At 36.4% G+C, this 139,326-nt stretch overlaps 19 protein-coding genes and 1 long non-coding RNA gene across 38 annotated transcripts; 11 read left to right on the top strand and 9 right to left on the bottom strand.

Moving 5' to 3' along the window:
• The first annotated feature begins 7,444 nt into the window (after positions 1–7,444).
• Pka-c3 (Protein kinase, cAMP-dependent, catalytic subunit 3) lies at positions 7,445–13,777 on the top strand. The gene is made up of 5 exons (XM_071774997.1): positions 7,445–8,808; positions 11,288–11,450; positions 12,231–12,494; positions 12,849–13,179; positions 13,362–13,777. The coding sequence occupies exons 1-5, from the start codon at positions 8,718–8,720 to the stop codon at positions 13,506–13,508; spliced, it is 996 nt and encodes a 331-aa protein (XP_071631098.1). The 5' UTR covers positions 7,445–8,717; the 3' UTR covers positions 13,509–13,777.
• Positions 13,778–13,918: 141 nt separating this feature from the next.
• Positions 13,919–18,149, top strand: LOC139811004 (sodium channel protein Nach). The gene is made up of 9 exons (XM_071774995.1): positions 13,919–14,519; positions 15,109–15,325; positions 15,458–15,715; positions 15,795–15,951; positions 16,130–16,207; positions 16,688–16,912; positions 17,000–17,181; positions 17,754–17,857; positions 17,923–18,149. The coding sequence occupies exons 1-9, from the start codon at positions 14,237–14,239 to the stop codon at positions 18,033–18,035; spliced, it is 1,617 nt and encodes a 538-aa protein (XP_071631096.1). The 5' UTR covers positions 13,919–14,236; the 3' UTR covers positions 18,036–18,149.
• Positions 18,150–19,392: 1,243 nt separating this feature from the next.
• On the bottom strand, positions 19,393–27,036 carry LOC139811005 (carbohydrate sulfotransferase 11). Its single transcript, XM_071774996.1, has 7 exons — positions 26,895–27,036; positions 24,481–24,861; positions 24,094–24,381; positions 23,332–23,567; positions 20,609–22,971; positions 20,262–20,412; positions 19,393–19,822 (listed from the first exon to the last, which is right to left on the bottom strand). The coding sequence occupies exons 2-5, from the start codon at positions 24,793–24,795 to the stop codon at positions 22,806–22,808; spliced, it is 1,005 nt and encodes a 334-aa protein (XP_071631097.1). The 5' UTR covers positions 24,796–24,861; positions 26,895–27,036; the 3' UTR covers positions 19,393–19,822; positions 20,262–20,412; positions 20,609–22,805.
• On the top strand, positions 26,726–33,655 carry LOC139811007 (inactive hydroxysteroid dehydrogenase-like protein 1). Of its 4 annotated transcripts, XM_071774998.1 has the most exons (7): positions 27,279–27,420; positions 27,482–27,642; positions 29,533–29,715; positions 30,115–30,312; positions 30,577–30,813; positions 32,531–32,874; positions 33,176–33,655. In XM_071774998.1, exons 4-7 carry the CDS (start codon positions 30,153–30,155, stop codon positions 33,386–33,388), a joined length of 954 nt encoding a protein of 317 aa, XP_071631099.1. In that variant the 5' UTR covers positions 27,279–27,420; positions 27,482–27,642; positions 29,533–29,715; positions 30,115–30,152; the 3' UTR covers positions 33,389–33,655. The 4 variants fall into 4 exon arrangements, with proteins under 4 accessions (XP_071631102.1, XP_071631099.1, XP_071631100.1 ...); XM_071774999.1 differs by lacking the exon at positions 29,533–29,715; XM_071775001.1 differs by lacking the exons at positions 27,279–27,420; positions 27,482–27,642; positions 29,533–29,715 and adding an exon at positions 26,726–26,914.
• Positions 33,656–38,775: 5,120 nt separating this feature from the next.
• On the top strand, positions 38,776–49,953 carry Crc (bZIP transcription factor crc). 2 transcript variants are annotated; one of them, XM_071776491.1, is made up of 3 exons: positions 38,776–38,936; positions 41,509–41,850; positions 48,443–49,953. In XM_071776491.1, exons 2-3 carry the CDS (start codon positions 41,634–41,636, stop codon positions 49,315–49,317), a joined length of 1,092 nt encoding a protein of 363 aa, XP_071632592.1. In that variant the 5' UTR covers positions 38,776–38,936; positions 41,509–41,633; the 3' UTR covers positions 49,318–49,953. The 2 variants fall into 2 exon arrangements, with proteins under 2 accessions (XP_071632592.1, XP_071632593.1); XM_071776492.1 differs by lacking the exons at positions 38,776–38,936; positions 41,509–41,850 and adding an exon at positions 44,000–45,061.
• Positions 49,954–51,399: 1,446 nt separating this feature from the next.
• On the bottom strand, positions 51,400–55,926 carry LOC139811956 (probable E3 ubiquitin-protein ligase RNF144A-B). Its single transcript, XM_071776490.1, has 4 exons — positions 54,347–55,926; positions 54,068–54,230; positions 53,619–53,941; positions 51,400–53,477 (listed from the first exon to the last, which is right to left on the bottom strand). Exons 1-4 carry the CDS (start codon positions 55,055–55,057, stop codon positions 53,241–53,243), a joined length of 1,434 nt encoding a protein of 477 aa, XP_071632591.1. The 5' UTR covers positions 55,058–55,926; the 3' UTR covers positions 51,400–53,240.
• A 3,463-nt stretch (positions 55,927–59,389) lies between these two features.
• On the bottom strand, positions 59,390–74,758 carry Wde (Fibronectin-III type domain-containing protein windei). 3 transcript variants are annotated; one of them, XM_071776489.1, is made up of 16 exons: positions 69,745–71,766; positions 67,864–68,193; positions 67,402–67,518; positions 66,285–67,229; positions 65,215–65,540; positions 64,810–65,070; positions 64,619–64,720; positions 64,403–64,537; positions 64,160–64,301; positions 63,815–63,996; positions 63,011–63,115; positions 62,857–62,911; positions 62,618–62,685; positions 62,433–62,532; positions 62,172–62,341; positions 59,390–62,067 (listed from the first exon to the last, which is right to left on the bottom strand). In XM_071776489.1, the coding sequence occupies exons 2-16, from the start codon at positions 68,126–68,128 to the stop codon at positions 61,972–61,974; spliced, it is 3,069 nt and encodes a 1,022-aa protein (XP_071632590.1). In that variant the 5' UTR covers positions 68,129–68,193; positions 69,745–71,766; the 3' UTR covers positions 59,390–61,971. The 3 variants fall into 3 exon arrangements, with proteins under 3 accessions (XP_071632590.1, XP_071632589.1, XP_071632588.1); XM_071776488.1 differs by lacking the exon at positions 69,745–71,766 and adding an exon at positions 74,603–74,758 and having other exon boundaries at positions 64,403–64,720; XM_071776487.1 differs by having other exon boundaries at positions 64,403–64,720; positions 69,745–71,762.
• A 4,932-nt stretch (positions 74,759–79,690) lies between these two features.
• Positions 79,691–85,608, top strand: Cka (Connector of kinase to AP-1). 2 transcript variants are annotated; one of them, XM_071776294.1, is made up of 11 exons: positions 79,691–80,547; positions 80,975–81,078; positions 81,742–81,945; positions 82,110–82,314; positions 82,530–82,688; positions 82,798–82,936; positions 83,072–83,196; positions 83,278–83,456; positions 83,581–83,912; positions 84,124–84,435; positions 84,569–85,608. In XM_071776294.1, exons 1-11 carry the CDS (start codon positions 80,278–80,280, stop codon positions 84,736–84,738), a joined length of 2,199 nt encoding a protein of 732 aa, XP_071632395.1. In that variant the 5' UTR covers positions 79,691–80,277; the 3' UTR covers positions 84,739–85,608. The 2 variants fall into 2 exon arrangements, with proteins under 2 accessions (XP_071632395.1, XP_071632394.1); XM_071776293.1 differs by having other exon boundaries at positions 82,527–82,688.
• Positions 85,609–85,836: 228 nt separating this feature from the next.
• On the top strand, positions 85,837–88,502 carry Red (LysM peptidoglycan-binding domain-containing protein red). 2 transcript variants are annotated; one of them, XM_071776304.1, is made up of 5 exons: positions 85,837–86,381; positions 86,534–86,826; positions 86,946–87,095; positions 87,297–87,420; positions 87,653–88,502. In XM_071776304.1, exons 2-5 carry the CDS (start codon positions 86,650–86,652, stop codon positions 87,817–87,819), a joined length of 618 nt encoding a protein of 205 aa, XP_071632405.1. In that variant the 5' UTR covers positions 85,837–86,381; positions 86,534–86,649; the 3' UTR covers positions 87,820–88,502. The 2 variants fall into 2 exon arrangements, with proteins under 2 accessions (XP_071632405.1, XP_071632404.1); XM_071776303.1 differs by having other exon boundaries at positions 85,860–86,381; positions 87,297–87,424.
• A 2,068-nt stretch (positions 88,503–90,570) lies between these two features.
• Positions 90,571–110,817, top strand: Pdss2 (Decaprenyl diphosphate synthase subunit 2). Of its 3 annotated transcripts, XM_071776299.1 has the most exons (9): positions 90,571–90,710; positions 90,788–90,827; positions 108,291–108,662; positions 108,731–108,856; positions 108,954–109,158; positions 109,270–109,536; positions 109,782–109,937; positions 110,072–110,216; positions 110,678–110,817. In XM_071776299.1, the coding sequence occupies exons 3-9, from the start codon at positions 108,328–108,330 to the stop codon at positions 110,713–110,715; spliced, it is 1,272 nt and encodes a 423-aa protein (XP_071632400.1). In that variant the 5' UTR covers positions 90,571–90,710; positions 90,788–90,827; positions 108,291–108,327; the 3' UTR covers positions 110,716–110,817. The 3 variants fall into 3 exon arrangements, with proteins under 3 accessions (XP_071632400.1, XP_071632399.1, XP_071632397.1); XM_071776298.1 differs by lacking the exons at positions 90,571–90,710; positions 90,788–90,827 and adding an exon at positions 107,430–107,618; XM_071776296.1 differs by lacking the exons at positions 90,571–90,710; positions 90,788–90,827 and adding an exon at positions 107,646–108,090.
• On the bottom strand, positions 90,813–92,522 carry Bet3 (blocked early in transport 3). Its single transcript, XM_071776305.1, has 2 exons — positions 92,282–92,522; positions 90,813–91,550 (listed from the first exon to the last, which is right to left on the bottom strand). Exons 1-2 carry the CDS (start codon positions 92,318–92,320, stop codon positions 91,053–91,055), a joined length of 537 nt encoding a protein of 178 aa, XP_071632406.1. The 5' UTR covers positions 92,321–92,522; the 3' UTR covers positions 90,813–91,052.
• Positions 92,821–96,775, bottom strand: LOC139811857 (uncharacterized). Its single transcript, XM_071776290.1, has 9 exons — positions 96,636–96,775; positions 96,378–96,484; positions 96,120–96,274; positions 95,822–96,040; positions 95,609–95,728; positions 95,248–95,483; positions 95,098–95,167; positions 94,548–95,014; positions 92,821–94,399 (listed from the first exon to the last, which is right to left on the bottom strand). Exons 1-9 carry the CDS (start codon positions 96,695–96,697, stop codon positions 93,178–93,180), a joined length of 2,658 nt encoding a protein of 885 aa, XP_071632391.1. The 5' UTR covers positions 96,698–96,775; the 3' UTR covers positions 92,821–93,177.
• Abcb7 (ATP binding cassette subfamily B member 7) lies at positions 96,743–103,817 on the bottom strand. Of its 2 annotated transcripts, XM_071776292.1 has the most exons (12): positions 103,453–103,817; positions 100,881–101,132; positions 100,607–100,814; positions 100,330–100,496; positions 99,958–100,236; positions 99,705–99,879; positions 99,479–99,636; positions 99,201–99,364; positions 98,951–99,080; positions 97,988–98,263; positions 97,643–97,910; positions 96,743–96,881 (listed from the first exon to the last, which is right to left on the bottom strand). In XM_071776292.1, the coding sequence occupies exons 1-11, from the start codon at positions 103,618–103,620 to the stop codon at positions 97,659–97,661; spliced, it is 2,229 nt and encodes a 742-aa protein (XP_071632393.1). In that variant the 5' UTR covers positions 103,621–103,817; the 3' UTR covers positions 96,743–96,881; positions 97,643–97,658. The 2 variants fall into 2 exon arrangements, with proteins under 2 accessions (XP_071632393.1, XP_071632392.1); XM_071776291.1 differs by lacking the exon at positions 96,743–96,881 and having other exon boundaries at positions 97,391–97,910.
• Positions 110,818–111,127: 310 nt separating the features above from the next.
• LOC139811864 (uncharacterized) lies at positions 111,128–112,860 on the bottom strand. 2 transcript variants are annotated; one of them, XM_071776302.1, is made up of 5 exons: positions 112,674–112,860; positions 112,360–112,558; positions 112,088–112,283; positions 111,739–111,975; positions 111,128–111,587 (listed from the first exon to the last, which is right to left on the bottom strand). In XM_071776302.1, the coding sequence occupies exons 2-5, from the start codon at positions 112,511–112,513 to the stop codon at positions 111,128–111,130; spliced, it is 1,047 nt and encodes a 348-aa protein (XP_071632403.1). In that variant the 5' UTR covers positions 112,514–112,558; positions 112,674–112,860. The 2 variants fall into 2 exon arrangements, with proteins under 2 accessions (XP_071632403.1, XP_071632402.1); XM_071776301.1 differs by having other exon boundaries at positions 112,360–112,518; positions 112,674–112,859.
• Positions 112,861–113,072: 212 nt separating this feature from the next.
• Positions 113,073–115,438, top strand: LOC139811861 (nudC domain-containing protein 1). The gene is made up of 4 exons (XM_071776295.1): positions 113,073–113,308; positions 113,415–114,393; positions 114,569–114,939; positions 115,096–115,438. Exons 1-4 carry the CDS (start codon positions 113,197–113,199, stop codon positions 115,293–115,295), a joined length of 1,662 nt encoding a protein of 553 aa, XP_071632396.1. The 5' UTR covers positions 113,073–113,196; the 3' UTR covers positions 115,296–115,438.
• A 1,012-nt stretch (positions 115,439–116,450) lies between these two features.
• Positions 116,451–121,168, top strand: Ragc-d (Ras-related GTP binding C/D). The gene is made up of 7 exons (XM_071776300.1): positions 116,451–116,650; positions 116,916–117,076; positions 117,164–117,570; positions 117,651–117,787; positions 117,870–118,012; positions 118,100–118,248; positions 118,348–121,168. Exons 1-7 carry the CDS (start codon positions 116,648–116,650, stop codon positions 118,545–118,547), a joined length of 1,200 nt encoding a protein of 399 aa, XP_071632401.1. The 5' UTR covers positions 116,451–116,647; the 3' UTR covers positions 118,548–121,168.
• On the bottom strand, positions 119,717–125,405 carry Grip128 (gamma-tubulin complex component 5). 5 transcript variants are annotated; one of them, XM_071776287.1, is made up of 15 exons: positions 125,292–125,405; positions 124,563–124,689; positions 124,049–124,480; positions 123,712–123,977; positions 123,466–123,637; positions 123,138–123,354; positions 122,771–123,071; positions 122,495–122,679; positions 122,102–122,408; positions 121,806–122,022; positions 121,196–121,487; positions 120,924–121,124; positions 120,696–120,832; positions 120,462–120,621; positions 119,717–120,153 (listed from the first exon to the last, which is right to left on the bottom strand). In XM_071776287.1, exons 2-15 carry the CDS (start codon positions 124,632–124,634, stop codon positions 120,107–120,109), a joined length of 3,006 nt encoding a protein of 1,001 aa, XP_071632388.1. In that variant the 5' UTR covers positions 124,635–124,689; positions 125,292–125,405; the 3' UTR covers positions 119,717–120,106. The 5 variants fall into 5 exon arrangements, with proteins under 5 accessions (XP_071632388.1, XP_071632390.1, XP_071632386.1 ...); XM_071776289.1 differs by having other exon boundaries at positions 120,696–120,778; XM_071776285.1 differs by having other exon boundaries at positions 119,717–120,621.
• A 2,002-nt stretch (positions 125,406–127,407) lies between these two features.
• On the top strand, positions 127,408–132,271 carry Mrgn1 (Mahogunin ring finger 1). Of its 3 annotated transcripts, none has more exons than XM_071775267.1 (10): positions 127,409–127,776; positions 127,861–127,979; positions 128,131–128,396; positions 128,476–128,617; positions 128,702–128,905; positions 129,878–130,120; positions 130,302–130,462; positions 130,549–130,816; positions 130,988–131,232; positions 131,367–132,271. In XM_071775267.1, the coding sequence occupies exons 1-9, from the start codon at positions 127,689–127,691 to the stop codon at positions 131,180–131,182; spliced, it is 1,686 nt and encodes a 561-aa protein (XP_071631368.1). In that variant the 5' UTR covers positions 127,409–127,688; the 3' UTR covers positions 131,183–131,232; positions 131,367–132,271. The 3 variants fall into 3 exon arrangements, with proteins under 3 accessions (XP_071631369.1, XP_071631368.1, XP_071631371.1); XM_071775270.1 differs by having other exon boundaries at positions 127,410–127,776; positions 131,006–131,232; XM_071775268.1 differs by having other exon boundaries at positions 127,408–127,776; positions 130,988–132,271.
• A 344-nt stretch (positions 132,272–132,615) lies between these two features.
• On the bottom strand, positions 132,616–134,127 carry Rpl10 (ribosomal protein L10). The gene is made up of 4 exons (XM_071775271.1): positions 133,999–134,127; positions 133,817–133,845; positions 133,147–133,452; positions 132,616–133,004 (listed from the first exon to the last, which is right to left on the bottom strand). Exons 2-4 carry the CDS (start codon positions 133,837–133,839, stop codon positions 132,674–132,676), a joined length of 660 nt encoding a protein of 219 aa, XP_071631372.1. The 5' UTR covers positions 133,840–133,845; positions 133,999–134,127; the 3' UTR covers positions 132,616–132,673.
• A 631-nt stretch (positions 134,128–134,758) lies between these two features.
• Positions 134,759–135,168, top strand: LOC139811155 (uncharacterized). Its single transcript, XR_011731560.1, has 2 exons — positions 134,759–134,863; positions 134,956–135,168. It is a non-coding gene; the product is annotated as an uncharacterized lncRNA (long non-coding RNA).
• Positions 135,169–139,326: the final 4,158 nt, after the last annotated feature.

The raw sequence follows: 139,326 nt of genomic DNA, 5'->3' as shown, positions 1-139,326 counted from the left end.
TAGCAGACGCGGCTTCCGGGAAGAGTCATCGATCCGTGACGGAAGAACAAGAAGGGGAAAAGAAACAGTCGACAGGCTTAGCACTTGCCTCCGCCTTCGCCGACCCCCTCTGACTCGATTTTTTTTTTTCGAGTTTTGTGTTCTTTTTCGTGGAGACACAAATCCGTATTGACCCCGTTCCGGTTCTCCGTGATTTATGACTCGAAATTCTCGGAGTAAACTTAGGCTATCGGTCTATTAATACCGAAATCTATTTCCGCTGTCATAATTGTACACCGAGATTAATGGCCTTTGTATCGTTTCGTTACGATCGTTCAACATTCGCGGTCTTTATCACGCCATTAACATCTTTTCGCTTTGATTTATCCTAGACTTGTCACTCAGTGCGACGTCGAGTCGACAATAGCTGTAGGATGAAAAACCGCTCTTGTTACGTATCATCCACTAAAGTCGTGCACGACATGCGTATAAACACATACAAACATATGCACATATTCATATGTGACATAAAGAGACGGACAACTCGGGCACACACATAGGACATACACACATATGCGCTACGGAGAGGTAAATATCCGCGAGTCTAGCGACGATCATGTCGCCACACTTTTCGCCTGACACAAAACAGGCTCGAGTCAAGAGGAGCCCCGGCGCCGAAGATCGCTGGTACGCCGGCCGTCGCCACCGCTGGCACCACTCATCCGCGTCTAAGGGCCGATATCACAGTCTCCGATTAATGTGATCCTCCGGTTAAACTCACTCTTCGTCTCTTTTTAGGGGGACAGTTAGAAAGAGATGCAGATTGAGTTTAATCGGAGGATCACGTTAATCGGAGACTGTGATATCGGCCCTAAACAATCGAAGCGACAAAACAAGGGAACCTTTCGGCGGAACGGTGACGGCGAGGATCACGACGACTGAAAACTTCATTCTCTCGATATTTAGAAATTGTTATTGCTGTCTCGGTAAAGATAAAGTCTCGGTAGAGCGACTTCTATCGATGGTGCATGTGCATCTGGAGAACGTTGCGAGTTGCGACATACCATTCCTCGAAGGCCACACCGCTATCGATTATTACCTTTCCAAGTTTCTTTGTCAGGGTTTCAGAGCGAGGCGCAACCAAAAAATGGAAATTCCTCATACCAACTCTCCGCTGGCTTATCTATCGGCTTGGATTCTGTAAATGGCACTGGAAGAATTCACGGGGGATTTAAGCAATAGGCCCGTGGAGCTCCCGTGTCATACACAGCGTCCGGCCTTACGGCGGCGTGATAAGCCTAGGAAATCATTTTCTGCTGCGCTTGTATCCGCGGCATTAAAACGTCCACCGACGCCGGCTATCAGTTTATAAACATCAAACACGTATGTATTGGAGAAACTTACATGGACCGAGCTCGTTGCCAACATCGCCCGCTCCACCATGGCTCTCCTGCCAGCTTTACACGTGAGACAAGAATTATTTTGCTCTTCGACTCTTTGTAGAGACATGTATAATATAATTCGTAGAAAGTATTATGTTTACTTTGTATAATTTTTCACAATTTATTTCTAATTTAGTTTCCGTCATCACTATGTACATCACTAACGCTTGTTGTCTGACTTAAGCAAACTTAAGCAACCAAAACTATTTTCTGATTGCAAACGGTAATATTAACCCTAATTAATTTTTCTAAGGTAATCTTTAAGAAATTTTAATTACCAACTTTTGTGCATGTCTAAATAATAAAATTACTAATAAAATAATGTACATTTTACAATAATTTTATTTACTTGAAATTCCATTTTGTGCCACTATTACGAGATACCAGCAGCCTGCCCCTATTTTCTTTACTTCCCGCGAGCCGCGGAGGCGCCGTGCATACACGTGGCAAGCAACCGCTTGGCAACGAGCAACGACCTCCTCCTGTGCAAGAACACGCCGCAAAGCGTCGCGGATGAGAGTCACGGGGAGGCGCATTTGCCGAGCGAAATGCTCGTTTCGTCGCGGCGCGCGGACGATGACGACGTACAGCGACGACAGGACAAGGAGAGGAGAGGAGAGGAGCGTAACGGAGGAGACAGAGCCAACCGGAAACGGACTTTGCGAAGGCAGAAGTAGAAAATGTCCGGGGGGAAAAAAGGCCACGTCAAGGTCCTCAGGCAGATTCGCAACGCGGCTTAAGTCGTGTCACACACCACCTGTCGCGCGCGGCTAAGGCAGGTAAATGCACAACTCTTCATCATCATCGCTCGCTGGAACCTCTCGCGGAAAAAGCGTCGACAACTCCGTGAAATATTCTCCCGCTCGCGTCTTATACGCGGAATCGGCAAAATCAGAAAGAAATCCGATGAAATTTTGCTTGGAATTCTCATTTCAAACTATCCGGCATGCCTTAACGTAAATTCTTTACGCGATAATATTTATCATCTCATCTATCTATATCTGTATTATTCACAATAGCAAGTTAACAAATATTTTGTCGACATTCCTCATAATTTTTCTATAGAAAGAAATATTGAATAAGTTTGCGCGCGAGACAAACACCCAGGTGTTGACTTTCTAAATACTATCCAAGCTCATCGCATTCTTCGTTGAAACGATCATCGAGAAATAATGCGCAGGGGGATGTAAATCTCGAATCGCAGACAAGTGCAGAAAGACAATCGATTCGACGAAGAACAAATCGTAATACCGGCATTTGATTACCTGTTGCGTCACACCTGTTGCTGCACGTACGCTCACCACGTGACTTCGTAGTGGCCGTGAAAAGATTTTCTCGATTGTCTACGTGCCACGTTGTACGATATCGCGGCAACGTCTATACGGCACATAGAAAAATATCAATATATGTATATAAACTATTTTTGCCAAAATTATTCCCTTATTTCAGATATACCTGAAGATGTATGTATTGCCAAATGAAGCGAAGAAAGAAGTTTTAAAATATCAGCAGAGTCGGAAATTCTATCATTTAAATATGAAAAGAATTTGAATAATAACAATATGCAAAAATTAATCTGAAAACGTGTGGCAAAGAATATTCAGGTTTTCCGATTCTTCTGACATGTTTTTAAACAATACAGAAAGGGAGTAGCGCGACGCGCGCGGTTCTAAATACAGCGCAGCTTGTACAACTGGACGTGACGTTTCAATTCGTAGGTTTTCAGCCGGAGAAATGAATATTTTCGATCCCGGCTGTTGATAAAACACCTCGTGGTTCGATCGTGCTCACGTCCTCTCAGGAATCTCTCCCGATCTCATTGTTCGTGGGCAGCAGGGCAGAAAGCGGCACTTCCGGTTTCAGGTTGAGTTGCACGACGGTCAGACGAACGAACAGACAGGCCTGGCTGCATCCTCTGACTCCCCAGGTAAGCACCTGCGCCATGTTGAGCATGATATAAACGGAGTGGAAGGGAAAGAGCATCGTAACGTCTCATTTCTGCGCTGAAATTCCTCGACGGAGTTCGGTGTTCCTCCGATCCAACATAAGCGGTTCCCCGCGTTTAAACAAACAATCGTTAAGATATTTTCACCCGATTGTACCTATTTTTTTTTATCGTGAATATTTCGCGATTGCATTCATTCATAATTCATAACGATGCAAGATTTCACCGGTATAATTAATGCGATGTGCATAATTAACAGTGGACGGCGAAGTTTCTGAAACGTTGAATTCTAGCTCCTCTCTCGCACACGGAGGAACGGAACCGTGACCTGTGCGTGCGCATAACAACGTTATTACTTTTTTTTAGCGCTTCTCAGCGCGGTACCCGCCGCGGAAAATTGTCATAGCAACGGGAAGTGGATAAGTCAGCGCGGAACCGGAAGTCGCCGTGGGATCGCTCGCGGAGGCAACGCTGAAAATACCGAGCGAAACCTTCGTGCTCCTTGGGAACCGCCGATTAGCCACACGCGCGCGTGTATATTTTTCGCCTGTGTCGTGTGTGCGGGCAATCATCGCGGTATACACACGCATACATACGCGGAAACGTGACGACGCGTAGAGTCTCGGAGTCGGAGATATACAAGCACACGCGGGGGACGCGAAACGTTAGGCGAATATACGGCGCAGATAAATCCTGTGGCTTTTTACAACGACCGCCGCAGAAGTTTCTTTAATCGTGAGAAAATAAAGATTATCGCTATTCAGCAAATCCATTGAAAGCCGCGTCGTCGTGTTCTGAGTAAAAAACTTGGAAACGGAGATTAGAGGGAGGTCAAATCACATTACGTTATTACTTGTGTTCCACGTTACACGGACGCAAGTGGAAACGGGTTTAATAAAGGACTTGCCTGCGTACCGTGACAAGGTAGGTCGATGACTCATGCTAATCATTGTTACGCTATGGAGAACGTTCGGCCTGGCAACTATTAAGAAAAGCATGAAGCCACACTTCGTCTTCAGTCTTTACCGATGTAGCGAAGAATGAACTTGACGAAGTGGTCGAAGGTGCCAAAAATCTAATGAAGCGCATCAATCAATGACACGTCAGCGGACGGGACATCCGGAGTATTCGGACGCTATTTAGCCAGATGTTTGGCAATTGGAGGATTAACAATAATGACATGGTAATGAGAAGTGATTTTATGCCAAAGTACATTAGAGCGACGTACTTATCTATTCGTCTCTTGGTTTCTAGATATCGAATTTGATCTACATCCAGAGACCGTGGGCGACGTTGACGTCACAGGCTGACCAATGGCTTTCTCGGCTCGGCGTCCTTGAAAAGTATGGACACTTTTGCGGTGGTGATTCAACATCGCAATTTATACTGTTGTTCGCTCTGAATAACGTGAGAAAACGCATAATAGCAGCGAAAAAAGCATTTACAAATATATGTTCAAAATCGACGATGCAATTTAATGAATTAAAAGAACGGTCAATGAATTTTTCAAAAAATTCAAGAAAAGATATCTACTCGCATATTGAATAATATTACAAAATTTATTTAGAATAAAAATGAATTTTCAAAAAGCGCAATTTGAATTTAGGAAAATGCGAGGCGAATTATGAAGATCCGATACTGCTGTTTATTAGTAGTTGGCTACTTTGAAATCTGTATACTTATTTCTCGAAACAACGATCGGTCTTCCCCGACAGTCAAACTCCGCCTTTCCTCGATAAAGCGTGCGATGTTCACGGGCCATCAATCTTCGACTATCGTCATCGCGAAAGCTAATATTGACTTACGATCAAAATCAGAACTTCGTAACAAATATATATCGATTCGACGACTCATTCGCATCCGCAAAGTGACGCTATAAAACGTCCGATCTCCGCCAGAACGGACGCATTTGTTTCTCGAATTACCGGTAAATATCGCTAGATGTTTACTAGAACTAAATGATATAGTGTGGCGGTCACTCAACACCAACATCCCTATCTAAATGTTAATAACGCGATTCTAAAAAAAAAGAAAAATTTGTAACCAAATATCAGTCTCTCTGTTAACCCTAGACAGACTCACTTATTTTTCTCATACGTGAATGACTCACTGGGGTAATACGTTACCCCAAACTTGCACCGCGTGTATAATATTTCCAGAATGTTCTTAGAAAACTTTATAATAGATAATTTTGTTTGTTGTTTAATAGGTAAGACGATAGTAGTCATCAATTTGCGGTAGTAAAAAAAAAACAGTAACAAAATTTTGAAAAACAAAACAAAGAACCAAAAATTTGGCTGAAATGATGCGAATTTGAATTTCGCGTGGGGTAACGTATTACCCCAGTGAGTCTGTCTAGGGTTAAATCAGGTCTCTTGAAATGCATCTTCCTGTTAAATATACAACAAAATGTTAGCGCACATTTTATCGATACATCGTTAAAAATCAGAATTCTTCTCTCTTCGTTTGTACATTATGAATACGTTAATAAAAAAAAGGCATTGTACTGAATGTTCCGGTAGATAGAACATCTACGTCGGTTGATTGGCCACGTAGCCTTTTTGTTGCGTTCCATTGAGTAATCGATGAACGGAGCTTTTATATAATGCGACACAATAAATGCGGCGCTTATTCCATCGTCGAAAACACGTGTGCGTCGCGGATCGTATCTCGTAACCGCAAACTATTTCAGTATACGCCTCGTACAAAGCTGGTATATGTGATTATTAAGGTGCTTATACTTGTCTTGGCATCGAATGACATCGCGCGACGGGATTTCCGGGAAACTATTATTTTTAGTTTGGTCGGTAATCAAGCTCCGCGCGTATTACGGAACGGATACCGAGACAACGATATCGAGATCACGCGACACACGTACGGCCGTTTCCTCTACAAAACTTTCGTTGAGCAGGGAGAGACGAAATTGTTAAACGTTAAGAGGCCCATTCTCGTATTCCGCGTATGAATAAAACAGGTGCACCTCAATAATTTATTTTGCAAGTTGACGCAATATGTAACACTTAGGCTATATACGTTTGTATCTATCTCGTTACGCAACAATCGCGCACACAGGCGTTGACGTTAAAGATCACGAAACACACGAGGACGCCAAATATCGGTTACGAAAGAACGCAGTCATGGATTCGTGACGGTAATTTACCCGCCTTGCATACCCGCGAACTTTTTTTTTCCACGATCTCGAATTAATGGAAACCGTAATAGGTCCACGCGCTGTCGTTGCTCTCACCGATAAAAAAACGGCGCGATTTTTCCGCTGATAAAATCGGCGAACATGCTTTTAACGCGCTTGCAGATCGCGGGCTAGCACTTAGCGATAAATATAAAAGCCCGCGATTTATGGGGGCTCGCGCTCTGGTAGCGCTGGGACCCGATACGTGTCGTCAGTCATCGCGACGTCGAGCGTCGGTAGCAAAATGCATCTGGACGATCGCCAAATTTAAAAATAAGTCGAAATTCGAAGGAATCGCCCGATCGTCAGCCGGCTCTCGCTCCGCGACCGTTGATCGTTTTGCAACGGCAGTAACGTATAGTCAATTTATGAAATATACCACGAGGATATCCGCTCTCTCGTGGACTTTGATATCTACAGCGGATTTTCCATGTTGACTTGACAAGCGACTTTTAGACTTTTAGTTAGTTTCTTTAAGCAGCGATCTTGTTTCCTTCACGAATGTATCATCAATAAAAATGTTGAAATGCACAGTCATCGTCCAGCATGATTCACGAAATGAATTTCAGGCTCGTCAGACTTATCCGGGAGGGAGCAGTTAAATCTCAGGATTTCTCTCGGGCGAATCTCGACGAGAGAGCAGCCCCCGTATTTATGGGGTTGACGCAACCGTCTCGCGTACGTTCGCCAAAATACGAAACCGAAAGTTTTAATTTAGAACAAACGATTCGTATTTTTGTGCCCGCTTTTATCGGGCCACGGCTTTCCGCTGGTGGGCCGCAGCGTCATGCGTATCTCGCGCCGATATCCTCCTCGAGGATCGATCGTGCGGTTCCTATAAATCTCGCCGGCTAGATGGTACAGACCGATGATGCTCAGTAAGAGTAAGCGCGAGTGGGCGCGAATGGGGGGTCCGAGGCAAGGGAGGGGGCAACAGAAGGATAGACAGCCTTTTCAGACCCCTCGGTGACCAGTTTAGTTCTGCTTGGCATCCGAACTGCGCGCTGCGCAGGGTCCAGGGATGACGCGGTAATCATCCTCCAGCCAGCAGCGTTTCGAGTTCCGTCCGATCGAACGGTTCGATGAATATCGGGGAAATGATACGATACAATTCTGCTGCTGCGATGTGCTCCGCTGACCGAGGCGCTTGCTGTCAGAGATCGCATTGGTGTTAGTGCGGCCCGACGCTCGTTTCTGGGAAGCGTGCGGTTTAATAAGCAATCACTCACGTGCGTCGCTCAGCTGCCGCGTATCAGAGTTTAAATAATGTGCTACTCCTGAATATCGAATAGAATTGAAAAGAAATTGGAATTATACCGTAAGACAGACGCGTTGAAATTAGAACCAAGGATGACAGCTTAGTTAACGAAGTTGCAAAACACGTAGCTGGGCATACGAAGTGAACGGGCGGAACGCTACCGATTGCAAATACCACTCGCGCGCGGGGTATATCCCTCCGAGCGGAAATCGCGGCAACGCTCGCGTGACGCGTTCGCGACTGCACTTTTTCTTTTTGCAATGATATTTAATCGGAGCACGGGAGAACCGAGCCGATAAAATTCGTTGATAGAGCCGCTCGACGCGTTGCGGCCGCGGTGGAAACGCGGAAAGCAAACTCGTTTTCTATACATTCGAATGCCCGAGCGAAACCGCGACGCGCACTTGCCGCCAGTTAAATGACACTTGTGAAATCGACGCGCACATTTTCACCGCTCCGAGCGAGAGCCGCAAGAAAGGAGAGTCGTTGACGCGGACATTCGTTCGGCTCGCTTTCGAGCAGTAGTTATGAGAACACTTCCTGGAGACAATACCAATCGCAAAGTGTTTTCCAATTGAAGGGGAATTCGCGGAAACGCCTGCTATCGTCTTCGAACGCGATCAGCGTGCACCGGGTGATCTTTACACATTTAGACTCGCGATCTTTATATCGGAGACCGACGAAGAGTCGTTTCTGGGAAGCTACGAGTTTACAAGCTACAAGTTGAAGTCACGCACAGCAGATATGAGCACGGGTAGTCGTCGGTACGTGGTCTAAGAATATCGCGGTGTGTGGATCGTTGAACCAGGGCTTCCTTTCTTCTTTCCACGTGTCGAGGTGCCTGGGAGAAATAAATCAGAAACTTTCTCTGACGACGCTCGGCTCGACAGTGCTCCGTAAACGATGTCGGGGGACACCACGTCTGACGACGAGGGATCGCAGGAGGATCCGCCACGATATGACATCGACGATTTGGAAATCATCAAGACCATCGGTAAGCACGAAATATTATCCTAGCCGAAAAACCGATTGGGATTACTCTATTTTACACTGAGCTCTCTGTCTCTCTCCCTACAATTTTATTTTTATTAAAATTTTATCTATAGCTAATATTTGTGGTTGGCATAAGTAAATAGTAAAGACTAAATCGATACAATACGCAATTTTTGAATTCTATGAAAGAGTTATTTTACATTCATTTTTCAGAAAATTTCTGAGAATTTTGTTTATAACTGGCACGATGTAAAAAAAATGGAAATTAAACTCGATAGCGTGATTAATATCTTTTAAAATATTGGTATATATTTATCAAATTATAAATACTTATATAAAATTACAATTAGAGAAATTTCTTACATTAACGATGCATAAAAGTACTGTTAGAAAGTTGTTAAATTCAGAGATATAAATTTGTGAACGTCGTATGTATATTTGTGCAAGAACAAATAGAAAGTAGAAACTCAGTTCGCAATAATAAAAATATAATATTTCGGATCACACGGGATTTAAGAAAAAATAACGAGCGAGAAGAAATCAAATTTGTCGTTTTCAAAGTGGGACACCAGAGAGTAAGAGGATATGCGGTATATATATTTAACTGCTCGTTAAAGTCAGAATTATGTGAGAGAATGGTTCGGAAAATTGCAGGTGCTCGGCCGGTGAGACTCTCTTTTTCCTCTTTTCGTAATTTTAGCCCCAGATGCGTTCGAGCTATATCGCCGTCAGTAGAGAAAAAAAATTTTTAAGACCCAGCTTCTGGATTTCGGTGTCGCTTGGACAATTTCTTCGCTCGAGACTGCCGCGCGACGACGCTTCACCTAAATTCGCGTCCGTCGCGCGCGAGTATTTAAAGCGTCCACGCCATCACCGGAAGCGCTTCGTCGTTTTACCGTTGACACCTGTTCCAAGTCATCGTTGGCCAGTGGTCTCCTCACCGTCGCGGCGGCGTCTGTAGACGACGCGCATGTATCATGCCGCCCGGCCGCCCCTGGCTAAGGGGCCTATCACGCGGCCAATTTCGTCTCGCGAGATACACTTTCGACACAAATGCACGCGCGCATAAACAATCTCGCGCGCGGTGGCCGCTGCAACGTGACGGCCAATTTCGCTGTTTAATTTGGCCAAGGCTCATTGCATGCGCGCTAATTGGTCACGGTACGTTAACCAGAACAACCGAGTCACCTGCATTCGTGGGAAAGTGCATTAAATAGACCGCGCCGCGCAATGCATATCACATCAAAAGAACGTCGAAAGCGTTGGTAATTAACGGTCACTTCAATGGTTCAATAGATGGCACATTTTGCTCACAAACGTACTTGTTATTCGTGAAGTCGTGTTGCATTGAACTTTGATCGTAATATCAACGGATCGAAGACCCACCCAGTATCATCGGAATGTCTCGTAAAATGCGAAACTTATTCAATTTAATAAGATTGACTCTCATAATATTGGAAGGAGGAAATTATTATGATATAAAATAATTATAAATTCTAATTTACGGATAGGGGAGACCGGGGCTAATTGTCACACTTTTCAAATACTGATTTTAAAAAAATGTTAGCAATATTTTATAATATTGTATACTACTTTATAATGTAGTTACATCCTTTAGGTGTAAGAAAAAAAAAATTTGATTTGTATATTTATACACAAAAAAGTTATTTAATTCTAAGTAAAATCGTGCAAATGTGACAATTTACCCCATACCCAGGGTTGGTTGTCATATGACTCTGGATTGATTGTCATGTATCTATCATGTAGAAGAAACATACGACAAATAGTTCCTAGTTTAATATTTTATTAAAGTTAGTGCCAGTTTTTGGTAAATTTAACTTGATAATATATATTGCAGCATGAATTAAACAAAAAATTAATCATTTTCATAAATTTTGTAATATAATTCTCATAAACTTAGAGTAAATAAAAGAATAATAATTCTTATAAACTTTGTAATACTTTCATAACTTTGAGTAAATAAAAGAATAATAATTCTCATAAACTTTGAATCCCATCTCATTTGAGACAACTTAGACCCTGAACGGTCATTTTTAACAAAGAAGTCATATTTATAAACTATGTTGCAATGACGGTTAACTAAATACAAGAAAAATTATCTAAAACTATAATATTTCTTATATGACTAAAAGGAAATTACGACTAATAATTCCAAAAACCAACGGAACAATAAAAATAGAGGTAAGGACAATTTACCCACGACCGCCAATTTTTAAAAAGTGCTCGTTAGTATCACATGCGATGTTTTCAAAACGAGCTATTTCGTACACCCGACTAACACGATAGGAGCAACTTACACTATAGAGAAGAATATTTCACTTAATCTATTAAATGAGATATAAGCTTTGTGACAACTTACCCGTGTGACTTCTAGCCCCGGTCTCTCCTATCTTTAAAGTCGCGCTTGTATTATAAACCCCAATAAATATCTAATTTAAATATTTAAATACAATTTTTAGGCACAGGCACTTTTGGCAGGGTGGTTCTCTGCAGGCATCATGAAACACCTCTCGCCCTAAAAATTCTCTCCATGGTGGACGTGATCAGACTGAAGCAAGTCGAGCACTTGCGCAATGAAGTCACAATTCTGAAGGAAGTTAAGCATCCTTTCATTGTCAACATGTAAGTATTATACGTCTATTATTGAATGGAAAACATTGCTTGAGAATGGTTGGCAATTACTCCCTAACTACTTCAAGCGTGCTTGCTCGAACGCGCGATGTAATGAAGGGAATGAAGAAAGTGTTGCGTTTGTCGGTCAAGGAAAAGATTCTCGTGAAGACGATACGGTAAAAAGCGCGGCCAAGTCTAAGCAGATACATGCAAACGCCGTTACGACTTGCGCCACGTCGCGATTAATAGCTGGATAAAGGCGAGAGAAATCGATCCACTCGCGAGAGGAACGCTTTTTCAGTCAGCGCTGCGAAATCGAGATCTGCGCTCGCGTAACAGCTCAGCTTGTCACCTTCTTTTCAAACTATGACCCCGGACTATATTCATAGACCGTTTCTTATTTCAAGACCGTCTTAAGTAACGTCTTAAGATGCTAATACGGCTCTGCGATTGGTTTATAACATCTTAACTCTAGCTCGCTACACTCCGGTCCAGTGGACCGTTGAACGTTTTTCAGTTTTCTAATTTTCACGTAATAACATAATTTTCTAGTTTCCTTATAATAAGTTTATAATTTTAATTCAAATCATTTTCTTGACCTAATAATTATCATAAACATCTTATTCAGAGTCTGTACTTCCAATTTCTACAGTACAAGCTAAAAAATATTAATTAGAATGAAAATGACAATGCGACAAAGTCGAGCGGTCTCACGGACCAGAGTGTGGCGAATTAAGGGCTCGAAAATAAGTGTGACTAGGATTAAGATTATGGGGCTGCTTTTTTCAGGCTGTGGAGCGGCAGGGACGAGGCCAGGGTGTACATGCTGCTGGAGTTTGTCGCCGGCGGAGAGCTCTTCTCCTACCTGAGGGCGGCCGGAAGATTCGCCGGACCCACGAGTTGTTTCTACGCGGCCGAAATAGTTTGCGCCCTGGATTATCTGCACAGCAAGCATATAGTTTACAGAGACCTCAAGCCAGAGAATCTTCTCCTCGATAGTCAGGGCCACCTCAAAATCACCGATTTCGGTTTTTCCAAGAAACTTACGGATAGGTGAGTCACTCAGAACGAGAATAACTTAAAAATAGGATATGAATTGACGAAGATTGAAAATAAATAAATTGAAGTTTGCTTGTTAATAAAACGGTAAAAAAATTATCTCTAGTAAGCGTGTAAGAGTAAAATTAACAAGTTTACATAATAAAATGTTCTGTAATCTAATGTAATTTTTTGTTTTTTACTTACTAATTTCTGTAAGTTAAAATTGCATTGATAAAAATCATCTGTTATAAAGCAAGATCTGCAATGTCACACAATTAGCATATGTTACGGCTGAACTTCACCTGTTACGGCATGTCATAATAAACATTGTGAAACCGTGGCTATAATTAACACGTGCATTTTTAGAACATGGACTTTGTGTGGTACGCCAGAATACTTGGCGCCGGAAATAATTCAAAGCAAAGGACACAATAAAGCCGTAGACTGGTGGGCGTTAGGCGTTTTAATTTACGAGATGCTGGCGGGATATCCGCCGTTCTTCGACGACAACCCTTTCGGGATCTACGAGAAGATCCTGAGCGGTAGGATAGAATGGCCGAAGCACATGGATCCCATCGCGAAGGATCTGATCAAGAAATTATTGATCGCCGACCGTACCAAGAGATTGGGAAACATGAGGCAGGGCGCCGAGGACGTCAAGAGGCATCGATGGTTTAAGCTGGTCGAATGGCCCTTGGTAATTTGATCATATCAGTCTACTTAATTTCGCGTGATGTATGATGCGCAAGCGAGATAAAAAAAAATGACGGAAGCGAAAAAAATTAGTATTTAATAAGTGTAATCACTGTATGCGTGCCTTTACGTTTCGTGATATGTCGGAAGCGCAGCGGCGGTTAAACGATCGATGAATGTCCACAGGTGCCGCAAAGAGCCTTGACACCCCCGATAAGGCCACGAGTGAAAACGCCGGGCGACGCAAGCTGCTTCGACGATTATCCCGAAACCGACTGGCGTTCCCAACCACCCTTGCCGCCGGACCAACTAGCTCTGTTTCAAGATTTTTGACAGTTAGTGTGACGATGCCCCTTGAATAGTCACAAATATTTTAAGCTCACAAGTTCACCATGGCACCGCGCTAAATAGAAGAACTCACTTTGTGGTATAGAACAACCGTGATCACGATATGTTGATAATAATTAAATTTCCATTCTGTACATAGGTATAACTTTTTATATTTCGTTGCGTGTTACTTATTTATTTGTACGTGCTCTAAGCTAGATATTCCTTTTTGTTGTTTTCATGAGATTCTGTAAATAAAGGTTGAACAGTTGAAATTTTAAGTGTACATTTTAATGCTCAACTTATCTGTTTCTCTTAAAACTGTTGAGAGTCATAAGATATTACGTCGCCATACGTATATTGCTGAGCTGTATTTTTTAAATACATAATAGAATCAATTTATACTTTTAATCGCGGTCGTCGGAAAATAAATCTGTTTAAAGTACTGCATTTATCACGATTATCAGATTTGCCATCATATTTCATTAATTTTGCAAAATGTAATAAATTATTTAAAGTATCAGCCTTGACACGCTAGGTTTGCTTTATCGCAGCAACACAGCAACTTTCTACGCAAAGCGATAAAATCAACGTGATTCTGATCAAACAACAGTATAAAGCAGCACACCGTAGAAGAAGCATTATCAAGAGAATAGTTCTGTGTGTGAAATATTCTGTAAGCAGTGAACGTCAAAGAAGCATTGACAAAACCGTGGATTTTGGTCTACGTCACGATGTTAGATACTTCACAGCATAGGCGACATAGAGTGAAGAAGATTACAGTGAATCATGTAGAAGCCTCGAAAAGGATGAGAAAAGAATTATTCGACCATGCTAATATCAAATTGTACAATCGGTCGGTGGTAAAGAGTAAAAAAGTGACTGCTCTACAACTCTTGCGAGAATATCTGCCTATCAGTTCGGTGCATGGCATGCAGTACTTCAGTAAATTGCAAATAAAATCCAGCATTATCGGAAAGATCTTCTGGACTTTAATTATGATTTGCAGTTTTGTGTGTAGGTATAACGAATGTATACACGGAAAGAACGGTTTTGCTGCGAAATATCTAAAAATTTAACTAGATACCTACAGATCTGAAAATAATTTTGTTGTACCATCAAAATAATTATGTAGAACACTCAAACTGATTGCTAAAATGTCAAAATATTTTTTATAGCATTATTATCATACTTCAGCGACCTACTATAATTATTTTGATGGTGCAACAAAATAATTTTTAGATCTGTATCTAACTAAATATTTTATAGATACTTCAGCAAAACCGTTCTTTCCGTGTCATACACAGATATAATACATATTTGCATTTTTAACCCTTTGGCTATGATTGAGTTGATCACGGAGCTGTACCGCTGTATGCACAGCTCGATGAAACAAATGCAGATCAAAGAAAATGAGGATATTCTGTTTGATAGCGATAAGACATTGAGCGATAAGAAAAGAACCATGCTATAATTTATAGCGTTTTGTCGCAAAAGATCGTTTAAAATAAAGCCACTATAATGACATGGCCAAAGAGTTAATTATTAATTAGCTGTAGTGCTCGATATACGTTGAAATTTGTCAAATGTGACATCGTTCTTTTAGTCTTAGCTTTGATGCTTCATAAATTCTGGGTGCGTTACAGCACTAATCCAACCCGCAGCATTATTCGGTCGTTTCACACGCCAATATTTAGGGCCCCCTTCCCAGCTCTGACTATTTGTCCATTAATACCACCGAAGGCTGCAAGACGCAGAAAAGTATTCGAAAGTTTGCATATACCGCACAATATGACTAACAACACAGCGAGATTCCTAGTTAGGTACATGTATTTTTTATTACAGTGCACGTAATGTGTAAAAGTAAACAAATGCAATTATGCAATTCTGCAAACAAGCAACTAATATTTAAGATTTATATTTAATAATAATAAAGAGTACGAAATTTCTCTTAGATATGGACCCGCATTTGCGAATGAGAATGCTCCTGGTGGTAAGACGCATGTGGACGAGTTGAAATTACTGTTAAAGACAAATAATATGACGCTGGTAGATTTAGTAAGAGCTTTGCGACCTTGCGAAGACATATTCGATTTTTGTAGTTGGAACGACGATGAGAAAGATTGCAGCGAACTGTTCAAAGTATCTTACACTTTCGCAGGTATATGTTGTTCCTTCAATTATCTTCTCGAAGATTACATAAAAAATGGCAGGTAATTATATTTATTTCATTACATATAAATTATTATTATTACACAATTGTCTCACGTCTTGACTTTGTTTCAATTAAAGTAAGATCACTGCAGATTTCGACGATCTTCTCACAACTCCTTTCTACGGAGCAAGATCCGGTCTTAAGGTTATTTTAAATCGAGATTTTTTGGTCGAGGATGGGGATGACACGGAAGAAAAATACGTCAAATATTCAACAAATTCCGTCGGTCTTGTGGTACAAAATTGACAGATGTAATATTAACGTTTCTAAATAATTTAACGTTCTTCGAGTAATTTTATGTTTCCTGTATTAAAAAAGAAAATTATATTCATGAATGTCAGTGGGAGACATTTGCCTCTCACATTTCTTCAAATGCGTATTGTATATATCTGATTTTTTTTCTGTGCGATAGATGTTCCCTCATCATCCTCTGGAATATGTCACCACTATAGCTACTAGACAAATTCTGCAAACAGAGCAAGAATTACAGGTGATCATGTATTTTCATATATAAATCTGTACCTTAGAGGTCAAAAATCATATCTCCGTTATTATGAATTTAGATAAAACAAGATTTAAAGTTTTAAATAGGAAAATAATATATTTTTTTTACATATAAAATAAAAGTTAACTGACATGTTTAATAGTACAACTGCCAATAACACGCTGTACCCTGTTTAAAAATTAGGCACTGTAAAGATTTTTAATATGACTTTTTTCTGAACATTGTGTATCTTGGGAACTAATAATAATTAATAGACATAAGACGCATTACCATTATATAATTTAAACTCCTGTTATATTGAAAAATGTATTAACTCCATTTTGACAAAAACTGGAGGTACGATTTTTTACTTCTTAGGTACAAAAATACAATTATATTCTTTTAAGTAATATTATTAAAAAAAATGTTTAGTCAAACATTTCCTAAGTATTTCGCATAATATCTGATTACTTTGGCGCAATCTAGATCTCCATAATTCCGTCTGTCAAGAAAAAACTGTCTGGGTATTATAAACGAAATTCTATCGGTAAATGGGTTCCAAAATGCGCAGACAAGAAAACTGAACTGAAGTATTTTCCTGTATATCAATATTCCAACTGCTTTATCAGCTGCTCTATAGAGGCTGTTCTCCAAGCCTGTGGTTGTGTGCCACATTACTACACGCCTATAGCTCATAAATATTCTTTAAGAGTAACTTTAAAGTTTTATAATAAAATGATGAAAATTTTATAATAAAATCATAGCATATTCTATAAATTAATATACTAATACTTGTAGATTTGTGACTGGGAAGATTTCGAGTGTCTTTACAGGAACGCTAACAATATACGGGTCATTCAAAATGTTTTTACAGAAAATTTCACGTGTGAATGTTTAACTCCATGCTGGAACGTAATATACGAGCTACGAACTTCCATGCTTGTTTTAAATGGTGATCACTATTTCAATTCCCCGATGTAGTAAGTAATAATAAAACAACCCAAATCACATATCTCTTAAGGCTCCTGGGTACTCGTCGCGGCCATGTTGGACTGTGACGTCAGAAGCGAGAAATGACACATTGGAAATTTTTGCGTGGTATTTCCAAATAAAAAGATATTTGCTTAAAATATCACTACAGATCACTTGAGCACATTTTAAAAATACTCCGAGTTGCATCCCTTTCCTTTAACAGTTATTAAACATCCGTAAAACGAATGTGAAACGATGCAGGCTTATGCGCAGGCGCATGACTAGGTTTCGTATTACATTAATTTTACGGCTGTTTATTAACTGCGTCAAGGGAAAGGGGTAGATCTAACCTGAACTCGGAGTATTTCCAAAGTGTGCTGAAGTGATCTGAAGTGTTATTTTATGCAAATACCTTTTTATTTGGAAATGCCATGCAAGAATTCTCAACGTGTCAAATCTCAACGTTTCTCGCTTCTGACGTCACATCTCACGAGATGTCGGGAAAGACCCCAGGAACCTTAAAACATTATTTTTAAAAAATATATTGCATTCCCATACATATATTTTTGTTTTATTTCAGCCGAAATCTTTCAAAAGCTCAGTCTGTTTTAAAAGTATTTATGAGATCCGAGACATTTATAGAAATGGATACAATCCCGGTTGCTGACGAATTATATTTGCTAGGTAAATGATCGTTTCCACTTCCATACTAATCTTTTAATGTCTTAATTAAAAGGAAAACTTTTCAGCATCGCTGGGTGGCATATTTAGTCTTTTCTTGGGATGCAGCTTCATAAGTGCCATCGAGATTTTTTACTTTGTAGGATTATTTTTTCGTACCAAGTCCAAGAAATCAAAATAATCGTCGATCAGAAGTTTCACGCCGATATATTAAACAGCGATTGTTTGCAATATATTAAACAATATTTGTGTAATTAAGATTGTAAATTTTTAACAATATAATTGGATGTCCGATCGCATTAGGAGGATTGATTAAATGGGATACTTGTTGGCATTGCTACACCGGCATCTTTCGGGACACCGGGTGTGCGGATGCCACGTCGAGCAACTACGTATCTGGAGCGATTAGATCTATTTCGAGCGGTTACTGGAGCGCTGCCGTAACATTTAAGTCCACGCCCGTGAAAATGTTTACTATACGACGAGTGTCCTATGCTACCGCGCGCGGGCGATCTTCAGAACGAAATCGTGTAACAAATGACCCACACAAGTTATGTTGCGACTTCTGGCCCTTCTTCAGGGTGTCGTTCAATCGGTTATGTAACTTGACACGCACTTAATTTTCGTACTCGTGTATCTCGTTTAATTTGTGCATTTCGTCATCCGCACCTGCACGCACCTGTCCCGTTAATGTTGGCAATAATATAAGGAACATTTGAAATAGCCACATGGAAATATAACGGGATACGGTCAAGTACGAAGATAACAGATTTTTCAAAATAAAATAAATTTACAAAAAACACGTGATCTGTCAGAGGCGAGCAAACTTGGTATTTATATTAGTAATTATAGAGCAAGAAAAGATGAGAAGAACGGATACTTTGCGTATACGGAAAAAGTGGATATTTAATATCATAAAAGTCAGTATTGAGAAGTGCTCGAATACAACAAGCGAGTAATTCGATATACTTGTGCCATACGGTCTCAGGAAACTCTCCGCCTTACATAATGTTTGAAAGCTTTTCGCTAACTCAGCCCTAATTGCGGCCCAACATTGAAATGTGTACTAATCATGTCGTCTATTTTTGCGTACGCTGTCGAAAATACCGATTTAGTTCTACGCGGAACGTACGGTCGAACTTCGAGAGCTGGAAGCGCCGACTATTTTTGGAGAAACGCCCACACATAACGCGGGCATGAGTGTCGTCCACATCTCTACAAAGTTCTCTCTATTTGCATCTCTCGTAATAAAATTCGCATTTTTTCGTAATTGCGTCTTTCTTTTTCAATCAGTCTGCTTTGCGCATACCTCGATAATAATCAAATAATGACGAGTTATTTTCGGAGAGGCAGAAAGTAACAGCGAAATAAAACTACTGTAGCCGGCTTTCCATACGAAGAGATTTATTTTATCGTTTGTAGCGCGTCGTGCATCGAAATTATATACTACAACAAATTTTTAAAGAAACTTTTTATAATACATTTTTAATACCGCAACTGTGTAAAGGTAAACAAGAGCCGAGATATACGAACGTACGTGAAACAAACTGATATATTTATTTCGGTCACTTCCCAGATGAGCACAATTCAATAACGATGCGAATTATAACTGTAGATAATGTATTCATAGCTAATTATCTAAGAAGATGTAATTAGTGTAAAATCGATAGCCGATTCCCACGACAAAGTGGCAAGAAATTAAAGCGAGACACAATGGGGGAATAAACTTTTGAAATTCTTCCTATTGCTCGGTAAATATATTTTTGAATAATTCTCATCGCCGAAATCGGTCACGAAAACAGTCAAGGATGATTTGCGTAGAACATGTCTCCAGGCGCCCAGATTGTAGAAAATATAATAAATGAGAACTGGTGAGAGCTTCGAACGAGGTGTCCGTGACGTTGGTGACGATTTTGGATCCTCTGAACGCATCCGCCTTTTGACACGTATTTTCTCTGTTGTTCAGCCCTAAAATATACGATGTTTCATATTTGAAATATTATTAAATGTAATTTGAGTTTATATATTGTTGATCGTTTAATCGAGTGATTTATTATTGATAAAACAACATAAAAAACAATACAACATCATAAGATATATAGGATTAAAGCAAAGCAAAATAAATAATCAAATTCCGCTTACTGTTCGGAGATTTCAATGACTAATTTAACACACAATACCTTCTTAACCCCATAGTCTTACTCTGTAACTTCTCTCATATAACCTTAATATTATAAAAGGTACGAATACGTTTAGACAATTTTAATTAAAATAGTGAAAAGCTTTTATTTTATGCAATTTTATCAATAATATCAAAATTAATATATGGAAAATACTCGGGACGCTCGACGCGAGTACGCAAATGAAAATCGGGACTTAAACACATTCATTAATAGACGCAACTCACCATGGTGAGGAATGTCTGTCGTGCTTAAAAAAACAACCCTGAGTATAACACCCAAAGCGAGATTAATAGAAGAATAAGGATGAAATACGTCATTAGAAGATTCGTCGTCTCGTGGGCCGCTTGTGGCATGTTTTCACCGATATGGACAGCTCTGTGTGTTACGACATACAAATTATATTATTCACTAAAAATACACTCATTATCCGATAAATTAGATTATCATAGATAAAGAATCAATCGATCATCTTTTTCAAATTTATTTTATATAAAACGGTATATAACATTAGAATATTTTTATTAAAGTCGTTCCGATCGATCTTCCTTTGAATAAATAACGATATACTCACGAATGATTGGATAATCACGAGCTATAATTACGAAATTTGTCGTTACAATAGCCGGTTGTACTCTATTTCCGATTGTAAATGTTATTACATGAGAACACTTTGAGAGCTTTCTATCTTCAAGATCACTCGGATCCAGGAATGCGTTCCTCGCCGCCCTATGTGCGATCGTAGACTGGATCACGCGGTGCAGGATTCGCGCGCTCGGGCCGCCTTGCGCGATCCCGAAATTCCTCCAGGAACCGCATCACCATCCCCACCCGTAGCCACTCGGCGTGTACCGTGTCGCACCTTCCCGCGAAGCACCTTCTGCTCCAGGATTGGCAGAAGTCGAGATCCCACCATCGGCTGATGTTGCTTGGAGAGCAACGAGTTTCTCGCTACCTCGAGTTATATTAAGGCATTGTGGATGTGTTAGGCGTAACTTCCTGACAAAAACGCCGTCAGATCGGTTCCAGATAACCGTCGAGACACCGTCTATAGGTATTGGCAGGTTCAAGATACGTTACGAAATCAATATGCAACAGCGCGGTCCATTAAGCGCGCCGTGATTATAGGAGAGCTGCAAGATGCTTCGTGTTATTCTGAAATCCGTTCGGGTGTACTGCCAGAACTGTTGCGCGCGATTAAGATTTCACTCCTTAGCTGATGTGTGCCAATATAGAAGGCCGTCCATCATTTTCGGGCTCTCGTCTAAATTTAACTCGTTTAGCCGAACATCAATATCTCATGATGAACAATGTACGGACATCCCCGAACTCCAGCTCTCGGTCGTTATATAACGCGTCTTTCTCGTTAAAAACACATCCCGGGCACTACTAGTCTTCTAATTTATGAATTAGACTCTCCATCAAAATCGAATTTAAATATAACCTTATGGAACGTATCAGCATCCAAAGGCTTAATCGATTCTTTAATTTTCTAATTTATTGAATCGGTTTAATTGTAATAATAATCGATTTAATTTAATTAACCGAGATGATTACTTAGTTGGGTAATTAATAGCACTAATTACTAATTTTATAAAAGTCTTAATTACAATTTTATTGTTGGATACATAATGTACATAATGTTCGCATGTTGTTCGCAATGCCATGCACAATTTTATCTATATAATTAATTGGTTGGTAACTGCATATTAGTTTCTGCATGATCTTTATGAAATCGTTTCTGAGATATGCGATGAAGACATCCTTGCATATAATACTATCTATACATAGGCACGCAAATATGGCTGCGTTCAAAGCAATAACTTTGGACACGATATGACACAACTTACGTTACGAAAATAGGAAAGCGAAACTTTTATTACGGATTAAACTCGCGACACGGTACACAAGGTGCGCATATAAATAAAGATTATTCTAGGATACAATATTTCGCGTTCTACAAATTCCGTACCGATATACAAAAGTCGCGGCGTACACATTTTTTATATGGCTTTTACGAAACTCGGCTTTGAGTAAGAAATTGACATTGATTCTTTCTTGGCACAAGCAAAAACGAGTTCTTTTATTTGCTTGACTATCCTTAAATTCTTGGCACCGAACTCCGCCGCTATACATTTAAAACGCCATAACTTTAAAAATAAATAGTTCTAAGGCGTATCTGCGAGCATGTGTATGAATCGTAAAATATGATGATTATTGTTGCGTAATTAAACATGTAGTAATAATTTAAATAAGTAATTTAATATGTGTAACTTTTCGTACGTAAAAGAAATGAGAAGAGAGATTCAACATACGTACAATTCATATTCCGCAATTTATGAAACAATTTACATTTTAATCATGTACATTTTACATTTGTAATATATCTTTGTATGTACATTTTAAAATATTTATTTTGCATCTTTTAATTTTGATTTCTTTATCAAAACAATGTATGCCATGTAGTGTACACGTTTTTTTCATATGAGTATAATTTTGATTTTTTTTTAATTCTATACAGTACATAACACGAGGTAATGCGAGGCTTGGTCTATACAAAATAAAATCTTCAATAAATAACTGAAAAAGTTTACTATTCGACTCTGAGGTTTCAGAAAACCTCAGTCTTTTCTGTATTATTGCATTTTACAAAATACTAACAATAATTATTCATCCTAACGCGTGAACTGGCCTGTTTTGTCATATTGCATAGACTTTAGTGATATGACAGTTTACTTGTGCATTTGCTTCTGTTGATATTAACGAGCACCTTAAGCCAAGGAAAATCCCAACACATCCTCCAACGAGTAGTCGAACAGCCTTAAATCTAATTTGTACAGATCTGCCAGCTTGCGAAGCTGCTTGTAGCTTAGAGTAGAGTAATATCTATCCAGTTTTCTCGACGTTGGCTCGCTGCTTGAAGGTCTAGCTGGAAAACTGCATAATTATATTTAACAAGGTGTTTCGCGAATATATCTAGAGAGAATTCTAGATGTCTATAAACGGAAAGAACGATTTTGCTGAAGTGTCTAAAAATTTAGCCAGATACAGATCTGAAAATTATTTTGTTGCAACATCAAAATAATTATGTAGAACACTCAAACTGATTGCTAAAATGTCAAAATTTTTTACGGCATATCATCATACTTTAGCGACCTACTATAATAATTTTTATGGTACAACAAAATTATATTTTCAGATCTGTATCTAGCTACATTTTTAGCAAAACAGTTCTTTTCGTGTATTAAAATTGTCATCTTGTTATTGCAAATATCGTCACAAGTGCACTGTACTTACTTCACGGATGTGACACCTATCCGTTCGAGAACTTCCGTGGCGTCTTCGACCAAACTCTCGTACTTGCTTACGAGATTGTAATTAACTATGCACGGTTGGCAAAGATCGTATATCGGTCTCCAATGTTCATTCCGAGTTCCATTCTCGGTGTCGTCGGTGATGAAATCGACGAATTCGTGAAACGTCACGTCGTCGCCATTCCTCAAAGACTCCTCGGTCGCGTTCGGTCTGTATTTCTGCAAAAATGTCGCGTAGTTAAAGTCTCGCTACTTGTGTGGCTTGGTGTTTTTTTTCAACGTTGAGCTATTCATCTCGATTTGCATACGGAACTTATCGTTAACGGTTAACGCGATAAAAGTGGGACAGAATTATATAATCGTAATCATATTCCGAGAAGTGCTCAATTATACGGTACTTTTAAATTTGATGCAATTTTACTGAAAAGAAACAAGAATTTAAGTCTATAATGTCTAAGTAAATAAATATTCTCTTTCTATATAGACGCGCATGGCTCATCCATATAACTAAACTGACTCGATAGAAAGAAGAAGCATCAAAACAGTCGTTTATTGACATTCTGCCTGCTTTGATTTGAACTATCATATCTAAGATGAGATCATAGCGCGAAGTCATAAATTAATCCGTAAATATATTGATAAATCAAATACGCGATCAAAATTAAAATTAAAGAATCACAAAGCAATACGTAGTATAGAACTATATATTTGCATTGTACTATATTTAGAAAGACTCGTTCCTCACCTTGACGATTTTTTTGCCGAAGCGAGTCTGGAAATATTTCGCACTTTTCTCGTGTTTGGTCTCCAATTTATTCCGATAGGCCGATAAAAGCCTCTCCAGAGGATGTCGCACGACGATTAGCTTGTCGTACGTCGCCAATTTCTTCTCTATCTCGGGCAGAGTGTAATTGTTCAATCGCTGAAAAGTGCCGGGGGAATGAGCTTGATCGGCCGGTATTTCTAAAGGATCGTTACCGGGCCATTTTCCGGTCGCGATCATTAATACGCGCTTCCAATTTGTGCAAGCCACCTGAAAGATGAAAGAACGCTTAGAACGTGCAACGCAAAAATTTATTCTTTACACGTTATTCTAGATCATCTCGATGAAAAGACGACGAGTTTTTTATACCTTTGGTACATAACAATAGAGCAATTCATGCAAATCATCCACGAGGATATTTCTGAATGATTCTGGATTTAACGCGTCAATATCAACCTCGCTACTTTCAAGCTCGCAATTATATTGCAGTCTTTCCTGTCTCTCGACCAAGGCCGACCTGGCCAACGCGTTTGGCCCTGTCCAGGAATAAATATATTTGTTCGGCTCGAACGGTTTCTTGTTTTCGTCATTTGAATAGATTTGCTCGACGTTCGTGTTTGCGTTCGCGGTCGTTTTCCATATAACAACGAGTAAAATTATCCTCCACGCTCGACATCCTGTCATCGTTTTCCTTTATCCACCGCGAGCATTAGGCTCTCTTGCAAGGTACAGTCTGTAAAAACTCTGAATCTGCAAAAAAAGAACGGTGCACTTTTTTTACGGAGTTCTCCATTCCAATGGAACACCATTGCAAAATCGTAATAATAATTCTGTATACTAAACGCAATATTCTCTTGTGCTACTTTCGATTAGACAGACATATAAATCGTATACGACAATAAACCAGTTATAAGTAGATTATTATCGATTTATTATACACGACAGGCGTGTGTGAAATAATATCGATAAAAAACTTTGCACCGTAAAACGACACGATAACTCGGAATATATTAATGGCATAAGAATTAAAGAAATTTACATAAAATTTACAGATATATAGTTATTTATATATGTACAATAATTTAAAAAAAACGTGAATTATTTATTTTCTCTCTAAACCTGAATCAGTGAATAGTACTTAACTGCTGACTATTCACTGATTCAGATTTAGAGAGTTTGTTTACTAAAAAAATTAGGAAAGATTCTCAATTCCGGCTTTACAAAATTGCGGACAGAATTAGTAAACACATAAAAATGATATGCTAATCGTTAGCTATAAGTGGGTGGCTGCAGCGATTTGAATTGCAAACATAAAAAAAAATTTAACTTATTTAAAATAAGAAATCAATAAATATTAGCGAGAATCGACGTTTAATTCTTGATAACAATTTTCTCTAGCCGGCTTCAATCAGTTTTTACACAGTTGATAAGATACGTTACAAAGTAGCACAATTATTATTACATATCTACGATCGAAGTCGAGCAAATTCTTTTCGTTTTTAACTAATTATTTATATAATCAAGGCCATTAAGGTATTCACATCGCAAAATATCGATTCTTTTTTTCTTATTTTTTTACAACTTTTGTTCATTCTTTTGTATCTCTTTTTATTACTTACTAGTCGCATTTTCTTTTCTTTGATACAGACAATAGGACAATAAACCGCGATGTAACTTTCTAGGTCAATGTTACGGTCGTAGCACAAGTGCAATGCAGACAATGTCTCCTTTTTTACGCGTGATTATATTTATCAAATAATGCATAGTATAAAAATGCAAGATTCTCAATTTTCAAAATAACTGATGATAATTTTTATCTTTCAGGTACTTTCTGATATAAATCTGTAGTTTCTTGTTACAAACATTCTGGCAAAAAAATAAATAGATTTTTTAATGAAAATTGTTAATTTTATAAAAATGTACTTCTAAGAATAAAGTCGCAAAAATTATTTTAATAATAATCATTATTGGATTGAACATCCGATAAAGTTCTTCACATTTTTGTAAAATACAAACAACTGTGTGTGTGTGTGTGTGTGTGAAATCCGAAAATAGCAAAGTAGTATTGTATCGTCTGTAAGACGTAACAAGCGCAACTAAACGCATCCTGAAAATATTAGAGCGTAACCGCTGCTGTTTGATATAGATATCTCCGAAGTATGTGTCAAACACGTGCTCATAATGTCACATTCCACTCAGGTATGGCGGAATCGAATGTGGAAATGGAGAACAACCGGCAAAAAAAATCGATTTAATGAAATATGAAAAAGTGATGACGCAAAAACCAGCATTGCATTCCACCGCAAGTTGTCTTGATTCAAAAGTATTCCAAGGAATACTTAGCTACTCCAAAATTCTATGCATCGCGTACCACATATCATACGACAAGAATTTTAATTGAAATCCCGCTGACAGCGTCGTGTCCCCACATATTAATGATACATTTAACCCAAATCAATCACGCAAAGTCATATTAGAGATCCGTAATTGTCAATAAATATTCGAATCGTCAACGAGAGTGACGTGTTCCATTTATCATTACTGTTAGTCAGCGAAATTCGCTGTAATGACACGTGAAGTTTCTTCGATATCACAGTCAGTTCGTTGTGACGAGATCACTTCGACCGAGCGGCGATTAATCGCGATCGATCCGCATAGCCACTCCTTCGTAATTATTCAATCCTACAATTATTTATGCTTACGTTTTTGACCACGAATTATAAGTAGCTCGCGAAAGGATTAAACGCGAAAAATCCAATGTCTCCGCAATAGTCGCGACTTACTTCGTGATCCGATTAGACAGGTAAGGCGTGTTCAGAATCAGAGCAATTAACGTGCTCCGCAATTCCGCAAATCCCACGGAGCGCGCGCGGTCAAGCGCACCGACGTTCTCCCCAGAGCTTCATGAAGACCTTGGCCTCCCAAGGGCGCGTTATCGGCGCGCCCGATAAATCGTCCGATCGTCTCGCGGCTCGAAAAATCTCTCTTCGGGACCACAAAGTCCAACACACTTCCGTTTCACTTTTCCCGATACTTCGTGCGGGATGCACGGCGAACTGGCCGCGCGCGCGACAACGTGAAACTCATCGACGGATACCGCGCACCGTAAGGAGAACACGGAGTGGTCAAGCAGCCGATCGACGTAACAGCCGGCGATCGCGTTAGGTCGCCTGGAAGAGACTCTCAGAAACGAAACACCGATGTGTCGGTGTGTGAAGTGAAAGAGACGGGCTGCGCGCGCCTCCGCTCTTTCGTTCTCGTTCCCTTTTCGGTCGTCCCGGATCGGTCCATCCTCCTCCGACTCGGCGGGTTCGTATCCACGGATTTCCCCACTTTCAGGCTTAACCCGCTCGTGTGCGTATATTTGTAGAAACCAAAGATCACGTGATGTAAAATCAAATCATCCAATGCATAATTGATGAGCTCGCGCGAGCGAGCTGATGGGCCGCCGCCTGTCCTCGCGGCGAACCACGAAAAAAAAACCTATGACCGATGTCCGATCTCAATCTTAATAAGCAAACGGAATTCAACGTAAGTACGCCTTAAAATTTATCCAAGTGGAACGAGATAAATTGGAGACCGTGATCTCTTTGATCTTTGAGCTGTGAACACGTTACAGCTGAATCGAATGTTTCGCGTTGTTTTACGTGTTTATTCATATTTCGCACTTTTCCTGATCGTCGCCGACAGTTTCATCTCATTGCATAGTTTACATACTTCACTTTCACTTTTATGTCACATACGTGATTTTCTTAAAATGGTTCTCTTCTCGACGAAATGACCACATGCGCTATGACGTAATTTTTTCGTTACGTAACTCACACGAAAGCCTCTGTGCCATAAATTCTTTTTCCTTTTATGTTGCAATAGTTACTGATTTATCTATTTTATCTCTGATAAAAATATCGAAAACTGCTATATATGGTGTTCAAAAATTGCGGATGATTCGCTTAATAGTTGATTAAAATTTTTGTCCAATTTGAAGTTCATTTTTCCTTCCAAAAACATCAAAGCACATTAATAATGCTTTTATTATTAGCGATTTAAACAAATAAATTGCACTTTTTGAGAAATTAAAATCAATTTTCTAAATAATCTCAGATGAAGTTTACCTTACTAGAATTTTAATTTAAAATTTAATTATTGTTTAGTAATAAATTAGTCATTTCCTTAACATCTAAAAAGAAATCGAGTCTAAATTGATAAAAGAATATGTCATTAAAATGAATTTTTATTTTGAAACATTGAAATCTGTATATATATTACATTGACTTAACTTTGTTTATTTTAAACTAATTTAACTAATTTAAGAAGTTTAAAAACAAAGCTTTGAAATTTTTATATTTCCATTATATGAAATAAATTAGTATCTACATATTCATGAAAAATTGAAATTTTTTAGTTTTTCAATTTCGTAGACTTTTGTAAATCTTATCGACATAAATAAGTTTTACAGCTTTTATATATTATTAATACAAAATACAGTTATTCGTTGGTTCCCGCTGAGTGAATTGTAGGCCGGGAAATGCGGTCATCAGCTATGCTATGTAAGAGTGACCTTTTTAAAGAAAGATTATATCAAGTTACAATCAGGGTCAACGAGTTTTATCATAGGTTAGCAACATGTTCACATACGCAATCACAGATAAATGTCGGATAGATAAAATTGCTCCCGATTCGCGTTGTGTTTAACAAACTTCAATACGAGTAAAATTAGTCACAAAATCAGCTCGTATAGCGATGTAACGCAGAAATGTATTCTAAAACAATTAAATAGTTTAACAAGCGAATAAGTTAGAAAAGTGAGAAATTATAAGATATATCAAGAAAAAGAATGTAATCAGAAAAACCGGTCTCTTTTCAACAAATCTTATGTCAAATCTTACACTAATAAAAAAATGTTTTGAATTTTAGTAAATATTAGTTTGCATACGACTGTAACTCCATTTATTAAAATAAAAAAAATTTTCCTTTTTATTAGCATATTTTTTCTTAGTGAATACACATATACTAATAAAAAGAAAAATTTTCTTTATTTTAGTAAATGGAGTCACAGTTGTATGCAAACTAATATTTACTAAAATCCAGAACATTTTTTTCTCAGTATACATATATAGGTACGTATATATACTGAGAATTTATTTCTTATAATCTCGTAACTGTCTTGTTGAAAGCATTTATATGCTGATGTTTTCTGAAATGTTATCTTCTATGTGATTTTTCACATATCAGCAGTGAATCGAACATCCGCGACATAACTTTTACTGCAGCGGAGAACAGACAACGTTAAATACTTGATAATCGCGACCTCTAACTCGGTGGAATAACACTTACAATAGCATTTGCGCAATAAGAGTTGAAATTATTCGTTTGACCTGAAAATACAAAAAAAAATTGTATATAAAGCCACGGAAATTTCAGCAAAAGGAGAAAGTACCATGACTTCTCGACTTGGCCTTCAGTACAATCACCGGAGCGAGATGACGTTTAGTCTTGCTTCGGCTTTCGTTCTTAGAACATCTCTCTACCGCGCCGGCAATCAAAAACGCGCACAAAATAAAAGTGAGAGTGGATATTAGAGATAAGAGAGGAAACACAGTTTTGGTAAGACACAAGAAGAAGCAACTGATGAGCACTTTTGTTGCGTTACCGAAATATCTGTCACGATTAAGCAATACACTTTCACGTGTTGAAGCCTTGAGATTCCCGCAAATGTTTTCTCAAATTGTGACATCGTATTGACGTGAAAACTTTGAAGTTTCCAAAAGTTTACGCACGATCACAAAAACTTCCAGAAATATTATTTAAAATTAAATAGAGTTTTAATTCAGTATATTTCCCCTTTCTATCACAGAAATAATTATAAAATTATAAACAAATAATTATAAACAAACATCTCTTGCCTGACAAGAATACGTCAAAATTTTTTGTAATAAAAATAATAAGAAAGTTATTTTCTGTGATTTTTATCTGTAATAACTGAAATATTCTTCTAATTTGTAGGTAACGATAGAACATTACGCACGAAATAACGAGAGAAAATGCTATTAACAATAGCATTTTGGATGTTAGTCATTTTAATTACTTTTTGGATTCTCCTTGGTCCTGTCACAAGATTTCTGCGTGTGCTATGGGAAATTATTATGCAAATATACAATAAGAAAACAATCGATTTGCGAACAAAGTTCGGTGAATGGGCGAGTAAGCATGAAAAAATTATGTCTCTTAAACTTTGATTGTATTTAATTTATAAGTATTATTGAAATTATTAACAACCTCCTGATCCTTAATATAATATTTTATCTTATCACTTTAGACATTTTCTACGAGATGAAAGAAAGGCAAAAAAAAATCTCTCAAAAAGTACATAGAAATTGTTATCTCACAAAACTACATAGAAATTTTTATTAATTATATTATATAAGTAAGTTATGTAAAAAGATGCTTACATATCACATATTCTAGTTGTCACTGGCTCGACTGACGGTATCGGTAAAGCTTACGCTAAAGAATTAGCAGTAAGAAATATGAATTTAATACTAATTAGCAGAAACTTAGAAAAGCTTGAACGCACAAAGGACGAGATACTGCTCATAAATCCAAAAATTGAGGTGAAAGTTATCGCGGCAGATTTCGCCGAAGGAGAAAATGCTTTCACCAAAATCCATCCCCTGTTGCAAGATATATCCGTCGGCATATTAGGTAATTAAACTTATTTATTTATTTACTGTAATAAATTAGTGGCTGCAATCCCATAATCCTTGCATGGCAAAAAAAAGTAGAAATTACTAATGCTCAATATTTGAGCTGTTTTTCTTTTCAAATAATATATAAGTCAATTTTTGAAAAAAATGAGTTACTTTTACAAATTTTAGTCCTTTTTATTTTCAAGTTCAATACTTTACAATATTCTGATAAATTAGTCAATAGAAATTTGACTAAATTTTATTGGTCATTTCAATGCGGCCAGTACGAGTTTGAAAGTGCGGTTGTGCACGCGACTATAATCTTATAGTACAAATAATTATACTTGATTGTGATGTCCAAACCGGTTCTATTGAAATTTGAAATCCTCTTCAGTTAGTGACGTGTGGTGGACTGGCATAAATATTTCTTTTGAAAGTGTGAAATAAGTTTATTATTTTTAACAATTTCTTTTAAACCGCACATGGCCTTGAACAAAATTTGAGCAAATTGTCAGCAGAAATACTCAAGTGTGTAAGCGGTTTTAAGTTATATTATTCAACTGAATTAAAGATACTATGTAATTAGTAAAACTATGTTGTATGTTATAAATAATAGCTCAATATTTCTCAAAAATTACTAACTATATGATATTTAAAATACTATTGTATCAAATAAATATAATTTGACATTAATATATTATTATTATTATTATTATTTTAAAATTACATTTAAGAATAGTTTACTTCAATTAAAATCTGATTATAAATTTGATATAAATCTGTATAAGTCCATTTTTGACAATTCTAACTTAGACCTTAGGCAATGCTTATAAAAATGGTTACATAATAAAATTGCACATGTCTAGTTTCTCAAAAACAAAACAAGCTCATTAACGTTTAATAATATTTTTAAACAGGGTAAGATACAAAACATTAAATATGTCGAAACAAAAAAGAGCAAAATAAAAGTGGACTTGTATTTTTAAAAGATGCTTATATATATGAAATAAATATCATAATTATTACTTAAGAAATAGAGAAGAGTCAAAGATTAAGAAAATGATTATATATGTAATCTCTATCTCAATTTACTTCTGTGAATGTTTGATAAATCTATGAATGATCAATGCAATCTCTGTTATTTTTACATGCATGTTTTATTTCATAAAAAAATAATCTTTGATTTAAAAATAAAATGAGCAAGATCTCGAGTTTCTCACCATCAGATTTCTCTCTAAAAATAAATATAATAATGTTCTGTCGCAATGCCAGGACAAACGGGTTTATCGAGCTAAAAATATGCTATTATATATTAATATGTACTTGCTTCTTAATGTCGCGATCTTTCAATGTCCCCTCCCCTCATTTTATTACTCGATGGGCAGAGGTCATTCTCCCGTGGAATAAAGAGTATAGATAATACGCAACACGATAATATACAAGTCAAGGGTACATAAATTAAGACATGAATTATAATTTATAGTATCTTCACATATAAAAAATCATTGAATGATGCTTCTGGGTGCAGTATAAACAGCCATCTAACAGTAACATTACATCAAAATTATAATTTCCTATTTAACAATGTAACTGTTATGTACAACATGTGTCATATTACACTTACATTGAGTGGAAAATTATAATATTGACGTACTGTTACTGTTAGTTGGTGTTTATCGGTTGGATACAATATGTAAAACGGTATATCAAACATTTTTTGTTTTAAATTTAAGTGAACAACGTGGGTAAGCAATACGAGTATCCCATGTACGTCGGAGAGGTGCCCGAGAAGGAACTGTGGGACATTATCAACGTAAATGTGGGCGCCACCACGTTAATGACGCGGCTGGTTATCGGGCAGATGCAGAAACGCAAACAAGGCGCGATTGTCAACGTCTCCTCCGGCTCTGAGTTTCAGCCGCTGCCGTTGATGACGGTATACGCCGCTACGAAGGCGTACGTGAAGAGCTTCTCCGATGCTCTCAGAGCGGAATACTCCAGATTCGGTATAACCATTCAGCACCTGTCGCCTCTTTTCGTCAACACGAAAATGAACGCGTTTAGCTCTAGACTACAGGTATTGAAACCATTGTTGAAATAATATTATTTTAAATGACACAGTTCCATTAAATTATTGAAGCAGTCAGAATTTTTGAGCTCTTAAAGCTCGTTTTTAACGAATCAATTTTATAGTTAATATAGTCAAACACGTTAATTTTATAGTGCTGTATTTTTAGACAGCACGCATGTCTAAAAAAAGTCATAAAAACATCTTTAAGATATGCACGTGTTGTCTGGATTATATTCTGGTTAATCTTGCGGTTTTTTGCGATTATTGAAAAAATTTTTATGTACATAAATTTGATCGAAAACCGCAGGTTTCAAGTATATTTGTACCTGATGCCACGACTTATGCAAGAAATGCCATTGCCACGCTGGGCAAAATGGACAGCAGTACTGGTTACTGGGCACACAGTATTCAAAAGTTCGTCACTTTAATGCCGCCCGTATGGATTAGAACAAAAATCGGACAAATCATGAACGAGAGCTTCAGGCAAGAATATTTCAAGGAAAAGCAACAAAAGGCATAGCAATAAGATATTTTACGTAACTAACTTTTTTTTCAAAGTATATAATGTAATTGTATCGTACTGATGTAAAAACTAAGCAATTTTTAATTATTACAAATAATACTCTTCAAATGAAATAAAGATAAGGGAGATACAGCGAGAGAGAGAGAGAGAGAGAGAGAGAGAGAGAGAGAGAGAGAGAGAGAGAGAGAGAATATATGGAGAGAGAGAGAGAGAGAATATATGCGCGCGCGTGTATGCAAGAAATAAAGAGAGAATATAAACTTTTTTTTATGTCCTTTAATATTGTTTAACAAAATTTCAATTCTCATTTCTTCTACAACCAATTTTCTCTGTTCTAAGATCGAGACCGAACATTTCCTCCGTTCTAATATCTTCCTATCCTTAAATCGTACTCTTATTCTGTAATAATATGATTGTGCAAGTTTAAATCGCAGCGCACATGCAATTTTGATACAAAACTGATTAGTTTGTAGCTTAATACGTTTTTATAAGGTGTCTTACGTATGCGATATTAAAAATCACACAATAACGATAATGTAATTTATTATTGTATGCTATTTGCTTACATTTCTTTTTTTTTACAATCAGTAATTTACAATGTCATCCTAATTGTAGGTTTCACAGCCGAATGCTGTGCGATGAGGTAAAACGTTATTTATATCCTCCACTCGAGTAATACGTGCAAATCGATCAGCATTGTAATATAAAGTTGACCTGATTGCCTCGCGTATTATTCAATTAGAATCTGTAAGTGGATATAATAATTCCACGGCCACTCCTCGACTATAAATTCTGCCCTCTGAGGAAAAAAATAAAGTTACATAATCTCATTCACTACTCCTCGCCAAACCGAACAATCGAACGGTCCGCGTTCAACGCACTGGGGAAGGGAAGGTCCCGGTAAGTTTGTTTATACCACAAGTGATATATATATGTATATATATACACACGAACCAATCAGTGTACCGAAATATGATGACCTACACGCTGATTGGTTTACTATACTACTCGGTTGTAATATAAACAAGTCGTCCAATCGGACGGACGTATAAGATAAAAGTTAGAACAAGGTGGGTTACACATATTTTAATATTTTTCATATCTACAATTATATTTTAAATTTAATTAAATATTTTAGTATTTAATATTTTTTAAATTTTAATCCCAAAATAATTTTTTTTTTATTTATAAGTACCTATATATTCTTCTGATAATTTTACGAGTTTTCGATAGAATATTCGATAAATGTAAATTCTATAAACTCCCACTATTTCTTGTTTAATTATATTTTCTGATATCTATAACGCATATAACATGCAGCAAAACATTTTGTGTGATAAAAAAGAACGTAGTAAGCCCATCGACTTTCTTTTACGGATATATATTTTTTCTGAAAATGCAGAGCACTCCCAATGAACACAATGTTCCAATTGTTCCAAATCGGGGACATAAGACGTCTTAAGGAGGTTGAAGCAGTTTGGTCAACTCTAGATTTTAGTTTGTAAAAAATATATATGATAGTATAGGATCTACCGCATGTGTGAGAATTATTTCAGATTTATTGACCATCCAGAAGCTGAGATATTAATTTCCAAAAATGCGTCGTTTTACATGGGGTTAGATGGAGAAAGCGTTGACGGCGATGATTGATCCCAATTTTCTTTAATATCTAGTCTATATAAACGCTCAAAAAACGTGCCTACGCGTACAGTAATTAATGCGAACATTTAGAACGCAAGAAAACACGTATTCACCATCTAATAACAAATATATTACAAGTTAAAGCGATCGAAATTAGACTGAAATAGCAGTTGATAGTTCGCGAGTAGGTAGATGTGGCAACGCAGCGTCGCCCGCGTTTTGGCTGTACCCGAATCCTGTCGGTATGTGCACATTTTTGTGGTTCTCTTCCGTGCTATGTCCACGATTTTTTGATTCTCTTTGGAAATAAAACCAAAAAATCATGAATCTAACGGAAGAAAACCAAAAAATTGTGAACATAACATAAAAGAGAACCCTAAAATCGTTGACATTACTACAAAATAGTAGACACAGCACGGAAGAGAACCAAAAACGTGCACATACCGACAGGATTTGGGTATAGCCAAAACGCGGGCACCTAACCTCTTATCCAGAATGACAGAAAATTCACCGGCATGTTTACGTTTAGCAACTGCCGTTACGTGGCTCAACACAGAGGCGAGTACTGCTACCAACCCCATAAAAGTGAAACGTTGCCAAGTTTCAATCGTATTTAATATAATCGACGGAAAGTTATTAAAAATCGATAGCTTATATAATTGTCAGGGAACTACCAGTAAGAATCATTATTTCATTCTATCAACGGCAAAACATATATTCATGCCATTTTTATATTGAAATAATTAGCAATACTACAAGTTTTCAAGTTGGCATTGGCAAAAAAGTGTTTCGTTTTTAGCTAATTAAAATATAAAGATGCATAATATGATACTTTTACTATACGTTTTATGCAATAGCAGCGTATGGAGAATAAAATGATACCTAATACAGATTTTTTAATGACCTAATAAAAAACTTTTTTCTAAACCGTCAATTGACTCAACTGGATCGCTTCAACCTCCTTAAAGATGTCATTAAGACGTGTGTGTCTTCAAATGGCTGCGCTAGTTTAGAGTTTTATATCTTTTTTTCCTTCTAATGTGGAGTAAAAAAAGATAAACTCTGATCGAACTAGTGCAGCCAGTTCAGCAATAGAAAATAAACCCCCAAGCCGCCATTAAGATGTCTTCAAGACGTCAAATTATAAGACATCTTGAAGACGTCTTATGTCCTGATTTGGAACATGCGCATTGGGCTTCGATTTTTTCCGACTTTTTGTGTACATACATTGACGAGATTTAATTCGGTTCCTCCTCTGCAATCGCTAATTTAACAATAATAAATGATTTAATTGCCGAAATACAATATACGCTGAAAGCGATGATAATGAGGAGAAAGCGAATCGAATTTCGTCAGCGCACGTATCTTCGGTATCATCACTCGTTGCGCAAGCCCGTGGACAAGCGTGCGAGTCAGCGCGTTCCAAAACTCATCCGAAAATGGTGTTCGGATTGTTCCACAGTGCCATTGGCGTGGATATTACGTAGCGTACATACGTATCGCGCCGATGTTTTTCACAAATCGTGTATCGAGACAAGATATATATACGTTTATCGCGATACAGGCGCCTTGTACCCGGAATTTCTTAACCCGAATCACCTCTGGCATTCCCGAGTTAACGCTCGGGCATCAGGGGGGACAAACTTCTCTCTTGTAAGAGGAGGAGACACTTTCGCAGCGCCACCTGGCTCTGTCCCTCCGGAAACAGAGAACTAAAATAGGTCACGTGACGAGAGTGGAGAGTAGATGCCATATTCGAATTGGGTGTGCGAGAGCGTGTACATATCAATACACAACTGTCTTCTTCTTCTCTTTCGGCTATTGGCTATGCGATTTCGGATCTCGTGAATGCCGAGTTGACGAGGCGACCAGGCAACGCGTGACATTGGCTGCGTTCGGGAGCGCGCTATCAGCGCTATTTGCTTATTCTATCCTTGTTTTACACCTGATGAGCGATAAAGATAGAACGATGCAGGCACTTTATGCTTTGAGCATAATAGCATATGTGTCAAAAATTGTTCTTAAGCTCTAATTTTGATAATTATGCATAGTACACACTTAGTATGGATAGATTTCAGTCGCATAATAACGCATAATAAGACCCCCCGCGCAGCATAACCCGGTTCTCGCATAATTATCGCATAAAGTCCGTTTTTTTTGCCGCAAAAAGTCCATTTTTTCACTTAAATACGGATTCGAGGATTATGTTTCTATTTTATCATTTATTAGACGTAAAATATGGATATAATGACACAAAAAATAACGCTGAAAAATCCAAAAAATTTTGTATTTTAATGTGTAAGAAGGAAAGGACAATGCATAACAAAAATAAAGTGTTGGATATTAAAAACACATATAATTACTCAATAAAACACAGAATGCTTCAACACAGTCAAGTCAAGACTAGCGTATCACTCGTATCAGGTATAGTACATTAAATAAAAACTTTCAATTAAAATCTAAATAAAATATTGAAATATTTACTATTCCTCTACAAAACTAGGAAACTTAAGAGAACTGTAAGAGAACATAAGTAAGATGGTTCTCAGAACAATGGAATGTAAATTCCTATCACATTGTAATAAACAATAAACAATCACTATATTAATCAGGTTTTTGATAAAATCTTACAAAAAGTAACATAAAACGCAACATAAGATTTATATGTCGTCCAGATCATCGCCAAAATACATGCAAACCATAATTTCTGTATTGTCCGCTTTCAGTCTGCATCGCTTAGGACTTAGTACATCTCCAGGCAGAAATAGCTCTTTCACTATCTACATTAGAGACAGGCATATGAATGACTTGTAGACATGTAACAGCAAACTCACTATGGCCCGCATGCACTCCGGCGACAATCCGGACGACATATAAATCCCATGCTGCGCTCCACGTTACCCTTTTGCAAGATTTTATCAAAACCTGACCAATACAGCGATTGTCCATTTGTTCACTACAATGTGATAAGAACCCACACTCCACCGTTCTGAGAACCATCCCACCTATGCTCTCCCAAGCTTCCCAGTTTTGTAGAGGAACAGCAAAACATTTCATTATTTTATTCAGATTTCAATTGAAAGTCCCCGTTCAATGCACCACACCTGATACGCCGATCCTGACTTGACTGTGTTGAAGCATTCTGTGTTTTATTGAGTAATTATATGTGTTTTAATATCCAACACTTTATTTTTGTTATGCATGCATCGTCCTTTCCTTCTCACACATTAAAATAAAAAATTTTTTTGATTTTTATTTGAAAAGAATTGTTAAAACTCAAGGATAAAGCTCTCAATAACAATAAATAAACTAACAAAGGCATAATCGCGCATAAATAGCGGATCTAGCCCGCATAATTGGCGCATAATCACTAGATTTTTTGCGCATAATGAAGGCATAATCAGGCATTTTTTCCTGGCATAATTCATAGGTGTTCAAAAGCATAAAGTGCCTATAGGATGAGCTCAGCTGTACTCAGCCGCGCTTTTGCTGTTTGTTGACGAGGGGATTAGAGAGGAGAAGAGAAAGGAACGACGGTGCTGCCTCTATCGCTGTCCCCCCGTACTGCCACGTCCGTGGCAGTACTGCCTCGCCCAAAAATCCAGCGAGTTTGTCCCCCCTGCTCGGGCATGGCCAATCGCGCGGGAAAGCGATCGAGCGAGAGGTCACCGACATGTGGAGGGGAATGGGTCACGTGATCGATCGAAACTCCGACTGATCCGGAGCGGAAGCCGACGGCGCCGACGCGTTCGGCGTTGCTGAATTCTCCCATTCCCCATCCATGAAGCTCACGAGGAAGACGTTTGGATTATCTCTACGCTCCAGAATACGGGCAAGATGAGTCTGTAGTTTAACGAAGAACTTGCACACGCAAGTGTGCCAACGCCCCTTAAGTAATCATGCCGTAAGTAACAGAATTTCACTTGTCTCGTGGGTTATTTCGCGTCGCGCGTCCGGATCTGAAACACGCGTGCCGCAACGGAGGCCGTTTGGCCATCTTGTGAGTCATCATGGACGCGAATTGGTGTCATTTGTGGAGACCGCGATGGAGACATGGCCGTTCCGTTTGCCTACGTCGCGAGACATTTCGTCGTCCGATCGCGCATCGCGTTGATTATATGCGACGCAAATATCGCAATTCGTGCACATTGCCCGATCTGAACCCGCCGAGAGATCTTGCCAAACGATAGCCTCGCATTGCGTCATGATGCATCATACATTGATACGTAACTGTTTTTCGGTTTCCCAGTATCTGCGCGAAAGAAAAGTCATCTTCCGCCAAGATAAGCGGGAAATAATCATTGATTTCCGGCCCGAGACTTGACATCTGCGTCGTTATCCATTTTTCGGATGTAAATAATTTGCAGAATTTGTGAGAAATGTATTAATTATATTAAAAATATATAGAAAATTTATGGTATTTTTTATTATGGCTGAAGAAGACTCGGTGTAGTACCAAATACCAATTTATTTTTGTATATATCTATTAAAATAATAATACATTGATTAAGTTAATTGTTAAACTATTGTTGCTCGTTTATTGGTCTTTGTCATTTATAGTAGAAAATTTATGTTCTCTTTAACAGAGAGAACTGCGATTAATTTCCATTATTTAAGTATTACGTATCGTTTATTTGCTGCAACAATGTCATAACTCGAAAAACAAAGTTTTCCAGAAAATAAGTTTGAATGTTTTGAATTAACAAAGAAGTCAACGCTCTGATTATGAGCTAACCTATGTAAGAAGGTCAACGGTCAAAATACGAGCAAAATAAGGATATTGATTTCAAAATAAAATCTAATTTATTTACAACTGTACTTATGTCTTTCTACCAATGCAGATTTAACTTTAATCTCGATTTAACTTACTTTTATCTTTTTTTAGAAGTAGAAAAAAATAAAAAGTAAGTTAAATGGAGATTAAAATTAACTCTCCGTCTATATACGTGAGTCTACGGCGTCAATCAAAATAATATCTGTTCGTAATTATAAAACCTGCTAAAAAATATTAAATAAACTATGTTTATCAAAATTATTACAAAATCGTCAACTACAATGTAGACACATGTTTCATGATATTTTTCAGATTTTTAAAAATATTTTAAGATATAGGAAAAAATAGCGTTGAACGTAACAGACCCACGTATACACTCCGAGGGTGCAAAAAACGTACACACAGATGGAAGATTAATCTGCATTGGTAGAAATGGACATTGGTCTTCTTTAGCAACAATAATTCAACATGAAAAAAGAATAAGAAAGTCCAGATTAAAAATTAATAAAGAGGAAGAGAACATATAAAAGTTAACATACGACGAATAACGCAACATCGTTTTGATTCATTGACTCAATATATTTGTGAACACTTTAATTTATTCTTATGATATTCAATATTTCTATTTTATACGCTCTAACAATGGATTTGACCTCTGCCATATTTCTTATCAAACAGACCAGCGTTGTATTGTCGCGATTTTTATTCTGTTATATGAATTTAATCATGGTGATACTTTGTAATTAGCTTATATGTTCTCTTTCTCTTTATTAACTTTTCATCTTGACTTTCTCATTCTTTTTTTATATGAAATTGTTGCTGAAGAAGACTAGATACAGTCGAAACATTCAATTGTTTTTAATATACTATTGTAAATAAATTAGATTTTATTTTAAATTACCATCCTTATTTTGCTTGTATTTTGACTGTTGACTTTATATAGATTTGAATATTTTGAGTTATTAAATATTTGTATAATATTTTTAAATACGATTTTGGAGTAATAACTGATTGTAAAAGAATAAAAATATCTAATTATATATTAGCTCTTTATTCCGTGTATTAAATTATCACCATTCTTTTACAAACAACTCAAAAAATAGTATATTGTACATACATACAACTAGTGGAAAAAGTGGTCGATTCTGAATGAGTGTGACGACCACTCTTCCCACGAGTTCATACTATTTTTCCTAACAAGAGCGTGAAACAGGCCGCTTTTTGCGCTTGTTTTACAATTTCATTTCTCCACTAGTTGAGAAATGGCTCCATGTTTCAACGCTTACGTCATCATTGCGAAATAGATCGTTTTGTTCACTCAAAACAAGCGCGAAAAGCGGCCCATTTTTACGCTCGCGTTAGGAAAAATAATTTTTTAGTTATGTTTTTGTTGTAGCAAAGGTAGCAAATGAACGATATACACATATCTTTGAAAAAAAGTGAAAGGAGAAAGTAAATTCATCAATTTAATCATTTACATATTGTAATGAAAATCATGGAAAATATCGGAAAATTGGAGTAATTAGAAATTAAAAAGAAATTAAAAATCAGTCATTTCGACTGCTTTTTGGTAGTTCTAGTTTGGCGTTAAAAACATCTACTTAATAGGCATAAAAATAAACAAACAGGGGAAATGTTAATTTTTTTCTTTCTTATTAATATTTTTTTATAATTAACATGGAAATTATTCTTTATTTTTCAGTGCCAACATGGCGCTCGCCGCGAGCTACGTCGCTAACCCGACACAAATTTCTTTTCATCATTCTTTAATATCCCTCGGTTGGATTTGCATCGAAGATATCATCGAATCGGAATCAAGATCAGGAGATGTCGCATTTGTGGAAGGACGAGCCGGTGTCCCCCAGTGGGTCACCGTCGCTAGATGTTTATGATGTTGAGGATTGGCCTTTATATGAGTCTGTAGATTTCTCTAACAATGCTGCGGAAATTGTTATGTACGATGACAATTTCTCCCGTGCACAAAGGGCAACAAAATGTCTAGAAGTATTGGACGAATGGATCAAAGACGAATATATCAAAGAAGGTAAAATATCTTGTTAAATTAATTTTAACTTACTTTTGTTTGACGGCATTCATATCAGTGAAAAATACTCATATCATATATAATGTTAAATCAGCGACGTAAATCGGTGATAATTAATATTCAATGATATTGTATCTCATGTTAAACAAAAAACTGGAGAGATCTTATAATTTTCAGTATCTTCAAATGCACAATATGTATAGTAGGCGTCATTAATGCCTTCCACCTGCATAGTACATGTAACGTGCACTATAGAAATCCCAAGAACACAGCTAGGCATTAATGACGCCTTCTGTACATACATATGTAATGTTTTGTTATTCTAGAACATGATTAACATACAAGAACACAATTTTAAAAATCTTGCATGAATAGCCTTATCTCCTTAAGCTCTTATCTAAGAACAGTAAAAGTCAAGTCAGAATTATAAATCAGAATATATGAAGCAGAAGCAGTAATTGTACATATGAAGATAAATAGAAAATTATATATCATAAATATTAATTTTCTTCTTCTTTTCTTTATAATGTAAACAACGTGCATATCGCAATATGAGTTAACAAAATACAAAAATCCATTTGAAAACGTAACTTCTAATCTTAGGTCATTTTGATTTTTGACCTGATTTTATAAATAAGATTTATATATATATAATATAATTCAGTAAATCACTGATATGACTCGAGTATTTCTACTAAATGTCATTACTAAATTAGATGACGAATGCTATGCTTTAATAAATTTGGAGTTTATTTTTCTTGAGCAAGGAAAATTGCTATTTGAAAAAATGGCGATATTTTTGTAGTAACTTTAATTTTCAATGTAATGTTTCCGTAATTAAAAATTGCATGAGACTACTGTGACTACTGTGAAAACTTGCTCGAATTTAATCTCCAATTTAATTAGAGAGAGAATTTGTCATTAAAATTAACATATCGAAAATATGAAACTCAGTGTGTCAAAGATATTCATCCTAGTTTGTTGTCAAGGCTCTGGAAGATGCCGTCGAAACTTGTTGCTCAATATTCTGAAACATTAATGAGCCAGATTTACATTCTTGACAAATTATTATTTTTTTCTTTTTGCTTTTGTTATCACATACAGACATTGATACGGTTATTTGTTGTGTGACGAATAGCCCGTGCTATTGACAAATGTCGATCGGCTTACTGAAATAATTAATCAAAAGGAAATAAAATGTGTCAAATTTATCCAGTAATTTTTTTAGAAATCGGCGACATTTATCATAATGTCTAATGATTCTAACGTCACAAGAGATAATTACTTATACATATAATTACTATAATTGATTAGTTACGTGACTACATTTCAAGATGGAGTATATCTGCATGAGCTTTAATATAACTGTCGCGCACCACTTGCTTCCGGGGGAAAAAAAAAGGCTTATGTCTGGCGTCAAGTCGCAGAGATCCTCATGTTTATGTAATTACTAATTACATATCGCACAATTTTCACACATTACAACACATCTGGGCGGTGAAAAATCTCAATCGCCATATTATCGCTTTACCGCATATTAAACGACACCGTTATTAATAGGCGGATTTAAACAGAGACGGTCGCGCGTCATAGACCTCGGCAGGGATAACGCAGCGTTCTCGATATTCCAAAGCGAGATGCAAAAGACTTCTTTATGCTTTCGAGCGATACTTCGCAATATCCGCGCGCGCAGATATAATCGAGCGGCAGACCATGGTAAAGGACACAAGACTCGCGTGAATGCGCATTAAAGAATCGCCTACTTTTCACATTTTTCCCTACTGCGTAAAAAAAAAATGTGAAAACTGGTATTTTCGTTCGATTTCGTATCCCGACTATCGCTTTCATTCTCTCTCGCTGGCACCGCTCGGCACATGCGTCTCTCTTTTTCTCCCTCGCTCGCTCCTTGTCACTCCAGTGACTCCAGCGCGCTCCTCTCCTTTTTTTTCTGCAAAAGAGAGTGGGACAAACTGGTTAACCTCTACGCGAATGGCTCCAGCTTGTGGGACGATAGGGGGGTGACGGCGGTGTCAGCGCGGCGCGATTGAAAGAGGAGGGAGTAGGGGCGACGGAGGGGAAAGTCCAAAGATAAGCAGGAGTGGTTTCTCGGCAGTATACAGGCCACCGAAGTCCAATTTGCACGATCGCGGTTCGCTCGAGCCATCGCGCTGCATCAGTATTTAATTACTCGCCGTCTACGGAGTCCGCGACATCTCGTCTTTTATCAGTGTCTTCCTATCGCGGTATCGCGCTCCATCTCTGACACCTCGATTGTTGTGCGCGCTTATCTATCACGTGGAAACGCCTGTTTCCCGCTTCTGGGATCTCCGTCGGTTTCCCGCGCGAACACGGAAAATTCCGCGTGTCCGTCCCACGCGGAGCGGAACGCGCAGTTCAGTTTCCTCGAGTTCTTCGTACTATCGAGCAAAGAAGCGGAGCTAAAGAAGCGGAGCACGCGGCTCCCGTGAAATTGCGCACCGGACGGTAACATTGGACACTCGCCAACACCGAGAACACGTGGTCGCGCATCGACTACCACGTGTCGTGTTTCAGAAAGATCGAGATTCTCGGAATCTTTACAATACAGAGACGACAGAGTACCACGTGAGTTCGCGGATCACGTCGAGCATCACGGTCCGGAGTAAGCGTGGGACGAGTTGTCGCGAAACATCTGCGAGGCATTTGTGGAAGTCGGCGAGAGACGCATCAGCAGGAGGCCACGCGTTTGAACGGATATTTGTCTGTGCATGGGCACGACCGTACAAGTAGTGACCTGAAGAGAACGGTGGCGCGGCGCCGGTAGCCCCTATACGAGACTGGCATCATTAAAGTTGATCCGTGAAAACGACCGGTCGTCTCGATGGTGGAGTGTACTAATGTTATATAATAGCATGCAGTTCGCATATCGGTACACGTGGAATCGAGAGATCATCGTCAACTCCCAGAAGCTCGTGAAAAGACGCTGAATATCGGCCGTGCCCGTCGCGATTACACGTGGGAGGATCGCAACGTTCTTCTCGACGTCCACGTACGAGCCGCGGCAGCGCGCTACGTCGTCGGCGTTACCGAAGAAACGAACGTATTGGGATTATCGGCCCTTACCAACCAGCTACATTAGATACAAACTCCCACCTGATCTCTCTCCCGTCCCTTTAACAAGGAAAACACACCAGACCGCGCGCAATTACCATGGCTGCCTTATGTTACAGCGGTAGGTTTCCTTCTCCCCCTTTCGTTCGCTTCCCCTCCATCCAGACGGGTTGCTCCAAGAGTCGAGGCATAATATAGAATTTATTATCTGGGCGGGGGAGCAGAGGGGACAGAAATGTTATCTGGTCACATTGTAAATGTAGACATAACGATCTCTTGGTTCTGTGTTAGTTGTATGGTTACTATTACAGCTGCTGGCATGACGTACTTCGCGTTCTTTATAACGCGAAATAATATCGAAACGCTCGCCAATTAAAAGGCATACCTCTGTAAGCCTGTTACTTTCCTCACGTAAAATTTCGTTCTACAAATGCTACTCGATCGCTTTAAACAGCATTTGCAATGTTTAACGTATTGCAGCTGTCCGCTTTTGAATAGGTTTTCTTTATTCATCAGAAAATCAATCCGTCAAATTGTGCGCTTTTAGTCAGAAATTAAAATGAGCAATTCGTTTGTATACAACGTACTTTGATCCTTCCCACGTTAGGTGAATTTCACTTTTAAGGTGTCTATTAAAAAAAATCAGAGCATTCTGTGGAAAACCAGAAAATGTTTTAAAAATTGTTTCTTTAAGGATCTCGCCTTTATTTTCTTTATAGATATGGATAGTATATGTTTTTATGTGCAGTGCTTCAGAAAGAAGAAGTCTGTTGTATCGGAGATGAAATTCTTTGACGCACTCTTAACTTTTTTCTCCACGATTATATTAGAGTCTCTCTAATAAGAGTCGCGACATCTTGAGTTCTGGCAAAATTCTGCGAGAGAGAAGGATATAAGAGAGAAAGAGAAAGCGATATACTAGCGATATACATTCATATCGCTTTTTCTTTCTCTTTTATATCTCTTTCTGTTTCTCGTGCTTTTGCCAAGAAATGCGAACCAATCAAAAGTTACTGCTCTGTGTCGCGACTCTTATTAGAGGGACTCTAGATTATATGAACTAATTAAAAAGCCCACATATATTATATATATATAATAAACGAGTTTATTTTAGATTTGTATCTAAGGATTTTTTTGAAAACGAACGAATTTAAAAAATTTTTCCAAGATTTCACCCTCGCACTTATTTTTGCATATAAGCTACACGTATATAAACCACACGGAGTCTGGACGACTCCAGTATCATAAGTTTCGAAAAATCAACGTATTGTAATTTTTTTTTCTTTTTTTTTTAATCAATCGTAAATTTTCTAAGAATTATGATGTTAATCTCAGAATTTTTTTGTCAAAAGAAAAATTATTATCAAAAAATACTCATTAAAAAATATAAATGATAATTCCAAATAGTTTCAAAATTTCATTGGGGTCCCTGAGATCCCGGTGTGGCTTTCGAGGGTTAAGTAAACAACATCCCGATGTTGTTCGTCATCGAAACGTATCTCGCGCACTTCCCATTAGCGCTCGGCGACAGATGAAACTCCAGACTTGCGGCCCAGCAGAGTTTGAAGTGAAAATAAAAGATAAAACGCGAAATCGCATACTCCATAATGTAAACAACAGGCATACGCGAATATCAGGAGAATTCTCAGCAATATATTTGGCGTACATAAGTATTAAGTGTCGCTTAGAAATTTATAATCTATTCACATCGATCTCGATATCACTATTTGCACTTTTAACACGTTATCAAGCCAATTATCCCGTTCGTTACGGAACATTTTTGTAAAACTATATTACTGATTATGAGATAGATATACCGTTGAAAAAAAATCAGTCTTATCTCTAGGATACTTGATAGATATCAATCCATTTCCTTAAGAGAAACAGAAGAGTATAAAAACTATAACAATAACCTCAACGTATGTACAAAAACTTTTAAGAAAACAGATATGCGAGTGTTAAAATAATATCATATTTAAAAGCGCTGTTACACGTGCGCGTACATACATTTTTAGAGATACCAATTTAACTGTACTCGCGTATCTCTGTTTTCCTGAAAGTTCTTTGTGCATTTCTAGCATTTAACGTCATCCGAATACAGAAGTGGTCTTATCTAACCTTCTGCCCCCTGTATTTAAATGAAGATAACATCCACTAGCTACTGCTGATCAAAGTTTCATAAAATAGGTCACGGCTGTCGTAGAGAGTGCGAAAATTATTCAATTGCAACGTCACGCACTCCCAGGTCCTTGGTCAGCTACATCCCCAGAAAGAGACTGTACTTTCCAGAAAGATAGAGCATTTTAATAACGTTCGTATAAGGTCGAGTTCTGTAAAACCGCCGCATGTGCAGTCATTAATAGCAATTTAAAAAAAAGGACATTTTTTTCAAAAGCGTCACTTTGCATACGGAATAACAAATCGCTGCAACAGCCAAGCGATTGATCTCATTTTAAAATGAGATTGCAAATGAGGAACTTGTTTTCCTAGCAGTTAACGTCCATGAAATTGTATTTAACGCGCCACACCTATTTATTGTTCGCACGCGTTGCAACTTAGCTATTGGCTCGGAACATCTCGATCGTTTTAATCGAATTCACGTTAGATATAAAAATATTGCGAGCCGTGTTACTTGGCAGGGGGCACGATTACATAAAACTAATCTCTTTACCCGGGCACCACGAGCGCGCCAGCTGATACCGTAGAATGAGGAAGAGAACTCGACTTGATGCCGCTTGATAAAACATAGAAAGATGGATAGCGTAATTTCCAGAACGTAATACGCGGTAAACAGTTCTTAACGTTATGGGAAATACGGGGATCGATCATTCTCTAGACGTGGTTGCATATTTGCCGCCCGTGCCGCGTTTCCCAGAGGCGCGCTAAAGCTATTGCGTCTCACGTTATCCAATAACAATCCACATATACCAGGAAATATAATATCGCCAATGTGATTCATTTGCAAACTAATGAATGCATCACGAGCGTGGCTGGCGCGCGCGAACTGATACGCGATGTCAATTAGAAATAGGACGGGCGCGTTTCGATCTACGGCGCCGTCGATGTCAGTCGCGGCGTATCCCGACCCTGCCTAAAGAATTGCGCGATATTGCTCGCGCACGCGGACTGCGGAATTCCTCAAGCAAGAGTTTGGACACCGTCTGTCATTTTCAGCCTAACTATGAATATGCGTTTTTCAAAAATGTTTTCAAATCAAGTTTAATATCTGCACAGTTTATTGATACAAACATGAATTTAATTCGATAGTTTATATGTACAAATATTATTATTATTATTATTATTATTACAAGTAATCTGTAAAATAAATAAATTTCTTTGTAGTTAGCCTGAAACGCATATGATCAATCAAAAATTGTTTAAATGGTGTCCAAACTCTTACTTGAAAAACTCTAGCAGATTGTCGCACGGAGAGCAACATCAAAAGTTTAGACATACAAACAACTACTGTACTAATCAAGATTTATTGTCCGTTTGCTTGCAGAACACTTTTCTGATTGGCTGGAAGAAAAGATAAATTTGCCGATATATGATAATCTATCCTATTTCGAAAACAACCTAAACAAACTGCCGCAACCAACTGCTCCGTATCCTCTCGCGAAGGTACCACAGCAGCAACAGCAACAACAGCATGACAACACGCAAACCCTCTTGCAGGAGTTCGAAACGGTTTTGACGGACGTCGAGGCTTGCCATCAGATAATTCTGCCAACCAGTTCGACGCTTACTCCTCCGCAATCGCCCTCGCATAAAACGATCAATGTGGACACCCAATTGCTGGTAACCTTGCAGCCCGTGCAACCGTTCGCCGGCAATCAGCCGATATACGATATCGTTCCATCTGAAGAGCCGACGTACGTGAGCGATACACCGCGTCAATGGAACGTCGAAAGCATATCGCTGAATCCTCTCGGGGGGGATGTTGCGAATGAATTGGCGGTAGTGGACGAATACGTTCGCTCGCACACCAAGGATATACCGTCTCCCTCAAGCCCGTGTAGTTCCGGTGGTAGTAGCATCTCGACCGATGACTCCACCGACGATCCCGATTGGAGTTTCGAAACCGAGAGAAAAAGCCTGAAGCAAACGGTTCACGATTCTTCGAAGCTTCGTCATAAACCGTACTCTCGATCGTCTCTCGATGACAAGAAAGTAAGGAAGAAGGAGCAGAATAAGAATGCGGCTACTCGTTACAGGCAGAAGAAGAAACAGGAGGTCAAGGAGATACTGGGCGAAGAGCGCGAACTGGCGGAGCATAACGAAAAGCTGAAAGAGAAATTGAAAAGTCTGCAACAAGAGATAGGATATCTGAAGGGATTTATGAGGGATGTGTTCAAGGCCAAGGGTTTTCTCAAATAATCCATTCGTCCAGGAACCCTCACCGCCGTCAACATAATTGTTAATTTTAGATATTATATCCATTAGTTTTTTTATTTTTAGATGTTTTGTTTTTGCCACTAACTATTTTACAATTGTACTAATATTTTTAATACGGTAATTCACGTTTCACACGTTATCTGTTTGTTCGTGATTTTCTTATTTCTTAACAAGTATTCGTCAATATATATATATATATATATATACATATATACGTAATAATGCGTACGCAGCTTTTTAGAGAAAGTCTACAGACAAACAAATCGTACCTACTCGAAAGAGAAGGCGCATGCAAGGATAAAACGCGAGAAAGAAGTCTAAAGTTACACCTACTTTTAGAATAAAATGTACATTAGGGACGACCTAATAATCCACTAGAGAACGAGATCCATCAACCATCTAAGCACGGTGCGTTAGATAACGCGTGTAAACTGTCGAGTACGCATATGAAGCTTTAACGAGCGGAAACTTGCTTACTCGTATGCATTCCACCAGTTATCTACCGCACCTCTCACGAATGCGAATCTTTTCATTCCGATTAATTTTTACCCTTTATTGCATATTATACTTTCATACGGCAAATTATGTAGAATATAATAAATGGGTTCAATGAAACAAGTGTACAAATGTTATTTACTCACTAGAGATCTGCTTGCAGGCCGATGACTGTTTTATTCATCCGAAGAGAATTCAGAAAAATTCTATTCATAATTTATCTTATGTGAAAAGCATCCAACACTGTTGGCATGTGTATACATCGATCCTTTATTGTTCTCTAATGAAGAAAATCATTGTCAAGAGAAACTATACAAGAATTGTATGTGTTTGTTGCCAGACGAATCTTAGCTCGCAGATAAATAACTTGGCAGATTAAAATTTGAGATAAAACAACGTCTACTTGAACGATGATGCACCAATATTTTTATTAACGGAGAATCAGATAATTTCCACAGACGAATTTAGAGTCCAAAAAATGTGCATTGAGTTTCTCGACGCACAGATTGTTTACATTATTATCACGCTATCTGATAAAACAGGCTTTAACAAGCTTAATTATATGTATACGATATATAGCTCTAGGAGGGGGGAGTGTCATCAGGTGGTCTCGCTTGAAGATCATAATCAGCTTTCTTCCTAACCGACGCCTTTTATTTTCTTGTTATCTGTATTATTTATCTCCTTTTAACTGCACTTCCTGTATTTCGTATTTTCTGACCCCACTTGAATAATATACTTGTTTAATTTTAATATCATGGTGTAAGAATAACAGTGCGGCTAAAGGGAAATTTCATAATATTTAGATTTATACATTCAACGAGCATAAATAATATTTAAATTTATACATTTTCACCTTTTTGCACTGGATTTACACCTGATATGATCTCGCAAGAATTTTTTTTTATTCCCCTTATTGAGACACCCGAGAAAATTTCCTCGTTCTCTCGTCGGCCCTGTACAAACATCGTCGTAGTGGGTAGTGGGGCAAAAGTAGAAACGGCAAGAGTTGGGCAGCCTTCCCTCCCTCCTCGATTCCGCTGGCCTGAAACTCCCGGAGAGGCCTGTTAAATTTAACGGGACAATTTTAAGCGCGTTCGTGACATTACCGCCGATACAAAAATGTAACTCGCCTAAAAAGAAAGGGACTAGGGCCGCCAGGGCCGGGGTACGGCAAAAGCGAGAGAAATGTTTTCAGATTACGGCCGCTATATAGCAAACACAGACAGAGTTATCGTCCTTTTTATCAGTTAAAATCTCGCACGCTAGACACGAGTCGCAGAAATAATTTATGCCGCATTTCTTGGTTTTGACGTCATCGATATCGATTGGCCGACCTTGGGCAATTTCTTTCTCTATTTTGTACAAGATGCTGTACACATACATACATCTCATTAATATTTAACGAATTCTTGTTTTGTCTCCTCGCGCGCGCGTGCGAAAGCCGAATTTTCGGAAGCTCCTGCGGGTCGCTGGCAGCCAACATTAATAAATCCGAGAGTAGAGAAACGCCCGGACGGAAAAAAAATGTTCAGAGAGACAAACGCAGAACGTATACAGTAATTACACTCCTAGTTCATTGTATCTTTATTTTTTTTTTAACACACGAGTGCACACACACACACACTCAAATGCATAATTATACACACGTAAACGCACGTGTGTATCCCAGATAGTACAGATGATCATTATATGAAATCAAAAAGGATTCGTGAAATCCTTTTTGAGTTCATAACGATCATTTGTGCTATCTGGGATGTCTTCGTCTTCCGTCTTTTTATAATATTTACATGCGATATTAATACAACAAATGAGATATTTCAACAGTTGTGACGTAAAATAATGAAGTCGGCTACACAGAAAACTTATCAAATAACGCTAAACTGTTCGTATTACTTGCGAGAAATGCAATTTTGTCGAAAATGTAACGTCTTCCCACATCTCTTAAGCGTCCACATTTTACTATATATATACAAAATACCACATACATTTATTACGTAATCACATATATGTATATATTTTTTTTCTGTCGTTTCCTTGATATTCGTTTATTATTTGCGACGAGAAAACCTGTTTTCTTTTCTCTTGGAGATAACATATAACTATTGTCCAAAATTGATTATTTATTCCGTGACCTTCACAATAATCTAAATTTCATTTATAATAGGTGATTATCATGAATGTAATTAACACGTTTCGGTGCGAATTTACTTCATCGCGGATCCCGAGCTCCTGGAAGTGTAACTCTCTGTAGAGTCTCGCAATCACATGGCACATATTAATTTATAGATTCTTAATGTCAAACGTTAACTGCACAGCTCACACATCGATCGATAACGATAACGTGTTAAATACATATTTAACAACAACATTCTCTCGATTTCAATGATAAAATGCATGATCGTATGATATAGATCTTTTTATGTAATATAGTTAATTTTACGCACTATGCTTTTATACTCGTTTCTAAATTAATGTACATGTAATATACATGCGATTAAATCACCAAAGTAAACGTGAAAGCACCCACAAATTAAGATAACAAGAATAGAATATTGTGCAATCTAATACTTCACATAATCAAGATTCGTTTCACTATAAAAATGTAGATCTGAGCCTTGCATGGTAGTTCGATGCGGGCACACATATAGAGATATACACACACTGTATACTTAAAAATATGCATTATAATTTAAATATAATTTAGTTATAATACATAATCGAAGAATCGGGAAAAAATCAAATGATTATCGGCGTCCTGTTATCGCCACTTTACAAGGGCAAAAAAAATAAGCTGACAACCCAATTGATAGAAATCCAAACATAATTATAATTTAATAGCACAAATATTTTCATGACGCTCGATTGTAGCATGCTTTACGGCAGTATAATAAATCTAACGTCCGATATATGTATATAAATAAATTCCTGGAATGTTCCTGCGTAAGAATTCGTTATGAGTATTTGTAAATTATTAGACTTGGTTGAATCACATAATTAATTACGAGTCATCATATTGATTATTTTCTTTATAAAATTAATCATCATATAAAACTTATTAAGTGACTATATAAAATAAATGTATATCTGAACAAATATATTATAACTATACAAATTACAACATCTCTTATTCTGTCCAAACAACATCTAAAACATAAATATATAATTAATCACAATATGCTCTGTCTCTCTCCTCTCTTGACTGAGATATGCATTCTGCCCTTTTATATTATGTATCTTCTAGTAAGACGCAAAAAATAAAATAAAACGTAAACTTAACAAAATGCAATGTATATCTATATAGGTTGCCAATTATATTGTCTCCCATGTGTGGAAGCCTAGGAAAAGTGCTTATATTTTAGCTCAAAGAAATAATTAAGCGAGAATTCTATTAAAAAGTTTGGAAGGTCCTATGTTGTCGTGTCGCCTTCCTCTTGTTCGAGTCTGGAAGAGCCGCAGACGCGGCATTTACAGCATACGATGCAAGGTGCCGCTAATAACAGCAAGGGCGATGCGACAAGTAGAAGTATGCCAAAACCAGCGAAGATTCCGATAACTTGCGTTCGATGCCATATCACGGACGCACGTGAGTGGCCCAATTTATTCTTACATGGTCCCTTGTCGTAATGTCGCAACAGAAAGTCGTCCTGCGCATCAACAATTTAACAATCAATTTACATCCAGTGGCAGCATTATCATGTATAAAGATATAACGTTAGCAATGTTAAAGCAATGTTAAAGATTTGGAACGTAGACCGCATACTTTCTTTACCGTCTCAAATACTCACATCTAAGGATGCTAAGCAGTACCAGCAAAACACGTGTTTACATCTTTTGCACATCATTTGAGCACAACCTTCGTCCTTTTCTATCGGCACGGAACACATAGGACAACACTTAATGTGATCGCTACCGAACGGTATTCCTAATGGAAGATCTGAACAGGCCCCGTTGTGCCAAGGCTCACGACATACTGAACAGAAATTTGTGGAGCAGTTGGGACAGTGAACAGGACCTAAAGGAGTGCCGCTCTCACTCTTGCCGTTTATCGAACATATTGTTTCACAACCCGCTCGTGGACACCACGCACGTCCTTTGTCCATTGACACATCTGCACACAAATTACATTGATTGTATCAAAATGTTTAGTGCGCGGGCTTGATCATCTCGCGCGTAAAACTACACTTTTGCATCTGACGATGCATAACTGAATATAGACAGAGAATCTTGCACTTACCTCTATTTAAACGAAACTTGCAGTGTTTCTCCACGAGTTCCGTGTTGACAAGACTTGATATCTCTTTCAAGGATAGTATGGCGCCATGATCACACTGAGCATCAGGACAACTAATTTCATACGCGCCTTCCTCAATCTCAAACTCTACGTAGGCACGCATACACTAAAAAAAAAGAAAACAAATCATTAGAAGACAAAATCATAAATAATCATAATAATCTCTTTAATGTCTAACAACGCACACATTCTTTCGAAACTGACAACAGTTTAACAACTTACATCTTTACAATAGGAACAACCGCATCCCTCAATCTTAAATGTTTTGGAGAGAGAAGTGTCGACGAGACACAGCTTACAAAATATCCGTCCGATTGTCTGCTGCGAGCCCGCAGGAACAAAGTTGCCAGCAGCCAGGCTGTAGCGCGAACTGGACGCCAGGGACAAGAGGCTGGAGCAACGGGAGCAGACTCTGCTGCGATTTATGGGTCTCCCCTCGAGAGCGGAGGTGCTCAGTCCCACAGCCGTCTCGCACTTCCTCAACGCGCCTGGGCCCAGGTTCATCCAGCTGCCGCCACGTGCCTCGAGGCTCGCGCTGCTCTCAGGACGCAGGAGAGGCGCGTCCGCCTCCCTGCCGCCCGGCGCCGTTCTCTCCGTCAGGGAGAGATTCACCACGCTGGCCTCCTTGCGTATCAGGGGCAGCCGGATGCCGCTGCTGATCTTGGACGCCTTGTCGATCTTCTTCTGGCTGGTGATCTTGGCGGGTGGATTGACGGCGGTGACCGAACTGGTGGCGGCACCCATGTCCATCAGTGGTGCCCGTCGTAAGACGAGCGAGTGTAGGCTAGGCATCCCCTGGACGTCGCTGCCGGTTACGGACGACGAGGAGGCCCGCGTACGCCGTTCCCCCCGCGGCGAGGTGCTGGTGCTGCTCCCTTCCGCGCCCGTCGTCGCCGTCGCTGTTCGCTCGCCGCTGGCAGTAAGGGAACGCATGAACCCGGATAATCATATGTACATGGCAAACACGCACGGTTCACCCCGGTGTAGCTGCGCGGACGTCGATGGACCCACGCGCCGCTCGTCATAATCCCCGTCGTCGTACCGAGCCTCCGTCACCTCCCGCACATGCTCCAACGTGCCCTGTGCGTTAAGCTGCTGAAACGGCACCGTCGTCGAACCGCCGCCTCATCGTCCCCGACGATGTCGTAACTCGACCTTTCTCGCACCTGCTGCACACCGTTTGTTTGACGTTACATTTAGTGTTTCGTGTCGCGGTATCTAGCCCGCGGGACGGGCATGTCCGACCGCTGATGGACACACGACGTACGGAACACCCACAACAGCTGATCGTCCTCGGGCGCTTCAAGACAGACGGAGAAAGAGAGAGAGAGAGTGTGTGTGTGTGTGTGTGTGTGTGTGTGTGTGTGTGTGTGTGAGCACGCGCGCTCGCGCGCGCGTGTGTGTGCAAGATAACCGTCGGCGTGAAGGAGCGCGAGCAAACCGGAGTATACGCGCCGCACTGACGAACGTGCCGAGCGACGATGCGCGCTCGTACGCGAAATGCGGCGCCTCAACGATGAACGCCGCGGTCACTGCGCGCTACCGAGCTTCCCTGCTCCTCGCCTACTGCTATAGTGATCGCCGCAGGATCGTCCGCTTCGTCGTCGTCGTTCTCGCCGCCGTCGCCGTCGTCGTCGTCGTCGTCGTCGCCGTCGTCGTTGCGCTTTCACTATGTGTCCACGAGACGCGTCCCACTCCGTCGTGTCACCTATGTCAGCGCGCCGCGGTCTTTGCCAACATTTTCACCTTCGCCGTCGCGTATACAGTGTATACACTGCTGTGCGCGACACACGCACACGCGTGCGCGCACACAGAGTCAGAGAGAGAGAGAGAGAGAGAGAGAGAGACCCGTGCGCGCGCGCGTTCATAAATTATCCGACCCGCGATAGTACTTCCGCTCCCGCTTCCTCATTCGTTTTTCCTTCTCGCTCTCGCCGGGGAACGCCACGGTCGCGACGCGGGCCACCCTCGCGATTAGCGGGACCGCGCTTCTGTTTTAACGTTGTCGCATTGACGTTACACACCCTCCGCGGGTGATTCATTTGTTGGCGCGCATCGCGCGCGCGAAAAGTCGCGCGGAAGAGCTAGCTATACCTAGCTGGCGACATGCCGCGGGCGGGAGAAGCAGGAGAGAAAGAGCGGTGTAGCGTGTGGTTCCCGCGAGGGAACTCGCAAAAGCGCAATTTCGTTACTATATAATAACGTGACGTTCCGTCGAATGGTTGAATTCGCGTCGCCGTCCGATTCCGCCTAATTCAGCTACACTTTCTGCACTTTACTCCTCCTTCTCTTTCTTTCTCTCTGCCCCCCCCCCCCCCCGTATCTTCGGCTCACCGGGGCCCCGGGCTTTAAGCTCGCAATGTGCGCCTTCTGTTTGTCAGCTATAAACTCCTTATGACCTGATTCTTTTGTATTAAATTTTTATTTACAGTTTTAATTTGGAATTTACGCTGCCACTAATGTTTTTAATGAATTAGCGTGTCCTCAAGATTTTGTCAAGTTAAGTGCAACGAGAAGAAGCAGCTCACAGCTCACACGAACGGATCGATGACCGTTCTCAATCGATTGCGATATTGCTCGTTTCTTTTTGTGCGCGATAGGTATATACCCTGCATAAAACGTCTTATTCAAAAATATTGTTTCGCATTCACGAGATTTTGTCATGAATTCTGCTTTGCAACAATTTCGGATTGGATCACGGGCAATACTTTTCAGTGCAATACTGGGAATAGAACGTGAAAATCTTGTATGCCTCTGAATCCAAAAACAATTAGCAGAAGAAGTGAATCCTTTTTAATGCGAGAATTCGCATTTGTTTGAAGGTTATCGATTGCGATTGAATGCGAGGAATATTTTAAGCTAAGTGAATTCTTGCGAACCAATACTTTTCAATCCCTTTCTTCGCATCAGAAAGCAGAATTTAAATTAATTCTTTTCAATCCGACATTTTATGCAGGGTAGGAATGTTGCCAAGATTCGATACGTCGCTTCCCAGATAATTTCCAAAATCGAGACATAAGACGTCTTAAAAACATCATTAAGACGTCTTCAAGATGTCACATTATAAAACGTCTCAAAATCTTATACCTATCCCGATTTTTGATATTGTGTTACCTGAGGTTGCTTCGACAACACTGTCTATACGACAATCTTTTCTAATGTAAATAATTAAAAATCGACTCAGTTAAATTTATTAATTAGCTCGACTGTGTTTCACGATTTAATGGAAGCTCTCGATCGTGATCAACTTTCCGTATATACGTGCCAATAAAACATATTGCAGAAGTTAATAAGATATATCTACCTTTTTATATTTATATATAATTTATTCGAATTGGAGGGAATTTCGTAATATAAGCGCAATAAAAAAGCGATCTGACGAGAGAAATTTGACGTACGCTATCCTATATGCCGCGCAAAATATAGAATTCTAGCAATGTCGCAACGATCCAACAAAATAGCCGCAATATTGCTGCAATATTGTTGAAATGGTCTGTGCTGTATGACAGATCGATAGGCAGACGTTGCATAATTTAGAGAGATACAGACTATTGATTAATCTCTCTTTCGAAACCGAAGGAGCATATACAATAAGAAAAAAAGGAAGGAAGAATGGAGAGGGAGAGAGAGAGAATCATTTATTTTCGCGAATTATATGTCAAGTCTGGATTATATATCAAGTCATGTTTCGCTAGGAAGCTCCCTTTCTTCTTGTTGACAATAATACTAATCGTAATTAACTCATAAGTCATAGCATGACTATAATAGTGACATTCGTGAAATACATCCCAAGTAGCAAAATGACGTCATAATGACGGTAAATTTTGGTCACAAAATGACCAATCAGACGTCTTAAATAGGTCTCGTGAGACCCGAAAATGACGTCGATATGTCACATCCACATGACATTTTCTGACGTCTTATTGACGGCAAAAATAGGACCAATGTACGACATAATATACCGGTTTCTAGAAATGTTTTTTATGAAATTAAAATGTTAAAATGTCTACTTGATAAACATTTATTTAAAAACGTTTTTTTTTCTTTATCTAAGAAAAAAACGCTTTTTTAACTGTTTCTTTACATATCGTCGTGTGCATATAGCCGTTCTCTCAAGGCGATCCCCCCCATCCTAGTACAGTACCGCGTCCATGTTGCTTGACTTATTTGATGATCCAGTGGAGTTTTTTTTTTAACGAGGATAATTTATTAATACAACTATTATTTTACTATATACATTGTAGTTCCTGCCTATTTTAGCTTAACCTACTTTGTCAATTAAGTAAAAGTTGATCTTATGCGATGGCCATCTCCAGTACCTTTTACTTTATTCTCATTACATTATACTATACCTATCATCCTTTATTAGAATATACTTTGTAGGAAAAACATGAAAAAACCTACTTGTCAGATGAACATTTAGTGCAATAAAAATTTTCAACACTTTTGATTCAAGTAAAAAGTGGACAGTGACGATCCTCTGACCCTGATGCTTCCTTATTAACTGTACTTGTCTATAACAGGTACATCTTTAAAGTGTTAAAAAATCTTAATGCTATCTCCTTGATAGCTATAACACTGCATGAAATAGTTATCATAAAACTATAATCACACGCAACTACGCATCCACTTATACCATAAATTCACCACTTCAATCATAAACTTGCGAAACAAACATTATTTGTAGTTAATTTTGTGGTTTTTATTTTATTATTACTTTATTATACAATATTAAGAAATAAAAATAATTATGTTACAAAAAGACCTTATTTGGACGACTTTAAGACGTCTAAGAAATGACGTCTTATAAACGTCCATTATTAGTCGCCGACGTCATAGACCAAAAATGACTAAAAATAGACGTCATTATGTCGTCTTCTGACGTCACTTTGCTGCTTGAAATGCATACTGTCTCAATCAAGTTTTTCCTTCAAAACGCTCAATTAATCGATGCGAATTCTCAAATTGATCCCAACACATTTATTATTTAATAAAACATAAGAAAAATAATGCCAGAAATGCTCTTAAATTAAAAATTAGAATTTAAATATATATACTTTAGACTCCGATCGAGAAGGTCAATTACAGAGGGTGTTTCTTACTTAAGAGAGTTCGAATCCGATCAGAGTTTAGTTTTTTTCCTAGATTTCTCTTGTGTTTTCTAGAGAAAACGAAATAATTCCAATCGAAACCCATTCCGAAAAATTCTATAATACGTGCCCATAGTATATCGAGAACAAAGAGTAAAAAGTCAGAACTGTAAGAAGTTGTAAAAAAGAATTTTAATTAATTGAAAAGTTTATTTGTTCATATAAATACAAAAGAGATAATTAATTTAACTACTTATTTTATCATTATGGTGAGTAAATGAAGTTCATTAATTTAAGTTTAATCAGTATCGCAAATATCGCTTATGCTCTATACAGAGTGTTTCCTAAATAAATACACAAACTTGAAGGGGATATTCCTTAGCTTATTTTAAGAAGAAAAAGTCTTATAAACATGTGTGCTAAACTGCTTCGTTTTCAAAATACAAGGTGTCAAACTTGAGAGAAAGAATATGAAAATTTCGAAAATCTGGAAAACACTTAGATATTTTATTCAAATTTGGCGTGCGTACATATGGTATTAAGAACCATATTCGATCCATATCATAAGTATCGATGAAACATTTTTAGATGCACCAGGTGCGCATCTAAAAATTTTTGACTATTTTGAAAACGAAGCAGTTTAGGACATATGTTCATAGGATCTTTTCTTTCTAAAATAAGCTAAGGAATATCCCCTTCAAGTTTGTATACTTACTTAGGAAACACCCTATATCATAATGACATGTGATATACATATATATATGTATGTATGTATATATATACAAATTAATATTTACACACGAGCGATTCAGATAATGTATTTCTCGCTCATTAAAAGAGACTTTTCCTACGATGTACATACACTAGCGTAAATACACATCCGAATTTAGCTGTATAAAAATTGAGCAAATTATATTATCTGGAGTAACAATTACGTTGCAGTTAATTGTTGGAAAATACCAGACTAATAGATGCTGTCGTCGGAAATACCAAGGGTAAGCTAAATAATAATTAAATTTAATTTAGTGCCTATTCATTCAGGAAGTAAAAACGGACTACGGAAGTTTTTCAAACTTGCGTCACTAATAATAGCTAAAATCCGAGGAATAGAAGTGGCATATGCCGCTTAACCCTTCATAATTGAGCACTGAACGAAAAACGACGATAGTGAATAAGATAATTTTCGTACAAAGTGGGGAATGTGCTTTTTTGTTCATTAGCTGATGCTGCGTGTAATTTTCTTTTATTATAGATAAATTCAAAAACGTTAGGGAATGCACGAGTGTGATATTATTAAAATCTCATAAAAATAATAATATATAAGGATACATATATAAGATATTCCATTTTAATGGAAGCAGCTATGTATATTTCTCCTAAACTTATTAGTAAAAAAATGTTTCAGACAAAAGTTATATATATGGTTTGGAGGATCATAAACGCATAAACTATTGATTTTTATGTAACTCTACTTCAATACTTTTCTATACAGAATAATTAGAAGAATGTCATATTATGTAAAAAAAATCATATTGTGTCCATAAGTAACTTATTACATATATTGCACGTATGTAATAAATTACTTATGGACACAATTCGTACTTATGTATTATTCCTTCGAATAAAGTTATTGTAAGAACACTAGATGTGCAAATACTTTTTTGATCCACTGTACTTCCCAGTGAACACAATGTCTCAAATCGGACATAAGACGTCTTAAAGACGTTATTAAGACGTCTTAATGGTGTCTTTAAGACGTTATATGTCTCGATTTGAGACATGCGTGTTGTCTATTTAAAAAGATGATGATAACCTTCATGATGATTTTTTTTTCATTTTACCATTATTTGTCCCCTTCCAGACTATACGACTTTTGTCTGAAACATTTTTTATACGTCAAGTTTAAGAGATATACAGCTGTTTCCATTAAAATGGGGCACCCTATATAACGTAATGCAGATTGTTAAACTTTTTGGTTTTAATAACCTTTCGCTTAACATTATTATGATTAATAGAATATTTAATCATCCAATGATTTAAGATTATAAGCAATAACTAATGTACAAAACATTTTCCACTTTGTGCTACGATTGTTATGTCTGTCTATCGCTATCTTTCGTTTAGCGTTCAGTGACACTTAGCACAAACAGTCAAGCAGTACGTCGTTGTCTTAGAATCTTCAAATGGGCTCGAATAATATATTTCCTTCAAAACCAGTCTTCGAATACCATTACGTATATTTGAAGTGTGTGAAATTTTTTTACTAGAATTCTGTATCTTTATGCACTGCGACAGTTTTATAAGCAATAAACCAGAAGGCAAGAAACCAGAAGGCAAAAATTCAAATAACTTCATGAATTTATCATAAAAATGTCTTCAAGAAATTACAATTATGTTGTAACATCAATATTTTGCCCCGAAAGAATGAATTAAAATTCACCTGTTAAAAGAAATGAATAAAAAAGAAACAAGATACATATTACGAAATCAGAAATTATATACAATAAATTATATGTGCGATTGGAAGCATTTATGGGCATAATATCAACTGAAGTTATCGTATTTGAGTTCAATAATTCAAGAGGGACATTAGCTATAAAATCAATCGTCGAGTCAGATCCATTATAATGTACCGTGTTATTGTGAGACGTTATCTAAAAACTATTTTTATCACAAGTACGCGTTGAACGCAAGTGTAAAGAGTAACAAAACAGAAATAGAGAAAGAACGGAGATCTCGAAACTTGATGTTGCTCCTTTACAGGGAGATATTGCCAGGTGTACTGTACTGTCCTTTTCGAGAATGTGTATCAACCGCTCTGACCGCAAAGTAATAATTGTTACCCTCGGAAAACTGTAACAAGAATATTGCTCTCATTAGTATTGCGAATTCCAAACAACGCACGAGGCTCGTTCTATCCCTTTGACGAGTTTACAACATTGATGTTTTCAATTTACCTGAGTCAAGGTACACGCCATAGGCAGCGGAAGTGCGCGCACATCCCCCACTTTCTTCCACAGTGAAGTGCTAGGACTCACACCAGCGACTTCCTGATAAGCGTACAATTGATAACTGGCGATATCCGCATATTTATCCGTTAGATTCATGTTCCAGGATAACACTATGCCTATGCGACATTAAAGTTATATTGAGAATTTCGTAGCTTGAAAGTTGAATTTGAATTATTTGTATAAAATAGAGACATTCATATAGTTTACCATTCGAGACTTTTGAAATCTTCAACGATGGTGCGGGCGGTGGAAGCTTCCAGCCAGGTGTCGTTGCGTAAGTTGGAATGTCTGGCAGTGGCGCCGGATGCTGAAATAAAACAGTACTAAAATCATAATCGCGTTCGATAAACAAATGTCGTACGAGTTAGCATCAATTGCTATCGGATATTCACCTTATTTATCTGTAGAACTGTAGGCGTGGTTAGTAGGCGCACAGTACCATTCGCGAGTGTTGATACTCCTGTTGATAAAATAATGAAGTAAATAACACAATGTTAAACACTGCGACGAGCATCATATTTTTTGTAACCATTTTTCACTGTAGTTCTTCTAAATCGTAGTATTGTAATAATGTACAAAAAAAAAGATTGCGTATTAATACAATTTCTTTTCTTTCATATAATTTAATTACCCTTATAAGTAACAGTTGAAAACGGTGGCCTATTAGGTGTGCTCACAGGTCGTATCTAGAAAATATTTGAATTTCTTGTTTATATAAAACAACATTACAATAACTTTCTTATTCTCAGAAAGAAGTTTTCTGGCGAGAAATTGTTACTACTAACCTGTACTTGCTGATTAGAATTTGATGCTATCAATACTTGTCTTGGCGAACCTGTGCCACTACTTTGCATCACATACGCCTGCAGTCTAGGCGGATTCACATTATTCTAAAAAAATTAATATAATATATATAATCACACATCTCCTTTGTTCCTTTTTAAATACTACCCCGATAGGAAAATTACACAAATATTGTGCAATAATTGCATCATTCAATTGAGAGAAATTTCACAATTATTGCGCTAAGATGATTCCTCATAACGTAGCGTTCTTGCCGGTATAAAATTTCTAAATGATATTTGTACAAAAGTTAATAAATTCAATTTTAGGTTTAAATTTTGCACAATTATTTCAACATTTAAAAGCAAAAATTACTCCAGCAAATATCGATATACATACAACAATTACATTCATCATGTTTTACGAGAAAAGATGTCATCTATCGGCGACCCAGCAAATACAGAATATGCTACGTAATACAGGAGTAACACATAATAAAACTCAACTATATTTCTCAATTATCTTGAAATTATTTTCGCAATTTCTTCAGATTTAACTTTGCAATATTCCGCTAAGATCATTCCTTATAACGTTGCTGTCTTACTGAAACACTATTTAGAAATAAATTGTGCAAATATTTGTCAAAAAATCTAAATTTTTAATAGCATTGTTGTATATATTCAGCATTCATAATTGCGGCATTCCTAATTTTATCTAGATTTTGTCATATAATTTTATAAATTTTTTCCTCTCGGGGTATTACATAAATATTACACATGTACAATAGATGGGAAAAAAATGCTTACAACGAGAGCAGTTGATACTGGCTGTTGATTAGTCGTTATCACTTTTATACTAGTCGGCTGCGTCGTAATTGCTACGTTTGCCGGTAATGTCTGTATTACCCTTTGGAAAGATTGCGCAGGTTTCGATGTTATATTCAATTGCTGTTCAATTGTAGATGCTGTAGTCTTAACTTTCGCATTTGCTATTACAATATAGAACATGTTAGATAATGAGGAAAACGTGATAATTACAGATGTTTATTATCACGCGTCGTGATGAAGATAGATTATGGCCTTAAAGCATGCGCCATCTGTATACATGTAAATACGCATATACAAAAATAGATGAAAAATAGATTAACATACATTTATTCTTTTCTTCCTCGTCCGTAAGATCAATAAGATCGTTATTTCTTGGTTTCGGAGCTATCGGACGATTTCCTTGATTTTGTATTTTGCCATTTAGAACAATAGTCTGATGTGGCTGCGACTGAATTTGCTGTTGCGGCTGCAAAATTTGCATAAATTAAATTAATGCGATGTCATAAAATAAGTTTTCTGATTTATATCGGTTATAAATAGTATTAGATTAAGTCTTGTGTTACTTACAGCAGGTAAGATTGGCTGAATACCGCTAGGCTGGTTGGACAACGTTAGGGTGTGTGATGCTTCTAAAGGTTTAGCAACAACCAAAGCTGCGGGCGTCACAGTGGAAATAACAGACGCCGTTTGAGCCGGATGATTCTGCGTGATTATAGGAGTAGAGACGGTTACTACAGGTCGGGGCGATCTTATTTTAATTCCACCGCGTCTTGGACTTGTTACATTGTTATTTGCCTCAGTAGGTGGAGAAGTGGTGCTGATGTTCGTTGTGTTTGCTGCAGGCTTGAGATTCGCGGTTTGCCGTAGATTCTGCATTCCGTGTTCCTAATGAGTAGAGCATTTAATCGACCAACATAATTTTAAGTGAATACCGCGAAAATGAGTTCAAATATATCTCTGCGATAAATAAATACCGTTATAAAGCTGACTTGCAAGCCTACAGATCTATTTATTTTTATAGGCGCGACAGGTTTGTCAGGATTCGCACGACGGTCTATCGCATTACGATTCAGCACCATTTCGAAATCCTTCACTTGCTTCATCAACTGTTGCATCTTCACACGCGTTGTTTCTTGATATTTCTCTGATATGCGAGCTTGTTCTCTGAGCTGTCCAATTTCACTGCGCATCGCGATTGTTTCGGCAATCTTTTGAATCAGGAGCTCTTCCAATTCCTTAAGCATATTAAACAGTAATATATAATAAGCAATCGTTTTAGTTTTCGTAATTAATTGAGATTCATTTTCATACAACAAACATATAATTAAAAACAAGTAATTAAAAGATATCTTATTTCAATATAAATGCTTTTTGTTTACCTCCTGCGTAAGTTTTGGTAATTTCTCTTTGAGGTCCCGCCGGAAAAATTTTTCAATGAAGGACAATTGTGTGACATCTTTCTTTTCTTCCGAGCCCTTGGTACTCATTTTCGCTTTCTTAATATTACCATTAAAAACCTCGTTTTCCGGACAATTACGTTTTAATGAAGGTGGTGATGCAGGACGTATATCCGGATTCAGTTTGTGGTTCATTACTACGAATTCTTCCGTAGTATCGGTAGAATCACTGTCGCTATTAAGATACTTTTTCCTGATTATCTCTTCTGCGTTTTTAGCCGTCTTCCGCCTTTTTCGCCCGCTCTCCTCTGTAATAATGAAATGCAAAAATATCTTAATGTGTATATTAAAAAATATATAGTAAAAATTATAAATAAATCATAATAAAAGATTTTTACGTACAACAACAAAACACACAGACTGTACTGAGAAATTATTTATTTTAGAATGTACCCGAACGCATATCAAATCGAGACATATGCGTCTTAAAGACGTCTTAATCCCAATTTGAGACATTGTGTTCACTGGGTATATACTTTGTTATAAATGATACTGACAGAATTAAATAATTTTAAAACAATCATCTCTATCCTCTTTCTCTACTTATCACATATTTTATATTATTATTACTACATTATTATAGATACATATAAATATCAGGATACTTTATGCGATATATCGCCCTTGAAAATTTTTTACAAAAGTTGCATGCAATCATCCATAAATCTACTTAGAAATCAGAAAATAATATATTGCACTTGACTACCCATCAGACAACACAATGTCCAAAATCGGGGATATATGACGTCTTAATGACGTCATATGTCCTCGATTTTAGACATTGTGTTGTCTGGGACCCATGTTTCAAATCGGGACACATGATGCCTTAAAAACGTCTTATGTCCCGATTTGAGACATGTTCACTGAGTATATAAAAGTATATAAAACTATTAATATTCTTGTATCTAATTTTTTTAAGTATTTTTTTTTAAATCTTCTATTAGATATTGATAAAATACCGTATTTCGCTTTTAATGTTAAATATTTCCTACCTTGTTTATCTTCTTCAGTACGATCTTGTACCGTATTGATTGTTTTTTTAATTCGTTTATTTCTCGGAATGACCGTGTCAACATTTTTCATTCCATTCTCGCTATTAAAATTATCCACATCGCTAGGTACTAATAAAATGTTTGTTAATAATAAATTATTATCTATAGTTTGGGTTACAAATTTATCAACATTACGGTCTTCGGTTACTTCTGCGTTGTCTTTAACATTGGATGAAATATTTTGATCTTGTATCAATGAAATATTCGTCACTTTTTCTGTGAATTTTGAAATATTTGATACACTTTTGCTTTCTGTTACATCCATCGGTTCTGAATTTTTGTTTTTATTTTTATGCGCAATAGTATCTATATATGATAATGAATCCTTAGAATTACCGGAGTTGACTAAATCCACGTAATCTGGACCATTATTAAGTTCGACATGTGAGCTTTTTAGAGAGTGACTGTTATTTTTAATATGTTTGTCTACTATTTTGTCTTCTAAATTATCATCATTATTATTAGAAACAATCACATTTGTAACCAATTTTTCACTCTTACATATCTTAATATTAGCAGAATCTACAGAAGGGATATTACTGTCTACACTGTCTAATTTATTTTGCTCACAATTTGTCGAAATTATTTTGTTACTATCGCTGGATGCCTCTTTTAGATTTTCTTCACTATGAGTTGTTAGTTCTGCATTTCGAACATTACTTGTGTGTGTATGATTATTTATAGACAATTTATCATTTTCTATTGCGGTATGTCCCTTCAATACTACAATTGGACACGCGTTGCTTACATCGGTAATTTTTAAATCTTTGCTAGATTTGAATGTACACTTTTCATTAAATTCATTAGCAGTCGCACTGGTATTTTCCGACTTACGTATATTATCTTGTACTTGTTTGTTTTCGGATGTATATTCATCTAAGGGCGCTGCAACAGATCAAATGATTGATCCCTCCTTCGTTTCCAATGTTTTAAGGGTGAGGGGCAATATAAGAAGTGATTACACAAGTTCAGTTCAAAAATTTGCATCAATATTCTTGATGTGACGAAAACTTGATTTGGTAATTAGTAACAATTTTGTCATTCGCAAAGATCTTACCTGTATCATGTTCGTTCTGCGCTGATTCTTCACTATCAGACTTGGAAACTTCTTTTACAGTCTCCTGCAGGTCGGAGTATAGTGTTTTTTCTGCGATTTTATTTAAAATTGGTTGTTCTGCAAACAAAACAAAAATGCTAATATTAATATAGATGCAAAAAAACGCAGACACATCCATGAATAAAAAGACTTCCATTTTATTTAATTTTATAAAATATAACTACTTTCTTTCTCTCTCTCTCTCTCTCTCTCTCTTTCTTTCTCTCTTCTGTGACATTTATGTTTGGGTATTTCTAGATTTAACATTTTATGTCTTCTTGCAAGTTATTTTATGGACAGTTCCATTCAACACAATGGAAAGAAACATATATATCAGGGTATCATTCAGAAATTATTCAATAACATATATCAAGTAATATATGTTAATTTACTTCTCATAGATAAAAAATAATAATTACATACCAGCTATTCTACTTTGCGATTTTAATTCCGCAGTATTTGTGTCTTTTGTTGTAGCGTTCTCTTGCTCAGCATCGTCATCGTCAGATAATCTCAAGCGCAAACTATCATCGGACAGTGCATCTTCATCGTCCCCGTCTTCTTCTGCACCGAATAATAATTCATCCTCTTTCTCTTTAGACAGTTCATCATTATCAGTTCTATCGTCACATGTGACTGGGGAACTAGATTCTGAATTATGCACTGTTCCAGCTTGCGTCTTTTCCATTATAAAATTGAGAACAGTAAAATGTCACTGTTCATTTATCTTGACAATTAAATACTTTTTTCAATCTATAATAGAAAACTACATGAAAGACATATGCACAACATAATAATACACTATTTAATATATAATCCTAATTTAATATATATCTGTACTATAATAAGAGTGTACTATATCACTGTAAATATACATATATATATGTATATATAGTCAGAGATATTTTAACAGATATTAACTCAGAGGTAATTTAGTAAATTAACGCAAAAAACTGATATTTCAGTGAAATATTTATAGATCTTTATTCCCACAAGATTTTTACAATCATAAAATATATATATATAGTGCGTTGTATTTGTCTTAAATATGGTAAACCATTTATATTAAATGTATTCAATTTTTGGGGACTGCTACAGAAAATATCACGAAAATTTAAAACACCCATGAAATAAAAAAATTACATAAGACAAGCACATTGCATTTCGTATCCCGATTGACAGCGCCAATATATATTTGACAGCATCATCAATTCCGTTCGCGAAAGTATCGTCAATAAAAAAAGTAGTCCAGTCGTAGAGCGGGCGTCATTGTGGTTTAGGTACTGTTTGTCTCGTGGATAACCTCTCTACAAGATCCGTTTCTACACCGAAATAATAGTAATAAATTAATACGTTTAAAAAAATGGAACGGAAAGAGAGGGGGAAAGAGGGCAAATAATTCTGATGCAGTTTTGAATAACAATATCTCTCGAGTTTCAAGAAATTGCCATCTTCAGGACAAAACAGTTGAATACCGAGACACACCGTTCCACTATATCAACAAGCTTTGCACCCGCAAAATGAGGGTTTTTTTGCTCTAAATTTAAAAAAACACTTCGAAAAAAAAAAAAAGAAGACTACTTGTCATAATTGGCTTATGTTCGAGAAATTCTTTCCTCCTCCCTTTCCTCCCTACCCTTTTTCGTACATATAGTACGTTTAATTCTCTTTTTTCGCCTTTTGTGGGCATCCGTCTCGTGGGATCAGAAGGAATCTATTTCTGTTTAATGTGTCGACATAATTGCCGCTCTTAATTTAACGATTAGTGCATAGAGGTTACTCGTTACTCGTCGAACGAAAAAGCACCAACATTTTGACGCCTACTGTACACTGTACCGCGAGCGCGCGCGCACGCCTCATTCTGGATCGATGCCCGTCGTGCGCGAGGTCACTATTTTGCTAAATATGACGATTGACGCAAAAATCCGATGCGTCCCGATGAAACGGGATGCCCGTCGCGCTCGTAAGATGAACGTGTGCACGAATCGTCGCGGAAATTGTTCGCTTGTGATCGAACGACGCGATCAGGCCCTGACTAAGGGGGCCGAGGGCCCTGACCTTATCCAGGTATAAAAGATGGCGGGCCGAAAACGAGTATCTCCCGCTTGCTCCAGCTGAAAGTTGTACAACGGCGTACTTTTCCAGTCGGAAGAGCCTTTATCCGTGATTCTCGATGTGATCTCGTTATAAGTCTGGCTTTTTTTTTCCTCAATGACGAGGGCTATCCGCGAGTCGTGTTGCACAACCTCAAACGGACGCGAGAAAGCGCGCTTATCTGTGTAAAATCACTTTAAGGTGCATCACCTCGAAAAGATTATGCCCCTTAAATAGGGCAATTTGCCTTGGTTTTGCATCGGCATAGGCAAAAATTGCGAGAACACACGAGTTTCGGTAGCGGAGAGTGTGTTTCATCGGGGATGTTCGTTCAGCACAAACGAGATGTCATGGAACGACACGATGGCACTTCGGTCGAGAACGGAACGTCGCTTGCGGAACGTCGCGAATGTCGTTATCGCCGCTCTCCACATCGTTCTCCCGGTTCTCCCCCGATATCTTCAAACGCGAGTTAAAGAAACCGCGCGAACTGTCCACAGCGTCATCGATGGGTTTGCGCATCGAGCGTGGAGTACACTGCACTTAGGCCCCGAGTTTCCGTTCCCGAAGATTGCCGAGCGTGCACGAAGCGTCGAAAAATGCGAGCAGAAAGCAGAAACTGCGCTTGTAACGTCCCGATTCGCTGCGCAATAAGGGAATCTTATTTTTAACCGGCACATACAGGCCGACATACCGGCAATTAATTTTCGAAAAAATTTTGCTGCTCCATTTATGTCCGTCGGGAGGGGCTAGAAAGACGCGTAGCAATTCCAAAAAAATTTTTTTTCTAATGACGTGGCATCAAATCCAAAAACATGGTTTGTTTCTGACCGTTTCGTATTCCACTCGAATTTTTCCTTTCATACGTTCACTTTCGTAGATTCATGTTTTTATTCGAATGTAACACACGCATATACAATAAGTAGGTCTTATCGATCTTATCAGCTTGTTACACATCAGCTGGCATATTTGCATAGTTTTTGTTATATTATTCCATCAAGATCCTTATATTGGGCCCAAATTTATAATCGATTTCTCAATGACGTCCTGTGCGTTCATGTGAGATCATTTAATAATTTACACACATGGAATGTTCGTCACGGATTCGTTTTATTGAACGGTTGATGAATAGAGCCCTTCCCTTTTACTCGCCGCACCAATAGCACAGTTCATGGTGGGGGAAACGGTACAGCTCCTCGTCGTATTGTAGGACGATCGATTTTCGTCACTTTGCCTCGATCTTAAGTTCGATACTTGACTGTAATATAGATTTCAGCACTTTTGATCTTGAAAAATTAATTCTCCCTCATTGCTTAATTATGTTTACGATTGTACATATATCATTCAGTAGACGTCAGTGCTGACACACTATCGAAATTTCTTTTTCTTTAATAACACAATTCTAATTCAAGTTATATGTGTCAACATATTCATAGGTTTCTCATTAGCCAGACATAACCTTGGCGATATCTGGAACAAATTGACATCTTTCCCCCTCCTCTTTTTCCATTTTCCAGGTCGGATATTATGCAATCTATATTTCCGACAAGCGAGAGAGGAAGCAGGAATTATATTTTTAGTACAATTGTCTATTTGTAATTTACAATAGAGCAAAAGAAAGAAAAAATTTGCAGAAGAACACAACTAATTCGTCTTATTTTAGAAAGTTCCAAGTGAACATAATGTTCTTTTTCGCTGCACTTCTGAACTAGTGCAAACTTAGAATGAAAGAAAATATATTTGTTTTATTCTAACTTATTACACTAGTTCAGACGTGCAGCGAAAACAAACAGGCCTAATAATGTCTCAAATCGAGAGATATAACGTCTTAAAGATGTCATTAAGACGTCATATCTTTCTTATGCTACTCTATTAAGGTCGATCTACATTAATCGTAATGTTCATCGTAAACTCCTTACGACGATCGCAGCTATCGTAAGCTCATCGTATGAATTGATTCAACTTGAACTCTTGATTACGACGCTTGTCTGGCGTTACAACAATAACCTACAAACCTAACCTATCAACCTTCTCGACGCGCGAATAAAAGTGTGTTTATAGATATATTCGCATAGATATACTGTTTACAACAGCTTTCCTTTGCTTACGACCACGATCGCTATTATGATTAAAGCATTACAATAGATGTAGATCGGGCTTTAAAGACGTCGTCATTATATAATTAAGACGTCTCTAAGACGTCATATCTCCCGATTTGAAACATGCGTATTATCTGGGTTCTTTTTTCCATATATCCTTGAAGCATTTTATTTCAGAAAATTCTTTGACACATCTTATTTTAAAAAGTCATTTTTGTTATACATCCTTAAAGTTTCTACTTCTGAATACCTCTTTCTACCTGATACGCTTCTCTCTCCGCACTTCGAATGTCCAAAATGTTTAACGCTATCAGACACTGACTTAACCCTTAAAGTGCATACGTTTTTTCGGTACCTTCTAAGTGGATATGTGAGTCTGCCACGTTCAACGCTATTTTTCCCTACCTTAAAATATTTTAAAAAATCTAAAAAAATTCATGAAACGTCTGTCTACATTGTAGTTGACGATTTTATAGTTAATTTGATAAACATCGTTTATTTAATATCTTTTAACAGGCTTGTAAGTTTTACAGTTACGAGCAGATATCACTTTGGCTCGAACGCCGTAGACCCACGTATGCACGTTAAGAGTTAAAATTCTTTTCTCAGTGAGTAAAATTTTTCTGCAATTGTAGTTTCGAAAAATATAATGTCCGAAAATTTGCGATTACTGTAATGGAAACATTCATGCTAAAAAATACAATTTTTTTTCATTTCAAACAGTTTTCAAATTATGGGTTTGATATTTTCCCAAAGTTACGATCAGGCGTAGTGTGAATGTTTTTTGTCTATCTCCAGCATCCAATAATCGCGCGAGATGGACAATCACATAACGCACAGGCACACGCGATTCACAGCATACTCAACATAACCTCAACTCGTGATTGGCTAAATGCTAAATTCCTCGCAATTTCAAAATCAGTATAGATAATAGGAAAAGCTCTCTTTCCGTATAATTTCGTATGAACTTTTTTACTATAACGTTTTGTGAATTTATGGACACAATGCAAAAAACCTAAAAAATATTGTACATTGGATTTTGAAGTACAATAAAAATATTGCTGGCTGTCACATTAACGACAATGATAAACTTATTGCTTTATTATAATATATTAAAATATATAAATAACCGCACATGCAAAAATTTTATAATTTATTCTAACAATTCTATAAAAATAATAAAAAAAGTTATGTACAAGCCTGTATATAACTGTTACTATATGTACTTTTGTCACCCAGGTGACCCATTTTAAATGCCTACCTCAAATATCTCTTGAACAATACATTAAAAAAAAAAAAATGTTTCAGATAAAAGTTGGAGGGTTCAACACGGGCCTTGAACCCAAAATCTAAAAAGATTGTCTATTGGCCCTCTTTGAACCCTTCAACTTTTATCTAAAACATTTTTCTTTAAAATGTATTGTTCAAGAAATATTTGAGATGGACATTTAAAATGGATCACCCTGTATATATATATATTTATTTATAAAGTTTAGGAAAGTATATAATAACTCACGTTTGAGGAATCTAAACTATATAGAAAATTAATGGTTATATAATAAAAAATTGAAATTATTCAATTTACTAAGAATTAAAGAAATGTTAAAATGCCATAATCTAAAAAATGTTAAAAATAGATATTCATTATGATAGAATCAATAATTAATTGTATTTTTAAAATATGTTTATGTGCGCAGTATTCTCTAGAAGTTTCGATGAAAGGTCGTTACTGAACAAGTAGTGCCATCTGTCGTTGCTTTTATCTTGATGACAAAATGATGCTATATGTCATTACGTAACAATGTTGCAAAACGTGAAATTATCTTTCAATTTCTTATATTGTAATTGCAAAATCTTCTTTCAGAGATAAAATCCCACAATATTTGATTATAACCAAATACATTATTTTCTAATTTAACACGAGAAGGTTAGATAATATAGATATACCAGAACATTTTTCTTGTTACTGATATCTATAAAAAACCTTGTAGAACATCATAAATTCATTCTAAACAGTCTCAAAGATACAAAGCATCTCCTACTTGAATATACATAACAATGAATATAAATATGAGATAATGCGAAATATTGCGCGTTCGTAACCTACAAGATATTACGATTACAATAACAAATAAAATTATGTATATATATCAGAAAATTTCTACAAAAAATAGATCAAACTAAATGAAAAAAATATTTTGAAGCTTTAACATTACCATGTGATTTGAATCGATTCTTGTGATATTCTGGTTTCGGTAGTGTGTTATTGATGGACGCGCGCGCGACAAATATAATTCGTAAACAAAAGGTCAATGAAGACGATTGAAACATAACAATATATCATTTATATCTACCTAATAACTTAGATTTCAGAAAATTGAACATTTGTCGAATTTCGTGAAAATATTATGTATCTGTATATCATTGATTTATAATATATTACAGTACGATGTAACAAATAAATCGTACTTCTCGCGCAATAAAAAGTTTGGTTAGCCTCAAAATTGATGAAATCATCTAGTGTGTATCCTAAAAGAAACAACAACAAAATGGCGTACACAAAGCTACATAAAATGGTGTCTTTGCTATGTCAAAGCGTCTCTATATCACAAACATAAACGACTCCGTGTAGATTTGGGCCTTGAGGCCCAATTCTGGCAATTTGCCTCATTTGATCCATGGTTAATTACTGGTATTTATTTCGAGAAAATTTATAGATAAAAATACAAGTGAAAAAAATTATTTCGTTTTACGCTTTAAAATACGCACAATCTCTCAAACATCTTAAAAATCTAAAACGGGACTAAGACGTACACGAGTTCAAAATTTGAATAGAGAAAATTGCGATAAAATGACAATCCGCGCAACGTTTCGAGTCCCAATAACAATTTTGTTCGTCACAAATCCAACGGATTTAACACTAAGCCTATATCAAGATATCATATTAAAATAATAATCGATAAACTTACGTTATATTATTGTGTGGGAAGGTTTCAAGCAGTATTGTTAACTTTTCACCACGTGGAAATAGGTTATATTTAAGGCAAATATGCCAGAAACACTGAACTGCACTTCTCTACTCAGGCATGCCAGATTGTCGAGCAGCTGCAACACCGCAAAAAGCTAAACAAGCGACTCTGGCAACGTTGCCGGGTCTCCCTCTACCGTTACCTCCGGCGCCTCCGGCTAACGTTGTGTTACAATGTTACATTAATACGGGAAATACAACAAAGTTGCGGTTGATTAAGGACGTACGACGCGTCCAAGTAAGGCAGATTGATCGAAAAATAAAATATTAAGATACGAAGGTATTGTAATGCGAATAAACGCATATCCAAAAAGTTATCGACCTACACGTCGTCGTGTGTTGACACACAACCTTATCTGCGCATGCGCAGCGTTACCTAAATCTTCTCCGAACAACAATTTTAGCCTAACTACAGGGACTGCCTCTTTTCTTTTTTTCTTTTGTCGAGGAGCTTTGCGCGAATATCCCTTTTCGTTGCTACAATTACACACGCACGAAATATGAGCGACCGTTATCGCGAATATCCGGTAAGTAATATGCAAATGCATCAAATTCTATCACGATGACGCTGTTGTTGGCACTAAGTGTATATTATACGATATTGTACGTACAATATTTACAAAACGACAATTGGTATCAATGTAGAGATGCTTAAGATCACGTTGTTACCATGTTATCAAACAACGGTGTCATATTTCAATTCTTTATCACTTACGTAAATCACCTTGAAAGCCCTTGTCCGAAACCATCTTGTTTGTGTTTATTCGTATTATAATATTTGTTGCTACTTTGTATTATAACTTTTGTCCTTCTATCTACTATACATGTAAAATATTCTATTTAATTTTTGATGAGATTATAAAATTGTGTATAATTATATTATTTTATCCAGTTTCTAATTTATAGTTGTTACAATATTTTTACTGAACAATTATAACTAAAACAATAAATAAAGTGACATACAAAATTTAATAACAATTAACATTTATTTCTTTATTATATATTATTATGATGAATTATTTTGGAATTGATAAAAAATTGATGAAAAAGGAATTAATTATTTATTATTATTATTTAAATATTATTATAAATAATTATTATAAATTCTAAATTATTTATTATTATTTATTACTATTTATTATTATTATTATTAATTATGTGTATATAAAATCAGTCAAATAAAAAAAATTATGTTGTAAGTATCGCCACTTGCAATCGCAATAGTTCGAAACATTTGTTTATTCCGTGAGTTATTCAATATTAATCAAGGATATAAATTTATATATAATGGAGATGACAAGACAATTATATTTATTTACATATATGGCACAAATGAACCAATTGCTGTCTTGTATATTTCTTTACAGAGAAGAAAGAAAAGAAACACGTAATAAAGAATTCTACCTCTCTTTCTAAATCCTTGATTAATATTGAATAACTCACGGAATAAACAAATGTGTCAAACTATTGCAATTGCAAGTGGCGATACTTACAACATAATTTTTTTTTGACATGCAATGTTTTTGAAATTTTACCATTTAGTTAAAAAAAATATATTTTTTAAATAATTTTTTAAATGTTTATAATTTTTTTAAATAGTGCAATTTTTTATTTTTCTATTTACAGAATTATTTATATCATGATTGTATTACTTGCTTATAAAATACCTATTTTTTATCTTCCTTGGATAGTTAAATAATATGCAAAATCGAAATTAAAAATTTTCTGTAAAAATAGATGTTATGAAAATTCTATATACGTCGTTGACATATTATTATCGTTTCACACATGAATTATATGTTTAAATAAAGTTGTTTTTTATATATATATTTACATAGATTATGATTTGTGTTTAAATAATCTTTTATATCACACGTGCGTGGAAAGTGGCCCATTACGCGCGCGCTATCTATGCGACAAATAGCCAATTCTATACACGAGTCAAAACAGTGCGGTAATGTAACATTACCGCACTGTTTCGACTCGTGTGTGGAATTGGCCATCCGTCGCACAGATGACGCGCGCGCAATAAATGGGCCAATTTCCACGCACTTTGTAATATAAAATAGGGTGTGTAACACGTGCGGGTTGAGAATTGGACACGCGTGCGGGCGATCGCACTCGCCTTCGGCTCGTGCGTCCACTCCGCACCCGTGTCCAATTCTCAACTTCCCGCACTTGTTACACAAATAACTATTTCTATGCATCTTTTTCTTTTGATATTGAATCTGTTAATTTATTTTTAATGAATCCAGTTTTACGTGTCATACATCTAAGAAATTATAACAAATATATATTCTCTAATGATTCCGATCAATATATAATATATAATAATTATTTTATACCTATATATGTATAAGTTAGTCACTATTGCAGCAGATCTAGGATTTTAGGTTATACGGTCAAACGGAATGACATTTTGGAGACATAATTTTGGCATGTAAGTGAAGTGACCATTCCATATTACAAACCTCACCTTCTCCATTTTCCTTATGACTTCATAATAATATAAAACATTTCGGTCAATGGTGACGATCATGGCGCAGAAAGAAGTGCGCTGCTCTAATGAGCCGAAGATCCGAGTTCAAATTCGACCAAAAATCATTGGTTCTTATTTGATCGCTACCTTTCAGAAGAATTAATGGCACCCGCCGAGAGTTTATCTCTTGTCACGAGCACCCCTCTATATTTGAGAACTGATCCTCCAGGTTGGGGATTGGGCACTAGGCTAACAACCTGCAAAAAATGAAGAATTAAATCTTCATGGATAAATAATCCCTCAAAGCAACATATTTAAGAAATACCTTACAGTCCAAAAGTTAGACATTATTTTAATTTTTAATAAAATCTTTAAGGAGTAATTTCTTTAATTAATTAAATGAAATGCTCTTATTAATATTTATTTTTACAAATAAAATTATTATAATAAATAATTTGTAAAATAATGTGTGTGTGTGTGTGTGTGTGTGCACGCGCGCGCGCGTACATTTTGTTTGTATAAAGTTTATTTGTATGACAATAATTGAAAATCAAAAGAGATCTGATCGATGAATTTAATTATTAAGTTATTAGATGAAAAATATATTCCCGTAATAAAAATCACAGATAATGAGCTATCACAAACTTTTTGTATTGACTATATGCTAGTATTTTAAGGCAATATTGATCTGCACATGCGCACTGATATAACTAATAAACCGCGAATTTTAAACTTACTCTCTCTACTCTCTATTAAATACACCTTTTACACGTATGTTTCTCAATCGAAATCTAAAATTTAAGTATAAGTTAATCAATATTAGTTCCGTCTACGCTTAAAATTTGTTTGAATCCACGCGGACTTCGAAAAAATTTTCCAGCAAGTCAAGCTAATTTCAGTCTCATCGAATAATAGGTGTTTTCCAGTTGACACAAATCGACACAAGCGTCAGGCTGGAGTCCCATGGCATGTATTTTCCGCGTAACGCATAACCGCGTAACCAATTAGAAACGTTTCGCATTTTCGGTTATGCATATTCGCGCTTCTGATTGGTTACGCGGTTACGCGTTACGCGGAAAATACATGCCATGGGACTCCAGCCTTACTCTATCCTTGTTGTTCACTAGATGTTGAAAAAAGACAGAATGATCCTTGGATCGACTTGTGTCGCTAAATGATAAGCACTCAATGCCTGTGTTCAGCAGAAAAAACAGGTCAATGAGCGCTTAATGATTCTTTTTCAATGACTTTTTATTACGATAATTGGTTTTTACACTTGAATCCAGGGAAGAATTAAAGGCAAGATCCAACCATTTTAAAAAGTTATTACTGATCGCGTTGAGTTGCTTTTTCTGCTGAACGCAATCAATGAACAACGCGCGGAGCATTCCGAAAGCAGAGAATGAAACAGGATTAGGCTCAGCGATGTGCACTGAGCCTAAAGGCCGTGGCACCTAGAAAAACTTAAGCAGTAAAGGCGGAATTACGATGAACTTAATGCTAGGTCTACAATGCGAATCGTAAAGTCGCGAGTCGTAAGAATTGACCAATCACAATCGAATTTGAGGAGAATAATCGACTGTGATTGGTCAATTCTTACGACTCACGACTTTACGACTCGCATTGTAGACCTAGCATAACGTAACGGAACGCGACGGGACGCGAAGTAACGTGAAACCTAAACACATCGTTTTTATATGCGGCTGATTACGATCGACTTTACGTAACGTGACGTAAAGTACCAAAAAACAATGTGTTTAGGTTTCACGTTACTTCGCGTCCCGTCACGTTCCGTTACGTTAAGTTCATCGTAATTCCGCCTTAAGGAAATCAACGGTATGGATTCGTTACTGCTTAGGACCGTGCCTTAAGTTCTTGACTGTGATTGGCTGATTTGCTTACTGCTTAAAGGTAGGTTTTCATGGGCAGTAAAATGCTACAGCAGTGTAGTAATTTCTTGGAAATTACTAAATAATTTCTAGAAAAGTTGAGTAAAGGTGCCTTTTCATGCTGACGCTCGACGCTCATTTTCAGCGGCAAGAAGGTCGCATGACCACAATTGACGCCGGCGTCAATTGAAATTCATGAAAAGGAAAACAGCGTCAAAATTTCGGCGTCTTCGCGCTGCTTTGGCTTTGACGCTTGAAGTTGGAAAAATCCAACTTCTCTTTCTTGACGCTGGCATCATAGTGATGTCACGTGACGTCGCTCAACGCTGTTTTTCAGCGTCCCATGAATTGGCACCTTAATTTGTAGGAAAGTTTAGTAACTTGTTAGGAATTTTCTAAGAAATTACTAAACTGCTGCTCGCTGCTGCAGCATTTCACTGCTCATGAAAACCTACCTTAAGTTTTTCTATGTGCCACGGCCTTAGGATGCGGTCACATGGACTGATATTTTCCGCGTAATGCGTATCGCGTAACCAATCAGAAGCACGAATATGCGTAACCGAAAATGCGAAACGCTTCTAATTGGTTACGCGGTTACGCGTTACGTGGAAGTATATACATGCCATGTGACTTTAGCCTAACTCTCGTGAGCCGACGGGACGGGCCAATGAAAACCGATGTCGCGGAGTAACGCGCCGCGTAACAAGGAGTGAAAAAACAAATCGGGCGATCCCGCTTGGCGAAAGGGCCGCAGCGCGCGACGGCGACGGGGGTAGTGAATGAGTCCGTCGGTGCCGATAAAAAGGGCGAAATTTCCGGCGACGATGCGCGCCCGTACCGGTCGGCAAGGTGCCCGCGGCTGGATTGCGAGATTTGCGAGGCATGCCGCCGCGCGGTAACTTTCACCCGTTGACCCGTCGACGTGCAGCGAGCAGCGAGGGGCAGTAGAGAGGAAACGGTCCGGTCCCCCGTGCCGACCGCGATCCCTTCCGCTTTTCCGGAAGCGGGCGTCGCGCGGACGTGAGCACGACGAGCGGACCGCGGTGAGCGCAGAGCTGCGGGACTCATCTTCGCGCGCGCGAGGGGGTCTCGGGACCTTTACGGACCGCCCGTATAACTTGCGTCCGCATGCGTAATAATTGTCTCCTTTTCCGACGGGCCGATCGAAATACATTGTCCGACCGGAGAGCACTCTCGGGGTACTCCGCGAAGGAAGGGAAGTTGCTGTAATGGCCGCCGTGTCATGAAATGAAGGTGCCCAGCCAGTTTTGTGGTGCCACAATGGAGGATAGCTGCAGCCCCGCGTCCCAGAATCACAACGGCCAGCTGGCCGGCGGCGCGAACGTCTCCCTCGCCAACAACAAGCACCAGGGCGGCAGCGACAATGGCAGCAACGGCGACGCCAAGGACCAGCGGCCGCAGTACTCGATGCCTGGCATCCTGCACTTCATCCAGCACGAGTGGGCCCGCTTCGAGCTCGAGAGGTCCCAGTGGGAGCTGGACAGGGCGGAATTTCAGGTACGGGCCCCGCACGACGGATGCGGCTACGCGGCACCCGCTTCGCGAGCCAAGCGCGAACGCGCGCGCGAGACAATTGTCCGCCTTATTGTCACTTCAGCTGTCATGTGATGGTAGGGAGGCACATAAGGAAGCACGATGCGAACCTTTCGCTTCGGGCTAACGCGAACAAAATGCGTTAGCATTGCGGTAGAACGTGTTAACAATCGACATATTGCACCTCGAGCACATAATAATTATTCGTACCAATGTTGCTCCGATTTGTCACACTGTCAAAAAGCGGAGCAAACGTGTTTTTTTTTTCTTGGTACTCGAGCTTGTTGGTGTTTGCGTGTAGAACGTACAAAGAAATTGCGATAGTATAAAAAAGTAAAACTGTTGTTAATTGACCAATTGGATTAATTTTTCCTGGTGTTTTATTGCGCAGGCTAGGATAGCTTTTCTTCAAGGTGAAAGAAAGGGACAGGAAAATTTGAAGAACGACCTTGTGAGGAGAATAAAAATGTTAGAGTACGCACTTAAACAAGAAAGGTAAATAAATTAGTAATTGCGGTGATATTATTTGATACATTAATGGCTATTCATATACGTGTCATTTGTATATATATGAATGATACTTCTTGTTTTTGAGAGTTTTTATTATTCAGATAAGAGTAACATCAAATTTTTATTTAAAAATCTCATTGTTTAATGATATATTATGCCAAAAAATTAATAAATATGAAAGAAAATATGTTGGTTTCCTAGAAGTTTTCTTTGAAATTGTGTCATTCATGTATGAGTAACATATATGAATAACATTGGCAGTCTGTGTGTTAAAGGAGGATTCAAGAAATATTTTTGTTAGCATTAATATTCAATACTTGAATATTATACATAATATTTACATACATACTTTTTTAATAAATAATACGAGTATGTGTATGTATGTTGTATATATTGTTATAAGAAAAATTACATAATTATACTTAAAAAGAAAACATACATTAGTATATTACAAATTATAACTGTTTAAGTCCATAATGTAAAATTAGAACTTAAATTGGAATTTATTATTAGGGTTTCCATATACAAATGAGAGATACGGACATTAACATTATACTACTGGACTACCATTAGACTCTATTATGTCTATACTTTATAGTAACATCTATTACAATGACCTTACAATACCGTTTCTTGTAATTTCTGCAGAGCAAGGTATCATAAGCTAAAATATGGTACTGACTTAGTAATGCAAGGGGATGTCAAACCACCTCTTTATGAAGAAGGTACCACGTGCAATATCTCTGAAAGTGGTAGTGGTGGTGGCGGTGGAGGAGGAGGAGGAGATGGAGAAGCTTCATTTACATCCATCAGTAATGTTAGTTGGAGACAAGGTCGTCAACTTCTGAGGCAGTATGTAAAATATCTGGTTTAATTTCAGAGCTGCTTCAGAGTTTTAAAGCTGTTAATGTTAATTTTTGCATTCTTATTTTGTATTCAAATTAAGACTTTGAGACCGAGAGGAAAACATTAGTGTGTAATTCATAAAAAGATATAGTAGAATGTTTTTTTTTCAGGTATTTGCAAGAGATTGGATATACTGATACGATAATAGATGTACGGTCAAACAGAGTACGATCTCTGCTTGGCTTGAACAATAATACAGATACAGAAGAGATGAATACTCCAGCGTTAAATGGAAATGAAGGAATAGCACAGGATAAGCAAGAATATAACGAGAGTCTCGTACGCCGAGGAAAGCAGCAGCATCCCCCAAAAAAGGTAGAAATAAATAAATATATATTTTTTTTTTTTTTAACTTGAAATGAAACAACTTGTATTAGCACTAATTGCAATAATATTCAAAATTTTATATATCTAAATCCAATTTTATATACCTAAACAAAAATTTATAACGAAATTATAATGAAAGAAATCAGTGGAAATCTTTATGTAATTTTTGTATAAAAAATTTGATGATATTTAAATTTCAGCAGCAACCATCTTCTATGGCAGAGGCAATGATATTAGACACGGAAGCGGCTGTTATAGCAAATTTCGAATTTTTGCGTCACACGGATATGGACATGGAAGAGGAGGAAGGAGACGTAGAAGACGAAATTTACGATGCAAATACAGATACCAAACCAAATAAGGTAATTTCTATTATTACTTTGTATTTTTATTGTATAATATTTTATTTTATGATGTATTTATTTGCGACATGTGTGTTCTATCGATATGACTTTCATATTTGCCTTGCAGGCATCTATTCCTCTTCTAGCGGAGGATGTTGATACAGATGCGGAAGCAGAAGAAGTGTTAAACGAATTAAATCTTCTCACAGAAATCGAAGAATCACCACCTGGTTCTATTCATCTGGAAATGAATTCTTCAGAATGGAGTAAGTAGTATCCGTATTAATTCACATGTATTTCAGATGTTTTTATATATCAAAATATAAATCTGTTCACACGTATTACGATATTCATATTATTGTTACATTTTGCAATTTGCTAATCCAACATCTTTCCTGAAGATGCAGCATTACATAGAGGATTGCAACCAGACCCAAGACGCCCAAATAAGGAAGGTGATTCTACACTGGAATTAGGCGAATTAGAACAATTATGTGTTAACAATGATGCAGAAATATCGTATGATGTAAGTCTAGAATTTTTATATTGCACAAGTTGATTTGATACGATTCATCAATGCTTGTAATGCCGTTGTTTCGTCCAACAGATGGTTTCTACCACAAAAGAGACCTTCAGGAAAACATGGAACGCGAAATATACGTTACGATCGCATTTTGACGCTGTTAGGGCACTTGTCTTCCATCCCACAGATCCAGTTCTCATCACCGCGAGCGATGATCATACGCTGAAATTGTGGAATCTTCATAAGACTGTACCAGCGAAAAAGTTCGTAAATTCCATTTTGTTATGAAAATAACTATAATTATAATTTTTTACGAATTATTTTAAAGATGTATGTTATATATTGTATTTATTTATTATTACATTTACATTTTTTTTTATCTTGCAGGTCAGCCTCGTTAGATGTAGAACCACTTTACACATTCAGATCACATACTGGACCTGTTTTGTGTCTGGCCATGTGCAGTATGGGCAACCGATGTTATAGCGGCGGTTTGGACGGCAATATCCATTGCTGGACGCTTCCATCGGCTAACATCGATCCGTACGACTCGTATGAACCAAGTGTCCTTAGTCATACGTTAACAGGACACACAAACGCTGTTTGGGGTTTGAGCATGTACTTACGTACTATGCTGTCGTTCAGTGCAGATGGAACTGTAAAATTATGGGCGCCACAGGCCCCACAACCTCTTCTCAATACGTATGTTTCGGAACAAGGTACGCAAACCCTAACGTTTTTAAGCTTGGGACAATGCGCTATTAGGTCATGATTAGCTAGTAGCAAGTTGTATATTGAAATAACACGGGAGTCTCGAATTCGCACAGCTTTATCTAACAAATATTGATCAAATGTAAGTTTTCTCTCTGTGTCATACGTTTCTAGGTGATTATGTGTCGTAACGGTTTCCTTTTGTTTCTTCTTTTTTAGACGGTATACCGACTTCGGTTGACTTTATCAGGGACGAACCACACAAGCTGGTCGTGGCTTATGAAGGAGCTTGCGTGGTATTTGACACTGAAACCGGCGCGATCGTGGCGCGACTCGAGGCGAACGAGACGAAAGGCGTGAATCGCGTAGTAGCACATCCGACGTTACCGCTCGTTGTGGCCGCACACGAGGATCGGCATATTCGGTTTTACGATCACCGGTCGGCTACTCTTGCTCACGCAATGGTAGCGCATTTGGACGCAGTCACTAGTCTCGCTGTAGATCCTCATGGTTTATATTTACTTTCAGGAAGTAAGTACGGAGAAGGAAAATGACACTAATTTTATCACGATAATAACACGCGAAACAGTTAAAAATAAAAAATATATGTATTTCAACGTATCGCTAGAGTCTCTAATTCGGTATTTGCTCATCGCGATTGCAGGTCACGATTGCAGTATAAGATTGTGGAACATGGACAACAAGACTTGTGTTCAGGAGATAACAGCGCATCGGAAGAAATTCGACGAAAGTATCCTCGACGTAGCGTTCCACCCGTCACGACCGTTTATAGCGAGCGCCGGCGCCGACGCTCTCGCCAAAGTGTTTGTGTGAAATGTGTAAAATCCAAGATACACTCGCTACATCAAAATGATTTCTACTATCACGTCAAATCGAGCAGTTTTTGTACTCGTATTCATTTTTAGATAGCCTTATATAACTTTTCTGTGTCCACACACCCATCCACCATACATATGAAACACATAAACATAAAATACACACACTTCCGATATATTTCCGTTGTTAACTCCGATCGTTCTACCATTTCTGAGATACCGATTTATAAAGAAATCAAATCGCTCGTGTAGTTTATTCATAAAGGAAAATGAAAAAAATTATCAGTAACTCTTGTCTGTGACACAGTTTATGGGGGGGAAAAAAAAAGTAATTTTAAATATATAAGTGCTGCTTGTTGATGTTCGATCATCATTAAGTAGCCGATACTATTTGGAATAGCGGGGAGGGGTAATCATGTAGAATATTAGCCGATATAGTCCTGATAATTAGAGGAAAACCAACCCCTTGCCCACAGAGAATCCAGGAAGTACACTGCCGCGGTAGCGTAATATTTATCCTTACGTTAACTATTTATTACCAATATCGCCGTTACTGTTGCACAGCTACTGGGGATTAATACAATCGTAATAATCGACTATACAGTTGCCCTAAATAAATAAAAAAAAATATATGCATTAATTAGTCTCCCATTACACATAATTTTTTTTCCTGCTGCCTTATATATTCATCGAGGCTAGCACATAGTTATTATGATAACGATAATAATAATAATAATCGTAAGCTAAATATAATAGACATAATATTAATAACAATAAATTATAATTGTGTGTTTCTCTCTCTGTAATATATTGTATTTAAAAATAGATAACTGTGTAACGTATTATAATGAACATTTTTTTATTAAAATCTCACTCCATTATTTTCTTATTTTACATCCCTCACAAATCTAGATCATCGGAGACCCCTCCCCCGCCTCCTCCGAGCGAGCCCCTTTTTCATATCTATCCCCCCGTATAAACAAACGAGGTCGTCGCGGCGAGAATCGATCGATCGGCGAAGAAACTTTCGCGCGATCATACGATTACCTCATTTTTTATGCAATCGCATCGCACGTGATCCCGAAACGGGGCGCGTCTCGTCTTAAACGTGAGGGAAGAAGATAATCCTTCCCGCGAGCCGAGCGGCTCCCCGTTGGACGAGACGAGCGTGAAAGTAAACACGTAAGATCCATTCTCGCGCGCTCTCCTCGGCACATCTCGGTCCTTCTTTCGCGCATGTTATAATACCGTCTCTCAGCGACGAACGCAGCGGAGGGAAACGCCACGCGATTATCGCCGCCTGATACTACGTTTACGCGAGCGTTACTTCTGTAGTAACTTACGATATATCGCTCGTTTACGCGGGGTAAATTATCGTAAGTTACAACGAGAACGTTCCTCTTTTCAATTCAGGCGCGATCGCGCTAATCAGCTGAACGCGATCAGCCATAGCGTGGGCGATCTCGTGATTCGCCCGCAACCTGACGAGAGAGAGAGAGAGAGAAAGAGAGAAAGAAAAATCAACCGAGGGCCGTCGATGATCCCGAGAGAAATGACAAAATCTGCCGTACACGCGTGCCAGGCATGAAAGCTGGACTACTCTCGGCTCCCCGAGTGGTTTGTTGTTGTTCCACGCGCCTCGTAAGTGTTAAATCCTCGAGCGTCCTCTTCCCCTCGTCCGGCCGTTCACGCGCGGAGGACGAGGAAGTCGGGCGAGGGATCGGCGAGACCGCGGCTTCCGCCGTCCGCCCGGTCCGCCTCGCCGAGGAAATCCTAATCCGTAAAATCCTCAGACAGGTTATGTGAGACCCGTGCGAGTGGATCGCCCGGAGACGCGCAGCCCGAGACGTACGTCGACGAGTTATGGTGCGGTTCCCCGGTCCTCCGTGAGCGTCCCGGTGGCCTAACGATGGAGCGGAACGGTGCCAGGGAGATGGAGGAGCGCCGGTGCATTCGGGACACCGGCAGGGCCCTGAAGAAGTACGGCAGCACAGCCAAGCACGTGACGCGGACCGAGAGCTTGGTGAAGCACACGGTGTGCCCTACGGACACCCTCCAGGGAATAGCGCTTAAATACGGAGTTACGGTATAGTGTCCCATCCACCAGCGTATGTCTCGTAATACGTGCCGTTTTGAGCGACGTTTCGCTTGCTTGAGGCAAAAACATTGCCCACCATAACGTTGACGTTTCTCTGATTGTTGCAGACGGAACAAATAAGAAGGATCAATAGATTGTGGGCGTCGGATAGTTTATTTTTACGGGAACATTTGCTTATTCCCGTCAGCATCGACAGCCCTACCTCTGTATGTAATGACGAATTGGTAGCTTCTGAGGAGCATGATGTCCCTCCAAATGTGAGTAAAGTTTGGGAGGAATCATTGGGAGCTTTCCAGCAAAGCGACACAAGTATCGTTTTATCTTTGTTACTCGTTGCCAAAAAAGAAAGATGGAATGATATTTGTGTGGCGACTTGTATCGCTTGCTGGAAAGCTCTCATTAGTGGATCGTTAATTTCTGTCGATAGACACGCCTTACGAATATGTTGTATCTCACAGATTTCTAGTCCTTCTTCGATATCGTCCTCTATTGGTGATGAAAGTTCAGTTAATGATTTCTTAGCTAAGATGGATACTTCGATAGCCAATGCCAAGAAAGAAGTCAAACGCACTCAAGGGAACAGTGAGTAAGTTATTTTCTATGCCTTATATGCATTCGAATTTTATATATTTTCAAGCGCGTGTTTCGTTCGGGAAATACTGGTGATTTAACAAAAATGTGAAAAGCAAGCTTTCACAAGATATAAATGTTTTACCCATAAATTTGTATATTATTCTTGTATATCTAAGCGCAGTACGTTAAGAAAACGTTAAATTTTAAATAATATCTTTATCATTATGAATTATTTGTACAGATTCTGCACTGATGGCAATGACGTTTACGTACAACGACGACGTGGGTCGGCTAAATTGCGAAACTCATTTCCTACCACATCGAATACCTACTCGACGTCCTCCTCTGACACAGTCAGGCCTGTGTCCTCTAGTGATATGCATAACTTTCCAACTGCTGTGGTTATGACGCAAGGAAGAAGAGTAAAAACTTCCTTGCAAAGACTCGAGCAGCAGCAAGACGAGATATTCCAGTTGTAGCGTCTAAGTTTCATTGGGCTGTAATGTCATGTGTGTCGACTGTTATTAAAAAGCTTGTAGGAAAGGATGTACTGTATATCAATGCGAATAGGAGGTTGTGCTTCTCACGTCTGACGTTGGTTGATCCAATTGTATTGCAGTTCAATTGAATTAGACTGCATCGCTCTCTCTTTTACGTTAAAAGACCATTCGTATCCCGTAGCTGGTTTAAGTAATATTCTTATATAACGGTTGCACTATCGCTGTATCCCGGTTTTACGATCTTTCTTTTTTCATCGTAATGATATCGCGAAGAATGGATCAACTAACTTTTATACGTAGCGCTAAACCGTTTTACATAACGTTGCTTAGTGGACCATATGTGCCTTGAATGTAAAACTGCGTTATGTAAGGGGTTCTCTTCATGCCCGATTTTATCTGGTTAAATCACATAAAAATTGATGTATGTTCCTTTTTTAAATACTTAATTTTTTTTTCTTTTAGTTTAAACTACTGTGATGAACCACCTAAAAATTTGGCAAAAAAAACCAAAAACAGCTTTAAGAAAACTAGTTATTATGTAGCGAAAATAAATAGTGCAAAGCTATAAATATAAACAAGATGTAGAATCTACTTATCTGAAACGCGATTTCTTAAACCAATTGTTACATTTGTTATATAACAAAAACATATTTTATTTTCTGTTTTAATAAACCTCATAAAATTTTTTTCACAAACGATAAAAAATATATCATGTATACAATATTTTTCCAATATTAAATATATATAAATGTTATCATTGTTTATAAGAATCCTAGTGAAAATAATCATGTGTAAATTAAAAGAAAGGAGCAAAATGCACCTGATATTAAAATATTATAAATTATAAATTTCTTTCGATCAGTATCAAATCTTAGCTGGACTAAGCTTTCTACGATTAATATTGAATTAAAGTAATATTATTAGAACACATTTACTTAACGTACCGTACTGCAATCAATTTGAATGTATTGTAATCATTGCCAAAGTCAGCGAATTCTTCGTGTGAGATATAATGCAAAAAGTCACAAAGTCAGAAATTAAAGAGAATTCACTTTAAAATAATGTTACAAACAATATCATTTAATGTCGCAAAGCGATTGAAATTAGAGAAACTAACAATTTAATTTATAATATGAACACTTCCACCTAAAGTCTAAACATAGAGTTACACATTGATATACATTGTACATCAAATCTATATGATATGTCCAAGTTTTTGTACATAATCTAAAGAAATCCTGTATTTTACACTGTACATACAGTAAATAGCAGCACTGGTTGACAATGTTGTCTGTAATTAATATCATGCAGTACCATTTCACTGTAAAAAAGATATATATAAGAATGTTGTATAAATTAAGATCTCTGATACATCCTCGCCACTATACATAGACATAATTATAATTAAGATATACATAAGTTGGGAAAAATGTAACTGAACAATGTAAATATAAATTATATTAAATAAAAAAGATCTAATGAGTAACAAAAGTTTGACCCCACACACACACACACACACACACACACACGTGTGTGTGGATTTTCTATTATTATTCGTCACAAAACAAATGTAATAAAAAATTGGAAAGTTGAAGTCTGTTGGACATTCACACGTAAAGGAAAACGGGCTAATTAAGAGCTAATCGCTGTTGACCGTGCGAAAAAAACGGTGTAATAAAAAAATTTATAAATCATTCGAGATAACAAAATTGTCACATCACTTACACAACACAGGAAAAAGATTTCTGTAGAAATATATTTTCATAAATTTTACAGTACTATTTATATTACGGGGAGGTAGTTCTTACAAATATATACAATAATATATAGACAAAACAGGCAATGTACATTATACAGAAATTCTGTCTTTGCTTATTGTCTCAAACTTTCACATTGCACAATATATCCACTTTGGAGTTAACTATCCTTATGGGAGGCCTTACATATTTGTCGCAGCAACACTTCAGTTCATTCACAAAGTTGAAAGATCCTAAGCGACTGTTGCAATACGGACAATGTAATTTTCCCTTGGTCCAAGATTCCTTCAAAAAATAATTATTCAGATTCGTATTTCATATACATGTACACGTGTGTTTCTAAAATCTTGATAAGGTATACTTGATCAATGACATCCATAATCCAATCTGGTACATTCTCTGGAGTCATATACGAACAGCAGTCAGATTCGTCCGTCTGACACCCTGACCCTACATCCGTTGCTTGCTGCTTTACCTCGTGGTGGGCATTAAACAAGATAGAATCACCCTTGAAAAGAGATTTACAGCAATGCCTGCACCTCACTTCCATGATACGAAGGCAGCGGTATAGAGAATACCTGAGGAACAATTTATTATTGTCAATTTCATTGTAATTGATTGATGAGAATGTCTTAGAAAATGTTGGATAAATAAAGCTTATATTGCGTTACAAAAGCTATGAGATGACGACAGTTGCTTACCAAAAGTGCGTGTAATGTGAATAGCTCCACTATAATTATCGGTATTTTAATAACAATTATTTTAATAACTGTTATTATTATCGGAATATACGTTTCTCGAAATTGCGCTTCACATACAATTAAAATAAAGAAGAAAGTAATGCATATTTGCAGTAAACATCTGGATCAAATTCTATAATGTTGCTCTTGCATTAGAGTTCCAATAGGAACATAACCTGACCAATACTGAACAGATGGAATGTTGCACTGTGCTCTTTGTGAGAAAACCATTAACCCATCATCTATTATCAATTTATCTACAAGAAGGAAGATAATTTTCAATACGTTTCACACATAAGAAGGTAAAACAAGATATATAATACGGTCACATATATAAAAGAGATTAAAAGATAAAGATATTCTCTTTTAATCCTAATAGGATAGGAAATAAACTCGGGAGGCGATTTTAAACAAACGTGGTATGTATTGCCTGTCTCACTATCGTTGCGACATTAACATGAGAATGATATCCATATATATTACTTTTAATCGAAAGTTTTGCGGAATGCAAGCGACGGGGAAATACACGCCTAATTGTTACAATATATCTTAAACCTAAAGATACAAGATACTTTTATCATTAGAACGATATACACGATATCGCAGATATCGTTTTGCACATATTTAGATAATTTAGAATACGTTCAATCCTCGCCCGCTGGTATCGCGTCCTCTAGCCTCTTGACAAACTTCACACGCAGTTCGGTCACATTGTCATTCTTAAGTTGATCCTGCACGAACCAGCAGGCAATCTCCATCTGCACCATTTCGCAGGCTCCTCTGAGCACGCCGGGCAGTATGTTACAATACTTCAGGTTCGAATAATTATCCGGCAATTCGACGAATTCCGTTAGCGGATTCGTCTCGAAGCACAGGGAGAACTCGTCGCCGCCCGGGCTCCAATTCGTGATCGACGGCGTTATGCCGAGGAATATCTTGAAGCCGCTCTGAATCTTCTCCGCCGTGTCTCTGAAGTCGTAGCATCGACCGGAGCCGGTGCGCGCCAGAAAATCCTCTATCAAACGTATCCCAATGTTGTATCCCATTCTCTCCAGCTGCTTGTTAACGTCCTCCACGTTTTCATAGTCCTGGAGCAACTGGGCCACGAGTGAGCCGTAAGTCAGGGTGAACAGTTCAGAGTTCTATAACGTGAAAGAGAATGTTGCTTGTAGCTTCAATCTGAGGTCGACGCAAACGTACCTGCCTTGAAATTATAATTATTTATAACAAGACAACCAAGTTTAACAATGTTAGTATCATTGCAATTCTGATGTTTTAAATTAATATTGATTCTCACAGAATGATCAATCACTGGGATTTGCAAAGATATATCTATATTTTAACAATAGAATTATTGATGATTAATGTATGTACATACATGCATCTACTTTTACTATTTGAATATATGTATGTGATATATATATATATATATATATGAAATATACAATATGATACATTTATATGGTGTATATATGGTATATATATATTTATAAATGTATGTGCACACACACACATCTTTGAAAAAAGGAGATAAAAGGGAAAAATAAATTGATCAATTTAATCCTTTATGTATTAGTCAACGAAAGTCAACGAAAAATTTCAGAAAATGCGTCGTTATAAATTTGAGTAATTTTTAAATAAAAATACAAAATACAAACCAATAATTCTGACTGTTCTATTTTATAAATCTATCCTATAAAAAAAGATGTCTAATGTTAAAAGATATATCCTATAGAATACATGCGGTCATAACCTCGAAATTTCGTTCGATACTAATCGCGTATTCGAAACGGAAATAAAAATATTAAGCGGACTCTGCTAACGGCGAGCCGATATTACATAAATATTTCATACAAAATAATGCGATACTTGCCACTTTCTTTGCATCGAGTTTCGTTCCCGTTCGTGACATGTTGACAATTGACGACGAACGGCCCTATTGGTGTTGAACCACTATCTATAGTAACTATAATATATACTTACTACGTTTACACGAGCGTTATTTCTGTAGTAACTTATGATAATTCACTCGTTTACGGAGTAAATTATCGTAAGTTACTACAAAATCCCGTTTACGGGAAGGAATTATCGTAATAAGTTACTACTTAGAAAATTTCTGAGAAAATATGAAAAATTTTTTCACCAGGGCAATCAAGATATAAGCCGGTCTCACAGTCTCCGATTAACGTGATTCTCCGATTAAACTCACTCTGCATCTCTTTCTAACTATCCCCCTAGAAAGAGACGAAGAGTGAGTTTAATCGGAGAATCACGTTAATCGGAGACTGTGAGACCGGCCCTTATATTCATGTAATCGAATCTTTACGATTCATATACAAGATAATCGATACGCATGATACAACGAAAACAACTGGTTTGGTTTTTGAAAAATAAATGTTGCAAACTTGACGATTATTTAAATTTCTTTTTTTTATTTATTTAAAAAATAACACATACTTTAGTTTCATTTTACTTCATAACTTTAGTTTCATTTTAATCAATAGAAAATAGACTATAAGAAATAAAGTAAGATACATTGCTGCTTTGTTATTTATTTCTGAGGAAACATATCTCTGATATTCAGTAGCATCCTCAAACGAGTTGCAAACCTCGATACATCAGAAAAAATATATAATGTATATATTTTTTTCTGTAAATATTTCATTTGTTCGACAAGGTTCGCATGTAAAGCTTAACAGAATTAAGGAAAGCGAGAAAGTCGGTTTTGTGCTATTTATTACGATCCTTAACACGACCATTTCTAAAATTTCAATGCGATTTACTACAAGTGCCTCTAGCTTTACTTTCTATGTGATTGTCCTCGAATATATCTCTAATAATATCGCGCTTCGGCTTTGAATGTGCAGGCAAACCGCGATGTAGATTCTCCATTATCTGCATTCTGCTCGTGTTGTGATTCTTGAATCCTTGGCTTAGGAACTCGATATTCTCGTTGTCGTCGATAGCTTTCATCGTGGCCAATAGCTTTTCTTTGTTGAAATTATTTATCTTCTTCTTATCGCTTGCTTGTTTTATCTCCGTCATTTCGCGTTTTGCGCCATTACCCCGCTCAGCCTGAGATTCAGGAACATTGTTGGGCAGTGCATTGACATCTGAGGCGTTTAATTTATTCTGGGTTTCTATATTGATGTCATTTTTGTTTGACGTTTCTTCATCACTGTGGCATATCACGCTGGGCGTCTCGTCCGCCTTGGATCCAAGATATTCTTTTTCCAAATTATACACTGGTTGATTCCTGCCATCCGAACGATTTATAGTAGATTCCTCTTCATAAGGTTGCTGTGAGCCCTTCTCGACTTCTTTCTCTTCCGAACTGGGCAAATCTTTCATTTCTTCATATGCATTGTCCGTATCATGATAAACCTTGCCACATGACATGTCAACATACACTGGTTCTTCTAGATATTTTGTTTCTTCCTCTTTTGTGCAATCTTCCTTTTTGATGTCTGTAGAGGAATCGTCTATTCCGTTACTTTCCAAAAGTTGTCGCTTCTCCAGCCACATCTTGTTTGAGTTTGAAGATTGTTGAGGAACTTCTGTACTTTCGATGTTAACATCATCCAGAGTATTATTAGATATTTTCTGTAGCTGTGCATCCTTCAATCTCTCAACAGACTGTTCTGCGATGTCCAAAGTGTTGTATTCCGAATGAGTGACACCATTAAAAGTTTTTTCACTAAATTGCTCTTTGGCGTACTTAGATAAGCTGGTTTGAAAGCCATTGCTTTTATATTCAATGGAAGAATCTCCATTTGTATTTATCGCTCCTTCGGGATCAACGTCAGAACCGCTGTCATAAAGATCGTTGTTCCTACGATGCAATACTTTCGATTTACTCTTGTACTTGTGCTTTTGAAACGTTAAGCCTCTTGCTAGATGTGTGGTTAATTCTTCTTCCTCGTCGCTGTACTCTGCCTTTTTCATCACATCGTCCAAAGTATCAGAGGTATCATCTGTGCTGTTAATCAATCTGTAACAGATACAACGTGAGGATTATAGCACAAAAGTAGAGGATTGATATTAACTATACGAATAAATATGCTACGTAAGAAGATTTAATTATTTATATAATGTTGCTTTACATGATTTCTCAAGAAATATTCTTGTTATATGTATACCTTGCGAACAATTCTCTAGATTTTTTCGGGGTACCGTAAGACTGAATGTAATATTCATTCTCACTCTCTCCATCGTCGGATGAATAATCGAATTCAGACCTCAGTTCTTTTTGCAATTTTTGTGAATTCTGATTTTTTATTCTACTAAAGAATTTCCTTAATTTGCCACTTTCACTTGGCTCGTTATTTAACTCGTCTCTCTCCAATATTGTTTTATAATCTATCGATGTGACTTTATCATCATCACGCGCTCTCGCTTCCAGATCTTTTGGCCTAAATCTTAAATCATCCATAGAATGAGCACTTTTACGCATGTGCGGTGATCTTTGTAAACGAAACTTTCGTATCTGTTGCAAGCTTGCCATTGTTTCTGACTTTAACTGATCTATTGAACGATCGTGATTAACATTATTCGTTGGCCGAGTTATTTTTTCATCGTCATTGAATTCCACTATGTCAAGTGACGGCTGCAATTACGTTAGATTTATAGAATCATTGTTAATGCTTAATTATTTTACGCTTAATCACATACAAGTTACTGTACGCTCACCAAATTATCCTTTGGCATATTATTTTCACTCCTTTTACCTCTGCTAGATACTTTAATTGGATTAGAGATGCTGAAATATAGAATATGTATATAAAAAATTGATTTTCTATATTATTGAATGAAAAGATGCGATAAATATGACTTTTGTACCTGACATCTCTGAGATTTGTAAGAGAATGGCTACCTAGATTTTTCTCTTTGCTAGAAATTGGCAATTGACCATTATAATATAATCTCTTTTCTCTATTGTCTAATAAACATTCTAAGCTTTTCAATTTCTCTATCGTCTCTTGTAAATTCTTTTGTGTCTCCTTGTGTTTAGAAATCTCGACATGTAATTGATGCTTCAAGCTCTTAGTTTCGAGGGCAAGTTTTCTGTGTAATAGCTGCAAAAAGGAGATATTTTAGCTAAAGTCATAGGTTCGCATAATTAGTGTGCTTTATTTCTGCTATCTATGTAAATATAAAATCTGTGAGAAGTTTATCTTTAAAAATAAATGTTGGAAATTACCTGTATAGTTTCTTGTTGCTGTTGCATCTTATAATTCATATCGGATAATTGTAACTGCAATTTCTCTCTCTCTTCGAGATTTCGATCTTTACTGAGTTGTAGTAGATGCTTATTTTGTGACTGTGAAAAAAAATTTTGGGAAATTCATACGGACACGCGTTAAAATAAAAAATTCATAGTTTATTACACAAATGCATTAATGGAGAAACTCACATTCGCTGAATAAAGTTCATTTTCTTTTTCTTTTAGCAGGTTGCACGTATCCTTGTGCAATTCCTTCAATTTCTTATATTTCGTTTGAAGTACTCTCAATTCTTCGTGATGTGAATTTATAAGCCTCGGTAGTTCGGCATTTGCGCCTTCATAACGCCTCAATGCAGAATCTTGTCTTTTCTGCAATGCCTTCAATAATCTGTTTTCATTTGCTAGTTCCTGCAAGGAAATTTATTTCATGTTAAACAAATAGCTTTGGTATTAACTACAGATATGTCAATGTATCTTCCACACTTACATTGAGATGATAGTGTGCGTCGGCTAATTGATTTTGTAACTGTTTAAAACGAAGCATTTTGGCTGACATTACCCTTTGTCCGAGAGTACTTTTATTACTAGATTTTGGTTCATCCGATAACGATTGCTGTTTCATGCTGTTTCTATATGGCGCACCTATACATATTATATATATGTACGTTATAATTATCGATACAAATTAACGAGTAATAATTATAAAATAACGAGTGTATTTTAACAAGTATGTCTTTATACAAACCAGGCAAGGGATTTAAACATTTTTTGCTCGATAGAAGTAGTGTATTTCTGCAAGGAGATAGCTTTTTGGATTCCAGCGCCGAGTCTTTTGAACAAGGCTTTGTTTTTCTATAATTTACATATACATATCATATATTTAAGAGATATGAAATAAAAGTTTTCTTTTAATCTAAAATACATGTATTAAACTTAACATATCTTATCTCTTTGTCCAATATTACGTCATGATTTATATAGATACTCTCGAAGTTTAATTTACCTAGTGATTGTTCTATGCACATTAAGTTGTACTACTGGTAAGATAGAAGCTTCAGTTTGCATTTTATATTTATACGCAGCGTATTACAACTCGCGTTGTAATTGCGTAGAATCCATCTTTACAGTATCAAATTGTCAGAGAGAACTGTCAAACGCTCATCGCAGGCTAGTCGGCGACCATAATTGTTTCAAATGGTTGTCAAGGTAACATCTGTGCAAGCATTAGTAATCAATGCTTTTCATTAATCTAAAATAAAATAAATTTTAGGACTAAAACATTTTAGATATTAAGATTTTTATTTATTATTTATTGTAACTCAAATTGGATCCATAATAAATACAAAATTGAATTTTAAAATTGAATATATTGTATGCATATTCAATATATCTTAATTAATGGCTTCTTTGTTTTGCCTGAATACATTTCGCAAATAATTTTTATGAATATGTTAATATCATCATATGAGAACGAATTATTTAATAACATTTTCCAATCAAAATAAAAAAATTTATGTACTAACAGAGAGAGAACCATTCATATTTTATTTACAGTTAAATTATATTTCGAACAATAAATTACATATTTTTCATAAGTTTTGAAATATGTTACAAGTGAAAACATTTGGCAACATCTGGCTGACTTAAGTATGTATATACGTACAAATTATCATAAAATAATCTGTATTGTTGTCAATTGGCTGAAATATTCATGAGAATATATGTACACAACGAAGAAGGCTATTTGTAATAAGTTGATTGCAAGCGTAACATTTGTTTATTACTAATGTAATATTAATATGTACACTGACTTTGTAAAACAAATATTGTTGTCTATCTTTAATACTTATATTTTTATGCACAGCTCTGTAATATTTTGTTATCACGAAATTATTTTTGTATATCTCACGTATCTGTCAAATCCTAATTATGAAACAACATTTGTGGCAATTAATTCCTAGAAAAGACTAAGACTTTCATTCAGTGTTATATGATAAATAGTATCTTTACCTAGATCATCCTATCTTTAATTAAACTGTTCAGCTTGACTCTTCTCTTTTTGTTCTTGAGATCTTTTCATGCCTAAATATTGGGTTTCCCACAATTTGTTATACAAAGAATTTGGTACAGATAACAATGACTGGTGTGTGCCCCTCTCGACTAAATTACCCTGATCTAGCACAAGTATATCATCGGCATCCATAACTGTCAACAAACGATGCGCGATCACGATTGAGGTCCGTTTTTCCGTCGCTTTACGCAGAGCGTCAAGTATATTCTGTAAAAAAAATTATTTATTAAAAGGATGTAATATATTAAAATTATACGACAAAATACAGCATTTCTGAAACTTGCATGTTCCGTAATGGAGTCCAGTGAAGAAGTAGCCTCGTCAAAGATCAATATAGGACTGTTTTTCAAAATTGCTCTGGCAATTGCAACCCTTTGTTTTTCTCCTCCACTTAATTTCAAACCGCGTTCTCCTACAGGTGTATCGTATCCTTGCGGCCATTTCAGTATCGAGTCATGTAGATTTGCCATTCTCGCAGCTTCAAAAACTTCGTCGCGCGATTTTCTCAAATTACCGTAGTGCAGATTATAAAATATACTTTCGTGAAAAAGTACCGTATCCTACAATTTCATTTTTAACATATTGTAAAAAGCGCTGGAGTATTTACGCATAAAATAAATTAGCTTTAATTATCAAAAACAAGTAAAGTGTGCAAGTAGAAACCTGCACATTGCTTCCTCATAGTATCCTTGATCACGTACAAAGCTGAGTCTAATCAACTAAATCTTAAAGAATTATATATGAAATAGGGGTAGAAAAGACTAAAAAATATAATAAAATTAGAAATAGATCGTCGAAATATTGCATTTAAAAAAATTTCGGTAAACCTTTTTTTAACAGAAATCGGTAACCCCTTTATTATTAACAATTTTTATTAATTCTATTATATTCTTCAGTCTTTTCTACCCCTATTTCATATATAATTCGTTAAGATTTGGTTGATCAGTTCTGGAGTTATAGAAATTTCTGTAAATTTGGCACAGACATACATACACACATACCGACATTTTTTTTAATGCAATATTTCGACGTTTTAAAACACTTTGAACATATTGACATTAAAAACTCAAAAAACAATCTTTTCTTTGGTATTTCTTTTCTTCTACCCCTATTTTATATATAATTCTTTTAAATTTGGTTGATTAGAGCCAACTTTATACGCAATCAAAGGTTCATATACGAATTTACGAAAACAAAGCTTCCTCTATGAGGAAGCAAAAAAGAAAAAAAATAGCATAAGGTTTTACCTGTGGCACAATCGAAATGCATTGTCTTAGGTCCTCTAAATCAACATCTTGAATGTTGTGACCATTGATGTAAATATTGCCGCTCTGTGGTTCAAAAAATCTATACAACAATCTCACAATTGTAGTTTTGCTAAAAAGATAAAAGGATATATGAAGTAATTATGTTTATAAATAATAATTATTGAATAATATTAATGAATTTATGATCAGTAACCTGTGTTAAACAATTTATATATACCTAATACCTTACCCACAACCAGATCCTCCAACAATAGCAACCTTCTTGCCACTCGATATAGTGAACGATACATTGTTAAAAATAGGCTTTCCTTCGACATATTGGAAATTTACATTTCTAAATTGAATTTCCGACAAATCTGGCGTCACGTGAAATCTTAGTGCATTTTCTTTTGACTGTTAACACAAACCCGAAGATTACTTTGTTTGCAAGATATAGATTATATGTACATTATATAAATATGAGGATAGATGAGACTCTCAATATACTTCGCATCCAGGTAATCTTACTTTAATTGCAGTGTCCGTTGTCATAAGGGCAAACATAGTTTGCATGTCGATAAAAGCTTGTCTTACTTCTCGATAGACAGAGCCTAGGAAGCCTAAAGGAACTGAGAGTTGGAATAACAAAGCGTTCACCATCACTAAGTCACCGACAGTCATAGTGCCTATATATAAAAGAAATAAAGATATAAGCTTTGATTTTTCTGGAAGTATTCTATAACTTGATAATAACCATTTACGATATTTTGCGCCGCCAGTACCATGATGAGGCTCAGCGCACCGCTGAAAATGGCATTCTGCCCGAAGTTCAACATCGCTAAGCTCGTGCTAGTCTTGAGGGACGATGTTTCGTATTTCTTCAAAGATTGATCGTATCTTTCCGCTTCAAACTTTTCGTTGTTAAAATACTACGGCAGAGAACATATATAATATTTTTAAAATTTCTTTAAAAGGAATTAAAACGAATTTTACATCCTATTACTGACCTTTACTGTTTCGTAATTGATGAGCGAGTCTATCGCTTTGTTGCCTGCTTCATTTTCCGCTTGATTCATACGTATTCTGAATTTGGTGCGCCACTGTGTAACAGTTAATGTGAATGCAGCATAAACGCTCACGCAACCTAACGCTACGGCCGCGTATTCCGGTCCACATTTTATCCCTAATATTGCGCTAACTAATGCTAGCTCAAATATTGTAGGAACAATGTTAAACACCATGGCGTTTAAAACGAAATTGATACCACGGCTACCACGATCGATTGTCTGAAATGGGTACAACGTTTTTTCTAGCTATAGCACACAACTTTTTTATATTGTTGACTAGAAAATAAAAAGTTGTTGAACCCCATATATTACCTTCGATAAAGCACCGGTCTGTCTGCTTAAATGAAAAGCCATATCGAGATTGTGCAGGTGCACAAAAAGGTTTTTCGCTATCTTACGAATAGAGTGCTGTGCGACCTTCGCAAAAACCGCGTTCCTAAGTTCGCTGAAACCGGCTGCTCCAGCCCGTGCTATTCCATCTGCAAAGAAGATTACAGTGGAATTATTTAAAATCACGTATGATTACGAGAATGTTCTCTTGTGCATTAAAATATTAAGATATTCTAAAATAAGACATTAGTATCCGTACATCCAACAAGTAGTGATGTTGCTACGGTCGCGACTGTTGCAGGCGCGGTTGTTAAATCCATCACAGCACTGCCGGACATTGCTGCGGTATGGGCATTTAAAATGTCTATCGCATACTTGAAAATAAATGGCACAAAAACATTTAAGATCTTAGCTCCTACAAGTAAACCCATTGCTATTTTCACTCTTTTCCGGATTTCTGGATCATCCTACAAAAATGTAGTAAATAATATTTGACATCCTGCTTAAGCTATAAGTAATACAATATTGCTTACTTCTGGCCAAATGTATCTGAGCATAGCTTTTAACATGTCCGTACTGGTGATCGACGGTTTATCGCGTAAATCAATGGCATCTCTGCTCAAACCAGAGACGCCAGGATGAAAGCAGTTTCTTTTTTGTTGGCCAGGCTTTGCTCCGGTTAGTCCAGTAACAACCGATACAAATTTCACTGGCGGCACGACAGATTTAGATTGCGGCACATTCTTCTTCTTCTGAGCACGATCAATTACATTGCCGCTGCAACACTACAAAATACATAAGATTTTATTTTTATATATAATCGATGTATGCCACAACCACGCTAATTATATACTTATAAACATGTAACAGATGTATTCACATGTATGTTTCATCTAATTGATATTGAAGGAATAATTGAGATGTAAAATCAAATGATAAACTGATCATGTTACTTTCGTTTTGCATAACAAAATATATGATATGATAAATTGTTATGAATTATTACATATGAAGAAATTCGTTACAAATATTTAGCTTTTTTTTAAATTACTAAATATATATATTACACACAATGGATAAGTAAAAAAAAATTACAGGAATACTTTTATCACCCTATTTATTCTATCACAATACTTTGTAAAAACAAAATATCTTACGTTTAATGAAGTTATACATATGTACAAAAAGCATTTTCTGAATATACTTCAAATTTTATTGTACAGATTATTAAAATATTTAATATAGTACAGCTTTTCCTATTTTTTCCATGTGACTAAGTGCCGCATCTAAGATATTAACATACTCCTCCACGAGATTAATCGCGATTGAAAAGCTCGGGCTCTTAAGTTTTAAATTCCTCATATTACTTAAAGCACATGTATACTCTGTTCTCTTCAAGCTCAAGATACTTATTCCTAACTTATTGATTGTACGCCATTCATCTGTGTCAAACGTTTCGCCATATATCTTCAGTTTCCAACGGTCCTTCTCCAATTTTGTACTTACTACAAATAATGTCATTGTCGCGTTATAATTCAGACCGTCGCGAGTAAATGACATACCCTTGTGAAAACTATTGAATGTAACAAAATCTAATTTATTCCTCGAAACGTCAAAACATCTCTGTACGTCAACGACGTCAAATTGGATTTCGTCCAACGGATTGCACGGAATGAAAAATCCGTAATCGATGTACAACTTGAGACTGTCGTGTGCGCCGTAATTAATAAACACTTGCGTTTCCTCGTCAAACGGCTTTAAAGTAACAATCTGATAAAACTGATTTTGATAATCATCAGTGACAGTAGATACTTCAACGGTGGTATTTACGTCGTGATTAAATAAATCTAGGAAGGGCGCGAGAGCCAAATTATTAGGCTGTTTTATGTTAAATATATCCTCTTTGCGTACTTTAGTGTCTATGTATACCGCTCGTGTATTGACAACATAGTACGCCCATTTATATTTTGCAAATGTCATTATCTTTTGCAGATGCATATCGCAATGAGCACAATGGCTTTTATTAATATCCAGGCATTTTACAATTTTCATTAACAAAGAAAATTCTTGTTGCAATTGATGGGCTTGATAAAAGGGATGCGAGATGAAGCTTGGCAGCATTGCCTTCTCTTTGTTGGAACAAAAATCTGGATTCGTGAAAGACTGCGGCAGTGTTTTCAGATAAAGATACCACTTCGATCTCATTCCTAAATGTGTTTCGTATACGAGAAATGTCGCGAGCATACATTGGGAACTGAAGCTATTAGTGGTATTATACAGGAATACAGTTTTAATATCACTCTGCAACAAGACATCTGTTGTTAACAGTATTCGAAGGGGTAGTTGAATCAGCACTTCGTTACTTTCTATGGGCTTTAATGTTTTTAAGCCTCTGCCTGTTAGAAGAAAATGCTCTGGTATCAAATAACGAATAGACACGCAGTTTTCGCTTAGAAGCCAGGATTTTAAACGTATCAAAGACTCGTCAGTGTTCTCATTCAATTTTATGAAACTAAGCCTCCTCTTCTGGCGGCGTTTTCTCGACGTTCGCCCCATTGCGTACACGCAGATATTATATCTGTAGAAGCAGTAACAAAAACTTTTATTGCAACCATGTTACCTGTAATAAATCTTCAAATCCAATTATGATTATCGCGTTTTACATATTGTATTACATCTCAACATAGATAAAATTTGTAATTGTATACTGTAGGCTCTGTGGAAAATCCACGAATATAAGAAAAGCGAACTAAATGAGAGCCAGATGCAGTAAATGATGCGCAAAAGTTCTTTAAATTTTAAAATAACGCCTAATGAAATTTGTGTGTAAAATCTTGAAATATATATAATACTACACAAGACAACTGTAGTATTTGCGTCTGTATTTGTTATTGATTGTCTTACAGATAATAAAATACAAAAAAAAATAATAAGATTATAATAAATGTATACAATATAAAATATTATATATAACATATACATAAATAGCAAATATGCACAGAATACACGTATACATGTTTATGTAATTATATAATTAGTAATTATTGCGTAGGAGCTTGTGTCACCGTGCGACATTTATAAACACAAAATTGTTGGATGTATTACCCTGACGCCGAGAGGAAGGAACACGGGATTACGCCCGGCAATGTGGAATCTACTAGATAATATTAATCGTGTCCCGATTCCGCTGCTGTATGTATTTCTCGTCAAACACCACAGTTTCTTGTTGTGCAGCACCTCGCGCGGTAGACGGCCGTACAGTACGCCTAACATATTTTCCGGTTTTTTTCTTTTTACTGTTTCTTTTCGTTTTATCGTGAAAATGTTAACTGGATACTAAAATATATGCCATTACGAACCGAAAATATATATACACATTTATCGTGGCGATCCTGTAATCTGATGTAATCATAAAAATCATAACCGCGATATGGATCAGCCGTGGAACATGTGATAAAGCATGATGTATGTATGTACATACATATGTATGTACATATGATACATACACGGCATTCAATCAACACAACATAATAAATGTTAGTGAAAACAGCAGGTGTGTATTATTGTATTATATAAAATATTTTCTTATTATAATATGTGAAGATTGCAATAAATTCTATTTACAATATCTTTTTTTAACAGCAAAAACAGTTTTAGTGAGTCCGAGACCAATTTGATCGACACTTCAATGGAAAATAAAGCAGAAACATGTTTTATGCAATCTTCAAAAGAAAATGCTAGGTATAATTTTATTGATTTCATGCGTATTAACGACTTCATTGCTGTACAAGAAATTATTGCATGTTGTTTTATATTTTTATTTCTTAAATATTTTTTACTTTCAGCAGTACAAGTGATGATACAATGGTAAACACACAAAGTAATTCACAGACTGTTATGTCTGAGCACTTAAGGTAAACAAAATTAATTGTCTGTATGATTATAAAGCATCAGCTCAAATATATATATATGTATATAAATATTTTCATGTCTAAAAATTACTTGATGTTTACTAGGATGTGTATATATATATATATATATATATCTATATATATCATATATATATATATATAGTAAACATCAAGTAATTTTTAGACATAAAATATTTTATTGCATATTGCAAATTTTTTTCAAATTAATAGATAATATTTTTCAGATTACGAGATAAAATTATTCAAGATTTGATGAAAAGACTAAGCCAAACAAACAAGGTAAACGATTTGCTTAAGAAACAAGTAAAACGATTGCAAAGAGAAAAGACAAGAGTTACGAAACGTGTAATAAAGAAAATGTCCATAATGTGCTCAAAAGGATATTCACTCCGAAGCAAATTGACGTTTTAATGAGTAATGAAAGAAAAAAAGAGTAAAGTGGGGTCTTGAAGACATATCTGCTGCAATAATGTTAAGAAGCTTGAGCCCAAAGCATATCGTTTTTTAAAAGAAAATCACTACCCGTTACCAGGATTATCCACACTTAGGAACTGGGCATCTCGCATGGAGTTAAAAGAAGGAATTTTATGTCATGGGTAGCGACTGTTGCGCGTCCCTAGCGGCCCCGAACAGAACCTTCCAAGTCGTGTATCGATGCGATTCAAAGATCGGGTGCGTATGCGAGTTGTAAAATAAATTTTTTAATAATCCTTTAGTAAAACTTAATTGATTATGTTGGAGGTGGTTTGAGAGCGTATGTTGAAGAGGAGAATGTACTGAAGGCAAAGCACCCAAACAAATCCGAGCTTTTTAAGCACAAGGACATTATTTTTATTTCCTCTACTTTTTTGGAAATTATTACAATATACATAAGGTGGTTTGCCTTCAGTCTTCAGTACATTCTCCCCTTCAACATACTCTCTCAAACCACCTCCAACATAATCAATTAATAAGTTTTAAGCGGGGAGCACACACTTCTTCACAACGCATAATGCGTAAGCATAAGAGAACTGATTGGTCTATTTCCTTATGCAGGCTTGCTTAGAGCTGCAAAGCTGCTTAGGAACGGCTTTTCCCAAATTTTAGCCAAATTAATTAACGAATCTCATTTCACTTATGCTCGTTTTAATCAGTAAGATCAGCCGCAAGCTGGTACAGAGCCAGATTTTCCATTTTGGCTCTTAAGCCCCTTGCACAATGCCAGGCAACAGGCAATAGGAACAGGAAATAACCAAAAAATCGTTAATTACAACCTAAAAAATTCAAATGCTATGATTGGTTGGCAATAGGCAATAGGCACAGAATTTCCAACGTGACGGAAACTCTGTGTCTATTGCCTGTGTCACTGTTTATTCTGCATTTATACATGATTTCTGATTTCTATTCCCTGTTCCTATTGCCTGTTGCCTGGCATTGTGCAAGGGGCTTTAAAAAATTTATAATAAATAAAATACGGACTCGCAGCTAACAGCGTTATTCATAGTCGGATCTTATATCTACAATCATCTTAAGTCTGGTCAAAAGCAGTCTTAAGACTCCGTCCAGCCAATCAAATGACTGTATTAGCAACTTAAGACATTACTTAAGACGGTCTTGAAATAAGATCCGACTATGAATACCGCCCTAAGCAACCCGACAGAGGTCGGTAGTGTTACTCCGGTCGACCCTTAAGCCCCTTGCACAATGCCAGGCAACAAGCAATAGGAACAGGGAATAGAAATCAGAAATCATGTATAAATGCAGAATAAACAGTGACACAGGCAATAGACACAGAGTTTCCGTCACGTTGGAAATTTTGTGCCTATTGCCTATTGCCAACCAATCATAGCATTTGAATTTTTTAGGTTGTAATTAACGATTTTTTGGTTATTTCCTGTTCCTATTGCCTGTTGCCTGGCATTGTGCAAGGGGCTTTAAGACGGTCTTGAAATAAGAACCGACTATGGCCGGTATTTATAATCAGATCTTATTTCAAGACCGTGTTTAAGTAATATCTTAAGATGCTAATACGACTTTGTGATTGGTTCATAACATATTAAAATCGTACTTAAGACGATCTTAAATATAAGATCCGGCTATGAATACCGGCCATAGGTCTACAATGCGAGTCGTAAAGTTGTGAATCATAAGAATTGACCAATCACAATCGAATTTGAGAAGAATAATCGACTGTGATTGGTCAATTCTTACGACTCACGATTTTACGACTCGCATTGTAGACCAATGAGTGCGTTGGAACAAGCGAGAGACATTGGCCGGTATTCATAGTCGAATCTTATATTTAAGTCCGATCTTAAGTACGATCTTAAGATGCCATTAACCAATCACAAGCCGTATTAGCATCTTAAGACATTACTTAAGACAATCTTAAAATAAGAACCAATTATGGCCGGTATTTATAGTTATTTAAGACCGTCTTAAGTTCAATCTTAAGATGTCATGAACCAATCACAGAGCCGTATTAGCGTCTTAAGATATTACTTAAGACGATCTTGAAGACTATGGCCGGTATTCATAGTCGGTTCTTATATTTAAGACCATCTTAAGTACAATCTTAAGATGTCATTAACCAATCAGAGCCGTATTAGCATCTTAAGATATTACTTAAGACGGTCTTGAAATAAGATCTGATTATGAATACCGGCCTATGAATACCGGCCATAGTCTTCAAGATCGTCTTAAGTATGTCTTATGCTGGGTCTACAATGCGAGTCGTAAAGTCGTGAATCGTAAGAATTGACCAATCACAATCGAATTTGAGGAGAATAATTGACTGTGATTGGTCAATTCTTACGACTCACGACTTTACGACTCGCATTGTAGACCCAGCATAAGACATACTTAAGACGATCTTGAAGACTATGGCCGGTATTCATAGTCTTCAAGATCGTCTTAAGTAATATCTTAAGACGCTAATACGGCTCTGTGATTGGTTAATGACATCTTAAGATTGTACTTAAGATGGTCTTAAATATAAGAACCGACTATGAATACCGGCCATAGGCCTAGTTTACACCGATCTCTTGATACGCGTATCAAATAGTATATTTAAACTGATCAGCCAATAATTAGACTTATTTACTAGTTATTTACTATTTAATACGCGTATCAAGTGATCGGTGTAAACTAGGCCATAGTCAGTTCTTATTTCGAGACTGTCTTTCCTTCCACTATGGTGAAACCGGCCCTAGGATAAGCCGTCTTCAATAACGCTACGGTCGATGCTCATAAGTGTCATATGCGCAACGTAGAGTGTGACATTCTAGATTCACAATACGATTTGAATAATCGTCAAGCTGTTCACGATATTCCTTTTAATTTAATCCGTCCAACCGATTGGTAAGTGCCTTAATGAGTGCCACGAAAAAAATTCGTTCTTATTTGTGACTATTGCATTGCCGTTAATTTTTACGTGCATGTGGATAACATATTTGACCTATTTTTACATTTCCTGCAAATATTGCAAGAGATTTAATTAGATCTTTTTTCTTTTTTTTTATTGACGCATTATTCAGCCTCTCTTTTTGAATTTGGCTATGAAAATAAGAGACCCACATTTTAAGGAATTTTTGTGGATAAACATAATTTTATGTTGACACAAGAAATTTGTTTAAGGAAATTTTATAAATGTTAGATTAATGTCAATGACTGGTGAAGATTTTTAGGTGCTTTCAGTACAAATTTTTAACGTAAAATGATATATTTCTTTCTAAATATAAGCGATATGAGCGTCCGAGAAATTTTGGAAAGTTAGGTCAGAAGAGAAAGTTTTAATGGTTCACATACCTCTTCTGTTAGTCCTCGAGTATAGGCATGTAGTTTCTAACTACATTATATTTAAATTCATGCCAGTTTAGTATTATGTTTGACAATCTTTATTTCTGTTTTATTTCGGTTTATTTTAAATAATTTTTATTACTGTCTTGACAATAGAGAGCAATGAATTTAAGCTAAACCTATGCCTATACTTACTGTCAACAATTCTGATCAATTGTCATAATATTTTTTTAGAATATTATCTACAGTAGTTCGCAAAATAAGCTGGACAATGTCTGCGAATACAGCTGTGTTCAGGATTTGGAAAGGAAGCAGTACCGTGACTACATTTCTATGGAAATCACATAAAACTTTCCAAACTCACAGAACAGTTTGTATTTCTGCGCAAGATAGATTTTACTTTAGTAATGTTAATCAAGCTGAGAACAAGGTGGCAGTGAGTCAAAAGACGGACTGGAATAAAACTATGTCAGAGGCAGAGAAGATCGTTGGATATCCAACATCCTTCTTAAGTTTAAGATGGTTGTTGAGCGACGAGATTGCCAATGTTGCATTGCACTTGAGGAAGCTGGTTGGATCGAATCATCCCGTATTGAAAACAGCAAAGTAAATTATCATAATGATGCTTTCCTAAGAATTAGAAGCTTTATTTGTATATCTTTTTTTCACAACAGGACCATTATTTATAATGGACGTAATACGCAGGCATTTGGTCTCATTTTGCTGTTAATTTCCAAAGCTGCTGGTCACTTGAATGCAAAATCGATAGAAGAGGATAAAGCTGCAGGAGTATTACACAGGTACACTATACATAAAAATTTAAACGCCCACACCGACAATATGAAAAATATATACTAAAGAAAAAACAATGAATTAAATATGTAAACTATATTTCAGTCAAAGGGCATTGGCAGAAATAACAGAGATGATACGCACTAGCAACTTGATACACAGAGGGCTGGTAAACATAAATACAGATACAGGATCTTTGGAATCTTCAGAATTGAACAATATAACTTTCGGCAATAAAATGGCATTGTTGTGTGGTGATTACTTGCTTAGCAATTGTTGCACCGAATTAGCAACTCTCAAAAATCAGGATGTAAGTGTACTTGCTATTTGTCTTATTTATGCTGTTAATTTATTGCAAGAAAACGGGAATATTGTTTTTAAATTTAAGATGCTTGTAATTAAAAAAAAAAAAATCTTTCAGCTTGTATTATTAATATCGTCTGCATTAAGAGATTTGTGTCAAGCAGAATTTGTAGCACGCAGGGATAATCAAAACTTTCCTATACCGTCAATACCACCTGAGGATCGTACAGGCTACGCATTGAAGGAATGGACGCTTTTAAATACTTACGGGGCTGCATCGTTGCTCGGAAAAAGTTGCCAAAGTACATTAAAAATAGCTGGTCATAGCAAAGAAATAGAAGAGAAAGGTTACGAGTTTGGCAAACACTTAGCTTTAGCTTGGCAGGTAACATATCCCTTTCTAAAAAAGGCATGATTTTAATTAAAATATATATTAAGTTTATATAATTTTTGCAATAATTTTGTAAAATACTAATAATATATCTTATTACAATTAAATACTTGGAATAATATTTTGATTTTACTTCTTTTTTATGCCATTATATTTATTTTTTTTGTGTTTTTAAAATAAATATTTTCTTTATTTGTCTAATATTATTTATAAAATTATTTTGCAATACATTTTTACAGGCTTCCTTGGACTTGGGTTTATGCATCAACAAAGATAAGGGAATTTTACATAATTTGTGTGCAGCTCCAATTATGTTTCACGTTGAACATGATCCATCAATTTTGATAGAGCTCGATAAAGGATTGGAGTCAGTTGAGAATGTCGATTATTTAAAGGTTTTTAAAAAAATTGTTTAATAAAATTTATTTAATAAAATTTGTGAATAATTAAATTAATAGCTCTCTTTATCGTATGTTCAACTGAAGTGTTGATTAATGTTGATTAAATGAATAACGTTCTATGTATATAGGTGCTTGAAATTGTCGCAGCTGGTCCAGGCATTGGATTAACTAAAGAGCTCGTGAAGGAGCACTCGCAAAAGGCAATGGAAATCTTAAGTGTGTTTAAGGAAAGTGATGCTAGAAAGGCGTTATCCAATATTATTGTTGCCATAGGTGACTTTTAACAAAAAATGTTCTTTATTGTTTATTTTATTGCTCAGTGAACAATTTTTAAGTTATATATTTTATATATTGTATATATAAACAAAATTATGTAGGAAAAACATTTAAGATGGATTAGGAGAAATTAAAAAGTAAAAGTTAAGTTTATTATATTATAAAATATTTATTATATAAGTCGTATATTATTATAAATATTTAAATGTATTTTTATATGGAAATCAGATATTTTGATATGAAAATGTTGTTCGCTTTTCATATATCTTTTATATATATATATATATATATATATATATATGTATGTATGTATACATGTTAAATTTTTAAATTTTATAATATACTGTAAAAACTGATATTTATTTAAATTTTGTAAATATAGCATTATTTTTTTTAACATCTTTAATTAAAAAAATTTTGGTACTTTATAGACTAGAGAAGACTATTAATAATTTCAGCTTGCAAAGCCAAGGACTTGGTTTGCAATTGTCCTTAAGGTTTCTATAGTGCAACTCTGTAACTCGTTATAAAAGTTGAACAAGGACAGAGCACGCTGTTTGTGCTAATGGCCCTACCACACTGGACGCGATGAGCGATTAAGGAACTATGAAAATTCTTAATACTACTTTTTCTAAACATTGTACTTTAGGAATCAGTAATAATAGACATAAAACCCTTTACAGTTATACAATTTAAGCTTCTGGTATATTGAAAAATGTATTAACTCCATTTTGACAAAAACTGGAGACATGATTCTTCGCCTCCAAGGTACAGATATACATATATATATATATATATAAATTGTATAACTGTAAAGGGTTTTATGTCTATTATTACTGATTCCTAAAGTGAAAAGTTTCATGTAACTATCTCTTTCTATTGGTGTTGAATAGAAAGAGATAAACTTTTCACTTTTCAGGTTTCTGTCCTAGAGGAAAAGATACATAATCGATCCCGTGATCAACCCAGTTTCGCAGTGTTGTTGCACACGGTAATGGAAATTTTTTTACGTTTCTTAAATACCTATAAGCTTTTGGGCTTAATGATCGTAACGAAATGGCTGACATAATATCTTCAGATGACCATTTTACATGATTCTTTGCCGATGACATTAACATTTTAATCTGGCTAGGTGTAAATACCTTACGCAGAGCATCGATGGCTATTGTGTCTGCTTCCTTATGTCTATTCTTTGCCATTGTCTTAACTTCTGCTTGCAACTGTGCAACTTGTATACTTAAATCTTGAGTCTTTTCTTCAAGATTTTTATTTGTATCTAAAAGTTTTTGGTTCTGTTCTTCTAACTTTCTTAATTGCATCAACAACGTTTCGACATAAACATTTGAATTATTGCCAATCTCTTGCACTCTGTAAAATGCATAAAAATATTTTAATTTAATATTTATTTTAATATTTTTTAAAAATAAAAAAATTTTTTAAATCTTTATTTATTGATTTTGTTATATTTATTTTTTTATTTTTTAATTTAATAATTTTAAAGAAACATTTAGCTACGTACATCTCTTGTTGTACCGCTTCATTTTGATCTTCCATATTTTGTACAGCTGCTTCATCTGTATTTTTTGTAACTTTTTCAATAACTTGTAGAGTATTCTCTTGCATATCCTTTACAGCTTCTTCCATATTTTGTGCAACGTCTGTTTCTACATTTGTTACAGTTTCTTCTTGCGATAAATGCTGTTTTTGTTGTGCATATTGTACAAGTTCTATATATGTAGGTACAAATGACTTTACTCTGAAATAATATATGTATAAATATCATAAAGTATTGAGGAACTCATTTTTGCTCCCTGTACCGCATAGCGCGCGATCAATTACCAATCTTTTTTTATCTAGAAAATACTTACGGTACTTTTATTTTTTTGTTATTTTCCTTGCTCTGCGACATTGTACCTTTTCGTTTCTTATCCAGAATTAAGAATTTGGTTGGAATACATCCCTTTTTTAACCTTAGAACTTCTTTGGCTGGTTGATTTATTAAACGTGGGTTTGTCTTCTCAAGTGAAAAACAATTTTTCTCAAAATGGATACTGCATATCCTTGCTATAAGTATATTATATTATAATATAACATATGTATGTGACATTGTGTTGAGTTCAAAGATGAAACATTAACTTACCCGAATCAACTTTCATATCACTTTCTTTTCTCTGACAGGCATTAAGCCATTGCTGACGAACAGCTGTTTCTTTCGGAAAGCTGAAATACTTAATGCTTTTCGTTGCGTTATGATCCGTACGATTCTTGCAGTTTTTTATACAACACGTCGGCATGGTATCTTCTCAAACAAAATACAATATATATATTACATATAATATCTAGAAAAAATCAATCCAATATGATATTTTGGTATTTTTGACTTAAGTTTATGTTTTATAATTTATTAATAAATATATATTTATAATGTTTTACGGTAGATATTTATTTACGAACCTTTATTACGAAATGCGTGTAACGTGGTTATACCGTGGCAACGACTAAATAATATCTGTCTATGCCCGATCTACAATAGCTGTAGTAAGCTGTAGTAAGCCTCAAGATGTAAGAAATTGACCAATCACAGTTGATTATTCTCCTCACATTCGCCTGTAATTGGTCAATTTCTTACGGCTTGAAGCTTACTACAGCTTACTACAGCTATTGTAGATCGGGCACTACCATGGGAGGAGTCATGTTCCTTCTCGCATCTCGGACCAGTTCTTGATTGGTCAAAGAAATGCAATCAACGAATCAACGTGTCACTTTTCCGTAAGAACAAGAAGTTTATTGGCTATCGCGTTTCACCGCGCGGCAAGTGTTTCCGCGTTCCGTGTGCAGGGAGCCATAAAAACGTTCACTGTCACTAACTGTTTATACTATGACATAAGTCCCCATGGAACCCACTTCACCCTAAAAATTATTTTCCATCTAATGAAATACCTTTTCCTGATATTATTTTATATTAATATAAAAAACAATGACAGAAATAATCGAGTTACGTCCTAATAAAAGTTTGATCAACTCGTCTTTCGAAAAGTATCAATTTTTCAATGAGGTTCCCATAATTTCTGAAAACAAATTAAGGAATCGTAAGTACATACATATTTGTATTATAAAATATTATATATATATATAACTATATGTCTCTGGCATATAATCAAAGAGTATAGATCTTTTAACAGAAAAATATTTCAGACGTATACAGATTAGAGCCAAATCATAATCAAGAATCCTGGCTGGAAGCAAGACTTTTCGCTTTTCATAATCATTTATTTAACAACGTTTATGACATGTCGTGTTGGTTTATTGATGAAACTTCGGCCGTTTGGCGTCTGGATAAAGATGGTTCTTTGAATCAAGTATATAAATTACATGAAGATACACAGTCATCGAAAATAACATATAATCCATCGATCGGATTTACCTCAAATAATATTGTGGTGATTTCTGATGGTGCTGAAAAGCTGCACATATTGATAGGATATACTGGGGAAAATAGGAAGGTGTTTCTAATGAGTCCCGAAAAATCTGGAATCATCATGAATATCCAATACATAGAAAAGAGCTCTAAAATTATCGTAACTATGTGCACTATTGTTGCAAATGATAATCAGAAGAAATATACGCAGCTTGTATTACTGTCATATGGCTTGTGTGTGGAAAATGAAATAACGAAAGTTTATGATATAGATAAACAGATACTGAAAGTACAAGGTACTGTGGACTATGCCTATGTAGAAGAAAATGGTAATTATTTGCATTCCATTTGTCAAGATAATATTGGTTTTGAGAGTGAAAATACACAAGAATCTGAAACCAAAATAGAACAGCCAAGTGTTAGTTCGCAAATAAAAATTCCAAAGTATTATTGGTCACAAGATGAAGAATCGCTCACCGTTTGGATTAAAATACCGAAACAGCATAGCGATAAACGACCTAAAATAAGCGTTAACCCATTAGAACTGTCTGTTACAATGGACAATGAAATATTAATACAAGGAGAATGTCAACATAGATTGGAGGAAAATATGACAACTTGGAGGCACAAAGAAGATACGTTACAAATCGATCTAAGCAAATGTGAAAATGGATTAATGTGGAGAGAATTAATTAAAGGTGATACAGGAGGCGAATGTTTACCCAATGAAGCTCTTGCTGCAGAAATTCATGCGAGGTACTTGTTATGAAATTGCTACATATATACTCATGTTTTAATCTCAGCTTTACTTTAATAATATTAATTTTACACTTAACTTTTCATACATTTAATTATTTTAATTCATTATTATATTTCATTATATTCTTATAATTACTCGCAACACTATATGTATAATATATCATTTATACAGGCTAGCACATTTATGTACAGACCAACAAAGTAATAGTGCTGGCGGGGATCAACCTTGTGTGGGATTCAATGCTGAACAATTAGAAGAATGCGATCTCGAGGGAAAAGATAACTTTTTACAAAGGATTAATCTTCTCACGCGGGCGACCACACATCTAGCTAGATTAGGGAGCAACAATCACGTGTTGTTCACGTATAAAAGAAATCATGGACAAACGGTGTGCCTAAGATATGATCACGACGCCTGCATTTGGGAAATGGACAATGGAAACAATGATGCTCAGTGGAACCTAAGACACGTTCACAGCTTTCCTGGATTTGGCTACGTCGAAGCTAGCAAGACCAATAAAAAGTTTTGCGTGTCTCCGATTGGTAAGGCAGCAGAGATATTTTACGAAGATATTTCTCTGATTTAATAAAAAAAATAATAACTATACATAATAGTAATAACTCGATTAATTTTATAAAATTAATAATATTAATTTTATTTAATAATATTACCGTAATTATATACGCTTTTTGCCACAGATGGTTCGTACATAGCTATAGTTGAACACACGAGACACGTGTTCTTGTACGAGAGGCCTGATGACGGAGCAAAGTCCGCCAAACAAAGAATCGTAGACCTCGATTGCCAAGCTTCCCCCATTATGGGTGTCGTTGCTACAAACGAATACCTGATTGTACTTTCGAAAGATAAATTATATCGTTTACAAATCCGTACGTGATAATTGTGCTGTCTGTAATTATCACTGGAATGGATAAACAATAAACATCTTTTTAAAATCATGTATAGCCATATTATGTAGGAGTAATTATTACATACGTTTTTCATACGTAATTATTACATAAATTTCTTTGCAAAAGAAAATGTTAGTATATATTTATATATATTTATTGTTAACTTCAGCTACATAGCCAAGAAGTGGACTTGGTTTACAAATAACCTTAATCATTCATCCTTCCATTCATACACTACTATCCTAACTTACAAGTAACTATTGCACATATTGATACACATTGACCTTCTATGTTTTAATCCAACCTTCTTTTTCGCTCTTTTTTCTCTAACGCTGACCGTTCTCTATATAATCTTAACAAAAAAAAAAAGTTAGTAATACGCAATATATTGTATAATTTATTCATCTCTGCTTAGAATTTTTTTCTTCAATCTACAAATCAGATTAAATGGTTTCAATCATATTTAAGTATTAATATAGCATTTTAGTATGAAAATGTAGTGTTTCTGGTACATTTGAATTGTCGGCGATGACGCATTGCGTTCCTATCATACGCCTGAGGCCCGATTCTGGAATTAATAATCTTATTAAGAATCTATTCGAAAGAGAAACATATCCGGGGGTATTATCCGGGTACCTACCCGGTTATCCGGTTTTTTTTTCGAGGTCTAAGTTGTTTTCCATTTACATCAAAACTTAGATAATTCTCACTTGTGATGTCATTCTGTCTTTATTATTCATTAATTGCCAAAAAGGATAGAACATCACAAGTGAGAATTATCTGAGTTTTGATGTAGATGGAAAGCACCTATTTATTCAACAATCAAAATATCAAAATAAACCACCATCAAAAACGTCACATCCTGTTTCACTCAATGACGGCACATTTACTCCATTCGCGTTGCTTGCACTTTTTGCACTCAGCATCTTCGCTTTCTCTCTCTCCAACGGCCGAATATATATATTTATCTCATTTCAAGTGCAAAAATGCTTGAGGATTTGAGCAACGCGAACAAACCTATTTGTCCGACCTTTGGTTTTTTAGGATCTCTAGTAACGTACGGGCACTGCTCTGACAAGGGACCAATCAGAGCACCGATTGATACATGGCTGTATCAAACGAGCACTGTTAATCATCACACACACCCAATTGCTCCAATTGTAAACAAAGATATTGGATATTGTATTAAACTTTTGTACCCTACATAATTTTCCATTATATGTAGTCGCGGTCGAACGGATACGGTGCGGCACCGCGACGTTTTTCGGATTTGTAATCCTTCGGGAGGGACGGAAGGACGGCTAGGATCTTGCCATAAAAATTATTTAACCTCACGAACATGGTAAGTGGGTGGTGAACACGAACTTGCTTCTGTTCGAATTTTCATCGAGGAAATGGCAGTAATTAAGCGTGTTGCTGATATAAAAAAAATATGTAACCTCTCTCGCACTATTGAATATTTTAATTAGTTGGACGCACGTGGGAGTGAATTATGACATCTTGGAATTAACGATAATGACGTTTCTAATTATATATATATATATATAGCCGTTCAGTGTGTCATATAAATTTTAATTTTTTACGGTGTTCCTTCTATGCTGTTCTAGGATGATGACGATCATTATCAAAGTGGTTATGATGACCATTATCAAAGTGGTTCTTTCCCAAAGGATTTTGGGTATGCGCCGTTTGACGGTGAAACCGATGGATCTATGGATCCACTAGCCGGAGAACAGAAGCCTAGAATACTTCTGATGGGTCTGAGACGGTAGGATTAAGAGTTTTTTGTGGCAAGACAATCTGCAAATTTCTTAGACCAATGCTTATCCTTCTGTCTTTTTCTTTCGTTCTTTAGTAGCGGCAAATCGTCGATACAAAAGGTGGTATTCCACAAGATGTCACCGAACGAGACGCTATTCTTGGAAAGTACAAATAAAATAATTAAAGACGATATAAGCAACTCAAGCTTTGTACAATTTCAAATATGGGATTTCCCTGGACAAATCGACTTCTTCGATCCTACCTTTGACAGTGATATGATATTTGGCGGTTGCGGAGCATTAGTGTTTGTGATAGATGCCCAGGACGATTACATGGAAGCTCTTAATAAACTCCATGCAACAGTCACAAAGGCGAACAAGGTCAATCAGGCCATCAAGTTTGAAGTTTTTATCCATAAGGTGGACGGATTGTCGGACGACTGTAAAATGGAAACGCAAAGAGATATACACACGAGGGCCAACGATGATTTAGCAGACGCTGGTAAAGAAAAGTTTTTGAGATAAGAGTTGGATTAAGGAGATGAAACGCTGATTCTTACTCACTTTACGTATTTCTTCTAGGATGCGATCAAATACATTTGAGTTTTCATTTGACTTCGATATATGATCATAGTATATTTGAAGCATTTAGCAAAGTTGTTCAAAAGTTAATACCACAGCTGCCTACTTTAGAAAATTTACTCAATATACTCATATCGGTAAAGATAACGTTTGTCCTGTCCTCTTTTTTTGTTATAATGAACAGTCTAGAATATTAAAAAAAAAATGTTATACTCACAGAATTCAGCAATTGAGAAGGCATTCCTGTTTGATGTTGTCTCAAAAATATATATAGCAACGGATAGCTCACCTGTTGATATGCAAAGTTATGAACTATGTTGTGATATGATTGATGTTGTTATTGACGTATCTTGCATATATGGGTAAGTAATCGTATATTCTGATTGCATATATATGTATATATTTAACATACTGTTTGTATTTTTTCTTTATATTTATGTCTGCTCCAGATTGAGAGAGGATTTAGAAGCTGCTGCATTCGACAACCAAAGTTCCAGTTTAATTAAATTAAATAATGGTACAATCCTGTACTTGCGCGAAGTGAATAAATTTTTAGCGTTAGTCTGCATCTTACGAGAGGATAATTTCGATAGACAAGGTGAAAATAATTATTTTAATATATATTTAAAAAAAATGTGTTTTTATAATAACGCGCACGGATTGCATCATTATTTTTGTTTCTCTTTCTAATTTACAGGTGTGATCGACTATAACTTCCTTTGTTTCCGCAAGGCGATACAGCAAGTATTCGAATTACGAAACAAAGCGTTAGCTGCAACAAATGCGAACAATCACTCATCCTCCCCTGTTAGCACGAATGAAACGTCAAATGTTCCCACGGTGTCGCAAACTGGAGCCATTGGACAAAACGGTACTGTTGTAATTGCGCAGAGTTAACTTTAATGTGCAATCTGTATAGAACTTATCAGGCGAATGTAATAGAACAGATCTTGATATTAATTTCATTATTACTTATTTGGAAATCTCTTTGCAAATATGTATGTTGCAAACACATCTTTTCCTCCCCTTAATATATACTATACTTTTTACAATATATTATTAAACATGAAATATATCTTTCATACCAAGAAATGACTTTCTAGCTGTATATGTATAAGTTATCATAATAATGTTACCAAACATATAATTATGATTTCGTATTTTAAAACTGTAACCCCAAATTACTATAGCGGAACTTTTATAATTGCTATTTGTTACATAGAGTATTGGAACACATCTATGTTATCAGTTATTGCTTTCTTTATGTACCTTAATGAAATATATGGCAGTATATGTGTGCGTGTGTATGTGTGTGTTGTGTGGGTGTGTGGGTGGATTTAAATCTATATCTACATGTTTCACATGTACCATATTTACATTCTCCTTCTTTGGAATCTAAAGTTATATATACACATTTGTAATTTCTAAATCTCAATAATTGTATAATTTTATTGGGTCATAATGTAGAAATCGTGATTTTATTGTATGTGGAATAACATTATCGAATATATTTTTATTTTTGTATGTATCTACTTAAAATATTCCTTACGATGTTACGAATTAGTGACGATATCTTTTATCTCGTGTAAGACGCATGATGATGAATTTAGAACAAAGAATTGTTCCTCATATTGATACCAGCGCATGTAAGAAAATATTTGTTCATACTCGTTTAAGGACATTTCAACAGGTAGCAATGATTCTGGACTAAAATTTTAAAAAGTTAGTAAATCCACACTTTAACTGAAAAATCTGTAGCATACGTCAGTCACATTTTTTTTACCTTATTTGCCAAGTCCTTTCGTAAATTAATTTTGGGATTGGTAGGGGGATGCCTGACGGTGGCAAACTTTGGTGTGCGATTTCTGTCAATAAAGTACGACTGAGGTCGGTAATAAGATTAATGAATTTATTACTATCTTCGAATGATTTACTATCGATGTAGGCCGCAGATGCTGGCATCAATTTATCTGGAAGGGATCGAATAGGAAACAGGATATGGAAGTTGATACATTGGGTAACAATTATACTGATAATCGTACGTAGTGGTAGAAAAGTGATTGATGTAATTTTAAACAATTTTTATTCTACAAAAAATAAAGTAATATATTTTTCTCTCAATTATACATATGGGAACAATTATTTGAAAAAAATAAGTACATAATACTCTATGTTGTAAATATTACAGATCTTTGCGTAACGAGTTCATCTAAAAAATAATTATTAGTATAAAAAATTATAATTTATATTAATCACAAACGAGATAACGATATAATGATCTAGTAGAATAACGGCTAAATACTACATGTATACTTTTGTAGTAATATTTTATTAAGTAATGAGATTGATGTAAATGAGATGGGATTGATGTCGTTGTTAATCCCAAATAGAAAGATCAGAATGCACACTGATAATATTGTTAAATCGGTACGAGTTGACATTCTATTAATATAAAATTAAGCACATGGCATACTGCAATTAAAGGCTGAACTTAAGGCAGTCACTGTAAATAAAGCAAGGGGAAAATGTCAGAAAAGCAATACTGTTAATTCATCATGCAACAATTTAACATCTATTAGTTAATATTTTTTCAGTATATGGCAAATATATTCAGGATTTGACATGTCAATACATAAATCACACTAATGACGTATCTTTCAATGACTAATTTTAAAAAATAATTGAACATTTTTTGTTTTTAACGTTCTAATGATTGTTTTGACAATATTTATGAATGATCGATTGAACTGCAGAATTGTGGATAACTGTACTGAAATACGTTAAGTACCGCTAATAAATTGTAAAACTTACAATAATCTGCATCCTTATGTTGTACCGCATTATGCAAAGCTAAGGCAAGATATGTATGATACTTTATGTAACTGTGCTCCATTACGTCTAATTCTGTAGCGGCTAACAATAATTTTTTGCGTGACCATCGATCTCGTACGTGATTACACATTTCGATCATCTAAAACATAATAATTGAGTAATAAGTAAATTCTATAAATTGACATTTCACCGTCATCTAATAGATATACGTACGTTATTTATAGTTGTTATTAAATCTTTAAATTCCTCTGTTAATAAGCAATGTTCGTGAACTTTGTTCAAGTATTCATTATGCACTGAAAATAATTGCTTACGTTTGTTAAGATTATCATGAGTATTCCATCCAATATCTTGAAAGGAAACTTTATATGTCACAGTCACACAATAAGATATGTATGTGAGAATTTCTTTTCCTCAAAGATAATTTATCGCAATCGTTACCTGATATAATGGTATCGAGACTATCTGCCTGAGCTAGAACCTTTTCCAGTATAAAACCTAGACTCTGTAATACTTGGCCAGACAAGTATGTATGTATAGATCCTATCGCGTGCAGCAGCCAAAATCTTAAACTCTCGAGGCGCCTTATGTGGAACTGTTCTAATCTGTCTCTTGTACACGGCGACCTAGAACCCTCTAGATCTGAAAAAAGTAACGAAACGATATAAACATGTTGTAAAAATATATCTTAAATCGTATTCGTATTTATTTACCATAAAACCTTAAATTATTTAACGTCCACAAAGCCCACTTCAATTTTAGTTGAAATCTGAATATCTCATTGTACTTTTCTAAAACTTTCTTAGTTAACACGATACTTATAGGCCATTCTACTGTATAATGCAGCGTTATACTATTTATAGCTTGTAACACTTGACGAGTACTGATATTGCCGTGAACTGTAATCGACCAACGAGAACTTGTATCCGGCCAATATTGGGAAAATACCTCTTCAAGAATACACGACAGAAAATACGAATTAGCCCACATTTGGTTATTTTCAATCTAGAATAGATAATTGTTATATCACAAAGGATTATTATTAATATTTTAATACGTTGACTGCCAAGTCATATTTGGGAAAAGGTTCCCTTACACTTTTTTTATGTATTTAAGAATCAAATTTTTTTTTTGTGAATTAATTTTCCATGTTTTGACGTCACGGTTAATTTTTCATTCTTACCCCAGACGCTCACTGTCAATTTTATTAAGTATTTCCTATGATTTTCTTCATAACTGCGATTTAATTGCAAGTCAGGCCAGTACGAGTTAACTCGTATTTGGCAGTCAACGTGTTAAGGATTAATTTCTTTCTCCTTTTACCTCGTGAAACAAGATTTGATAGAACTTATTCATAACGTGTCCAGCTTCCATCATATAAACAAGCCTCAATAGCTTCAAATGTGTTTGCAGCTTATATTCCTCAATCATAATATTTTTTACTAATTTGCTAGCGCTGTTATAGCGTAATATTAAAATCTCAGACAATGTATTCTCCAAAATGTTTTGCATCGGCAATATATATCTTATCTTTTGTAGTCTACAAGAGAATATATGTTAGTCTTAATGTATAAATTACTCTAATATATTAATAATTTTTTGTAAATGTAGACATATACTCTTGATATAAATTATATATTTGGCCTTGTTTCGTTTTAGAATTGTGAGTACTATGCACACGAGCATCCACCGTATCGTTTTTATATAATTCATATGGCATGTAGTCTTCCATAGCTTTCATGAGAAATGGATTATGCAAAGTTGATAATTGGTGTATTATATTCGTTTCAATATCGGCATCGTACTCTTGTAAAAGTATTTCATCTATTTGCGGCGCGGTATCTGTCTCCTCCACTGATGGACTATATTTAGATATTTCTGATAACAATTTATTTTGTAGTTCAATGTTTAATGAAATCCTTGTGTCTGCAATACAATTATTATGCGTTATAATGAGATATAAGTTTACAACGTAAAAGAATGATATAAAGATGTCTGTCATAGTCAGAGACCATTGTACTCGTTGTCCATCCTCCATATGTCGGCAATTCGATCCAAAGAAACAAGTAATTCAATACTGTGACCCATATGTTGCACTTTTTGCAACAAGAATTGCATAATAGGATCTGTCAAGCAAATATTATCGGACAATCGAATCGTAAATTTTTCAATTTGTTCATTTTCATTCTCTCTGACCCTATAAAATAATTAAACAATTAAATATAGGCATGTAAATATATATAGTAAATTAGAATTTTAAATCTAATTTTTTTATTTTTTACTTGTACCTCACAATTATAAATTCATCTCGCCAATCCTCTAATCGTCCTTCACTCAGCCATGTATCAATTATGTTAAGATAAACGGTAAGACTACATAGATACAAATTTATACAAATATTTGTCCTTTCTCGACTATGAGAATTTTGCATTTCATAATATAAGGATGATAATAGTCGAGATGCACATTTCCAATTAAGATTAACTTTCCAATCAGTTATAACTTTCTGGTGTATATCGTAGAGCATTTTTATAGTATTCAAATGTCCTCTCAGATTAGCCGATAAAGATAAGAACGTATTGCAATTTTCTAAAACAAAATATTTAGCAATAAGATTACAATGGTATCATGAACAAATGAGTCATGTGAGCTTACCTTGCTTTATAATATCTTTTTCTATATTAACCACTTCAGTCTTAAATTCACATAGGTGTTGTTTAAGCGCAGCATTATATGCTTCATAGGTCAAAGGAGGACTCTGTAGTTCTGAGTCTTGGTTATAAGTTGGCTGCAAGTCAGCTCCAAACTTTTCAATATCATATATCATCGAAAAATACTCGCAGAATGGAGTTAGAATACTCCTAAAAGCAGTCTGGAAGTAGGATTCAAAAATAGAATGATTTTTAAAATAATAAAACCGTGCATAAAGGATTGCACAAAAAGATTTAAGAATGATAAGAGCTGATCCTATAGATGTACGCACAGTTGTCAAACTTGGTATAGATAAGTCGGAACATATTGAAAATTTCGATTCACTGTCCTGTTGAAACACCACCATTGACGTTTGAACATAAAACATCCATAATAATTCTCTGCACACTTGATATTCGCTAAGAGTAGTTACTTTGTACAAAGCTGACAAACTCGTTTCATGCCTGTAAATATATTTACAACATCACGTATATAACTCATACATGAAATAATTTAACTGAAAAAGTAAAAAAAGTACCATATGTCGCATATGCTGGTGTCACAAGATCGTTTAACAACGGGATACTTTCGACATCTTAGATTGTTCCACCAATCAGTTTGAACCTTTGATAAGAGCCACTTTCTAGATTCGAGATTTTGTACTAACGCCAAGGAGAATTTGTCTGCTGTACTATCAGAAACTTCTGGACACTGCGCAATATCTAACTGAGTATTACATATTTGCGTCGGCAAAGAAATATCATTCTCATCAGTCCCTTCTTCTTCCGTTAAATCGGACCATTCCTATACAAATGTAAAACTTGAAAACGTTTCGAATTATAATTTTACGAAATGTATCTCATGCTAATACCTACGCTCTCGCTATTGTCGCTCTTATAATCACGAAAGAAATTCTCCTGACCTTCCTTCAAATATTGTGCCCAGTCTATTTCCTCCGTAATGCTATCCTCGTTTCCAGTGGCTGCATTAAAACTGTGTTCCCCGCGCGTGAGTTTTAAGCTGTCCAAGTTGGACTTGTGAGTTTCAGTACACAGATCCAATAGGAACGTTAACAAACACCACTGCAGATCGTACTGCGGATGTTGCTCAAAGTCAAAACTCGATAAAAAGGAATCGATCAGCTCTTGAAACTTTTTAGCGACTTCATATTTTCCGTGGATCGAGAATTTGGTGATCAGGGCGTTTATCGCCTCTTTGGTTGCGTGACTATCGATAGAGAGATAGCGATGATGTTTAATATTCGATAAACAAAATCGTTCGCATATCCGAAATCCCTCTTCAGCTTCCTGAATACATAAAGATTCATATCTTGTAAGATGTCATTGTTTCCTGTGTATGTCACAAATGTCAACTTGACCTCACACATACCTCAAACGATGTAAGCGCTGTTATAAGCTGCTTCAAATCATTATGAATGTCATTCAATATTCGAGTACTCATTTTTACTTTGCATCAAAATTATTGAGCAATACATATGAAATCATATCGGCATGCGCTAAAAAAAAAACAATTTTTCTGTTATGCTAACCATCTAGTTCAACTTTTTAACCCTCCGTCTGTATATGTGGGTCTACGGCGTCAGAAAATATTAAATAAACAATGTTTATCAAAACGACTATAAAATTATCAACTACAATGTAGACAGACGTTTTGTGAATTTTTCCGGATTTTTTAAAAATACTTTAATAGGGAAAAATTGCGTCACATCTGACAGACCCACGTATTTTGTACTCCGAGAGTGCAAAAAAAAAACGTATACAAACGGAGAGTTAATTTGACAGATAAAGGAAAATATACAATAAAAATGGCTTTTTCTAAAAAAATGTAAGTTAAAAAAATATGAGATTTAATTTATAACAAAAATTGTTAAATTATATCTTTAAAATCGTGTATCAAAATTGAAGGTGAGAGGGTTAAAGTAACCATTAAGAAAATATATATATAATGTAATGTTACATTAAAAATATATGATATTAAATTTAACATTCAATCTGAAAAGTTTACATTCATTCTGGATAAATGTTTAATTCTGATCAGTCTCATCTTATTGTTAGATTTCGATGATAGATATCCTAACCTTAAAAAACATTTAGTTACCATTTCGCGCCGACTTCTCCTTTTTCTGTTGGCACCATCGACAATTCGTCAGTCGATACACGCCCGCCATGGCTATAGCACAGTATATACAGTAGCGCAACTCTCTGTCGGCACTTTTGATGTTAGCGTGGATAAAAATGAACTGCACATGCGCGTGCGAAGTATGTAAAGGCCTTCACACATAAAATGTCGTAAGGACGTAAAACGTAGGCGTAAGAAATCGATCAATCCCAATCAAGTATTTCCCCCTACTGTGGTTACGAACAGCACAATATTTGATTGGGATTGGTCGATTTTCTTACGCTTACGTTTTACGTTCTTACGCGATTTTATGTGTGAAGGCCTTAACCAATCAGAGCACCCGATAATCTGTCTCACTTCCTCTCACTGTTATAAGTCTAATTTCTAATTTATCGTTGCGTGTCAGACGCGCGCGTTTTGATTGGGATAATGTATGGAGACGCATGTTTGACGTGCGTTATAACGCGCAGAAACGCATGCATAAACAACAAGGGTTATATTTGAGATAGAAATAAAACATAATGTACAACCAGACGCGCGCTATATATTTATTTATTGGCACTATATATTTTTTAATTATATATATATATAGGTTAGGTATGTACAAAATACAGATAAATTTTAATAATTTGTATAGCAATTGTACAAATGTGCCATATTACTTCTTCGTGTTATACACGAGTTGTATAACACAAATCAATAAATTATTTATGCTATCAATATTTAAACGGTCACAAAAGGAAATATCAAGGAAATATTAAGAAAATTATATAATACAACTTGTAACTTAATTTTATCTAAAATATAAGTAGAAAGGGCTGTAAGGGTCACAACGCGGATCACGGTGCGTTCAGATATAAATGTGATTTATTTCTCGATTTACAAAAATCCAAACGTTTTGGCTCCTGTCTGAGCCATCCTCAGTGGTATAATATTAACATCAAAAATATATATTCTCCCTTAACATGGTAAGTTTACTGTTTCAATTTGACAGAAACTTAGTGAGACTAAAAGGTCCAAATCAGTTAGTTTGGAGAAAAAATACATCGCAGTCAAACCAAATAATAAGAAAATAAGGCAAAGAAAATGATCTGTGCAGAGCGATCTGTAAGACGAGATCATTCAGAATGTTTTTCGTTGTGCGTCGTGTCGATGGGATCTCGTCACAGATCATTTTCTTTGCCTTATTTTCTTATTATTCGGTTTGACTGCGATGTATTTTTTCTCCAGACTAACTGATTTGGACCTTTTAGTCTCACTAAGTTTCTGTCAAATTGAAACAGTAAACTCACCATGTTAAGGAAAAATATATATTTTTGATGTTAATATTATACCACTGAGGATGGCTCAGACAGGAGCCGAAACGTTTGGATTTTTGTAAATCGAGGAATAAATCACATTTATATCTGAACGCACCGTGATCCGCGTTGTGACCCTTACAGCCCTTTCTACTTATATTTTAGATAAAATTAAGTTACAAGTTGTATTATATAATTTTCTTAATATTTCCTTGATATTTTGTGATCGTTTAAATATTGATAGCATAAATAATTTATTAATTTGTGTTATACAACTTGTGTATAACACGAAGAAGTAATATGGCACATTTGTACAATTGCTATACAAATTATTAAAATTTATCTGTATTTTGTATATACCTAACCTATATATATACATATATGTATATAATTAAAAAATATATAGTGCCAATAAATAAATATATAGCGCGCGTCTGGTTGTACATTATGTTTTATTTCTATCTCAAATGTAACCCTTGTTGTTTATGCATGCGTTTCTGCGCGTCATAACGCACGTCAAACATGCGTCTCCATACATTATCCCAATTAAAACGCGCGCGTCTGACACGCAACGATAAATTAGAAAGAGAGAGAGAGAGACTTATAACAGTGAGAGGAAGTGAGACAGATTATCGGTGCTCTGATTGGTTACATACTTCGCACGCGCATGTGCAGTTCATTTTCATCCACGCTGAAATCGGGAGAGTTGCGCTACTGTATATACTGTGGCTATAGGAATTCCGTGTACACGGTCGATTCACGACCGTGTCCGTGTAATACATACATACATACATACATACATACATACATACATACATACTCTAGTGATTCATAAAACAACCTCATGCTTGCTTTCGCAAAACCTTCCTTTCGCGCATTGTTTTTTATTTTCTACTTTTTTTAACAACAAACCGACAAAGTCAAATTAATTTTACGCAAATCAATGTGACAAATCCCAGTAGTTTTCGATCGCTTAGCGGTGGATTTTTACGAATATATGCGTACACCCACTGTTCGTTATCGAACGTAAGACAAATACGGTTTGCCATTTGACCGCGTGTTGTGATTGCTAAACAAGATGGGATCGTTGACAAGTAGGCAGAACGCTGGAGTCGAGGAGGTTGATATCACTTCGAACCACGCGTATAAATATCCTCCACGATCCGGTATATGACTTCAAAATCGCATTTACAGAGTAATGCATAACGTCCCTTCTGTCACTTCATTAATACATGAATTACTCCCGACAGGGTCCTACTTTGGCAGTCATTTCATAATGGGCGGTGAGCGATTTGACACGCCTCAGCCTGAGGCGTATCTCTTTGGAGAGAATGCAGATCTGAATTTCTTAGGCAGCCGACCAACTCCTGTATGAACGTTGTACAATTAGTTTTTTTATATGTAAAAAAATTTTCTTGTACAAAGGATCTATTTAAATGTAGACGTATATATGTTGAGCTATAGCTTTCATTTACTCTTTGTTGTAAAGAGCTATTAATCACATTTCATTCTTGTTTCAGTTTCCATATCCTCCGCCACAAGCCAACGATCCTACAAAGACATTAAAGAGCTTAGTGAACATACGCAAGGAGTCTCTGAGGCTGGTTCGTAATATGGACCAAACGTCGACGTCCTCGCATTACCACAGTGTCAAGCACTATGGCGACAGTGATATTGACAAGAAACCCAACCGTTTTAACATTGAATTTGTGTTCGACTGCGACGTGAGATGTGCGATAACGATTTATTACTTTTGTACAGAAGAAGTTTCAACGAAAGGAGTTGCGTATGTACATTGTAAATGTAAGGGACATTGCTGCACAGAAAATGTTTGGTAAACAAATTATTTTTTTTATTGACTCTAGATATATACCACGGGATCCATCTATGAACTCTGAAACATATCATTATAAAAAAGGAGCAAACCAATTGTTCTCACAAACGTCGCACATATTCGATCCAACATTGTACACTGAAGAAGATTTAATATACAATGCAGATAGAGAAGTATTTACGACATATATACATATATTGTCTTTAGTAAGATTGATGTTTTCAAGAAGAATGAAACATTTTTTTTCTAATTTGTAGATTATTCCAATAGCTATACATTGTGTAGCAGAGGAAGGATCGGACGATCTAAAACAATCTCATACAACCATAGCCGTGGTTGAAAAACATTCTGATGGGACATACGTATTAAAAGCACTTAAACAGAAGCTTTATGTGGACGGCCTTTGCTATTTAGTACAGGAGATATATGGAATTGAGAATAAGAATACTGAAAATGCAAAAGTATGAGAATGTATACAATAATATTTGAGTAGATTATTCTAATAAGGGGACAACCAACCGTTGACCTCTTGAATTTTACTTTTTAATATGTTACAGTATAGTTACCCTTTCACTAATACAAGGTATAGTAACTCTGCTCAATGCGTAATAGTTCGTGAAATAATAATGTTTAAAATTTTTCGTGTGCGTAATTGTTTTAAAATTCTGTAAAAAAAATTTATGTACTATAATTATGTATTATAAATAAGAAAAATAGAATTATAAGGGGACATTATAAATAAGTACATCACAATTAACAAAAATACATTACATGACAACTAATCTTCGGTGTCGGAACTTTCAACTTGTGCGCTATCAATAATATAGTCAGAATGTGTACACGTTTTTGAATGTCATCTATCATTGAAACATTTAAAATACATTACTAATTTGCACCAAGCGCATTTTATGAATGCAACTTCTTTGCATAAGCACGGTTTTTTTATCATTGATATAAAAACAATATTTTTAACATTAATATTTCATAAAATATTGCACATTAGACAGAGTTACTGTACCTTGTATTGGTGAATGGAGTGTACTGTAACATTTATTATAAGTTTAGCAAAATGTCAAGGATTGGTTATCCCCTTGTAAGTATGTATGCGCTTCCAGATAAAATCAGAAGAAGTATCTTCCTCTTTTCGTGAAATTTAGTGACAGTATTTTAGATGCTCCTAAACGAATATTTGGCATATATAAAATTTAAATATATAATTATAATATATAATTTTTTATCTTTGCAAGAAGGAAAAATAAATAATAGGAAATAAGAAGGAAAATAAATCATCTCACGCTTACGATTTAGATATTTATCCCTCTATTTCGACTTGATTCTATTCGTGTAAAAAAATTTGAGGTACTTTCACAAAGTTTCAAGAAAATCGAGACTGAGATTTCGGAGCTTCAGCTTTACTTTCTTTTTTCATATAGCAACAAGGCAGCGATGAGGATACCGAGGACAATGGCTCCGAATGTGTTATTTGCATGAGCGAAGTACGCGACACGTTAATTTTGCCGTGCAGACACTTGTGCCTGTGCAACTCCTGCGCCGATTCGTTGAGATATCAAGCAAACAACTGTCCGATATGTCGCGCACCGTTCAGGGCGCTCTTGCAGATTAAAGCTCTTCAGAAAGCGACCGGGACAATTATATCTAATCCACCATTGCCAGAGGTGAGAGTAGTGAAATAATAGTCAGATTACTTGCACGTTTTATCATTTTTTTTTTTTTTTTATTACTTTGAATGTATTTCGTGATAGTATTTCTGAATTAACGCAATCTCTACGTGTTTCTTATTTGTTGTTGCTTCACTGAGTACTATGTGACCGATACACATTGAAATTATTATTCCAGGGAAGTTGCGAGAATATCCCATCGGGCTACGAAGCAGTGTCTCTGATAGAAGCTTTAAATGGACCTTACACTCCACGAACTGTCATTATTGCACCAGAATCACCCGATACTCCCGATACAGATACGGCGAGTGCCATTCAAGCCGCTGAAACTTTAAATCGGTTCGTCTCGTATCCATATGTCCTTATAATCACTACGTAAATAACATACGTGGAATAATCTACATGAAAAACGTGCCCATTTGCAGCTCGACCGAACGTACCCCGGTCTCAAAACACATATCCGCCAAAGAAACTGATATGTCGGCCAGGTCTAGCGGTACCGCTTGTCCGACTCCCGAATTTCGTATGTCCGTATTACTAGCCAGGGACGAACACTCTGGTTCTCAAAAGGAGTTGCATAATAGATCTCCAGCTATGCGCACCAAATCGGTACATACGCGCGATAAATCTGGTTTAAGAACACGCGACACATTGAGATTGGTTAATGAGAAACAACCAGCTTCTTTATACGAGGTATGCTATTTTTATGGATTAAAAAAAAAGTAGAGTAAGGCAACTTCGCACCAACAATTTGGACTGGGTGGGAGAAGTCTGGTTAGGAAATCGCTGTTCATTTTTAAGTTACGATTTCAAAAATGTGATTAATTACGACCAACTCAACCAAAAAAATTTCGCGTTTACTAGACATCATTTTTAATAAAGGGACAAGGCCAAGACGAAGATAGCGAAGCGGAGAAGTTATCGCCATTATTAGATGCAGCAACGAGCACTGAAGCTTTAGATGTACATTCCCATAGAATATGCGATATTGACATTGACGACGAGATTCAAACGACAGGAAACGAAAATGACGCAGACATTACCTGTCACTCGCACTAGAAAGAGGCCGTGAATATATCTTTGCACGATATTCATTCTTCTTTCATCAGGTATCGTTTACGAAATGGTTTATATTAAATTGGAAGTACAATTCATTCATTTATTCAAAGACTTTGAATTACAACTATACTGAATTTCTCACAATTTCTCAAATGTAACTCACTAAAGCATGCATTTTGATTAGCCCAGCGTAAGTACTTTCCATTTATGTGACTTTTAACGAGGGAAAAAAAGAAAAAGAGCGATGGAGTGATGCAGTGGGAGAGATATACGTTAGCTGAAGACGACGAGTGCAATACGATAAATGAAAAGCCATTATAATTTGTGAATATAAATGTAGAATATAAGTTGGTCTATATAATATTAGTTATATTGTAGATATATTTGTGTTCACACACGCGCGCGCGCGCAACTACATTGAGAATATACCTATAGTATTTATTTTTGTAAAACTAAATTTATGTATAATTTAACAAATAGGATTTAAGATTAGATTTGTTTCCTCTATTTTTCAAGGTACTGGTCGGAAGAATACTCTTGCGAAAGTAGACGTAAAGAATTAAATTGCGTAACTAAATGGAAAGCCCCTAATAGTATACAATGTTTTATTATGCAACTTAAGGGCCTGAGGGCAGAATAGCTAACTTCTAATGTTAAGACAATGTTTTGTTTTAAATCTTTTTAGTAATGCACAATACTGCCTTGCGTCACGTTTTAAACGTGTGTACGAAGTGTCAATATATTTGTAAGACTTGAGATACAAGATAGCATTGTGCGTTATTAAAATCAAAGATTTAAAGCATAAAACACTGTCTTAAAATTACAAGTCAGATTCTGTTCAGGTCCTAGCATGAACAAGTAAGATGCGAAAAACTGCATTTCTTACAAATTCTTATACTATAATTGTTAGAATCTCGAGTAGAACGCGTATATATGTATGTACATACAATTTATCAAATTGTGAAGACTGGGACAGTACTTTGTAAAAAGGAAATGTTATATAATATCGCATTTTTTAGAACAGTAAAGTGTAATTATTAAATTCATTTTACATATGAATTGATAGGTAATAAAAGTGCTTCCATTCGGCGTTTACCGATTTTTATTTCATAGACAGTAACTATATTTAAGGCTCGAGCCTTAACTAGATATATGAGCTGGACATTAGATAGTAAATCTGTAGCATGGTGATACACATAAATCTCAAATTGATTGTCAAACCTGTCATTCACTTAAAACCTCTTTGAGATAAGTATTTACATCTTTTATATTCGTTTTTTTCACATAATTTTTTTTTCAATAAAACCATGCTAATTTAATATATATATTTTTTAAGTAAGAATTGATATTAACTCAAACTTTCAAAAATAAATAATTCTGGATGTTACATTCTACTCAGATTGTTCTAGGGTTTTTTAGAAGATAATATACACTTTGTTTTTTTTCTGATACATTTTATTCAATTCAATGTCCAAAATGTCCAATGTTTATTTAAGCTGTAGCAAGTACCTTCCTGAATTTCTTCCATTCTTCGAGCGGTCCATGCTCGGGTAGATACTTAACATTGCAGCCATCTGGGGCAAGGCGGCCTGCGACTTTCAGTTCCTCATACTCAGTACGATCGTACTTCGTGAAGCCCCATTTCTTCGATACATAAATCTTTTGACGACCAGGGAACTTGAACTTGGCACGTCGCAGAGCTTCAATGACAGCCGCCTTGTGTCGATCGGAAGAACGCACGCTCATAATGGGCTGACCAATGTGTACTCTGGCCACAGTACCCTGAGGTTTGCCAAAGGCACCTCTCATTCCAGTCTGAAGCCTGAAAACAAATCGCATAATTTTTCGGTGATAATTTATTAGACTATAGAATAAGAACCAAAGTTACATGAAAAATTTCAAGTGTAGTATACTTGTAAAAAAGAAATAAGTTTTATTATCTTATGTCACGCCCAGTTACATACCTATCAGCTCCAGCACACGATAACATTTTGTTGATGCGGATAACATGGAAGGGATGGAGTCTCATACGAATATGAAATTGATCTTTTCCAGCGTTCTTCACCATGTATTTGTTAGCACAAATACGTCCGGCTTCCAAAGCCTCGGAACTTAGCTGTTCATATTCATCCGACACCAAGTGCACGCACAATGGAAAGTCCTCAACGGAAGCTTTCTTTTTTCCAAGATCAAAAATGCGGATCTTCGGGTCTGGCACACCGCGACAGAATCTGGATTTCGGGTACGGCTTATTTTTACAATACCGATAACTAAAAAGAAAAGATTCTCAAAATGTAGTAATACTGTTATGTATTTTAATATCTTTCAACATTTAAATTTCAATATTAAATTTGTATTGTTATTATGTGTAATATTAAAACAGAATTACAATGCGTTTTTATCGTTATGATGTTGCGCAAAATAACGTAATTGCAAATTTGAATCTGAAATATGCCTAAGTAAAAAATCAAACTCCATAAGACATGGAAAACGACATATGGGATATAACGTAAAAATTTTTCGTATCGAAATACCATATGGTGGACGGAAAAAGATTTTACAAAACTTGCTGACAAGGTATATATATATATATATAATTTATAAGGGCGACGAATTAAAAATCGCATTACGTACCACCTCGCTGGTCGGCGTCCCATTTTAACCTGCAAATTAAATTAAGTTCACATAAACAAATGCTGGAAATACATAAATTAACGTATCCGGAATAGTTGTAAGAAACGCAGCATGCAAGAAAACATTTAATGTATATTACGATGTCGGTAGATAATAATGGATAAAGAAATATAATATCTCACCGACTCCAAAACGGAGCTAACCACACGAGGAAAAGAAAATGAAAGACGACAGATTGCCTGAGATTGCCTCAATAACGTGAAGCGTGAAGTTCTTCGTGATTGGTGGTGAAAAGTCTCACGTTAAGCAGGATTGCCAATTTTCGATCACAAAAATTCCATGCCAACCTGCCATGTTTGGACGATCATCTTTTGAAAATCTGAGGGTGCCATTACATGAGCTCCGGTAACTTAGCCGGTCAACTTCGACTTTATTAATTTTCATATTCTTTATCGTTTGTTGGTCGTTTGTTGGTGATTGTTGGCTTAATTACAACGTTTGTTGGTTCTTAATTTTTTTTTAAATTTAAAAAGAAAAATTAGCATTAAGTTAGCCGGAAAAATTTTATTTTTAATTTCAAAAAAGCCTAATCGATGCGTAATCGTATGCTGATGATTGTTGGTCTAATTTTAGCGTTTGTTGGTTTATTATTAGTCTTAAAAACGAAAAAAAACGAAAAATTATCTCAAATATTAAAGTAATCGAAGATTGGTTTATTTGCCTACGACTTAAGCTTTATTTCTATCAATTTAAGGCTAACATCTATAAAACTGCCATATGAATACGGACCTTAACATCGGCAGAAAATCGCGAAAAGATCAAGAAACATGGTGTATAAGTTTATAAGTTCTACTTTTAAACATAAAATTGTGCTTAAAATGGATTAATTATGAATTTATCATTTTCTTCCCATGAACTCTTCATTCAAGACGCCTAAAGCACCTCTATGAAGTTGGCCGGACAACTTCAACGTATCGAACTTTCATTAATTGGAATCGATTGGTGGTCGTTTGGTGGTCTTTGGTAGTCTAGTCCGATCGTTTGGTGGTTAGTCGTTTTCCTGTAAAATAAAAATAAAATTTCCGGTGTGAAGTTAGCCGGACAATTTTTATTTTTCAACCAATTTAACTTTTTTATAGCTCATTCGACGCGGAATCGTTTGGTGGTCACGAATATCACCGGTAAAACGTTTGGTGGTCAACCGTTTTCCCAGAAAATAGAAAAAACCGTATGCGCATAATGCCGTATTCGGAACAATTGTATTTATCACCCAAATTGACTTTGATAGGGCTCAATCGACGCAGAATCGTTTGGTGGTCACGAATATCGTCATTAAAACGTTTGGTGGTCAATGGTTTTCCTAAGAAATAGAAAAAACCGTACTCTCACGCCATTGGTCGCATGACTCCGTGACGTTAGCTCGGTAATTTGATGAATAAACATTATTTATCAATCAAATTGACTTTCATACGGCTCAATCGACGCGGAATCGTTTGGTGGTCACGAATATAATCAGTAAAACGTTTGGTGGTCAACCGTTTTCCCAGAAAAAAGGAAAAACCGTATGCTCACGCCATTGGTCGTATGACTCTGTGCTATTAGTCAGAAAAATTGTATTTGTCACCCAAATTGACTTTGATAGGGCTCAATCGACGCGGAATCGTTTGGTGGTCACGAATATTGTCATTAAAACGTTTGGTGGTCAACCGTTTTCCTAAGAAATAGAAAAAACCGTACTTTCACGCCATTGGTCGCATGACTCCGTGACGTTAGCTCGGTAATTTGATGAATAAACATTATTTATCAATCAAATTGACTTCCATACGGCTCAATCGACGCGGAATCGTTTGGTGGTCACGAATATAATCAGTAAAACGTTTGGTGGTCAACCGTTTTTCCAGAAAAAAGGAAAAACCGTATGCTCACGCCATTGGTCGTATGACTCTGTGCTATTAGTCAGAAAAATTGTATTTGGCACCCAAATTGACTTTGATAGGGCTCAATCGACGCGGAATCGTTTGGTGGTCACGAATATTGTCATTAAAACGTTTGGTGGTCAATCGTTTTCCTAAGAAATAGAAAAAACCGTACTCTCACGCCATTGGTCGCATGACTCCGTGACGTTAGCTCGGTAATTTGATGAATAAACATTATTTATCAATCAAATTGACTTCCATACGGCTCAATCGACGCGGAATCGTTTGGTGGTCACGAATATAATCAGTAAAACGTTTGGTAGTCAACCGTTTTCCCAGAAAAAAGGAAAAACCGTATGCTCACGCCATTGGTCGTATGACTCTGTGCTATTAGTCAGAAAAATTGTATTTGGCACCCAAATTGACTTTGATAGGGCTCAATCGACGCGGAATCGTTTGGTGGTCACGAATATTGTCATTAAAACGTTTGGTGGTCAATCGTTTTCCTAAGAAATAGATAAAACCATACTCTCACGCCATTGGTCATATGACTTCGTGACGTTAGCTCGGTAATTTGATGGATAAACATTATTTATCAATCAAATTGACTTTCATACGGCTTAATCGACGCGGAATCGTTTGGTGGTCGCGAATATAATCAGTAAAACGTTTGGTGGTCAACCGTTTTCCCAGAAAAAAGGAAAAACCGTATGCTCACGCCATTGGTCGTATGACTCACGATTCCGCGTCGATTGAGCCGTATGAAAGTCAATTTGATTGATAAATAATGTTTATCCATCAAATTACCGAGCTAACGTCACGAAGTCATACGACCAATGGCGTGAGAGTACGGTTTTATCTATTTCTTAGGAAAACGATTAACCACCAAATGTTTTAATGACAATATTCGTAATCACCAAACGATTCCGCGTCGATTGAGCCCTATCAAAGTCAATTTGGGTGACAAATACAATTTTTCTGACTAATAGCACAGAGTCATACGACCAATGGCGTGAGCATACGGTTTTTCCTTTTTTCTGGGAAAACGGTTGACCACCAAACGTTTTACTGATTATATTCGTGACCACCAAACGATTCCGCGTCGATTGAGCCGTATGAAAGTCAATTTGATTGATAAATAATGTTTATCCATCAAATTATCGAGCTAACGTCACGGAGTCATGCGACCAATGGCGTGAGAGTACGGTTTTTTCTATTTCTTAGAAAAACGGTTGACCACCAAACGTTTTAATGACAATATTCGTGACCACCAAACGATTCCGCGTCGATTGAGCCCTATCAAAGTCAATTTGGGTGACAAATACAATTTTTCTGACTAATAGCACAGAGTCATACGACCAATGGCGTGAGCATACGGTTTTTCCTTTTTTCTGGGAAAACGGTTGACCACCAAACGTTTTACTGATTATATTCGTGACCACCAAACGATTCCGCGTCGATTGAGCCGTATGAAAGTCAATTTGATTGATAAATAATGTTTATCCATCAAATTATCGAGCTAACGTCACGGAGTCATGCGACCAATGGCGTGAGAGTACGGTTTTTTCTATTTCTTAGAAAAACGGTTGACCACCAAACGTTTTAATGACAATATTCGTGACCACCAAACGATTCCGCGTCGATTGAGCCCTATCAAAGTCAATTTGGGTGACAAATACAATTTTTCTGACTAATAGCACAGGGTCATACGACCAATATGGCGTGAGCATACGGTTTTTTCTTTTTTCTGGGAAAACGGTTGACCACCAAATGTTTTACTGATTATATTCGTGACCACCAAACGATTCCGCGTCGATTGAGCCGTATGGAAGTCAATTTGATTGATAAATAATGTTTATTCATCAAATTACCGAGCTAACGTCACGGAGTCATGCGACCAATGGCGTGAGAGTACGGTTTTTTTTATTTCTTAGAAAAACGGTAGACCACCAAACGTTTTAATGACAATATTCGTGACCACCAAACAATTCCGCGTCGATTGAGCCCTATCAAAGTCAATTTGGGTGCCAAATACAATTTTTCTGACTAATAGCACAGAGTCATACGACCAATGGCGTGAGCATACGGTTTTTCCTTTTTTCTGGAAAAAAACGGTTGACCACCAAACGTTTTACTGATTATATTCGTGACCACCAAACGATTCCGCGTCGATTGAGCCGTATGGAAGTCAATTTGATTGATAAATAATGTTTATTCATCAAATTACCGAGCTAACGTCACGGAGTCATGCGACCAATGGCGTGAAAGTACGGTTTTTTTCTATTTCTTAGGAAAACGGTTGACCACCAAACGTTTTAATGACAATATTCGTGACCACCAAACGATTCCGCGTCGATTGAGCCCTATCAAAGTCAATTTGGGTGCCAAATACAATTTTTCTGACTAATAGCACAGAGTCATACGACCAATGGCGTGAGCATACGGTTTTTCCTTTTTTCTGGGAAAACGGTTGACCACCAAACGTTTTACTGATTATATTCGTGACCACCAAACGATTCCGCGTCGATTGAGCCGTATGAAAGTCAATTTGATTGATAAATAATGTTTATCCATCAAATTATCGAGCTAACGTCACGGAGTCATGCGACCAATGGCGTGAGAGTACGGTTTTTTCTATTTCTTAGAAAAACGGTTGACCACCAAACGTTTTAATGACAATATTCGTGACCACCAAACGATTCCGCGTCGATTGAGCCCTATCAAAGTCAATTTGGGTGCCAAATACAATTTTTCTGACTAATAGCACAGAGTCATACGACCAATGGCGTGAGCATACGGTTTTTCCTTTTTTCTGGGAAAACGGTTGACCACCAAACGTTTTACTGATTATATTCGTGACCACCAAACGATTCCGCGTCGATTGAGCCGTATGAAAGTCAATTTGATTGATAAATAATGTTTATCCATCAAATTATCGAGCTAACGTCACGGAGTCATGCGACCAATGGCGTGAGAGTACGGTTTTTTCTATTTCTTAGAAAAACGGTTGACCACCAAACGTTTTAATGACAATATTCGTGACCACCAAACGATTCCGCGTCGATTGAGCCCTATCAAAGTCAATTTGATTGATAAATAATGTTTATCCATCAAATTACCGAGCTAACGTCACGGAGTCATGCGACCAATGGCGTGAGAGTACGGTTTTTTCTATTTCTTAGGAAAACCATTGACCACCAAACGTTTTAATGACGATATTCGTGACCACCAAACGATTCTGCGTCGATTGAGCCCTATCAAAGTCAATTTGGGTGATAAATACAATTGTACCGAATACGGCATTATGTGCATACGGTTTTTTCTATTTTCTGGGAAAACGGTTGACCACCAAACGTTTTACCGGTGATATTCGTGACCACCAAACGATTCCGCGTCGAATGAGCTATAAAAAAATTAAATTGGTTGAAAAATAAAAATTGTCCGGCTAAATTCACACCGGAAATTTTATTTTTATTTTACAGGAAAACGACTAACCACCAAACGATCGGACTAGACTACCAAAGACCACCAAACGACCACCAATCGATTCCAATTAATGAAAGTTCGATACATTGAAGTTGTCCGGCCAACTTC

The sequence above is a fragment of the Temnothorax longispinosus genome, chromosome 4 (assembly GCF_030848805.1).
Source record: "Temnothorax longispinosus isolate EJ_2023e chromosome 4, Tlon_JGU_v1, whole genome shotgun sequence".
Lineage (NCBI taxonomy): Eukaryota > Metazoa > Arthropoda > Insecta > Hymenoptera > Formicidae > Temnothorax > Temnothorax longispinosus.
The sequence above is the reverse complement of the archived record's forward strand: the minus strand, read 5'-3'. Positions and strand labels throughout refer to the sequence as shown.

Bases quoted from the DNA above. Each gene is read 5' to 3' on its own strand.
- Pka-c3 (XM_071774997.1), top strand. From the start codon at position 8,718: ATGTCGGGGGACACCACGTCTGACGACGAGGGATCGCAGGAGGATCCG. The intron at 11,451-12,230 runs GTAAGTATTATA...TGCTTTTTTCAG, and splicing joins CATCCTTTCATTGTCAACAT to GCTGTGGAGCGGCAGGGACG. The intron at 13,180-13,361 runs GTAATTTGATCA...GAATGTCCACAG, and splicing joins AGCTGGTCGAATGGCCCTTG to GTGCCGCAAAGAGCCTTGAC.
- LOC139811004 (XM_071774995.1), top strand. From the start codon at position 14,237: ATGTTAGATACTTCACAGCATAGGCGACATAGAGTGAAGAAGATTACA. The intron at 15,326-15,457 runs GTACATGTATTT...AATTTCTCTTAG, and splicing joins ACAGCGAGATTCCTAGTTAG to ATATGGACCCGCATTTGCGA. The intron at 15,716-15,794 runs GTAATTATATTT...TTTCAATTAAAG, and splicing joins GATTACATAAAAAATGGCAG to TAAGATCACTGCAGATTTCG.
- LOC139811005 (XM_071774996.1), bottom strand. From the start codon at position 24,795: ATGACAGGATGTCGAGCGTGGAGGATAATTTTACTCGTTGTTATATGG. The intron at 24,382-24,480 runs GTATAAAAAACT...TTCATCTTTCAG, and splicing joins TCTATTGTTATGTACCAAAG to GTGGCTTGCACAAATTGGAA. The intron at 22,972-23,331 runs GTAAGTACAGTG...ATAATTATGCAG, and splicing joins ATAGGTGTCACATCCGTGAA to TTTTCCAGCTAGACCTTCAA.
- LOC139811007 (XM_071775001.1), top strand. From the start codon at position 30,153: ATGCTATTAACAATAGCATTTTGGATGTTAGTCATTTTAATTACTTTT. The intron at 30,313-30,576 runs GTAAGCATGAAA...CACATATTCTAG, and splicing joins AAAGTTCGGTGAATGGGCGA to TTGTCACTGGCTCGACTGAC. The intron at 30,814-32,530 runs GTAATTAAACTT...TTTAAATTTAAG, and splicing joins TATATCCGTCGGCATATTAG to TGAACAACGTGGGTAAGCAA.
- Crc (XM_071776491.1), top strand. From the start codon at position 41,634: ATGTCGCATTTGTGGAAGGACGAGCCGGTGTCCCCCAGTGGGTCACCG. The intron at 41,851-48,442 runs GTAAAATATCTT...GTTTGCTTGCAG, and splicing joins AGACGAATATATCAAAGAAG to AACACTTTTCTGATTGGCTG.
- LOC139811956 (XM_071776490.1), bottom strand. From the start codon at position 55,057: ATGCGTTCCCTTACTGCCAGCGGCGAGCGAACAGCGACGGCGACGACG. The intron at 53,942-54,067 runs GTAAGTGCAAGA...ATTTGTGTGCAG, and splicing joins CAAGTTTCGTTTAAATAGAG to ATGTGTCAATGGACAAAGGA. The intron at 53,478-53,618 runs GTGAGTATTTGA...GTTGATGCGCAG, and splicing joins ACTGCTTAGCATCCTTAGAT to GACGACTTTCTGTTGCGACA.
- Wde (XM_071776488.1), bottom strand. From the start codon at position 68,128: ATGGAAAAGACGCAAGCTGGAACAGTGCATAATTCAGAATCTAGTTCC. The intron at 65,541-66,284 runs GTAGGAAATATT...TCATTATTACAG, and splicing joins TACTGAAGAAGATAAACAAG to AGGAGAGCGGGCGAAAAAGG. The intron at 62,912-63,010 runs GTTAGTAGTAAC...AATATTTTCTAG, and splicing joins ATTCTAATCAGCAAGTACAG to ATACGACCTGTGAGCACACC.
- Cka (XM_071776293.1), top strand. From the start codon at position 80,278: ATGAAGGTGCCCAGCCAGTTTTGTGGTGCCACAATGGAGGATAGCTGC. The intron at 81,079-81,741 runs GTAAATAAATTA...TAATTTCTGCAG, and splicing joins TACGCACTTAAACAAGAAAG to AGCAAGGTATCATAAGCTAA. The intron at 82,689-82,797 runs GTAATTTCTATT...TTTGCCTTGCAG, and splicing joins CAGATACCAAACCAAATAAG to GCATCTATTCCTCTTCTAGC.
- Red (XM_071776303.1), top strand. From the start codon at position 86,650: ATGGAGCGGAACGGTGCCAGGGAGATGGAGGAGCGCCGGTGCATTCGG. The intron at 86,827-86,945 runs GTATAGTGTCCC...TGATTGTTGCAG, and splicing joins CGCTTAAATACGGAGTTACG to ACGGAACAAATAAGAAGGAT. The intron at 87,096-87,296 runs GTGAGTAAAGTT...TGTATCTCACAG, and splicing joins AGCATGATGTCCCTCCAAAT to ATTTCTAGTCCTTCTTCGAT.
- Bet3 (XM_071776305.1), bottom strand. From the start codon at position 92,320: ATGTCACGAACGGGAACGAAACTCGATGCAAAGAAAGTG. The intron at 91,551-92,281 runs GCAAGTATCGCA...TTCACGTTATAG, and splicing joins AACTCGATGCAAAGAAAGTG to AACTCTGAACTGTTCACCCT.
- LOC139811857 (XM_071776290.1), bottom strand. From the start codon at position 96,697: ATGCAAACTGAAGCTTCTATCTTACCAGTAGTACAACTTAATGTGCAT. The intron at 96,485-96,635 runs GTAAATTAAACT...TGTAAATTATAG, and splicing joins GTGCATAGAACAATCACTAG to AAAAACAAAGCCTTGTTCAA. The intron at 96,275-96,377 runs GTTTGTATAAAG...TAATATGTATAG, and splicing joins ATGTTTAAATCCCTTGCCTG to GTGCGCCATATAGAAACAGC.
- Abcb7 (XM_071776292.1), bottom strand. From the start codon at position 103,620: ATGTTAGGCGTACTGTACGGCCGTCTACCGCGCGAGGTGCTGCACAAC. The intron at 98,264-98,950 runs GTAAAACCTTAT...ATGAAATTGTAG, and splicing joins GCATTTCGATTGTGCCACAG to GATACGGTACTTTTTCACGA. The intron at 97,911-97,987 runs GCAAGTTTCAGA...TTTTTTTTACAG, and splicing joins TGGACTCCATTACGGAACAT to AATATACTTGACGCTCTGCG.
- Pdss2 (XM_071776296.1), top strand. From the start codon at position 108,053: ATGGTTCACATACCTCTTCTGTTAGTCCTCGAGTATAG. The intron at 108,857-108,953 runs GTACACTATACA...ACTATATTTCAG, and splicing joins GCTGCAGGAGTATTACACAG to TCAAAGGGCATTGGCAGAAA. The intron at 109,159-109,269 runs GTAAGTGTACTT...AAAATCTTTCAG, and splicing joins CAACTCTCAAAAATCAGGAT to CTTGTATTATTAATATCGTC.
- LOC139811864 (XM_071776302.1), bottom strand. From the start codon at position 112,513: ATGCCGACGTGTTGTATAAAAAACTGCAAGAATCGTACGGATCATAAC. The intron at 111,976-112,087 runs GTAAGTATTTTC...ATATTATTTCAG, and splicing joins AACAAAAAAATAAAAGTACC to AGTAAAGTCATTTGTACCTA. The intron at 111,588-111,738 runs GTACGTAGCTAA...TGCATTTTACAG, and splicing joins GAAGCGGTACAACAAGAGAT to AGTGCAAGAGATTGGCAATA.
- LOC139811861 (XM_071776295.1), top strand. From the start codon at position 113,197: ATGACAGAAATAATCGAGTTACGTCCTAATAAAAGTTTGATCAACTCG. The intron at 113,309-113,414 runs GTAAGTACATAC...AAAATATTTCAG, and splicing joins TGAAAACAAATTAAGGAATC to ACGTATACAGATTAGAGCCA. The intron at 114,940-115,095 runs GTAAGGCAGCAG...TTTTTGCCACAG, and splicing joins GTTTTGCGTGTCTCCGATTG to ATGGTTCGTACATAGCTATA.
- Ragc-d (XM_071776300.1), top strand. The intron at 117,077-117,163 runs GTAGGATTAAGA...TTCGTTCTTTAG, and splicing joins CTTCTGATGGGTCTGAGACG to TAGCGGCAAATCGTCGATAC. The intron at 118,249-118,347 runs GTGAAAATAATT...TCTAATTTACAG, and splicing joins GGATAATTTCGATAGACAAG to GTGTGATCGACTATAACTTC.
- Grip128 (XM_071776285.1), bottom strand. From the start codon at position 124,634: ATGAGTACTCGAATATTGAATGACATTCATAATGATTTGAAGCAGCTT. The intron at 122,680-122,770 runs GTACAAGTAAAA...ATTATTTTATAG, and splicing joins GATGAATTTATAATTGTGAG to GGTCAGAGAGAATGAAAATG. The intron at 121,488-121,805 runs GTAAAAGGAGAA...TATCTATTCTAG, and splicing joins ATCAAATCTTGTTTCACGAG to ATTGAAAATAACCAAATGTG.
- Mrgn1 (XM_071775268.1), top strand. From the start codon at position 127,689: ATGGGATCGTTGACAAGTAGGCAGAACGCTGGAGTCGAGGAGGTTGAT. The intron at 127,980-128,130 runs GTATGAACGTTG...TTCTTGTTTCAG, and splicing joins TAGGCAGCCGACCAACTCCT to TTTCCATATCCTCCGCCACA. The intron at 128,397-128,475 runs GTATGTACATTG...TATTGACTCTAG, and splicing joins GTTTCAACGAAAGGAGTTGC to ATATATACCACGGGATCCAT.
- Rpl10 (XM_071775271.1), bottom strand. From the start codon at position 133,839: ATGGGACGCCGACCAGCGAGGTG. The intron at 133,453-133,816 runs GTACGTAATGCG...TTTTCTTTTTAG, and splicing joins GGACGCCGACCAGCGAGGTG to TTATCGGTATTGTAAAAATA. The intron at 133,005-133,146 runs GTATGTAACTGG...ATTTGTTTTCAG, and splicing joins TCGTGTGCTGGAGCTGATAG to GCTTCAGACTGGAATGAGAG.